Here is a 143,584-nt window from a genome sequence, read left to right as displayed (position 1 = left end):
GCCCTCTGCTGAGTTGAGAGGTCTGGGCTCCAGGCGCACAGGTGGCCAGCAGCACTCAGACACCCCCTTCCACTAGGTGGCAGTGCGCCACCACCCAGCAGACTGCCTGGGAGGAGGTTGTGATTCAAGACATGGAATGCTGGAGCTCCCATCGTGGCTCAGTGGTTAATGAATCTGAGGTTGCAGGTTCGATCCCTGGCCTCGCTCAGTGGGTTAAGGATCTGGCATTGCCTCGAGCTGTGCTGTAGGTTGCAGATGCAGCTCAGATGCCGCACTGCTGTGGCTGTGGCATAGGCTGGTGGCTACAGCTCTGATTAGACCCCTAGCCTGAGAACCTCTCTATGCGGGTGCGGCCCTACAAAAGACAAAAGACAAAAGACAAAAAAAAAAAAAAAAAGACATGGAATCCTCTCTTTCTCCCTCCCCAGCCCTACCGCCACATCCCCACCCTCCACCCTCCCTTCCACACCCTGGGGTCCAGCCACACTCAGCAACTACCCTTTCCTAGCTGGGTGGTCAGGGCCACCAACCTTGTAGTCATCGCTGGTGGCCGCCTCTGCAGACCCAAAGGTGTTGTAATTGGCCCAGTTGCCATCTCCCTCGGGGTAGTCGGCCCTGCTGCCCTGCTGACTAGACCAGCGGTCACCCAACGTGCATTTCCCAGCCATGAGATTCTCGTGCACACTGGCCACCAGGGTCCAGCCACCACCCCCAGACGTCATGTCACAGAAGGTCTGGTAGACGACACCATTCTCAGTGCGGAGGAAATACAGGCCATCTGCAGAGGGAACCAGCCCACAGGCCCCTGTCTGAGACCACAGGGTTCTTCTCAAGACCCCACCCAGAAAGACCCTCGGGATGAAGAATGCATTCAGGAGTTCCCATCGTGGCACAGCAGAAATGAATCTGACTAGGAACCATGAGGTTGCGGGTTCCATCCATGGCCTCACTCAGTGGGTTAAGGATCCGACATTGCCATGAGCTGTGGTATAGGTCACAGACTACAATTACAACTACAACTCGGAACTGGCGTTGCTGTGGCTGTGGTGTAGGCTGGCAGCTACAGCTCCAATCCAACCCCTAGCCTGGGAACCTCCTTATGCCACAGGTGTGGCCCGAAAAAGCCAAAAATAGAAAAAAAAAGAAAAGAAAGAAAGGCCCTATAAAGCTAAAAAGAAAAGAAAAGAAAAAGAAAGCAAGCAAGAAAGAAAAGAATGGATTCAGAAGGCTCCACACAATCCATTTGCTGGAAGACAATTCGCTTCACATCATCTATGAGCAGGGACATGCCTGCCTTTGCTCCCTGCTATCTTTTCAAAGCCTTTATAGAGCAAACATCCTAGAAGACAGAGATGGTAACTCCCTCTGAACAGCGCCTCCTTCTCTGGCCAGGAGAGGCCAGAAATCAGCACCCAACCACATCAGGATGTGGCCTCTACAAGTCAGAGTAAACGGCAGGCATGGTCACTGCCTGTTAGATAACATTCAGGTTCCCTAAGCCCAGAGATCCTCTCCTGGACCCATGTGCAGTGGGCCGGCCAAAAACGAAAAAAATAAATAAAATGAAAACGAAAATAAAAAGGCTTGCCCAATCTTTTCCAGCCCCATCTGTCAGCCTGCTTGGCAAACCCACTGCATCTTCAGATGTCTCCTGGCCCTACTCACATCACCCTGTTGGGACTGGGATCGGGGAGACAGCACAGGGAAAAGCTGATACTCTGACTACTGCTGTGGCTGTGAATAACACATTCTCTGTCTCCACCTCAGGAGGCTCGTCTTTTCTGCCAGCATCTATGAAACTGTGGCAGGCTAACACTTTAGCTGAAAAAGAGGGAAATAGCTTAGACTCATCACAGCTCTGCCCACCAGCCTAAGAGTCACCAGGATCACTGCATTCTCCCTGTGTTCAGAAAATCATGTCTGCTGTGCCAGAGGCAGGGGGGCCCCAAAAGCCTCAGTATTCCCACTGGACAGCTCCTTGGCTGGAAGCTGGACTCAGAGAAGACACGCAGTTCGGGCACATTCCTCTTGATCTCCATGACTGGAATCTCCTCTAGATTAAAAAAAATTAAAAAAATAAAAAGATCAAAAGGGGATGTGCTGGACTAGTTTATTACTCACCACCTGCTCTATGGCAACTTTCTTTGATTTCCTTGCAGCTCCGAGGCAGGAAAGACAGAAAAGGGGCACACGATTCGTTCTCCGGGAACCATTCCACAGACTGGGTCGCTGCTAGAGGATGTGAAGATAATTCTCATTAAGAGTCTGATGCCACCGAACCACCCTTCCTGGTCATGGGCTCCCAGCCTCTGCCCACTTCATTTGCTCATCACTGTGCTGTGAGGCCCCAGAGGTCAGGGTCCTCTCTGCTAAGACCAGCTGGCACACATCTAGTACAGACGCAACACTCAAATTCTTCTGCTCAACTAAAACGAAAACTGGGGAGTTCCCGTAGTGGCACAGTGGAAATGAATCTGACTAGCAACCATGAGGTTGCAGGTTCGATCCCTGGCCTCGCTCAGTGGGTTAAGGTTCTGGTGTTGCCGTGAGCTGTGGTGTAGGTTGCAGACACGGCTCGGAACCCTCGTTGCTGTGGCTGTGGTGTAGGCCAGTGGCTACAGCTCCGATTAGACCCCTAGCCTGGGAACCTCCATATGCCGCAGGTGTGGCCCTAAAAAGCAAAATAAATAAATAAGAGAACACAGAAAATTGTAACAAATTCTGAGGGGCTAGGAGAGAAGTTTAAAAATAAAAATAAGTAAAATTTAGAAATGAAAACTATGGACTTCCCTTGTTGCACAGCGGGTTAAGGATCCAGCAATGTCACTACCGTTGCATATGTTCAACCCCTGGCCCAGGAACCTCCACATGAGGAGGATGAGGCCAAAAAAAAGTCACTGTGCCTATTCTGAGGGGTGGAATTGTGAGAATGGGGATCAGTCAAGGTTGTTCCCTGGACACAGCCCTCACCACCCAGCCCCCTCTAGGATCTCTAGGCCAGAGCCATAGGAGTAGGAGTATCTAGAAGGGAACTGCCTTTTTTATTTTTTTAATATTTATTTATTTGTTTATTTATTTTGTCTTTTTGCCTTTTCTAGGGCTGCTCCCGTGACATATGGAGGTTCCCAGGCTAGGGATCAAATCGGAGCTGTAGCCACCGGCCTACACCAGAGCCACAGCAACGCGGGATCCGAGGCACGTCGGCAACCTACACCACAGCTCACGGCAACACCAGATCCTTAACCCACTGAGCGAGGCCAGGGATCGAACCCGCAACCTCATGGTCCCTAGTCGGATTCCTTAACCACTGCGCCATGACGGGAACTCCGGGAACAGTCTTTTTTAGAAAAAAATAAAATATAGTTAATTAATAATATTGTGTTAGTCTCTAGAGTATAGCCAAGTAATTTGGAGATATACATATAGATATTCTTTTTCAGATTCTTTTCAATTATAAGTTTTTACACGATTTTGAGTATAGTTCCCTGTGCTACACAGAAGGTCCCTGTTGTTTGACTATTTTATATACAGTAGCATGTGCATATTAATTCCAAACTCCTAATTTCTCTCTCTCCTCCCCTAGCTCACCCAGAAGGGGGCAGTCTTTACCATGCCGCCCCTGAGCCTCCTCTGTCATACAGCCCTGACCACCAGCTCCTTCAGGGAATCCCCAGGCCAAGGCCATAGGAGAAGGAGTAGCAACAACGGAACAGACTTTACCATGGCTCCCCTGAGCCTGCCAGCCAACCTAACGCACAGAGTGGAGCCCCAGGGTGTGGCTTAACTAACACCCTACCTTCTTCAGACCAGACCCACGGAGAAGCCAGCAATCAGCACCCAGGACACATCAGGTTGGCTGCAAGGTTGGCCTCTGTGCATCTCCATGACTTCCCCTCTGTGCTAGGACTTCAGCCTGCAGCCCAGCTCTAGTCCCTCTGCTCCACTGCACACCTCAGGGCAGCTGAAGAAATTGCTGCTCCTCAGAGACTTACCTGCACTCTGCCCTCTGGTGGCCACAGAGAGGAACAGCAGGAGGCAGAATCGGGCCCCAAAACTCCTCTAAGGGGAAAAAGAGATGCCTAAGGTTACTGGCTGGACCATCCTTTCTTTTCCTCCCATCCTTTCTCCCTGAACTTTCTGAGTAAGTGTTAGGGGCTACATGGGGGCTCATTGTTAAAATGGCTCTTTATGCTGACCCATGAGACTGACCACCTTGCTCAGGGGACATCCTGTTTTCGCCACTGGTGCCTCCTCTTCCAAGACTACGAGACTCTTTCCCCCCTTTCACTGTGGGACACCACACACCTCCAGCTTTCTCAAGATTATGAGACCAGGAGTTCCCGTCGTGGCGCAGTGGTTAACAAATCCGACTAGGAACCATGAGGTTGCGGGTTCGGTCCCTGCCCTTGCTCAGCGGGTTGACGATCTGGTGTTGCCGGAAGCTGTGGTATAGGTTGCAGACGCAGCTCGGATCCCACGTTGCTGTGGCTCTGGCATAGGCCGGAGGCTACAGCTCCGATTTGATCCCTAGCCTGGGAACCTCCATATGCCGAGGGAGCAACCCAAGAAATAGCAAAAAAGACCAAAAAAGAAAAAAAAAAAAAGGATTATGAGACCACCCTACCGTGAGACACCTCTGACTTCCCATGACTGTGTGACCACCAGAGTCCAGCTGCAGGCGAAAGATAAACTAAACTCCCCACGCTTCAGGGAATCCAATTTCCCATCCTGGGAGATTAAGAAGGCCCCGAGAGAAGGGTGGGGGGCGGGGCGCTGGCTCTTCTCAAGGGTCAGTCACCCTCTCCTTTTCCCTCTAATAAATTTTCTTCTCTTTGCCTGAACACACTCTTTTTCTCCGCACTCACCTTACACTAAGAAAACCTCAAATGGAAAGGTATGGGCTTCTAGCCGTTGGGGAACCTCCTCGAATAGCCCCCACCCCTATCCAGCCCTACAAATACTTCACTGGTCATGGGCTCCTTTCTCCTTAAATCCCTCCCCATCCCTGAGACCAAGACCAGACCTGAGCTGGCATCTTGCCTCCCCACACGCAGACCGTCCCTCAGACTCAGAAACGCCTTCCTCACAGCACAGAGAGCTCCCTCCTTCCTTCTTCACAGATGCCAGGAGCTGAGAACTCCCTGCCAGGTGGAGGCTCAGGGCTACTGTCTGCAGTAGAGTCCCGATGGGGGGCAAGTGTTGAGCTTTTATGGGGAGAGCAAGCATGCAGGCCCTGCCCGGCCCTGCCCACTGCAGGCTGCAGGCCCTGCCCTTGGGCCTCCTGCCCTTGAAAGTCCCAGGTCATCAGCCTCTGGCAACAAGAAGAAATGTGTGACTGGCTGGAGAACCAGGAAGCAGTGCTTTTGGTCACACAAGTGACAGCCACCCCCTGAGGAGGGGGAACCCTGTTCAGGACACACATAGCGAGCGTGATGTAACAACCTGTCGGGATGGATGGGTGCTTACAGTTCTTCCCTGAAGCTTGTCCTGCTCCCAAGTCAGATGCCCAGTGCCTCACAGACCTCTGCCAAGACAGCCTCCTTCAAGTCTCTCCTGAAACTTCTCCACGTGCCTTCCCTGACACTGTCACTCCCAGACAAAGCTGGTGCTGTACACTGTCCAAACCCAAATTATGACATGTCTCACCCTGTCGTTTCATTCCTTTATCTACATTTTGGTTAGAAATGATTGAATAGGGGAGTTCCCCTTGCCACACAACAGAAACGAATCCGACTAGGAACCATGAGGTTGCGGGTTCAATCCTCGGCCTTGCTCAGTGGGTTAAGGATCCCGCATTGCTGTGGCTGTGGTGTAGGCAGGCAGCTACAGATCTCATTTGACCCCTAGCCTGGGAACCTCCGTATGCCGCGGGAGCAGCCCAAGAAAATGGCAGAGACGAAAAAAAAGGAAGAAAGAAGGAAGAAATGATTGAATAGGGAATTCCTGTTTTGACTCAGGGGGATAAGAACCATGCATTGTCTCTGTAGGGATGGGGGTTCCATCTCTGGCCTCGCTCAGTGGGTTAAGAGTAGGGCATTACCATAAGCTGTAGCATAGGCCCCAGATGCAGCTCCAATCTGACTCCTAGCCCGGAAACTTCCATATGCCACTGGTGCGGCCATAAATGGGAAGAAATAATAATAATTGAACACTTACACAACACTGCAAAAATAAATATATTACAAACACACACATATAGCTTTGACCAAGTTTCCCTTATTGATAGTATTTTACCCCATGTATTATGCATGCCATTTCTCTATATGCATACACAAACACACGCAAATGTTTTTTTCTGAACAAACTGAGGGTTACATATATGAAGGCCCTTTCCCTTAGAGGACTGTGTATTTGCCTAGTAGGGATATTCTCATATGTAACTGATACCGGAAAGATGATACCAGAATCTGGATTCTTGTTCACGGCAGTCAAGGAATGAACTCCGAGAACACACAGGCAGCAAGCAAGCAAAGTCTTTACTAAAGGCAAGCAGATAGTTCCCAGGGCTGCTGGGAGCAGGGAGAAGAGGCCCCTTCTTTATTGTCCTATGGGGGTTTTTATTCCTTAAGCATGGGAAGGGGCACCAACGTGGGGTCCGGAAAGATGTCGTTTTCTCCCACTGGCCTTGCTCAATTACCTATATTGGTCCTTGTCCAGTAGGGATTTGGGGGTTGGAAATGTCCCATGTAAGTTTTATGGTTTCTTTGTCCTTTTCTTTCCTTAGATTAAATCACCATTTCTCTCATTTCTTTTCATCAGTTGAGGAGTGGGCTAGAGATTCACATTTCCTATAGTAAACAAATGCTGTGGGGAATTCGCATTTCCTGTAATAAAACAAGGCCTGTGGAGGTGTTACTCCCTGAAGCCCTTAAGCCACAAAGGTTAATCAATATCCACATCAAAGAATGCATCGATGCCCATGTTCCTACGCTGACTCCCTGAGTTAATATTCTGCCTCATAACCATAATGCAGTTTGGTTTAGTGTACCTGGTACTTTCCCAGGGTTCACCAGCCCAGGAGTTCTACAGTTTTAGCTGAACTTTGTCTGGCCTTCATCCCCTCCCATTAGAGGAGAATGCCTATCCCCATTGAAGCCCATAATCCCCAGGAGAGGGTCTACATGTGCTAACAAACAAAATTTCTCCATCCCACACACACACCCTCAGCCCCACGCCTTTCAGCGCTGTCCACTGCCCAGGCTCTGGCTGACCACTGAACCTACGATTCCTCACGCCCATCACTCACCTCTGCTGCTGGGTCCGCTCTCGGGAACCAGAGGCTGATGTTCAGGCCACTGCTTCCTCTCACTTCTGAGCCTCCAGCCACACATCTGTTTGTTGTCCAAGGTGCAGGAGCCACTCACCGTGTTCAGTGCTGGAGAAAGAAGGTGAGTCCCACACTTATAAACCACTACACAACCCAAGAATATTAATGGTATTAATAACGGACACTTACACCTGTGCTCCTGCACTTCACCACTGTCTGAATTATGTTGGAAGGTGGGAGAGGGAGGGAAGGGCAGAGAGAGGACTGAGCTGTCTGCCGTGCATCTCTGCTGTGTGGTACAACCATGAGCCAAGGACCACTAATAGCACTTCATCAGGATATATCTCAGGTAATCATTTGTATCTCAGGACTCAATCATTCAGTGCATCACTAAAGGCAATCATTAAAGGCATCACCTGTGGTGTCTCAGGAAGTATGTGCTCTGCCTACCTCACTGCAGCTTAAAGGGAAAACATCAGGGAAACAACATCAGCCCCATGTGTCAGCTGCCTTTGTTCAATGTTACAAAAGACAGGACCTCAGGGAGGAAAGGGTGGTCCGTTCTGCAAGAAGGAATGAAAGGAATGACTGATTCTGGGTCTTCAACAGCCAAATGGCATGGAAAATATTCCTTCATAAATAGTATTTGGAGTTCTTGTTGTGGCTCAGCAATAAGGAACCTGACTAGTATCCATGAGGATGAGGGTTTGATCCCTGGCCTTGCTCAGTAAGTTAAGGATCCAGCATTGCTGTGAGCTGTGGTGTAGGTCACAGATGTGGCTCAGACCCTGCATTGCTGTGGCTGTGGCAAAGACGGCAGCTGCAGCTCTGACTCGACCCCTAACCTGGGAAGCTCCACGTGCTGTGGGTGCAGCCCTAAAATGACAAAAGACAAAAAATAAATAACTAAATAAAGATCCAGCATTGCTATGAGCTGTGGTTTAGGAGGTGGATATATGGCCTGGATCCTGAGTTGCTGTGGCTGTGCTGTAGGCCGGAGTGTAGCTCCGATTTGACCCCTAGCCTGAAAACTGCAATATGCTGCAAGTATGGCCCTAAAACGGGGGCATCGGATCATGTTCAATCAGCATACACACACACACACACACACACACACACACACACACACACACACACACAAGCACATGCACACAAATACCACTCCCAAAATCTTTCACTCTGTGCACCTCAGACAAGAGCAAGCTTTCGGTGTCTCATGTGCAGTAGAGTAACTAGTGACACAGACCCAAACCAGCTGAGAAATATAGTTCCTACACAGTACACCAGGCTTCTAAAATTTGACTAGTAAAATTTGGGGGAATAAAACCATACATTTTTAGTGCCATCTGGATTGAGTAATCTTCCAGATTTCATTCTTTGAGCATCAACACATGGCTTGATCCTCTGCTGAACACTCTTTCTACAGGAGGCTATTGAGAATAAATGGCCAAAATGTATATTCAGTGACCTCTATAGTCACTGCTGCATAATGATGATTGTATTATAGAGTCTATAATCAATCGAGCAGCCCTAAAACATGGGCGTAGTGGGGAGGGGATGGGACCGCACTGTAGGTTTGGCCTGTGCTGACTTTCTGAAACTCAGGGCTCTCAAGTGCCAAAATCCCAGTACTTGGGGTATAATGACACATTTTAGTGTCCTTCAAACATATGACACTGAATTTAAATATCTTAATATACACATGAAGGATCACTTTCCATTACAATTTCAAATTGAACAAAACGACACTCCTTTAAAATAAGAATGTCAGCATATCCATTTCTTGCTTAAAAGCTCATCCTGGTTTTACCCCAATAAGTGCCCTAGCATGTCAGAATTACAGACTCTCACTGGGTACTGGAGTACTGAAAGCTTGTTTTGTAATTGCAACCTCCTGATGGCAGACTCAGTTTTTAGGCCTGGGCATGGTCTATTCCTGCAATTTTTTTTTTTTTTTTTCTAATTCTTACTCTTAGACATCTGAGAAGTCTTTTCTTAGGCCAGTTCCCCCAGGCCTACTAAGTAATTAATTTCCTTGACCTTCTCAAAGTAGAAAATGTTAGCTTAGCAAACATGGGAGGCTACAAACGTTTTCCTAAGAATTGCTTTGCAAGACAAAAGTATATTTGAAAAGCAATGACAAAAGCTTTCCTCAAAATTGTGAAAACATATAGGCGGAAGTAGGTGATTCTGTCACTGGAAAAGGGAGGTAAATATTTTTTCTCAAAGAACTCATTGACTCCAGGTATGAATAATGTCAAAGCTTTTTATCATGAGAGGGGTTTATACTGAATCCAAGAGCCACAGATTTCCAATCTGAAAATCATAGCAGCCCATGACAATTTCCAGTGGTTGGCATACCACATTAAAAATATAAGAACAGGGAGTTCCAGAGTTCCCGTCATGGCTCAACTGTAATGAATCTGACTAGTTTCCATGAGGACGAGGGTTTGATCCTTGGCCTCACTCAGTGGGTTAAGGATCTGGCGTTGCCATGACCTGTGGTATAGGTCAAAGACGTGGCTTGGATCTGGAGTTGCTAAGGTTGTGGTGTAGGCCAATAGCTATAGCTCCAATTTGACCCCTAGCCTGGGAACTTCCATATGCCGTGTATTCAGCCCAAAAAAGACCCAAAAAATTAATTAATTAATTAATTAATTAAAAAAATAAAATAAAATAAAATGAAATAACAGTGAGTTCCTTTATGGTCTAATGGTTAGGACGTAGCACATTCACTGCTGCAGCCCGATTTCAATTCCGGGTCTGCTGACAGAGATCTCACATCAAGCTGCTGCATGCTGTGGCATACACACACACACACACACACACACACACACACACACACACACACACACATATTCTGACATATATATATGGCAGAATATTAACTCAGGTAGCCAGTGTGGGAGCATGGGCTTCCATGCATCCTTTGCTATGGCCATTTTTAACATTTGTGACTTAAGGGCTCCAGGGAGGCACATCCCCACAGGCCTTGTTTACCATAGGGAGTGTACCTACGCCCAGATGGACATTAATCCCTAATCCCCTCTGACTCAGTTTACATGAAGAAAAGGACAAAGAAACTATAAGACATTTATGGGACATTTCCACCCCTAAGACCCTATTGGACAAGGACGGATACTCTCCCAAATTTAAGGAATAAAAACTCCTATAGGGTAATAGAGAAAGGGGGCTCTTCTCCCCTCTCCCAGCAGCCCTGGGAGCTATCTGCTTTCCTTTAATAAAGACTTTGCGGTGTGTTCGCGGAGTTCATTCTTTGACTGCCGTGAACAAGAACCTGGATTCCGGGAGTTCCCGTCGTGGCGCAGTGGTTAACGCATCCGACTAGGAACCATGAGGTTGCGGGTTCGGTCCCTGCCCTTGCTCAGTGGGTTAACGATCCGGCGTTGCCGTGAGCTGTGGTGTAGGTTGCAGACGCGGCTCGGATCCCACGTTGCTGTGGCTCTGGCATAGGCTGGTGCCTACGGCTCCAATTTGACCCCTAGCCTGGGAACCTCCATATGCCAAGGGAGCGGCCCAAAGAAATAGCAAAAAAAATAAAAGTATAAAAAAAAAAAAAAGGAATATATATGAATATGTATACACATTTATGAATATATATGAATATGTATCATTTATATACACATATTTATGAATATTAGGGTGATATATATATCCTCCTATATATATTTATTTATCACCACATGGAACGACATATATCCAAGCTAAAGAACTCTATTTACTCTGTGACTGTGTCCTTGTTGTTAAAATACTTTCATGTAAAATGATATTGATAACAGATGCTCAATTTTACCTTTTTAATCCTTAATTGGCAATTTCATAAATTTTATAACTTTATATTATTTGCCATGGATGTAAATGAAATTCACGGTAAGTTCTAGGTCTGTGATTCTGTGCCGAGCCTCATCTAGCCCTAAGAAAACCAAAGTCCAGGAGTCCTCTTGTGGAGCTGTGACTTAAGGATCCGGCATTGTCACTGCAGTGTCTTGGGTTGCTGCTGTGCAACAGGCTTGATCCCTGGACTGGGAACTTCTGCATGCCACAGGCACGGCCAAAACAGAAACAAAAAACCAGTTTTTCTCTCCATTGACCGATGGGCAGAGGCATCATTGGGCCTTCCTCCTAAAGGACTCAGCTGCAGCCCCCAGAAAGTTTTCAAAACAAGCAAAGGAGCCTAACTTAGCAAGGAATGCTTCATTCCAAGAAGCTCATGGAAGGAGAGAGACATAGGGGAAAGCTCCTCCACACGTTGGAAGGAGAATTCAGGGCAGTTCAGGTTTGATGATTAAGTCTCCCACCCCTTTCCCTTAGGAGTTTCGTGCCTACTGTGGAAGTATGTCTCCTTTCAATTATGTCCGTCTCTGCCTTATACATTTTAACGGTTTGGGGTTAATAGATGCAGACTATTGCCTTTGGAATGGATAAGCAATGAGATCCTGCTGTGCAGCACTGGGAACTATGTCTAGTCACTTATGATGGAGCATGGTTACTTGAGAAAAAGAATGTATACATGTATGTGTAATGGGTCACCATGCTGTACAGTAGAAAATTGAAAGAACGCCGTAGACTAGCTATAACGAAAAATAAAATAAAAATCATTATATAAAAAGTAAAAAAAAAAAGAAAAGTTTAACAGTCTGGGAGTTTCCATTGCAGCGCGGTAGAAATGAATCCGACTAGTAACCAAGAGGTTTCTGGTTCGATCCCTGTCCTCGCAGTTAAGGATCTGGCATTGCCATGAGCTGTGGTATAGAGTGCAGATGTGGCTCGGATCCTACATTGCTGTGGCTGTGTGTAGGCCGGCAGCTACAGCTCTGATTCAGCCCCTAGCTTCGGAACCTCCATGTGCCACACCTTCCGCCCTAAAAAAGAGAAAAAAAGAAAAAAAATTCCAGGGATAGACAACACAGGACTGAGGCTCCAACTATTCACCACCCTTTGTATGTAATTTTTTTTCAGTCTCATGATCGCAGAATGGCTACTGTCTCTCCAATCTTCATTTCTATATCCCAAGGAGAAAGAAGAAAAAAGAATGGACAAAGTGCAATTAGACTTCCACTCACCAGCACTTCTTACATGGCAATCACTAGACACCAAGGAGGCTGAGAATTTGAATATTTTGCCACTGATATTAAAAGAAACGAGGGGGTAATGGGATTGAAATATAAGCCAAATCCACTACTAGAAACTGAGTTTTGTCATGTTTTTGTCAATTTGAAATGTTTTTAAAAAGCAAACTTGGAGTTCCCATTGTGGAAACAAATCCAACTAGTATCCATGAGGATGCAGGTTCGATACCTGGCCTCGCTCAGTGAGGTAAAGGATCTGGCGTTGCCATGACTTGGTATGGGTCACAAACGGGGCTCAGATGCCAAGGTGCTGTGGCTGTGGGCTGGCAGCTATAGCTCTGATTCGACCCCTAGCCTAGAAACTTCCATATGCCACTGGTGTGGCCCTAAAAAGCAAAAAATAATAATAATAATAATAATTTTTTTCAAATATGTACATTTACAAAAATAAAATAAAATAAAATAAAATAAAATAAAATAAAATAAAATTACATACATTTAGGAGTTCCCGTCACGGCTCAGTGGTTAACGAATCCGACTGGGAACCATGAAGTTCAGGCCTGGCCTCGCTCAGTGGGTTAAGGATCTGGCGTTGCAGTGAGCTGTGCTGTAGGTCAAAGGCAAGGCTTGGATCCCGCATTACCATGGCTGTGGTGTGGGCTCGAGGCTACAGCTCCAATTCAACCCCTGGCCTGGGAACCTCCATATGCCTCAGACGTGGTTCTAGAGATGACAAAAAAAAGTACATTTATTTGATTATCTACATTTCTTTGATTAGAACTGAAGTCTAACAATGATAACATTGGAATTTTGATCTTAGTTGTACTAAACCTAGAAAATAATTTAGAAACAATGGTTTGTTTGTTTGTTTTTGTCTTTTTGTATTTTTAGGGCCGCACCATGACACATGGAGGTTCCCAGGCTAGGGGTTGAACTGGAGCTGTAGCTGCCAGCCTACACCACAGCCACAGCAACTCAGGATCCGAGCCAAGTCTGCAACCTACACCAACAGCTCACGGCAGTGCCGGATCCTTAACCCACTGAGAGAGGCCAGGGATCAAACCCACATCCTCATGGATGCTAGTCAGGTTCCTTAACTGCTGAGCCACAAAGGGAACGCCTCAATGGTAATTTTTAAACGTTTATTGTATCATGAAAGTTGGTTTCTCTTTCCATTTAATTTACTTACAATCCCTTTCCTTTTTACAATTTCAAGCTCATTATTTCCTTACCTGTCTAATTTCCCCATTAAATAGATCATCTCAAACAGGTGTCAACAAACTTTCCCTGAAAAGGGATAGATAGTAAATATTGTATAGACTACTTCATGACTACATATTCTCTCTCTCTCTCTCTCTCTCTCTCTCTCTGTTTTTTTTGTTTTTGTTTTTGGCTGCACCCCATGGCATATGGAAGTTCCTGGGCCAGGGATCAATCCAACCTGCAGCTTCAACCTAGGCCATAGCTGCAGCAACATCAGATACTTAACCCACTGCACCAGGCCGAGGAATACACCTGCACCTCCACAGAGACAACACCGGATCTTAACCCGCTGCGCCACAGCAGGAACACCTGCTGCATATTCTTGGTTTTTTGTTGGCTTGCTTACTTTTAACAATCTTTATATATGTAAAACCATGCTCAGCTCACTGGCCATACAAAACAGGCCTTGAGCCATCATTTGCCAACCCCTGATCTTGACGATAAGAATAAAACGTTAGTGTCATACCCCTCTGTGTTCAAACTCACCTGCCTCCTCCTTGAATTATCACATAACCTAACCTCCGTAAAATCTCAGTATAATTTTATGAAATCAATGAACCTGATCTCTGCTTGTAAGTGAATCTATTTTTCCTTTTGCATGTGGAACTTCCCAGGCCAGGGATAGAACCTACAACGCAGCAGTGGCCCAAGCCACTGCATTGACAACCCCAGATCCTTAACCCACTGTGAGAATTTTACAATAAAATAAATATAAGGAATCTCAAAAGAATATATTGCTTAACATCTCCAGGAGCGGAGATCCCATCGTGGCTCAGCAGTTAACGAATCCGACTAGGAACCATGAGGTTGCAGGTTCCATCCCTGGCCTTGCTCAGCGGGCTAAGGATCCAGCATTGCCATGAGCTATGCTATAGGCCAGCAGATGCAGCTCCAATTCGACCCCTAGCCTGGGAACCTCCACATGCCACAGGTAAAGCCCTAAAAATCCTGCCCTGGGGGTTTCCACATGCCACAGGTGTAGCCAAAAAAAAAAATTATAAAAATAAACTTACATAAATAAAGTCAATGCTGTATTTGACCACACTGTAAATTATCACGGGATGTCAGTCCAAATTTCTAGATATTTCTCTAGTATCTAAATGTTTAACATCTAAATGTGTATCTAAGGTTTAAAATGAAATGTTTAACAGGCCTGACTTCATAGAGCTGTTCTGTAACATAAAATAGTTGTAAAAACTAAAGTGATCACAACTGCATGAACCATAAGTAAATATATATATATATATATATATAGTAGTTAAAGCATCCAAATAAGTTTCAATTATATTTAGTAGTAACTATGTTGTCAATACCACCCGCTATTATTGATTATTTACTTATTTCTCTGTGGCCCAAACTGGGAAATATGAGTTGTTCTACTAAATTACAAAATGTGCCCTGAAAATTCAAGAAACAGAACCCATTCCATTTCCCCTAGAACAAGAATCACCATGAAAGTTTACTCTACTTCTCACCTTTGCCATACGCCCTAGTGGTTGATTGGACCAGGATGAGAAGCCTTGAGAAACATATGTATACCTGCCTCTAGCTCATTAGAGAACTGGTCGTCTCACTTCTCTAAGTATCACTGTTCTCACTGTTCAATAGCAATAGGGGTTTGATGAGAACCCTAGTGAGATGAGGAGCAGGCAGGTGGAACCCACACACAGCAGAGAGCCCGGGAATTTGACAGTACGTGTGCTCACTGTTACCCTGGGAATAACTACTGTCACCTCAAAACATCTTGGTGCATTCGGAAGACACAGTTCAGCTTTTACTCCAACTCAGAAGAGATATTTCTCAGCCAAAGATGCTCAAAAATCCATCCTACCCACCACACCGCACGGCAGGGCCTGCAGCCACCTGGCCAAAGGTCTCCACCTAGCATCAGGGGCTAGAAGCACAGAGCTGAAGCTCCCATTCTAGGCCTAACGAGACCCAGATCCAAAAGATCCCTCTGAGCGGGCACTTAAGCAAGGAGGAAGACGCACAACTAAAGGCCCAGAAGCAAGAATTAGAACAAGACAGTATAGCAGCAAGGTCGGGAAAACAAACTCTTATCACCCCTCGGAGGGAGGATATTAACACCCATCACACCCAGGCTGTCCTGAGGCTCAAACCGGAAGATTTGTGTATGTAGAGCTCTATAGATGTTAAAACACTACACAAACGCTAGATAATATTAATCTCTTTAGGGTTGCGGAATTCACCATCTGCTGCCTAGTGCCACCTCCCCAGATGGCATCAAAAGGATGTCAGTCACACAAACCTGCCTGAATAAACCTCATGGTGTCAAATGATCTGCAGCTTGGGGAGCCCAGGTGAGAAGCTGGACCTGCAGACCCCCACCAGCCTAAGGTCTGCATAGATCAGGAAAGTCCCTGTTTCCAGGAATAATTCATTGATCCTTGGGTTTGCAAATCATGCTAGACTCTCTCCAAGATTAGGGCTGGGAGGAAATATTTCAGGGTCTCTCTGGAACAGAACTTTTTCTTTTTCTTTTTTTTTTTTCTTTTTGTCCTTGCCCATGGCATGTGGAACTTCCCAGTGCAGGGATCAAATCCTCCTCTGGGCAGGTGTGGTGACAATGCCAGATCCTTAACCCACTGTGCCACAAGGGAACTCCCAGATTTTTTAAATATTTCTCAAAATTAAAATGTTTTTAGGAGTTCCCGTCATGGCTCAGCAGAAACAAATCTGACTAGCATCCATGAGGAAGCAGGTTCGATCCCTGGACTTGCTTGGTGGGTTAAGGATCTGTAATTGCCATGAGGTGCGGTGTAAGTCAAAGATTCGGCTTGGATCCCGAGTTGCTGTGGCTGTGGTGTAGGCCTGCAGCTGCAGCTCTGCTTTGACCCCCAACCTGGGAACCTCCACATGCTATGGGTGCAGCCCTAAAAAGACAAAAGACAAAAAAAAAAGTTTTATAATTATACAAACAATACAGATTCAGTTGAAACACACATTTAATCTTTACAACCTTGTGACTCGACAACAACAAAAAAAAACCTAGCCTGGAAACTTCCATATGCTGCATTTCGGACCTGAAAAGCCAAAAAAAAAAAATAAATAAATAAATAAATAAAAATAAAAATAAAAGGAATGCTTTAATAAATGAATACGTAAGCTAAATATTTCTTGCCAAGATGTCCCTAAACCCAAATTTTCTCACCTTCATTAGATACTCTTCCATCTAAACCTGAAAGAAGGAGTTCCCATAGTGGCTCAGTGATTAATGAATCCAACTAGGAACCATGAGGTTCCGGGTTCGATCCCTGGGCTCGCTCAGTGGGTTAAGGATCTGGCGTTGCCTTGAGCTGTGGTGTAGGTTGCAGATGCGGATCGGATTTGGCGTTGCTGTGGCCATGCCATGGGCTGGCAGCTTTAGCTCCAATTCGATCCCTAGCCTGGGAACCTCCATAGGCCGCGGGTTCAGCCCTCAAAAAACAAAAGACAAAAAAAAAAAAAAAAAAAAAAGAACAGAGAGTTCCAGCCTGGCAACTTCCATATACCGTGGAATCAGCCCTAAAGAGACAAAAAAAATAAAATGAAATAGCAGGGAGTTCCTTGGTGGTCTAATGGTTAGGACTCGGCACATTCACTGTTGCAACCCCGGGTTCAGGTCCCAGTCTGGGAATTGAGATCTTCACATCAAGTTGCTGAAAGCTGTGGCAAAATACAAATATATAAAATTGTGTGTATATATATATACACATATAAATATAGAGATATATTTTTTATCCTCCCATGGAACTAGATATATCCAAGCTAAAGAACTATATTTACTCTGTGACTGTGAGCTTGTCGTTAAAATGCTTTTATGTAAAATGATATTGATAACAGATGCTCAGGATTTTACCTTTTTAATACTCAATTGGCAATTTCTTAAATATTATAACCTTATATAACTTCCCATGGAAGTAAACGAAATTCATGGTAAGTTCTTTTTTTTTTTTGGCTTTTTAGGGCCACACCATCGGCATATGGAGGTTCCCAGGCAAGGGGTCGAATCGGAGCTGTAACCACTGGCCTACACCAGAGCCACAGCAACGCAGGATCCGAGCCACATCTGTCACCTACACCACAGCTCATGGCAACACCAGATCTTTAACCCACTGAGCAAGGCCAGGGGTCGAACCTGACACCCCATGGTTCCCAGTCGGATTCATTAACCACTGAGCCACAGTGGAAACTCCCATGGTAAGTTCTTTTTTTTTTTTTTTTTTTTTTTTTTTTAGCGTTTTCACTCATTTTTTTTTAGTGTTTTAAAATACATTTATAAACTGTAAGGTAGAAAAAAATTCATATTTTCTTAAAAAAATACTCACCTCATACTGATTTCTTCACATACTGACAGCCAACCAAATTTTCTTGGAGACTAACATCTGCTGAAAAATTGTACCTGGGAGAACATCCAGGTTATCTTTTGCCAGCCCTTTTCCATGTCTCAGTTTGTGCTGTGATAATGTGTTAATGTCAGGCATACAAACATCACGCTGACAGTGCCAAAATGATATTTTAATAGTGAAAATAGGTTTTTGTTAAGTCACCCCTCTCTTCCACCTTTCTAACCACCATGAGAAAGACATGTCTCTGTATATAGTATTTTGATCCTGAAACAGTTTTTGGCCGTATTATTCTGTGGCCATCTCTCAGAAAAATTATCATTTGACAGATCATCATTTCAATGTCTAACTCCAAGAAGAAAAAGAAGAAAGAGGAAGAGGGGGAGAAAGAGAAAGAACTTATGATAGCTATAAATATGTGTTATAAATACCATAGTAATTAAGATAGTATGAAATTAGAGAAGGTCAAGAAACTGGCCAGTTGTTAAGATACAGAACCACATATATAGGACACTTTGATAAAAAACAGAAATAGCATGGCAAATTACTGGGGAAAAGAGGGACTGTTCAATAAGTGGAGTGGGAAGACTTGGTTATCCATGTGGAAAAAGTGAATTCGGATCCTTGTCTCAGATCATTCAGCATATAAACACAAGATTAAGATCTTGGAGTTCCTGTCATGGCACAGTGGAAATGAATCTGACTAGGAACCATGAGGTTGCAGGTTCAATCCCTGTCTTGCTCAGTGGGTTAAGGATCCAGTGTTGCTGTGAGCTGCGGTATAGGTTGCAGACACGGCTCGGATCTGGCATTGCTGTGGCTCTGATGTAGGCCAGCAGCTACAGCTCCGATTTGCCCCCTAGCCTGGGAATCTCCATATGCTGCAGGAGCGGCCCTAAACCATGGTAAGTTCTAAGTCTAGGATTCTGTGCTGAGCCTCATCTAGCCCTAAGAAAACCAAAGTCCTCTTGTGGAGCTTGAGTTAAGGATCCGGCATTGTCACTGCAGTGTCTTGGGTTGCTGCTGTGCAACAGGCTTGATCCCTGGACTGGGAACTTCTGCATGCCACAGGCACGGCCAAAACAGAAACAAAAAACCAGTTTTTCTCTCCATTGACCGATGGGCAGAGGCATCATTGGGCCTTCCTCCTAAAGGACTCAGCTGCAGCCCCCAGAAAGTTTTCAAAACAAGCAAAGGAGCCTAACTTAGCAAGGAATGCTTCATTCCAAGAAGCTCATGGAAGGAGAGAGACATAGGGGAAAGCTCCTCCACACGTTGGAAGGAGAATTCAGGGCAGTTCAGGTTTGGTGATTAAGTCTCCCACCCCTTTCCCTTAGGAGTTTCGTGCCTACTGTGGAAGTATGTCTCCTTTCAATTATGTCCGTCTCTGCCTTATAAATTTTAACAGTCTGGGAGTTCCCGTTGTGGCGCAGCAGAAACAAATCCAACTAGGAACCATGAGGTTGTGGGTTCGATCCCTGGCCTTGCTCAGTGTGTTAAGGATCTGGCGTTGCTGTGAGCTCTGGTGTAGGCCATCAGCTACAGCTCCAATTGGACCTCTAACCTGGGCACCTCCTTATGCCATGGGTATGGCCCCCCTTCCAAAAAAAATTTCAATGGTCTGGTTTTAGTTACATACATGTTTATAATTGCTGTATCTTCTTGCTATAGCGAGGCTTTATTAATGCATCATGTCCTTTGTCTCTTGCAGTTTTTTTTTTTAATTGAAAGTCTGTTTTGTCTAATACAAGTATACCTCCCCTGCTCTCTTTTAGTTAATATTTGCATGGAATATCTTTTTTCCTCCTTTCACTTTTATTCCCTTTCAACCTATTTGCATCTTCAAATCTAAGGTGAGTTTCCTAGAGACAGCATAGATTTGAACCACCTTTTTTTTTTTTTTTTTTTTTTTTTTTGCTTTTTGGGGCCATGCCTGAGGCATATGGAGGTTCCCAGGTTAGGGGTCCAATAGGAGCTACAGCTGCTGGCCTACACCACAGCCACAGCAACATCAGATCTGAGCTGCGTCTGCAACCTACGACAACGCCGGATCCTTAACCCACTGAGCAAGGCCAGGGATCCAACCTGCAACCTCATGGTTCCTAGTCAGATTTGTTTGTGTTGCACCATGATGGGAACTCCAGGATCACCATTTTTTTTAATCGATTCTGCCATCTCTGTCTTTTGGTTACAGAATTTAACCCACTTTCATTTAAAGTAATTCTGATGAGTTCCCTTGTGGTACAGCGGGTTAAGGATCTGGCTCAGGTCACTGCTGTGACACAGGTTTGATCCCTGGCCTGGGAACTTCCACATGCCGTGGGTGCACCAAAAAGTAAATAAATGAATAAATAAATGAATGAATAAATAAAATGATTAGTGGTAAGGAGGGACTTCTATCATTTTGCTTTCTTTTCTATATGTCTTGTAGATTTTCATTTTTCAACTCATACATCACTGCCTGCTTTCGTGCTTAGTTGACAGTTTTTTTGCTGTGAAACATTTAAACTATTTCCTCGTTTCCTTTTATGTATGTTCTATGGTTATTTTATTTGTCTTTACAAGGAGATGATGTAACACATTGAAGTTATAACACTGTATTTTAATTTACAGCAGCTGAACTTCAATATCATACAAAATCTCGCTTCCTATATATCTCTGCCCTAGCCCTTTCTGTAGCAGATGTCGTAAAATTACATCTTTATACATTGAGTGTCCAAAAACACACTACTAATATTTTTAACCCATTAGTCTCTTGAATTATGTAGAAAAAAGTGCACTCGTAGGGTTTGAGTAATTTGCTCACGTGTACGTCTCTCCCTGCCATTTCCCTGACTCCATCCTCTCTCCCACTCCACTCTGTAATTCTATGAACTTGTCTTTGTTTTCTTTACATCTCTTTCACAGATTTCCACAATACATGGCACAATGATTCTTCAGCAAAAGTGCCCCAAAATGTCTTCCTAATGAGTGAGTGAAATGGAATTTAAGTAAGCTTTTCAAAACTCTCAAGAATACAATGGAGTTCCCATTGCGACAAAGCAGAAATGAATCCAACTAGGAACCATGAGGTTGCAGGTTTGATCCCTGGCCTCACCCAGTGGGTGAAGGATCCAGCATTGCCGTGAACTGTGGTGTAGGTTGCAGACCCGCCTCTGATCTGATGTTGCTGTGACTGTGGTGTAGGCTGGCGGCTACAGCTCCAATTGACCGCTAGCCTGGGAACCTCCATATGCTGCCAGCACATACCTAAAAAGCAAAAAAAAAAAAGAATACAATGTAATAATAGCTAGCATGAATCAAGCAGTTACCATAAGCCAGGTAGTCTTTTAAGGGCTGCAGTGTTCTTCCATTTAATGTTTATAAGAACAACATGTGAGAACTTTACTATCATTATCTGTACTATCTATATTCAGTTAAAGAAACTGAGACTCTGGAGTTCCCGTCGTGGCGCAGTGGTTAACGAATCCGACTAGGAACCATGAGGTTGCGGGTTCGGTCCCTGCCCTTGCTCAGTGGGTTAACGATCCGGCGTTGCCATGAGCTGTGGTGTAGGTCGCAGATGCAGCTTGGGTCCTGTGTTGCTGTGGCTGTGGCGTAGGCCGATGGCTACAGCTCCGATTGGACCCCTAGCCTGGGAACCTCCACATGCCGCGGGAGCGGCCCAAGAAATGGCAAAAAGACAAAAAAAAAGAAAGAAAAAGAAACTGAGGCTCTGATATATGAATAACTTTCCAAGGGCCATGTAAATTCAGGAGGCCAAGATTTGGAGTAAACACATCTATAAACATTTTTGAAGTTATCTCTATAGCCTGCCAGATAACTTTGTGCCAATTTTTATTTCTATCAGTGGCGAATCAAAAGGTCCACTTCTTAAAGTTCCCATCGTGGTGCGGCGGAAACAAATTCACCTGGGAACCATGAGGTTGCACGTTCGATCGCTGGTCTTGCTCAATGGGTTAAGGATCAAGCGTTAGACCTCTAGCCTGCGAAACCTCCACATGTCGTAGGTGCAATAAAAAAAATAAAAGGTCCAATTCTTTCTTCTTTTTTTATTGTACTATACTTGACATACAATATTGTATTAGTTTTAGGTGCACAAATAGTGATTCAACATTTTTACACACTGCAGGTGGTTACCACACGATAAGTCTAGTTATCATCTGCTACCTTACAAAGTTAATACAATATGATTGACTCTATCCCCCATGCTGTACATTATAGCCTCATGATTTACCTTTCTTATAACTGGACATCTGCACTTCTTAACCCCTTCCCCCTTTTCGTTCCCCCAAACCCCCACCCCCCGGCAACCCAAAGAAGTCCTAAGGAAGTCCATCTCTTGAACCCCTACCCAAGGATTATATTTGGCCACAAACAATAGAAAAAAATCGTTATAGCAGCCTAAATAGGTCCAGTGGGTTATCTGCCACAAAACAAAAATTCCAAGGGTAAGAGTTCCTGTCATGGCTCAGCAGTTAACAAATCTGACTAGCATCCATTGGGACGCAGGTTTGATGCCTGGCCTTGCTCAGTGGGTTAAGGATCTGGCATTGCCGTGAGCTGTGGTGTAGGTTGCCGACTTGGCTCGGATCTGACATTGCTGTGGCTGTGGTGAAGACCAGCAGCTACAGCTCTGATTCAGCCCCTAGCCTGGGAACCTCCATATGCCGCAGGTGCAGCCCTAAAAAAAAAGGAAAAAAATATTCCAGGGTAGACAACACAGGACTGATGTGAGTCTCAATTATGTCAAGAGGGTACTTGACTTCTCTGATGCTCCTGCCTCACCACCCTCTGTATGTAGTGGTTTTTCAGCCTCATGATCACAGAATGGCTACCGTCTCTCCAATCTTCATATCTGTATCCTAAGGAGAAAGAAGAAAAAAGAAGGAACAAAGAGCAATTAGACTTCTGCTCACCAGCACTTTTTACATGGCCGTCACTAGATACAAAGGAGGCTGAGAATTTGAATATTTTGCTAGTGATATTAAAAGAAACAAGGGGTGGGGTGGGAGAGGGGATGGGATTGAAACAGAACCAAATCCACTACTAGAAACTATGATTTATCATGTTTTGGTCAACTTGAAATTTTTTTAAAGGCAAACTTAGAATTCCCCTTGTGGTGCCATGGAAACAAATCCGACTAGTATCCATGAGGATGCAGGTTCCATTCCTGGCCTCGCTCAGTGGGTTAAAGGACCTGGTGTTGCCATGAGTTGGTGTAGGTCACAGACGCAGCTTCCATCCCATGTTGCTATGGCTGTGGGCGAGCAGATATAGCTCCGATTCGACCCCTAGCCTAGGAACTTCCATATGCCGCAGGTGTGGCCCTAAAAAGCAAAAAAATTTAAAAATTAAATTATGGGCATTCATTTGATTATCTACATTTCTTTGATTATTATTGAAGTTTAACAATGATACCTTCTTGGAATTTTCATCCTAGCTGTACTAAACCTAGAAAATAATTTAAAAACAATGGTAATTTTTTTATTGCCATCTTTTTAGGGCGGCACCCAAAGCATATGGAGGGTCCCAGGCGAGGGGTCCAGTCAGAACTGCAGCTGCCAGACCACGCCACAGCCACAGCAGGATCTGAGCCGCATCTGCGACCTACACCACAGCTCTCAGCAACCCCAGATCCTTAACCCACTGAGCGAGGCCAGGGATCAAACCCGAGTCCTCGTGGATGCCAGTCGGGTTCACTAACCACTGAGACACAACGGGAACTCCAACACTGACTTCCTTATCATTGTTGGGCTTACTCTCTGCTTCCTAGTGCCTCTCCCCAGAGAGCATGGCCTCAAAGCAAAGACTCAAAAAGCCCTCCTCCATGTGCCTTTGTGTCTAATGGCTTGTGGGCTTGGGAGGAAAGGAGAGGGCCCATATGACAACAGGCTCTGCGGAGGCCACCACAGTGTAAGATGTATTCTGATATGGCAAAATGGCCCTGTTTCTAGGAATCACCAATTGGTCTTCTAGATTTTAAAGTCGATGCCTTAATGACTGGCAAGAGGCAAATGGTACCTTTGAGGGACCGCCCGGGTCCTTTTCCTTTTTGGGGGTGGGAGAGCCAGCATCCATTGCTGGGCCAGGGATCAAACCCAAGCCACAGCAGTAACCAGTGACAACACTGGAACCTTAACCTGCTGAGCCATCAGGGCACTCCCCAAGGTTCTTTTCCTTCGTATGGTTGGTGGGTACACAAGCATGTTCACTCTGAAAGATTATTAAGCTGTGAGCTTACAACCTGGGGATGCATATGGGTATATGAGACTTATTCTTCAAAAAGTTTATTTGATGAAAAAATTTTAGGAGTTCCTGTCGTGGTGCAGCAGAAACGGATACGACTAGCAACCATGAGGTTGCAGGTTCGATCCCTGGCCTTGCTCAGTGGGTTAAGGATCCAGCGTTGCTGTGAGCTGTGGTGTAGGTCGAAGACGAGGCTCAGATCTGGCATGGCTGTGGCTGTGGCGTGGGCTGGCGGCTACATCTCCCGTTAGACTCCTAACCTGGGAAGCTCCATATGCCGTGGGTGCGGCCCTAAAAAGACAAAAAAAGATAATATAAATAAATAAATAAATAAAAATGAAAAATAAATGTAAGTGGATCTCCCGTATTTTTACTTACTAAATCTGGCAGCCCTACCTGAGAAGAGATATTATGCCTCTCCCACCCTATTTGAGATTTTCTGCCCTAATCTATAGAGAGCGCAGCAGAAAGAGTGCAGTAGTGAGTGGTAGGGGATGTTATAATCAGATTTGCATTCTAAGCAAGAGTATAAAAGGTCTCATCTGGAGTTCCCGTGGTGGCACAGTGGATAACGAATCTGACTGGGAACACTGAGGTTGCAGGTTTGATCCCTGTCCTTGCTCAGTGGGTTAAGGATCCGGCGTTGCTGTGAGCTGTGGTTTGGGTCGCAGCTGCGGCTCGGATCCCATGTTGCTGTGGCTCTGGCGGAGGCGAGTGGCTACAGCTCCAATTGGACCCCTAGCCTGGGAACATCCATATGCCACGGGAGCAGCCCTAGAAAAGATAAAAAATTTAAAAATAATAAATAATAAAAATAACATAAAATGTCTCATCTGCACACAAGCCAGAACTGATGTCATCAGCGTCCTGTTTTCCCACAGATGATACACGGAGACCTCACTGGAACCTTTGGTTCCCGTTTGGAATAAGCACCTGAAGCTGGGAGCCCAGACCTTGCCGGCCACATGTATCCCTGAGGAGTGTCGTGTTGTGATTTACAATATGAAATATTAATTTGACCTCCATCCTGATTCTGGCCTAGAGGTCCTGAAACCTTTGGAATTTCAGAAGTGATCAAGAAAAAAGATGGGGGGGGGTGTCTTTGCTTATGTTAATGAAGTGAGAACCAGCCCTGTGATGTGAGGGATGAAAATTCCAATCCCACCTACTCAGACCCTCCTGGGAAAACAGAGGTGGGAATTTGAATCAATTACACTAATCAACGATTTCATCAATCATGCCTGTGTCATGAAGCCTCTGTAAAAACCCAAAAAAGGACAGGGTTTGGAGAGCTTCTGGGCTGGTGACTACGGGGACCCAGGGGACAGTGCCGGGCTCAGAAAGGCCAAGGAAGCTCTGTGCCCTTTCCCCCTACTGTGCCCCTGGACTCCCTCCCTCCCTCCAAGCTGGCTCTTCCTGAATTATGCTCTTTTATAATGAGCTTATCATCTGCAAAGTAAAACATTTCTTTGCGTTCTATGAGCCACTCCTGCAAATTAACTGAACCCAATGAGGAATCTTTGGCATCCCCAATCTATGGCCACTCAGTCAAAGTGCAGGTGACAATCTGGACTCCGTAAGTGGCACCTGAACTGGGAGACTCGAGGGACAGTCTTGTAGGACACAGGCTTTCACACTGGGACCTCAAACTGTCTCCTGGCATCTGTGGGTCAAAGTTTAGCTGAGTTGCAGGACACGCAGCTGGTGGTCTATGAATTTCTTGGTGCTCTGAGAACCATCCCCAAGGAAGCACATTGGAACCGCCACTCGAATCATTTTGGGAACATGGTTCTGAGTATCAAAGGCAGGGGAATAAAGGGAGCAGGCAGTTTGACCCTGCCATTTCTTTCTTTCCTACTGAATCTCAATCATCATCATCTTTTCTTCTTCATGATGTTTATTGGATTAACCAAGAACTGCATGGTAGGAAAATTCACAAGATTTTCCTCTGGTCTTCAGTCTCACTCAGGAGTTCCCTAGAAAGAAGGGGAAAACATGTATGCTGGGACCTGAGACTTGACGCTCCAAACCCAGGGGGTCTAAAGAGGAAATCCACAGAACAAGAGGCATTATTTTGAAAAGATCCTTCCGGGTCTCAGTCACTTTGTACAAAGAACTCAAAAACACAGAATGGGAAAAAAACGAGGTTTATTCTCCTCTCCTCCTTGTTAGCATTCTGTGTTTCCATCTCTGAGAACCTGGGGTTAGGACTGGGCTCCACGTCTCCCACCACCCAGCTCTCAGCGGTAGAACAGGAGCACAGCAGCCTCAGTTATCTCCTGGCTGGAGCTGTAAGCAACGTGTCTTCCATATCCGTTCCAGTCAAAGGCGGAGAAATCCCCACACTGCACAGGATTGCCCTCTGGGAAGAATCCTCCTCCACCAATGCAGTGCTGGGAGCAGAGAGAAGAGACATAGAGAGGGGTGTGCTGGGGACACCACTGAGACTTAGTGGGACAATTGCAGGTATCTGTGGTTGTGGTCCTAATTGGCTTTGCCCCAATCCCAGGTAAAACTTCTCCCTCCAGTGGACGCTGAGGTCATGCTCTTTCCTGAAATCCTTTCTACCTTTTTTATAGTTCTTCTCCGTCCCCTCAGCCCCTCTTTGGCTCAATCAGTCCCCCAGCTGCTCTTCTTCACGGCTCTGTCCACACCTCACTCTCCCGATTATGGCTCCTCACCTCCCATGACATACCAGCATGATCATATGGCGTCAGTCTCCTCCTCAGTCTCTGCTTGAAAACCCATATCCAAAGCCACCTGGAGATCTCCACCTAGATGGCTCTAGATCTAAAACGCCATTGAGCAAAACCCAATGAATTCTCTCTCTTGCTGCCCCTGAACTTAGTCCTCTTCTTGTCACCCATCCTAATGGATACCACAGCGTTGGGGGTATAGTGGTGAGCATAGCTGCCTTCCACCATCATGGATAGAACTAAGTCACCCAAAACGAAAACCTGAAGTCTCTTCAGTCTCCCTCACTTTCCATGCCCCATATTCGTTAGCGCCTCAAGAACTGTAGACTCCATTGCCTGTGTATCCACCCTTGCTCATCCAACCTTATCAAGAAGATGCTGCCTTGGAGTTCCCATCATGGCTCAGCGGAAACAAGTCTGGCTGGCATCCATGAGGACGCAGGTACGATCCCTGGCCTCACTCGGTGGGTTGGGTATCCGAGCTGTGGTATAGGTCACAGATGTGGCTTGGCTCCAGCATTGCTGTGGCTGTGGTGTAGGCCAGCAGCTACAGCTCTGATTCAGCCCCTAGCCTGAGAACCTCCATGGGTGCAACCCTAAAGCAAAAGAAGAAGAAGAAGGATGTTGGAGAATACGTTCATGACCTCAACATGTAGAAATATTTTGTAAACCGAGCATTCAAGTACTAATCATATGTGAGGATATAGATATTGGACTTCACTGGCAATAATCATGTCCAGTGCTCACAAGATAAAAACTTTCAGTTATAAAATAACTCCTAACAGTATGGTACTGGTATCAAGACAGACAGACAGAGACAGACAAGTGGAACAGAATTGTGAACCCAGTAATTAACCCTGACACCTATGGTCAATTAATCTTTGCATAGGAGGCAGGAGAATAAAATGGGAAGAAGAAAGTCTATTCAGCAAGCATTGCTGGACAGCTGCATGCAAAACAATGAAACTAGAACACACCCTCACGCCATGCACAAAAATAATCTCAAAATGGCCGAAAGACTGAAATATAAGACAAGACACCATCAAACTCCTGGAAGAGAACACAGGAAAAACATTCTCTGACATTAACCTCATGAATATTTCCTCAGGTCAGTCTCCCAAGGCAACAGAAATAAGAGCAAAAATAAACCAATGGCACCCAATCAAACCTACAAGCTTTTGCACAGCAAAGGAAACCAAAAAGAAAACAAAAAGACAACTTACAGAATGGGAGAAAATAGTTTCAAATGATGCAATGGACGAGGGCTTAATCTCTAGGATATACAAGCAACTTATACAACTCAACAGCAAAAAAGCCAACCGCCCAATGGAAAAATGGGCAAAAGACCTGAACAGACTGTTCTCCAAGGAAGATACACAGATGGCCAGCAAACACGTGAAAAAATGCTCTACATCGCTGATTATAAGAGAAATGCAAATCAAAACTACCATGAGGTACCACCTCACACCAGTCAGAATGGCCATCTTTAATAAGCCCACAAATAACAAGTGCTTGAGGGGCTGTAGAGAAAAGGGAATCCTCCTGCACCGTCGGTGGGAATGTAAGCTGGTACAGCCACTATGGAGAACAGTATGGAGCTACCTTAGAAATCTATACATAGAACTACCATATGACCCAGCAATCCCACTCTTGGGCATATATTAGGACAAAACTTTCCTTAAAAAAGACACATGTACCCGCATGTTCATTGCAGAACTATTCACAATAGCCAAAACATGGAAACAACCCAAATGTCCATCAACAGACGATTGGATTAGGAAGATGTGGTATATATATAGACACAATGGAATACTACTCAGCCATTAAAAAAGAATGACACAACACCATTTGCAGCACCATGGATGGAACTAGAGACTCTCATACTGAGTGAAATAAGTCAGAAAGAGAAAGACAAATACCATATGATATCACTTATAACTGGAATCTAATATACAGCACAAATGAACGTTTCCACGGAAAAGAAAATAATAGACTTGGAGAATAGACTTGTGGCTGCCCGGTGGGGAGACAGGGAGGGAGTGGGAGGCTTCAGGAGCTTGGGGTTAATGGATGCAAACTATTGCTCTTGGAATGGATTTACAGTGAGATCCCCTGCTGTGTAGCACTGAGAACTATGTCTAGATACTTACGTCACAACACAACAATAGGAGGAAAAAGTATGAATACGTGTATGTGTAAATTGGCCCCATGCTGTACAGCAGAAAAAATAAATAAATAAAGACATGAGGGGAAAAAAAAAACCCTTCTCTCATACAAAATAAAATAAAACAAAACAAAACAAAACAAAATGAGTCCTGGGGGAGTTCCCGTTGTGGCACAGCAGAAACGAATCTGACTAGGAACCATGAGGTGGTGGGTTCGATCCCTGGCCTCGCTCAGTGGGTTAAGGATCCTGCCTAGCTGTGAGCTGTGGTGTAGGTTGCAGAAATGGCCCGAATCCCACATTGCTGTGGCTGTGGCTGTGGCATATGCCAGCAGCTATAGCTCCGATTCGACTCCCAGCCTGGGAACCTCCATAGGCCACAGGTGCCACCCTAAAAAGCAAACAAAATAAAATAAAAATAAAAATAAATAAAATAAGTCCTGGGGATGAAATGGCGACTATAGTTAAGAATACTGTATTGTATGTGATAAAAGTTACTAAGAGAATAGATCTTCAAAGTTCTTATCACAAGAAAACATTATTTGTGGCAATGTGTGGTGGTGGATGGTGACTGGCTCTACTATGCTGATCATGTCACGATTTATAAATACATAGAATCATTATGTTACACCCCGGAACTCATACACTGATACATGTCAATCATATCTCAATTTTTAAAAGAATGATAACAATTGAAAAATTATGTCTACAAAGTACCATCGAAAGAGTCAAAAGACGTAGTTCCCATCGTGGCTCAGTGGCTAACGAGTCCGACTAGGAACCATGAAGTTTCGGGTTCGATCTCTGGCCTTGCTCAGTAGGTTAAGGATCCAGTGTTGCGGTGAGCTGTGCTGTAGGTCACAGACGTGACTCGGATCTGGTGTAGCTGTGGCTCTGCCAAAGGCCGGCAGCTACAGCTCCAATTAGACCCCTAGCCTGGGAACCTCCATATGCCGCAGGTGTGGCCCTAGAAAAGGCAAAAAACAAGTGACAAAAAAAAAAAAAAAGAGTAAAAAGGCAAGCCACGGAGAAACACATCAACACACCCCCTGCAGGTGAACACACACACACAAATGCACAAATCATGGGTCTTCCCAAACTCACATGTTCAGTGTTGCAGCCAGTGACTCTCATCCCAGCACACAGGGCGTTGGCTGCTCTCTCGTTATTAAACACCCTGAACTGGACAAATCCTGCCACAAATTCCGCTGGAAAAGAAGAGGCAGAGAAAGAGCCAAGGATTCGAAGGAGGAGCTAGAACCAGCTTCCCTTTGACTAGTTCAGGATGCCCTAAACCAACAGGGCAGGGAGCCCAGCACCTCTGCGGACAGTGGCTGCTACATCCTGGCCCTGAGCTTACATGGAAGAGAAATTCTCCTCTTCGGGGGCAAGAAGACCAAGGCTGGGGCTCACAAGAGGTCACTTGTCTGCCTAAGGCTTTCGGAGAACTTAGACTCCACTGAAAGATCAGCAAGCACAGTGCCCGAGGTCCAGCAGGAATAAACAATGATGGGATGGGCCATCCGCTCCTGCTGGCACACTTTGCATCCAGTTACCATGAGCTTTTATGTTCCCACCTACCATTCCTTGCTTTCTTATCCTCCCGCTAAAGACTTAAGTTCTGTGGCTTTATTTTGCTGAAAAATACGCCTTTTTAAAAATCATAGGTATCCGGGAGTTCCCGAGTGGTACAGCAGAAATGAATCCAACTAGGAACCATGAGGTTGTGGGTTCAATCCCTGGCCTTGCTCAATGGCTTAACTATCCGGCGTTGCCGGGAGCTGTTGTATAGGTCACAGATGCGGCTTGGATCCTGCGCTGCTGTGGCTGTGGTGCAGGCCAGCAACTGTAGCTCCGATTAGACCCCCACCCCTGGAATCTCCATATGTGGCAGGAGCGGCACCCCCCGAAAAAAAATACTAATAATAATAGGTATCCATCATAACTAATGTGAATTTTCCTCACCACTTTCGAATGTTCTCACCTGTCAACATTAGCCTAAATTTGCCTTAACTATTACAAGAGGTCTTACAGGCTTTTGGTTAAGAAGCCTGAGTTTAGAGCCTATAAAATGGAGAAGGTAGGAATTCTAACATCATAGTTTTCTCATGATAATTAAATGTCACTGAACCATGGCAAGTTCCTCTATAGGAGTTCCCGTCATGGCAGAGCGGAAACAAATCTGACTAGGAACCATGAGGTTGCAGGTTCTATCCCTGGCCTCACTCAGTGGGTTAACGATCCAGCGTTGCCCTGAGCTGTGGTATAGGTCTCAGACTCGGCTCAGATCCTGCATTGCTGTGGCTATGGTGTAGGCTGGCAGCTACAGCTCCAATTGGACCCATAGCCTGGAACCTCCATATCCTGCAGGTACGGCCCTAAAGAGAAAAAAAGAAAAAGAAAAAGTTCCTCTGTAAGAGCTTGGCACCTTGAACATGCTCGATAAGTGCTAGCAAGTATTAATTGTTGGTATTTACACTTGCTCCAAGAGTGCGGGAAAGGACTGATGACTGGGCTTGGGAAGCAGACACTCACTTTGTCCATAGGGTGAGTAATAAGACGCAGTTTTCTGAGCATCGCCATAGTCATAGACAACAGGAATGGCTGGGCCATTGTCAGTCCAACATTTCCCTATTCCGTATTTCACTGGGTATTTCTGCAAGGACCCAAAACAGAGGCTGTGTGAGGCCAGTAGAGAGGCTGCCACATGGGGAAGTCGGGGGTTTAGCGCCCTCAGTTCTCTTGTTATGTAGAAATCGGCCTGGATAACAGGGATTCCCTTCTCTCCACAGCCAGGTCCCTCACCAGCCTCCAGCCCCTTGTCCTCCTCCCTCGCTGCCCCCATTCCCTCTCCCACAGGGCTCTCCCCCTGCCTGGCCCATTATCCCTCTGAAAGAGGCAGCCCAGGTATCACAGTGACCCACAGGTAGGAGAAAGCCAAACACAGGCACCTGCTAGTGAAAAGGGACCCAGAGCAGACGGACTCCTTACCCCAAGACCTGGCTCTCCATTCACCAAAGGAAGAACCCCCCACCCACAGCCAGTGGCCCCATATACCTGGTAGAGTCCAAACAGATTATGTCCCAGGCTCTGGAAGAATCCAGTATTGGTGCGGTACCTCAGCAAGGAGCTGTTCCTCCACTGCTGCAGGGGAGACCGGTTGGGCACATGCCAGATGCCCAGGTCCCGGGCTTGGATGTCATAGTAGCCAGGGTTCTAGAGAGTGACATGCAATGAGCCTGACCAGCCCATGAAGCCCAACCAGCAGCAGACCCCACACTCAGCCCTCTGCTGAGTTGAGAGGTCTGGGCTCCAGGCGCACAGGTGGCCAGCAGCACTCAGACACCCCCTTCCACTAGGTGGCAGTGCCTCACCACCCAGCAGACTGCCTGGGAGGAGGTTGTGATTCAAGACATGGAATGCTGGAGCTCCCATCGTGGCTCAGTGGTTAATGAATCTGAGGTTGCGGGGTCGATCCCTGGCCTCGCTCAGTGTGTTAAGGATCTGGCATTGCCTCGAGCTGTGCTGTAGGTTGCAGATGCGGCTCAGATGCCGCACTGCTGTGGCTGTGGCATAGGCTGGTGGCTACAGCTCTGATTAGACCCCTAACCTGAGAACCTCTCTATGCGGGTGCGGCCCTACAAAAGACAAAAGACAAAAAAAAAAAAAAAGACATGGAATCCTCTCTTTCTCCCTCCCCAGCCCTACCGCCACACCCCCACCCTCCACCCTCCCTTCCACACCCTGGGGTCCAGCCACACACAGCAACTACCCTTTCCTAGCTGGGTGGTCAGGGCCACCAACCTTGTAGTCATCACTGGTGGCCGCCTCTGCAGACCCAAAGGTGTTGTAATTGGCCCAGTTGCCATCTCCCTCGGGGTAGTCGGCCCTGCTGCCCTGCTGACTAGACCAGCGGTCACCCAACGTGCATTTCCCAGCCATGAGATTCTCGTGCACACTGGCCACCAGGGTCCAGCCACCACCCCCAGACGTCATGTCACAGAAGGTCTGGTAGACGACACCATTCTCAGTGCGGAGGAAATACAGGCCATCTGCAGAGGGAACCAGCCCACAGGCCCCTGTCTGAGACCACAGGGTTCTTCTCAAGACCCCCACCCAGAAAGACCCTCGGAATCAAGAATGCGTTCAGGAGTTCCCATCGTGGCACAGCAGAAATGAATCTGACTAGGAACCATGAGGTTGCGGGTTCCATCCATGGCCTCACTCAGTGGGTTAAGGATCCGACATTGCCATGAGCTGTGGTATAGGTCACAGACTACAATTACAACTACAACTCGGAACTGGCGTTGCTGTGGCTGTGGTGTAGGCTGGCAGCTACAGCTCCAATCCAACCCCTAGCCTGGGAACCTCCTTATGCCACAGGTGTGGCCCGAAAAAGCCAAAAATAGAAAAAAAAGAAAAGAAAGAAAGGCCCTAAAAAGCTAAAAAGAAAAGAAAAGAAAAGAAAAAGAAAGGAAGCAAGAAAGAAAAGAATGGATTCAGAAGGCTCCACACAATCCATTTGCTGGAGGACAATTCGCTTCACATCATCTATGAGCAGGGACATGCCTGCCTTTGCTCCCTGCTATCTTTTCAAAGCCTTTATAGAGCAAACATCCTAGAAGACAGAGATGGTAACTCCCTCTGAACAGCGCCTCCTTCTCTGGCCAGGAGAGGCCAGAAATCAGCACCCAACCACATCAGGATGTGGCCTCTACAAGTCAGAGTAAATGGCAGGCACGGTCACTGCCTGTTAGATAACATTCAGGTTCCCTAAGCCCAGAGATCCTCTCCTGGACCCATGTGCAGTGGGCCGGCCAAAAACAAAAAAAAATAAATAAAATGAAAACGAAAATAAAAAGGCTTGCCCAACCTTTTCCAGCCCCATCTGTCAGCCTGCTTGGCAAACCCACTGCATCTTCAGATGTCTCCTGGCCCTACTCACATCACCCTGTTGGGACTGGGATCGGGGAGACAGCACAGGGAAAAGCTGATACTCTGACTACTGCTGTGGCTGTGAATAACACATTCTCTGTCTCCACCTCAGGAGGCTCGTCTTTTCTGCCAGCATCTATGAAACTGCGGCAGGCTAACACTTTAGCTGAAAAAGAGGGAAATAGCTTAGACTCATCACAGCTCTGCCCACCAGCCTAAGAGTCACCTGGATCACTGCATTCTCCCTGTGTTCAGAAAATCATGTCTGCTGTGCCAGAGGCAGGGGGGCCCCAAAAGCCTCAGTATTCCCACTGGACAGCTCCTTGGCTGGAAGCTGGACTCAGAGCAGACACGCAATTCGGGCACATTCCTCTTGATCTCCATGACTGGGATCTCCTTTAGATTAAAAATAATAATAATAATTTAAAAAGCCAAAAGGGGATGTGCTGGACTAGTTTATTACTCACCACCTGCTCTATGGCAACTTTCTTTGATTTCCTTGCAGCTCCGAGGCAGGAAAGACAGAAAAGGGGCACACGATTCGTTCTCCGGGAACCATTCCACAGACTGGGTCGCTGCTAGAGGATGTGGAGATAATTCTCATTAAGAGTCTGATGCCACCGAACCACCCTTCCTGGTCATGGGCTCCCAGCCTCTGCCCACTTCATTTGCTCATCACTGTGCTGTGAGGCCCCAGAGGTCAGGGTCCTCTCTGCTAAGACCAGCTGGCACACATCTAGTACAGACGCAACACTCAAATTCTTCTGCTCAACTAAAACGAAAACTGGGGAGTTCCCGTAGTGGCACAGTGGAAATGAATCTGACTAGCAACCATGAGGTTGCAGGTTCGATCCCTGGCCTCGCTCAGTGGGTTAAGGTTCTGGTGTTGCCGTGAGCTGTGGTGTAGGTTGCAGACACGGCTCGGAACCCTCGTTGCTGTGGCTGTGGTGTAGGCCAGTGGCTACAGCTCCGATTAGACCCCTAGCCTGGGAACCTCCATATGCCGCAGGTGTGGCCCTAAAAAGCAAAATAAATAAATAAGAGAACACAGAAAATTGTAACAAATTCTGAGGGGCTAGGAGAGAAGTTTAAAAATAAAAATAAGTAAAATTTAGAAATGAAAACTATGGACTTCCCTTGTTGCACAGCGGGTTAAGGATCCAACGATGTCACTACCGTTGCATATGTTCAACCCCTGGCCCAGGAACCTCCACATGGGGAGCATGAGGCCAAAAAAATGTCACTGTGCCTATTCTGAGGGGTAGAATTGTGAGAATGGGGATCAGTCAAGGTTGTTCCCTGGACACAGCCCTCACCACCCAGCCCCCTCTAGGATCTCTAGGCCAGAGCCATAGGAGTAGGAGTATCTAGAAGGAAACTGCCTTTTTTATTTTTTTAATATTTATTTATTTGTTTATTTATTTTGTCTTTTTGCCTTTTCTAGGGCTGCTCCCGTGACATATGGAGGTTCCCAGGCTAGGGATCAAATCGGAGCTGCAGCCACCGGCCTACACCAGAGCCACAGCAACGCGGGATCCGAGGCACGTCTGCAACCTACACCACAGCTCACGGCAACACCAGATCCTTAACCCACTGAGCGAGGCCAGGGATCGAACCCGCAACCTCATGGTCCCTAGTCGGATTCGTTAACCACTGCGCCATGACGGGAACTCCGGGAACAGTCTTTTTAGAAAAAAATAAAATAGAGTTAATTAATAATATTGTGTTAGTCTCTAGAGTATAGCCAAGTAATTTGGAGATATACATATAGATATTCTTTTTCAGATTCTTTTCAATTATAAGTTTTTACACAATTTTGAGTATAGTTCCCTGTGCTACACAGGAGGTCCTTGTTGTTTGACTATTTTATATACAGTAGCATGTGCATATTAATTCCAAACTCCTAATTTCTCTCTCTCCTCCCCTAGCTCACCCAGAAGGGGGCAGTCTTTACCATGCCGCCCCTGAGCCTCCTCTGTCATACAGCCCTGACCACCAGCTCCTTCAGGGAATCCCCAGGCCAAGGCCATAGGAGAAGGAGTAGCAACAACGGAACAGACTTTACCATGGCTCCCCAGAGCCAGCCAGCCAACCTAACGCACAGAGTGGAGCCCCAGGGTGTGGCTTAACTAACACCCTACCTTCTTCAGACCAGACCCACGGAGAAGCCAGCAATCAGCACCCAGGACACATCAGGTTGGCTGCAAGGTTGGCCTCTGTGCATCTCCATGACTTCCCCTCTGTGTTAGGACTTCAGCCTGCAGCCCAGCTTCTAGTCCCTCTGCTCCTCTGCACACCTCAGGGCAGCTGAAGAAACTGCTGCTCCTCAGAGACTTACCTGCACTCTGCCCTCTGGTGGCCACAGAGAGGAACAGCAGGAGGCAGAATCGGGCCCCAAAACTCCTCTAAGGGGAAAAAGAGATGCCTAAGGTTACTGGCTGGACCATCCTTTCTTTTCCTCCCATCCTTTCTCCCTGAACTTTCTGAGTAAGTGTTAGGGGCTACATGGGGGCTCATTGTTAAAATGGCTCTTTATGCTGACCCATGAGACTGACCACCTTGCTCAGGGGACATCCTGTTTTCGCCACTGGTGCCTCCTTTTCCAAGACTATGAGACTCTTTCCCCCCTTTCACTGTGGGACACCACACACCTCCAGCTTTCTCAAGATTATGAGACCAGGAGTTCCCGTCGTGGCGCAGTGGTTAACAAATCCGACTAGGAACCATGAGGTTGCGGGTTCGGTCCCTGCCCTTGCTCAGTGGGTTGACGATCTGGTGTTGCCGGGAGCTGTGGCATAGGTTGCAGATGCAGCTCGGATCCCACGTTGCTGTGGCTCTGGCGTAGGCCGGAGGCTACAGCTCCGATTTGACCCCTAGCCTGGGAACCTCCATATGCCGAGGGAGCAACCCAAGAAATAGCAAAAAAGACCAAAAAAAAAAGGATTATGAGACCACCCTACCGTGAGACACCTCTGACTTCCCATGACTGTGTGACCACCAGAGTCCAGCTGCAGGCGAAAGATAAACTAAACTCCCCACGCTTCAGGGAATCCAATTTCCCATCCTGGGAGATTAAGAAGGCCCCGAGAGAAGGGTGGGGGGCGGGGCGCTGGCTCTTCTCAAGGGTCAGTCACCCTCTCCTTTTCCCTCTAATAAATTTTCTTCTCTTTGCCTGAACACACTCTTTTTCTCCGCACTCACCTTACACTAAGAAAACCTCAAATGGAAAGGTTATGGGCTTCTAGCCGTTGGGGAACCTCCTCGAATAGCCCCCACCCCTATCCAGCCCTACAAATACTTCACTGGCCATGGGCTCCTTTCTCCTTAAATCCCTCCCCATCCCTGAGACCAAGACCAGACCTGAGCTGGCATCTTGCCTCCCCACACGCAGACCATCTCTCAGACTCAGAAACACCTTCCTCACAGCACAGAGAGCTCCCTCCTTTCCTTCCTCACAGATGCCAGGAGCTGAGAACTCCCTGCCAGGTGGAGGCTCAGGGCTACTGTCTGCAGTAGAGTCCTGATGGGGGGCAAGTGTTGAGCTTTTATGGGGAGAGCAAGCATGCAGGCCCTGCCCGGCCCTGCCCACTGCAGGCTGCAGGCCCTGCCCTCCGGGCCTCCTCCCCTTGAAGGTCCCAGGGCATCAGCCTCTGGCAACAAGAAGAAATGTGTGACTGGCTGGAGAACCAGGAAGCAGTGCTTTTGGTCACACAAGTGACAGCCACCCCCTGAGGAGGGGGAACCCTGTTCAGGGCACACATAGCGAGCGTGATGTAACAACCTGTCGGGATGGATGGGTGCTTACAGTTCTTCCCTGAAGCTTGTCCTGCTCCCAAGTCAGATGCCCAGTGCCTCACAGACCTCTGCCAAGACAGCCTCCTTCAAGTCTCTCCTGAAACTTCTCCACGTGCCTTCCCTGACACTGTCACTCCCAGACAAAGCTGGTGCTGTACACTGTCCAAACCCAAATTATGACATGTCTCACCCTGTCGTTTCATTCCTTTATCTACATTTTGGTTAGAAATGATTGAATAGGGGAGTTCCCCTCGTGGCGCAACAGAAACGAATCCGACTAGGAAACATGGGGTTGCAGGTTCGATTCCCGGCCTTTCTCAGTGGGTTAAGGATCTGGCATGGCCATGAGCTGTGGTGTAGGTCACAGATGCGGCTCAGATTCTGCGTTACTGTGGCTGTGGCACAGCCCAGAAGCTGTAGCTCTGATTTGACCCCTAGCCTGGGAACCTCTACATGCCACAGATGTGGCCCTAAAAAGCAATATAAATAAATAAATATTAAAAATCATTGCACTTCTCACTTAAAAAAAAAAAAAAAAAAAAAAAGAAGAGTTCTCGTCATGGCTCTGTGTCTACCGAATCCGACTGGGAACCATGACATTGCAGGTTCAATCCCTGGCCTTGCTCAGTGGGTTAAGGATTCCGCATTGCTGTGGCTGTGGTGTAGGCAGGCGGCTACAGATCTCATTCGACCCTTAGCTTGGGAACCTCCATATGCTGTGGGAGCAGCCCAAGAAAATGGCAGAGATGAAAGAAAGAAAGAAAGAAAGAAAGAAAGAAAGAAAGAAAGAAAGAAAGAAAGAAAGAAAGAAAGAAAGAAAGAAAGAAAGAAAGGAAGGAAGAAGGAAGGAAGGAAGGAAGGAAGGAAGGAAGGAAGGAAGGAAGGAAGGAAGGAAGAAAAGAAAGAAAGAAAGGAAGAAATTATTGAATAGGGAATTCCTGTTTTGACTCAGGGGGATAAGAACCATGCATTGTCTCTGTAGGGATGGGGGTTCCATCTCTGGCCTCGCTCAGTGGGTTAAGAGTAGGGCATTACCATAAGCTGTAGCATAGGCCCCAGATGCAGCTCCAATCTGACTCCTAGCCCGGAAACTTCCATATGCCACTGGTGCGGCCATAAATGGGAAGAAGTAATAATAATTGAACACTTACACAACACTGCAAAAATAAATATATTACAAACACACACATATAGCTTTGACCAAGTTTCCCTTATTGATAGTATTTTACCCCATGTATTATGCATGCCATTTCTCTATATGCACACACAAACACACGCAAATGTTTTTTTCTGAACAAACTGAGGGTTACATATATGAAGGCCCTTTCCCTTAGAGGACTGTGTATTTGCCTAGTAGGGATATTCTCATATGTAACTGATACCGGAAAGATGATACCAGAATCTGGATTCTTGTTCACGGCAGTCAAGGAATGAACTCCGAGAACACACAGGCAGCAAGCAAGCAAAGTCTTTACTAAAGGCAAGCAGATAGTTCCCAGGGCTGCTGGGAGCAGGGAGAAGAGGCCCCTTCTTTATTGTCCTATGGGGGTTTTTATTCCTTAAGCATGGGAAGGGGCACCAACGTGGGGTCCGGAAAGATGTCGTTTTCTCCCACTGGCCTTGCTCAATTACCTATATCGGTCCTTGTCCAGTAGGGATTTGGGGGTTGGAAATGTCCCATGTAAGTTTTATGGTTTCTTTGTCCTTTTCTTTCCTTAGATTAAATCACCATTTCTCTCATTTCTTTTCATCAGTTGAGGAGTGGGCTAGAGATTCACATTTCCTATAGTAAACAAATGCTGTGGGGAATTCGCATTTCCTGTAATAAAACAAGGCCTGTGGAGGTGTTACTCCCTGAAGCCCTTAAGCCACAAAGGTTAATCAATATCCACATCAAAGAATGCATCGATGCCCATGTTCCTACGCTGACTCCCTGAGTTAATATTCTGCCTCATAACCATAATGCAGTTTGGTTTAGTGTACCTGGTACTTTCCCAGGGTTCACCAGCCCAGGAGTTCTACAGTTTTAGCTGAACTTTGTCTGGCCTTCATCCCCTCCCATTAGAGGAGAATGCCTATCCCCATTGAAGCCCATAATCCCCAGGAGAGGGTCTACATGTGCTAACACACAAAATTTCTCCATCCCACACACACACCCCCAGCCCCACGCCTTTCAGCGCTGTCCACTGCCCAGGCTCTGGCTGACCACTGAACCTACGATTCCTCACGCCCATCACTCACCTCTGCTGCTGGGTCCGCTCTCGGGAACCAGAGGCTGATGTTCAGGCCACTGCTTCCTCTCACTTCTGAGCCTCCAGCCACACATCTGTTTGTTGTCCAAGGTGCAGGAGCCACTCACCGTGTTCAGTGCTGGAGAAAGAAGGTGAGTCCCACACTTATAAACCACTACACAACCCAAGAATATTAATGGTATTAATAACGGACACTTACACCTGTGCTCCTGCACTTCACCACTGTCTGAATTATGTTGGAAGGTGGGAGAGGGAGGGAAGGGCAGAGAGAGGACTGAGCTGTCTGCCGTGCATCTCTGCTGTGTGGTACAACCATGAGCCAAGGACCACTAATAGCACTTCATCAGGATATATCTCAGGTAATCATTTGTATCTCAGGACTCAATCATTCAGTGCATCACTAAAGGCAATCATTAAAGGCATCACCTGTGGTGTCTCAGGAAGTATGTGCTCTGCCTACCTCACTGCAGCTTAAAGGGAAAACATCAGGGAAACAACATCAGCCCCATGTGTCAGCTGCCTTTGTTCAATGTTACAAAAGACAGGACCTCAGGGAGGAAAGGGTGGTCCGTTCTGCAAGAAGGAATGAAAGGAATGACTGATTCTGGGTCTTCAACAGCCAAATGGCATGGAAAATATTCCTTCATAAATAGTATTTGGAGTTCTTGTTGTGGCTCAGCAATAAGGAACCTGACTAGTATCCATGAGGATGAGGGTTTGATCCCTGGCCTTGCTCAGTAAGTTAAGGATCCAGCATTGCTGTGAGCTGTGGTGTAGGTCACAGATGTGGCTCAGACCCTGCATTGCTGTGGCTGTGGCAAAGACGGCAGCTGCAGCTCTGACTCGACCCCTAACCTGGGAAGCTCCACGTGCTGTGGGTGCAGCCCTAAAATGACAAAAGACAAAAAATAAATAACTAAATAAAGATCCAGCATTGCTATGAGCTGTGGTTTAGGAGGTGGATATATGGCCTGGATCCTGAGTTGCTGTGGCTGTGCTGTAGGCCGGAGTGTAGCTCCGATTTGACCCCTAGCCTGAAAACTGCAATATGCTGCAAGTATGGCCCTAAAACGGGGGCATCGGATCATGTTCAATCAGCATACACACACACACACACACACACACACACACACACACAAGCACATGCACACAAATACCACTCCCAAAATCTTTCACTCTGTGCACCTCAGACAAGAGCAAGCTTTCGGTGTCTCATGTGCAGTAGAGTAACTAGTGACACAGACCCAAACCAGCTGAGAAATATAGTTCCTACACAGTACACCAGGCTTCTAAAATTTGACTAGTAAAATTTGGGGGAATAAAACCATACATTTTTAGTGCCATCTGGATTGAGTAATCTTCCAGATTTCATTCTTTGAGCATCAACACATGGCTTGATCCTCTGCTGAACACTCTTTCTACAGGAGGCTATTGAGAATAAATGGCCAAAATGTATATTCAGTGACCTCTATAGTCACTGCTGCATAATGATGATTATATTATAGAGTCTATAATCAATCGAGCAGCCCTAAAACATGGGCGTAGTGGGGAGGGGATGGGACCGCACTGTAGGTTTGGCCTGTGCTGACTTTCTGAAACTCAGGGCTCTCAAGTGCCAAAATCCCAGTACTTGGGGTATAATGACACATTTTAGTGTCCTTCAAACATATGACACTGAATTTAAATATCTTAATATACACATGAAGGATCACTTTCCATTACAATTTCAAATTGAACAAAACGACACTCCTTTAAAATAAGAATGTCAGCATATCCATTTCTTGCTTAAAAGCTCATCCTGGTTTTACCCCAATAAGTGCCCTAGCATGTCAGAATTACAGACTCTCACTGGGTACTGGAGTACTGAAAGCTTGTTTTGTAATTGCAACCTCCTGATGGCAGACTCAGTTTTTAGGCCTGGGCATGGTCTATTCCTGCAATTTTTTTTTTTTTTTTTCTAATTCTTACTCTTAGACATCTGAGAAGTCTTTTCTTAGGCCAGTTCCCCCAGGCCTACTAAGTAATTAATTTCCTTGACCTTCTCAAAGTAGAAAATGTTAGCTTAGCAAACATGGGAGGCTACAAACGTTTTCCTAAGAATTGCTTTGCAAGACAAAAGTATATTTGAAAAGCAATGACAAAAGCTTTCCTCAAAATTGTGAAAACATATAGGCGGAAGTAGGTGATTCTGTCACTGGAAAAGGGAGGTAAATATTTTTTCTCAAAGAACTCATTGACTCCAGGTATGAATAATGTCAAAGCTTTTTATCATGAGAGGGGTTTATACTGAATCCAAGAGCCACAGATTTCCAATCTGAAAATCATAGCAGCCCATGACAATTTCCAGTGGTTGGCATACCACATTAAAAATATAAGAACAGGGAGTTCCAGAGTTCCCGTCATGGCTCAACTGTAATGAATCTGACTAGTTTCCATGAGGACGAGGGTTTGATCCTTGGCCTCACTCAGTGGGTTAAGGATCTGGCGTTGCCATGACCTGTGGTATAGGTCAAAGACGTGGCTTGGATCTGGAGTTGCTAAGGTTGTGGTGTAGGCCAATAGCTATAGCTCCAATTTGACCCCTAGCCTGGGAACTTCCATATGCCGTGTATTCAGCCCAAAAAAGACCCAAAAAATTAATTAATTAATTAATTAATTAAAAAAATAAAATAAAATAAAATGAAATAACAGTGAGTTCCTTTATGGTCTAATGGTTAGGACGTAGCACATTCACTGCTGCAGCCCGATTTCAATTCCGGGTCTGCTGACAGAGATCTCACATCAAGCTGCTGCATGCTGTGGCATACACACACACACACACACACACACACACACACACACACACACACACACATATTCTGACATATATATATGGCAGAATATTAACTCAGGTAGCCAGTGTGGGAGCATGGGCTTCCATGCATCCTTTGCTATGGCCATTTTTAACATTTGTGACTTAAGGGCTCCAGGGAGGCACATCCCCACAGGCCTTGTTTACCATAGGGAGTGTACCTACGCCCAGATGGACATTAATCCCTAATCCCCTCTGACTCAGTTTACATGAAGAAAAGGACAAAGAAACTATAAGACATTTATGGGACATTTCCACCCCTAAGACCCTATTGGACAAGGACGGATACTCTCCCAAATTTAAGGAATAAAAACTCCTATAGGGTAATAGAGAAAGGGGGCTCTTCTCCCCTCTCCCAGCAGCCCTGGGAGCTATCTGCTTTCCTTTAATAAAGACTTTGCGGTGTGTTCGCGGAGTTCATTCTTTGACTGCCGTGAACAAGAACCTGGATTCCGGGAGTTCCCGTCGTGGCGCAGTGGTTAACGCATCCGACTAGGAACCATGAGGTTGCGGGTTCGGTCCCTGCCCTTGCTCAGTGGGTTAACGATCCGGCGTTGCCGTGAGCTGTGGTGTAGGTTGCAGACGCGGCTCGGATCCCACGTTGCTGTGGCTCTGGCATAGGCTGGTGCCTACGGCTCCAATTTGACCCCTAGCCTGGGAACCTCCATATGCCAAGGGAGCGGCCCAAAGAAATAGCAAAAAAAATAAAAGTATAAAAAAAAAAAAAAAGAATATATATGAATATGTATACACATTTATGAATATATATGAATATGTATCATTTATATACACATATTTATGAATATTAGGGTGATATATATATCCTCCTATATATATTTATTTATCACCACATGGAACGACATATATCCAAGCTAAAGAACTCTATTTACTCTGTGACTGTGTCCTTGTTGTTAAAATACTTTCATGTAAAATGATATTGATAACAGATGCTCAATTTTACCTTTTTAATCCTTAATTGGCAATTTCATAAATTTTATAACTTTATATTATTTGCCATGGATGTAAATGAAATTCACGGTAAGTTCTAGGTCTGTGATTCTGTGCCGAGCCTCATCTAGCCCTAAGAAAACCAAAGTCCAGGAGTCCTCTTGTGGAGCTGTGACTTAAGGATCCGGCATTGTCACTGCAGTGTCTTGGGTTGCTGCTGTGCAACAGGCTTGATCCCTGGACTGGGAACTTCTGCATGCCACAGGCACGGCCAAAACAGAAACAAAAAACCAGTTTTTCTCTCCATTGACCGATGGGCAGAGGCATCATTGGGCCTTCCTCCTAAAGGACTCAGCTGCAGCCCCCAGAAAGTTTTCAAAACAAGCAAAGGAGCCTAACTTAGCAAGGAATGCTTCATTCCAAGAAGCTCATGGAAGGAGAGAGACATAGGGGAAAGCTCCTCCACACGTTGGAAGGAGAATTCAGGGCAGTTCAGGTTTGATGATTAAGTCTCCCACCCCTTTCCCTTAGGAGTTTCGTGCCTACTGTGGAAGTATGTCTCCTTTCAATTATGTCCGTCTCTGCCTTATACATTTTAACGGTTTGGGGTTAATAGATGCAGACTATTGCCTTTGGAATGGATAAGCAATGAGATCCTGCTGTGCAGCACTGGGAACTATGTCTAGTCACTTATGATGGAGCATGGTTACTTGAGAAAAAGAATGTATACATGTATGTGTAATGGGTCACCATGCTGTACAGTAGAAAATTGAAAGAACGCCGTAGACTAGCTATAACGAAAAATAAAATAAAAATCATTATATAAAAAGTAAAAAAAAAAAGAAAAGTTTAACAGTCTGGGAGTTTCCATTGCAGCGCGGTAGAAATGAATCCGACTAGTAACCAAGAGGTTTCTGGTTCGATCCCTGTCCTCGCAGTTAAGGATCTGGCATTGCCATGAGCTGTGGTATAGAGTGCAGATGTGGCTCGGATCCTACATTGCTGTGGCTGTGTGTAGGCCGGCAGCTACAGCTCTGATTCAGCCCCTAGCTTCGGAACCTCCATGTGCCACACCTTCCGCCCTAAAAAAGAGAAAAAAAGAAAAAAAATTCCAGGGATAGACAACACAGGACTGAGGCTCCAACTATTCACCACCCTTTGTATGTAATTTTTTTTCAGTCTCATGATCGCAGAATGGCTACTGTCTCTCCAATCTTCATTTCTATATCCCAAGGAGAAAGAAGAAAAAAGAATGGACAAAGTGCAATTAGACTTCCACTCACCAGCACTTCTTACATGGCAATCACTAGACACCAAGGAGGCTGAGAATTTGAATATTTTGCCACTGATATTAAAAGAAACGAGGGGGTAATGGGATTGAAATATAAGCCAAATCCACTACTAGAAACTGAGTTTTGTCATGTTTTTGTCAATTTGAAATGTTTTTAAAAAGCAAACTTGGAGTTCCCATTGTGGAAACAAATCCAACTAGTATCCATGAGGATGCAGGTTCGATACCTGGCCTCGCTCAGTGAGGTAAAGGATCTGGCGTTGCCATGACTTGGTATGGGTCACAAACGGGGCTCAGATGCCAAGGTGCTGTGGCTGTGGGCTGGCAGCTATAGCTCTGATTCGACCCCTAGCCTAGAAACTTCCATATGCCACTGGTGTGGCCCTAAAAAGCAAAAAATAATAATAATAATAATAATTTTTTTCAAATATGTACATTTACAAAAATAAAATAAAATAAAATAAAATAAAATAAAATAAAATAAAATTACATACATTTAGGAGTTCCCGTCACGGCTCAGTGGTTAACGAATCCGACTGGGAACCATGAAGTTCAGGCCTGGCCTCGCTCAGTGGGTTAAGGATCTGGCGTTGCAGTGAGCTGTGCTGTAGGTCAAAGGCAAGGCTTGGATCCCGCATTACCATGGCTGTGGTGTGGGCTCGAGGCTACAGCTCCAATTCAACCCCTGGCCTGGGAACCTCCATATGCCTCAGACGTGGTTCTAGAGATGACAAAAAAAAGTACATTTATTTGATTATCTACATTTCTTTGATTAGAACTGAAGTCTAACAATGATAACATTGGAATTTTGATCTTAGTTGTACTAAACCTAGAAAATAATTTAGAAACAATGGTTTGTTTGTTTGTTTTTGTCTTTTTGTATTTTTAGGGCCGCACCATGACACATGGAGGTTCCCAGGCTAGGGGTTGAACTGGAGCTGTAGCTGCCAGCCTACACCACAGCCACAGCAACTCAGGATCCGAGCCAAGTCTGCAACCTACACCAACAGCTCACGGCAGTGCCGGATCCTTAACCCACTGAGAGAGGCCAGGGATCAAACCCACATCCTCATGGATGCTAGTCAGGTTCCTTAACTGCTGAGCCACAAAGGGAACGCCTCAATGGTAATTTTTAAACGTTTATTGTATCATGAAAGTTGGTTTCTCTTTCCATTTAATTTACTTACAATCCCTTTCCTTTTTACAATTTCAAGCTCATTATTTCCTTACCTGTCTAATTTCCCCATTAAATAGATCATCTCAAACAGGTGTCAACAAACTTTCCCTGAAAAGGGATAGATAGTAAATATTGTATAGACTACTTCATGACTACATATTCTCTCTCTCTCTCTCTCTCTCTCTCTCTCTGTTTTTTTTGTTTTTGTTTTTGGCTGCACCCCATGGCATATGGAAGTTCCTGGGCCAGGGATCAATCCAACCTGCAGCTTCAACCTAGGCCATAGCTGCAGCAACATCAGATACTTAACCCACTGCACCAGGCCGAGGAATACACCTGCACCTCCACAGAGACAACACCGGATCTTAACCCGCTGCGCCACAGCAGGAACACCTGCTGCATATTCTTGGTTTTTTGTTGGCTTGCTTACTTTTAACAATCTTTATATATGTAAAACCATGCTCAGCTCACTGGCCATACAAAACAGGCCTTGAGCCATCATTTGCCAACCCCTGATCTTGACGATAAGAATAAAACGTTAGTGTCATACCCCTCTGTGTTCAAACTCACCTGCCTCCTCCTTGAATTATCACATAACCTAACCTCCGTAAAATCTCAGTATAATTTTATGAAATCAATGAACCTGATCTCTGCTTGTAAGTGAATCTATTTTTCCTTTTGCATGTGGAACTTCCCAGGCCAGGGATAGAACCTACAACGCAGCAGTGGCCCAAGCCACTGCATTGACAACCCCAGATCCTTAACCCACTGTGAGAATTTTACAATAAAATAAATATAAGGAATCTCAAAAGAATATATTGCTTAACATCTCCAGGAGCGGAGATCCCATCGTGGCTCAGCAGTTAACGAATCCGACTAGGAACCATGAGGTTGCAGGTTCCATCCCTGGCCTTGCTCAGCGGGCTAAGGATCCAGCATTGCCATGAGCTATGCTATAGGCCAGCAGATGCAGCTCCAATTCGACCCCTAGCCTGGGAACCTCCACATGCCACAGGTAAAGCCCTAAAAATCCTGCCCTGGGGGTTTCCACATGCCACAGGTGTAGCCAAAAAAAAAAATTATAAAAATAAACTTACATAAATAAAGTCAATGCTGTATTTGACCACACTGTAAATTATCACGGGATGTCAGTCCAAATTTCTAGATATTTCTCTAGTATCTAAATGTTTAACATCTAAATGTGTATCTAAGGTTTAAAATGAAATGTTTAACAGGCCTGACTTCATAGAGCTGTTCTGTAACATAAAATAGTTGTAAAAACTAAAGTGATCACAACTGCATGAACCATAAGTAAATATATATATATATATATATATAGTAGTTAAAGCATCCAAATAAGTTTCAATTATATTTAGTAGTAACTATGTTGTCAATACCACCCGCTATTATTGATTATTTACTTATTTCTCTGTGGCCCAAACTGGGAAATATGAGTTGTTCTACTAAATTACAAAATGTGCCCTGAAAATTCAAGAAACAGAACCCATTCCATTTCCCCTAGAACAAGAATCACCATGAAAGTTTACTCTACTTCTCACCTTTGCCATACGCCCTAGTGGTTGATTGGACCAGGATGAGAAGCCTTGAGAAACATATGTATACCTGCCTCTAGCTCATTAGAGAACTGGTCGTCTCACTTCTCTAAGTATCACTGTTCTCACTGTTCAATAGCAATAGGGGTTTGATGAGAACCCTAGTGAGATGAGGAGCAGGCAGGTGGAACCCACACACAGCAGAGAGCCCGGGAATTTGACAGTACGTGTGCTCACTGTTACCCTGGGAATAACTACTGTCACCTCAAAACATCTTGGTGCATTCGGAAGACACAGTTCAGCTTTTACTCCAACTCAGAAGAGATATTTCTCAGCCAAAGATGCTCAAAAATCCATCCTACCCACCACACCGCACGGCAGGGCCTGCAGCCACCTGGCCAAAGGTCTCCACCTAGCATCAGGGGCTAGAAGCACAGAGCTGAAGCTCCCATTCTAGGCCTAACGAGACCCAGATCCAAAAGATCCCTCTGAGCGGGCACTTAAGCAAGGAGGAAGACGCACAACTAAAGGCCCAGAAGCAAGAATTAGAACAAGACAGTATAGCAGCAAGGTCGGGAAAACAAACTCTTATCACCCCTCGGAGGGAGGATATTAACACCCATCACACCCAGGCTGTCCTGAGGCTCAAACCGGAAGATTTGTGTATGTAGAGCTCTATAGATGTTAAAACACTACACAAACGCTAGATAATATTAATCTCTTTAGGGTTGCGGAATTCACCATCTGCTGCCTAGTGCCACCTCCCCAGATGGCATCAAAAGGATGTCAGTCACACAAACCTGCCTGAATAAACCTCATGGTGTCAAATGATCTGCAGCTTGGGGAGCCCAGGTGAGAAGCTGGACCTGCAGACCCCCACCAGCCTAAGGTCTGCATAGATCAGGAAAGTCCCTGTTTCCAGGAATAATTCATTGATCCTTGGGTTTGCAAATCATGCTAGACTCTCTCCAAGATTAGGGCTGGGAGGAAATATTTCAGGGTCTCTCTGGAACAGAACTTTTTCTTTTTCTTTTTTTTTTTTCTTTTTGTCCTTGCCCATGGCATGTGGAACTTCCCAGTGCAGGGATCAAATCCTCCTCTGGGCAGGTGTGGTGACAATGCCAGATCCTTAACCCACTGTGCCACAAGGGAACTCCCAGATTTTTTAAATATTTCTCAAAATTAAAATGTTTTTAGGAGTTCCCGTCATGGCTCAGCAGAAACAAATCTGACTAGCATCCATGAGGAAGCAGGTTCGATCCCTGGACTTGCTTGGTGGGTTAAGGATCTGTAATTGCCATGAGGTGCGGTGTAAGTCAAAGATTCGGCTTGGATCCCGAGTTGCTGTGGCTGTGGTGTAGGCCTGCAGCTGCAGCTCTGCTTTGACCCCCAACCTGGGAACCTCCACATGCTATGGGTGCAGCCCTAAAAAGACAAAAGACAAAAAAAAAAGTTTTATAATTATACAAACAATACAGATTCAGTTGAAACACACATTTAATCTTTACAACCTTGTGACTCGACAACAACAAAAAAAAACCTAGCCTGGAAACTTCCATATGCTGCATTTCGGACCTGAAAAGCCAAAAAAAAAAAATAAATAAATAAATAAATAAAAATAAAAATAAAAGGAATGCTTTAATAAATGAATACGTAAGCTAAATATTTCTTGCCAAGATGTCCCTAAACCCAAATTTTCTCACCTTCATTAGATACTCTTCCATCTAAACCTGAAAGAAGGAGTTCCCATAGTGGCTCAGTGATTAATGAATCCAACTAGGAACCATGAGGTTCCGGGTTCGATCCCTGGGCTCGCTCAGTGGGTTAAGGATCTGGCGTTGCCTTGAGCTGTGGTGTAGGTTGCAGATGCGGATCGGATTTGGCGTTGCTGTGGCCATGCCATGGGCTGGCAGCTTTAGCTCCAATTCGATCCCTAGCCTGGGAACCTCCATAGGCCGCGGGTTCAGCCCTCAAAAAACAAAAGACAAAAAAAAAAAAAAAAAAAAAAGAACAGAGAGTTCCAGCCTGGCAACTTCCATATACCGTGGAATCAGCCCTAAAGAGACAAAAAAAATAAAATGAAATAGCAGGGAGTTCCTTGGTGGTCTAATGGTTAGGACTCGGCACATTCACTGTTGCAACCCCGGGTTCAGGTCCCAGTCTGGGAATTGAGATCTTCACATCAAGTTGCTGAAAGCTGTGGCAAAATACAAATATATAAAATTGTGTGTATATATATATACACATATAAATATAGAGATATATTTTTTATCCTCCCATGGAACTAGATATATCCAAGCTAAAGAACTATATTTACTCTGTGACTGTGAGCTTGTCGTTAAAATGCTTTTATGTAAAATGATATTGATAACAGATGCTCAGGATTTTACCTTTTTAATACTCAATTGGCAATTTCTTAAATATTATAACCTTATATAACTTCCCATGGAAGTAAACGAAATTCATGGTAAGTTCTTTTTTTTTTTTGGCTTTTTAGGGCCACACCATCGGCATATGGAGGTTCCCAGGCAAGGGGTCGAATCGGAGCTGTAACCACTGGCCTACACCAGAGCCACAGCAACGCAGGATCCGAGCCACATCTGTCACCTACACCACAGCTCATGGCAACACCAGATCTTTAACCCACTGAGCAAGGCCAGGGGTCGAACCTGACACCCCATGGTTCCCAGTCGGATTCATTAACCACTGAGCCACAGTGGAAACTCCCATGGTAAGTTCTTTTTTTTTTTTTTTTTTTTTTTTTTTTAGCGTTTTCACTCATTTTTTTTTAGTGTTTTAAAATACATTTATAAACTGTAAGGTAGAAAAAAATTCATATTTTCTTAAAAAAATACTCACCTCATACTGATTTCTTCACATACTGACAGCCAACCAAATTTTCTTGGAGACTAACATCTGCTGAAAAATTGTACCTGGGAGAACATCCAGGTTATCTTTTGCCAGCCCTTTTCCATGTCTCAGTTTGTGCTGTGATAATGTGTTAATGTCAGGCATACAAACATCACGCTGACAGTGCCAAAATGATATTTTAATAGTGAAAATAGGTTTTTGTTAAGTCACCCCTCTCTTCCACCTTTCTAACCACCATGAGAAAGACATGTCTCTGTATATAGTATTTTGATCCTGAAACAGTTTTTGGCCGTATTATTCTGTGGCCATCTCTCAGAAAAATTATCATTTGACAGATCATCATTTCAATGTCTAACTCCAAGAAGAAAAAGAAGAAAGAGGAAGAGGGGGAGAAAGAGAAAGAACTTATGATAGCTATAAATATGTGTTATAAATACCATAGTAATTAAGATAGTATGAAATTAGAGAAGGTCAAGAAACTGGCCAGTTGTTAAGATACAGAACCACATATATAGGACACTTTGATAAAAAACAGAAATAGCATGGCAAATTACTGGGGAAAAGAGGGACTGTTCAATAAGTGGAGTGGGAAGACTTGGTTATCCATGTGGAAAAAGTGAATTCGGATCCTTGTCTCAGATCATTCAGCATATAAACACAAGATTAAGATCTTGGAGTTCCTGTCATGGCACAGTGGAAATGAATCTGACTAGGAACCATGAGGTTGCAGGTTCAATCCCTGTCTTGCTCAGTGGGTTAAGGATCCAGTGTTGCTGTGAGCTGCGGTATAGGTTGCAGACACGGCTCGGATCTGGCATTGCTGTGGCTCTGATGTAGGCCAGCAGCTACAGCTCCGATTTGCCCCCTAGCCTGGGAATCTCCATATGCTGCAGGAGCGGCCCTAAACCATGGTAAGTTCTAAGTCTAGGATTCTGTGCTGAGCCTCATCTAGCCCTAAGAAAACCAAAGTCCTCTTGTGGAGCTTGAGTTAAGGATCCGGCATTGTCACTGCAGTGTCTTGGGTTGCTGCTGTGCAACAGGCTTGATCCCTGGACTGGGAACTTCTGCATGCCACAGGCACGGCCAAAACAGAAACAAAAAACCAGTTTTTCTCTCCATTGACCGATGGGCAGAGGCATCATTGGGCCTTCCTCCTAAAGGACTCAGCTGCAGCCCCCAGAAAGTTTTCAAAACAAGCAAAGGAGCCTAACTTAGCAAGGAATGCTTCATTCCAAGAAGCTCATGGAAGGAGAGAGACATAGGGGAAAGCTCCTCCACACGTTGGAAGGAGAATTCAGGGCAGTTCAGGTTTGGTGATTAAGTCTCCCACCCCTTTCCCTTAGGAGTTTCGTGCCTACTGTGGAAGTATGTCTCCTTTCAATTATGTCCGTCTCTGCCTTATAAATTTTAACAGTCTGGGAGTTCCCGTTGTGGCGCAGCAGAAACAAATCCAACTAGGAACCATGAGGTTGTGGGTTCGATCCCTGGCCTTGCTCAGTGTGTTAAGGATCTGGCGTTGCTGTGAGCTCTGGTGTAGGCCATCAGCTACAGCTCCAATTGGACCTCTAACCTGGGCACCTCCTTATGCCATGGGTATGGCCCCCCTTCCAAAAAAAATTTCAATGGTCTGGTTTTAGTTACATACATGTTTATAATTGCTGTATCTTCTTGCTATAGCGAGGCTTTATTAATGCATCATGTCCTTTGTCTCTTGCAGTTTTTTTTTTTAATTGAAAGTCTGTTTTGTCTAATACAAGTATACCTCCCCTGCTCTCTTTTAGTTAATATTTGCATGGAATATCTTTTTTCCTCCTTTCACTTTTATTCCCTTTCAACCTATTTGCATCTTCAAATCTAAGGTGAGTTTCCTAGAGACAGCATAGATTTGAACCACCTTTTTTTTTTTTTTTTTTTTTTTTTTTGCTTTTTGGGGCCATGCCTGAGGCATATGGAGGTTCCCAGGTTAGGGGTCCAATAGGAGCTACAGCTGCTGGCCTACACCACAGCCACAGCAACATCAGATCTGAGCTGCGTCTGCAACCTACGACAACGCCGGATCCTTAACCCACTGAGCAAGGCCAGGGATCCAACCTGCAACCTCATGGTTCCTAGTCAGATTTGTTTGTGTTGCACCATGATGGGAACTCCAGGATCACCATTTTTTTTAATCGATTCTGCCATCTCTGTCTTTTGGTTACAGAATTTAACCCACTTTCATTTAAAGTAATTCTGATGAGTTCCCTTGTGGTACAGCGGGTTAAGGATCTGGCTCAGGTCACTGCTGTGACACAGGTTTGATCCCTGGCCTGGGAACTTCCACATGCCGTGGGTGCACCAAAAAGTAAATAAATGAATAAATAAATGAATGAATAAATAAAATGATTAGTGGTAAGGAGGGACTTCTATCATTTTGCTTTCTTTTCTATATGTCTTGTAGATTTTCATTTTTCAACTCATACATCACTGCCTGCTTTCGTGCTTAGTTGACAGTTTTTTTGCTGTGAAACATTTAAACTATTTCCTCGTTTCCTTTTATGTATGTTCTATGGTTATTTTATTTGTCTTTACAAGGAGATGATGTAACACATTGAAGTTATAACACTGTATTTTAATTTACAGCAGCTGAACTTCAATATCATACAAAATCTCGCTTCCTATATATCTCTGCCCTAGCCCTTTCTGTAGCAGATGTCGTAAAATTACATCTTTATACATTGAGTGTCCAAAAACACACTACTAATATTTTTAACCCATTAGTCTCTTGAATTATGTAGAAAAAAGTGCACTCGTAGGGTTTGAGTAATTTGCTCACGTGTACGTCTCTCCCTGCCATTTCCCTGACTCCATCCTCTCTCCCACTCCACTCTGTAATTCTATGAACTTGTCTTTGTTTTCTTTACATCTCTTTCACAGATTTCCACAATACATGGCACAATGATTCTTCAGCAAAAGTGCCCCAAAATGTCTTCCTAATGAGTGAGTGAAATGGAATTTAAGTAAGCTTTTCAAAACTCTCAAGAATACAATGGAGTTCCCATTGCGACAAAGCAGAAATGAATCCAACTAGGAACCATGAGGTTGCAGGTTTGATCCCTGGCCTCACCCAGTGGGTGAAGGATCCAGCATTGCCGTGAACTGTGGTGTAGGTTGCAGACCCGCCTCTGATCTGATGTTGCTGTGACTGTGGTGTAGGCTGGCGGCTACAGCTCCAATTGACCGCTAGCCTGGGAACCTCCATATGCTGCCAGCACATACCTAAAAAGCAAAAAAAAAAAAGAATACAATGTAATAATAGCTAGCATGAATCAAGCAGTTACCATAAGCCAGGTAGTCTTTTAAGGGCTGCAGTGTTCTTCCATTTAATGTTTATAAGAACAACATGTGAGAACTTTACTATCATTATCTGTACTATCTATATTCAGTTAAAGAAACTGAGACTCTGGAGTTCCCGTCGTGGCGCAGTGGTTAACGAATCCGACTAGGAACCATGAGGTTGCGGGTTCGGTCCCTGCCCTTGCTCAGTGGGTTAACGATCCGGCGTTGCCATGAGCTGTGGTGTAGGTCGCAGATGCAGCTTGGGTCCTGTGTTGCTGTGGCTGTGGCGTAGGCCGATGGCTACAGCTCCGATTGGACCCCTAGCCTGGGAACCTCCACATGCCGCGGGAGCGGCCCAAGAAATGGCAAAAAGACAAAAAAAAAGAAAGAAAAAGAAACTGAGGCTCTGATATATGAATAACTTTCCAAGGGCCATGTAAATTCAGGAGGCCAAGATTTGGAGTAAACACATCTATAAACATTTTTGAAGTTATCTCTATAGCCTGCCAGATAACTTTGTGCCAATTTTTATTTCTATCAGTGGCGAATCAAAAGGTCCACTTCTTAAAGTTCCCATCGTGGTGCGGCGGAAACAAATTCACCTGGGAACCATGAGGTTGCACGTTCGATCGCTGGTCTTGCTCAATGGGTTAAGGATCAAGCGTTAGACCTCTAGCCTGCGAAACCTCCACATGTCGTAGGTGCAATAAAAAAAATAAAAGGTCCAATTCTTTCTTCTTTTTTTATTGTACTATACTTGACATACAATATTGTATTAGTTTTAGGTGCACAAATAGTGATTCAACATTTTTACACACTGCAGGTGGTTACCACACGATAAGTCTAGTTATCATCTGCTACCTTACAAAGTTAATACAATATGATTGACTCTATCCCCCATGCTGTACATTATAGCCTCATGATTTACCTTTCTTATAACTGGACATCTGCACTTCTTAACCCCTTCCCCCTTTTCGTTCCCCCAAACCCCCACCCCCCGGCAACCCAAAGAAGTCCTAAGGAAGTCCATCTCTTGAACCCCTACCCAAGGATTATATTTGGCCACAAACAATAGAAAAAAATCGTTATAGCAGCCTAAATAGGTCCAGTGGGTTATCTGCCACAAAACAAAAATTCCAAGGGTAAGAGTTCCTGTCATGGCTCAGCAGTTAACAAATCTGACTAGCATCCATTGGGACGCAGGTTTGATGCCTGGCCTTGCTCAGTGGGTTAAGGATCTGGCATTGCCGTGAGCTGTGGTGTAGGTTGCCGACTTGGCTCGGATCTGACATTGCTGTGGCTGTGGTGAAGACCAGCAGCTACAGCTCTGATTCAGCCCCTAGCCTGGGAACCTCCATATGCCGCAGGTGCAGCCCTAAAAAAAAAGGAAAAAAATATTCCAGGGTAGACAACACAGGACTGATGTGAGTCTCAATTATGTCAAGAGGGTACTTGACTTCTCTGATGCTCCTGCCTCACCACCCTCTGTATGTAGTGGTTTTTCAGCCTCATGATCACAGAATGGCTACCGTCTCTCCAATCTTCATATCTGTATCCTAAGGAGAAAGAAGAAAAAAGAAGGAACAAAGAGCAATTAGACTTCTGCTCACCAGCACTTTTTACATGGCCGTCACTAGATACAAAGGAGGCTGAGAATTTGAATATTTTGCTAGTGATATTAAAAGAAACAAGGGGTGGGGTGGGAGAGGGGATGGGATTGAAACAGAACCAAATCCACTACTAGAAACTATGATTTATCATGTTTTGGTCAACTTGAAATTTTTTTAAAGGCAAACTTAGAATTCCCCTTGTGGTGCCATGGAAACAAATCCGACTAGTATCCATGAGGATGCAGGTTCCATTCCTGGCCTCGCTCAGTGGGTTAAAGGACCTGGTGTTGCCATGAGTTGGTGTAGGTCACAGACGCAGCTTCCATCCCATGTTGCTATGGCTGTGGGCCAGCAGATATAGCTCCGATTCGACCCCTAGCCTAGGAACTTCCATATGCCGCAGGTGTGGCCCTAAAAAGCAAAAAAATTTAAAAATTAAATTATGGGCATTCATTTGATTATCTACATTTCTTTGATTATTATTGAAGTTTAACAATGATACCTTCTTGGAATTTTCATCCTAGCTGTACTAAACCTAGAAAATAATTTAAAAACAATGGTAATTTTTTTATTGCCATCTTTTTAGGGCGGCACCCAAAGCATATGGAGGGTCCCAGGCGAGGGGTCCAGTCAGAACTGCAGCTGCCAGACCACGCCACAGCCACAGCAGGATCTGAGCCGCATCTGCGACCTACACCACAGCTCTCAGCAACCCCAGATCCTTAACCCACTGAGCGAGGCCAGGGATCAAACCCGAGTCCTCGTGGATGCCAGTCGGGTTCACTAACCACTGAGACACAACGGGAACTCCAACACTGACTTCCTTATCATTGTTGGGCTTACTCTCTGCTTCCTAGTGCCTCTCCCCAGAGAGCATGGCCTCAAAGCAAAGACTCAAAAAGCCCTCCTCCATGTGCCTTTGTGTCTAATGGCTTGTGGGCTTGGGAGGAAAGGAGAGGGCCCATATGACAACAGGCTCTGGGGAGGCCACCACAGTGTAAGATGTATTCTGATATGGCAAAATGGCCCTGTTTCTAGGAATCACCAATTGGTCTTCTAGATTTTAAAGTCGATGCCTTAATGACTGGCAAGAGGCAAATGGTACCTTTGAGGGACCGCCCGGGTCCTTTTCCTTTTTGGGGGTGGGAGAGCCAGCATCCATTGCTGGGCCAGGGATCAAACCCAAGCCACAGCAGTAACCAGTGACAACACTGGAACCTTAACCTGCTGAGCCATCAGGGCACTCCCCAAGGTTCTTTTCCTTCCTATGGTTGGTGGGTACACAAGCATGTTCACTCTGAAAGATTATTAAGCTGTGAGCTTACAACCTGGGGATGCATATGGGTATATGAGACTTATTCTTCAAAAAGTTTATTTGATGAAAAAATTTTAGGAGTTCCTGTCGTGGTGCAGCAGAAACGGATACGACTAGCAACCATGAGGTTGCAGGTTCGATCCCTGGCCTTGCTCAGTGGGTTAAGGATCCAGCGTTGCTGTGAGCTGTGGTGTAGGTCGAAGACGAGGCTCAGATCTGGCATGGCTGTGGCTGTGGCGTGGGCTGGCGGCTACATCTCCCGTTAGACTCCTAACCTGGGAAGCTCCATATGCCGTGGGTGCGGCCCTAAAAAGACAAAAAAAGATAATATAAATAAATAAATAAATAAAAATGAAAAATAAATGTAAGTGGATCTCCCGTATTTTTACTTACTAAATCTGGCAGCCCTACCTGAGAAGAGATATTATGCCTCTCCCACCCTATTTGAGATTTTCTGCCCTAATCTATAGAGAGCGCAGCAGAAAGAGTGCAGTAGTGAGTGGTAGGGGATGTTATAATCAGATTTGCATTCTAAGCAAGAGTATAAAAGGTCTCATCTGGAGTTCCCGTGGTGGCACAGTGGATAACGAATCTGACTGGGAACACTGAGGTTGCAGGTTTGATCCCTGTCCTTGCTCAGTGGGTTAAGGATCCGGCGTTGCTGTGAGCTGTGGTTTGGGTCGCAGCTGTGGCTCGGATCCCATGTTGCTGTGGCTCTGGCGGAGGCGAGTGGCTACAGCTCCAATTGGACCCCTAGCCTGGGAACATCCATATGCCACGGGAGCAGCCCTAGAAAAGATAAAAAATTTAAAAATAATAAATAATAAAAATAACATAAAATGTCTCATCTGCACACAAGCCAGAACTGATGTCATCAGCGTCCTGTTTTCCCACAGATGATACACGGAGACCTCACTGGAACCTTTGGTTCCCGTTTGGAATAAGCACCTGAAGCTGGGAGCCCAGACCTTGCCGGCCACATGTATCCCTGAGGAGTGTCGTGTTGTGATTTACAATATGAAATATTAATTTGACCTCCATCCTGATTCTGGCCTAGAGGTCCTGAAACCTTTGGAATTTCAGAAGTGATCAAGAAAAAAGATGGGGGGGGGTGTCTTTGCTTATGTTAATGAAGTGAGAACCAGCCCTGTGATGTGAGGGATGAAAATTCCAATCCCACCTACTCAGACCCTCCTGGGAAAACAGAGGTGGGAATTTGAATCAATTACACTAATCAACGATTTCATCAATCATGCCTGTGTCATGAAGCCTCTGTAAAAACCCAAAAAAGGACAGGGTTTGGAGAGCTTCTGGGCTGGTGACTACGGGGACCCAGGGGACAGTGCCGGGCTCAGAAAGGCCAAGGAAGCTCTGTGCCCTTTCCCCCTACTGTGCCCCTGGACTCCCTCCCTCCCTCCAAGCTGGCTCTTCCTGAATTATGCTCTTTTATAATGAGCTTATCATCTGCAAAGTAAAACATTTCTTTGCGTTCTATGAGCCACTCCTGCAAATTAACTGAACCCAATGAGGAATCTTTGGCATCCCCAATCTATGGCCACTCAGTCAAAGTGCAGGTGACAATCTGGACTCCGTAAGTGGCACCTGAACTGGGAGACTCGAGGGACAGTCTTGTAGGACACAGGCTTTCACACTGGGACCTCAAACTGTCTCCTGGCATCTGTGGGTCAAAGTTTAGCTGAGTTGCAGGACACGCAGCTGGTGGTCTATGAATTTCTTGGTGCTCTGAGAACCATCCCCAAGGAAGCACATTGGAACCGCCACTCGAATCATTTTGGGAACATGGTTCTGAGTATCAAAGGCAGGGGAATAAAGGGAGCAGGCAGTTTGACCCTGCCATTTCTTTCTTTCCTACTGAATCTCAATCATCATCATCTTTTCTTCTTCATGATGTTTATTGGATTAACCAAGAACTGCATGGTAGGAAAATTCACAAGATTTTCCTCTGGTCTTCAGTCTCACTCAGGAGTTCCCTAGAAAGAAGGGGAAAACATGTATGCTGGGACCTGAGACTTGACGCTCCAAACCCAGGGGGTCTAAAGAGGAAATCCACAGAACAAGAGACATTATTTTGAAAAGATCCTTCCGGGTCTCAGTCACTTTGTACAAAGAACTCAAAAACACAGAATGGGAAAAAAACGAGGTTTATTCTCCTCTCCTCCTTGTTAGCATTCTGTGTTTCCATCTCTGAGAACCTGGGGTTAGGACTGGGCTCCACGTCTCCCACCACCCAGCTCTCAGCGGTAGAACAGGAGCACAGCAGCCTCAGTTATCTCCTGGCTGGAGCTGTAAGCAACGTGTCTTCCATATCCGTTCCAGTCAAAGGCGGAGAAATCCCCACACTGCACAGGATTGCCCTCTGGGAAGAATCCTCCTCCACCAATGCAGTGCTGGGAGCAGAGAGAAGAGACATAGAGAGGGGTGTGCTGGGGACACCACTGAGACTTAGTGGGACAATTGCAGGTATCTGTGGTTGTGGTCCTAATTGGCTTTGCCCCAATCCCAGGTAAAACTTCTCCCTCCAGTGGACGCTGAGGTCATGCTCTTTCCTGAAATCCTTTCTACCTTTTTTATAGTTCTTCTCCGTCCCCTCAGCCCCTCTTTGGCTCAATCAGTCCCCCAGCTGCTCTTCTTCACGGCTCTGTCCACACCTCACTCTCCCGATTATGGCTCCTCACCTCCCATGACATACCAGCATGATCATATGGCGTCAGTCTCCTCCTCAGTCTCTGCTTGAAAACCCATATCCAAAGCCACCTGGAGATCTCCACCTAGATGGCTCTAGATCTAAAACGCCATTGAGCAAAACCCAATGAATTCTCTCTCTTGCTGCCCCTGAACTTAGTCCTCTTCTTGTCACCCATCCTAATGGATACCACAGCGTTGGGGGTATAGTGGTGAGCATAGCTGCCTTCCACCATCATGGATAGAACTAAGTCACCCAAAACGAAAACCTGAAGTCTCTTCAGTCTCCCTCACTTTCCATGCCCCATATTCGTTAGCGCCTCAAGAACTGTAGACTCCATTGCCTGTGTATCCACCCTTGCTCATCCAACCTTATCAAGAAGATGCTGCCTTGGAGTTCCCATCATGGCTCAGCGGAAACAAGTCTGGCTGGCATCCATGAGGACGCAGGTACGATCCCTGGCCTCACTCGGTGGGTTGGGTATCCGAGCTGTGGTATAGGTCACAGATGTGGCTTGGCTCCAGCATTGCTGTGGCTGTGGTGTAGGCCAGCAGCTACAGCTCTGATTCAGCCCCTAGCCTGAGAACCTCCATGGGTGCAACCCTAAAGCAAAAGAAGAAGAAGAAGGATGTTGGAGAATACGTTCATGACCTCAACATGTAGAAATATTTTGTAAACCGAGCATTCAAGTACTAATCATATGTGAGGATATAGATATTGGACTTCACTGGCAATAATCATGTCCAGTGCTCACAAGATAAAAACTTTCAGTTATAAAATAACTCCTAACAGTATGGTACTGGTATCAAGACAGACAGACAGAGACAGACAAGTGGAACAGAATTGTGAACCCAGTAATTAACCCTGACACCTATGGTCAATTAATCTTTGCATAGGAGGCAGGAGAATAAAATGGGAAGAAGAAAGTCTATTCAGCAAGCATTGCTGGACAGCTGCATGCAAAACAATGAAACTAGAACACACCCTCACGCCATGCACAAAAATAATCTCAAAATGGCCGAAAGACTGAAATATAAGACAAGACACCATCAAACTCCTGGAAGAGAACACAGGAAAAACATTCTCTGACATTAACCTCATGAATATTTCCTCAGGTCAGTCTCCCAAGGCAACAGAAATAAGAGCAAAAATAAACCAATGGCACCCAATCAAACCTACAAGCTTTTGCACAGCAAAGGAAACCAAAAAGAAAACAAAAAGACAACTTACAGAATGGGAGAAAATAGTTTCAAATGATGCAATGGACGAGGGCTTAATCTCTAGGATATACAAGCAACTTATACAACTCAACAGCAAAAAAGCCAACCGCCCAATGGAAAAATGGGCAAAAGACCTGAACAGACTGTTCTCCAAGGAAGATACACAGATGGCCAGCAAACACGTGAAAAAATGCTCTACATCGCTGATTATAAGAGAAATGCAAATCAAAACTACCATGAGGTACCACCTCACACCAGTCAGAATGGCCATCTTTAATAAGCCCACAAATAACAAGTGCTTGAGGGGCTGTAGAGAAAAGGGAATCCTCCTGCACCGTCGGTGGGAATGTAAGCTGGTACAGCCACTATGGAGAACAGTATGGAGCTACCTTAGAAATCTATACATAGAACTACCATATGACCCAGCAATCCCACTCTTGGGCATATATTAGGACAAAACTTTCCTTAAAAAAGACACATGTACCCGCATGTTCATTGCAGAACTATTCACAATAGCCAAAACATGGAAACAACCCAAATGTCCATCAACAGACGATTGGATTAGGAAGATGTGGTATATATATAGACACAATGGAATACTACTCAGCCATTAAAAAAGAATGACACAACACCATTTGCAGCACCATGGATGGAACTAGAGACTCTCATACTGAGTGAAATAAGTCAGAAAGAGAAAGACAAATACCATATGATATCACTTATAACTGGAATCTAATATACAGCACAAATGAACGTTTCCACGGAAAAGAAAATAATAGACTTGGAGAATAGACTTGTGGCTGCCCGGTGGGGAGACAGGGAGGGAGTGGGAGGCTTCAGGAGCTTGGGGTTAATGGATGCAAACTATTGCTCTTGGAATGGATTTACAGTGAGATCCCCTGCTGTGTAGCACTGAGAACTATGTCTAGATACTTACGTCACAACACAACAATAGGAGGAAAAAGTATGAATACGTGTATGTGTAAATTGGCCCCATGCTGTACAGCAGAAAAAATAAATAAATAAAGACATGAGGGGAAAAAAAAAACCCTTCTCTCATACAAAATAAAATAAAACAAAACAAAACAAAACAAAATGAGTCCTGGGGGAGTTCCCGTTGTGGCACAGCAGAAACGAATCTGACTAGGAACCATGAGGTGGTGGGTTCGATCCCTGGCCTCGCTCAGTGGGTTAAGGATCCTGCCTAGCTGTGAGCTGTGGTGTAGGTTGCAGAAATGGCCCGAATCCCACATTGCTGTGGCTGTGGCTGTGGCATATGCCAGCAGCTATAGCTCCGATTCGACTCCCAGCCTGGGAACCTCCATAGGCCACAGGTGCCACCCTAAAAAGCAAACAAAATAAAATAAAAATAAAAATAAATAAAATAAGTCCTGGGGATGAAATGGCGACTATAGTTAAGAATACTGTATTGTATGTGATAAAAGTTACTAAGAGAATAGATCTTCAAAGTTCTTATCACAAGAAAACATTATTTGTGGCAATGTGTGGTGGTGGATGGTGACTGGCTCTACTATGCTGATCATGTCACGATTTATAAATACATAGAATCATTATGTTACACCCCGGAACTCATACACTGATACATGTCAATCATATCTCAATTTTTAAAAGAATGATAACAATTGAAAAATTATGTCTACAAAGTACCATCGAAAGAGTCAAAAGACGTAGTTCCCATCGTGGCTCAGTGGCTAACGAGTCCGACTAGGAACCATGAAGTTTCGGGTTCGATCTCTGGCCTTGCTCAGTAGGTTAAGGATCCAGTGTTGCGGTGAGCTGTGCTGTAGGTCACAGACGTGACTCGGATCTGGTGTAGCTGTGGCTCTGCCAAAGGCCGGCAGCTACAGCTCCAATTAGACCCCTAGCCTGGGAACCTCCATATGCCGCAGGTGTGGCCCTAGAAAAGGCAAAAAACAAGTGACAAAAAAAAAAAAAAAAGAGTAAAAAGGCAAGCCACGGAGAAACACATCAACACACCCCCTGCAGGTGAACACACACACACAAATGCACAAATCATGGGTCTTCCCAAACTCACATGTTCAGTGTTGCAGCCAGTGACTCTCATCCCAGCACACAGGGCGTTGGCTGCTCTCTCGTTATTAAACACCCTGAACTGGACAAATCCTGCCACAAATTCCGCTGGAAAAGAAGAGGCAGAGAAAGAGCCAAGGATTCGAAGGAGGAGCTAGAACCAGCTTCCCTTTGACTAGTTCAGGATGCCCTAAACCAACAGGGCAGGGAGCCCAGCACCTCTGCGGACAGTGGCTGCTACATCCTGGCCCTGAGCTTACATGGAAGAGAAATTCTCCTCTTCGGGGGCAAGAAGACCAAGGCTGGGGCTCACAAGAGGTCACTTGTCTGCCTAAGGCTTTCGGAGAACTTAGACTCCACTGAAAGATCAGCAAGCACAGTGCCCGAGGTCCAGCAGGAATAAACAATGATGGGATGGGCCATCCGCTCCTGCTGGCACACTTTGCATCCAGTTACCATGAGCTTTTATGTTCCCACCTACCATTCCTTGCTTTCTTATCCTCCCGCTAAAGACTTAAGTTCTGTGGCTTTATTTTGCTGAAAAATACGCCTTTTTAAAAATCATAGGTATCCGGGAGTTCCCGAGTGGTACAGCAGAAATGAATCCAACTAGGAACCATGAGGTTGTGGGTTCAATCCCTGGCCTTGCTCAATGGCTTAACTATCCGGCGTTGCCGGGAGCTGTTGTATAGGTCACAGATGCGGCTTGGATCCTGCGCTGCTGTGGCTGTGGTGCAGGCCAGCAACTGTAGCTCCGATTAGACCCCCACCCCTGGAATCTCCATATGTGGCAGGAGCGGCACCCCCCGAAAAAAAATACTAATAATAATAGGTATCCATCATAACTAATGTGAATTTTCCTCACCACTTTCGAATGTTCTCACCTGTCAACATTAGCCTAAATTTGCCTTAACTATTACAAGAGGTCTTACAGGCTTTTGGTTAAGAAGCCTGAGTTTAGAGCCTATAAAATGGAGAAGGTAGGAATTCTAACATCATAGTTTTCTCATGATAATTAAATGTCACTGAACCATGGCAAGTTCCTCTATAGGAGTTCCCGTCATGGCAGAGCGGAAACAAATCTGACTAGGAACCATGAGGTTGCAGGTTCTATCCCTGGCCTCACTCAGTGGGTTAACGATCCAGCGTTGCCCTGAGCTGTGGTATAGGTCTCAGACTCGGCTCAGATCCTGCATTGCTGTGGCTATGGTGTAGGCTGGCAGCTACAGCTCCAATTGGACCCATAGCCTGGAACCTCCATATCCTGCAGGTACGGCCCTAAAGAGAAAAAAAGAAAAAGAAAAAGTTCCTCTGTAAGAGCTTGGCACCTTGAACATGCTCGATAAGTGCTAGCAAGTATTAATTGTTGGTATTTACACTTGCTCCAAGAGTGCGGGAAAGGACTGATGACTGGGCTTGGGAAGCAGACACTCACTTTGTCCATAGGGTGAGTAATAAGACGCAGTTTTCTGAGCATCGCCATAGTCATAGACAACAGGAATGGCTGGGCCATTGTCAGTCCAACATTTCCCTATTCCGTATTTCACTGGGTATTTCTGCAAGGACCCAAAACAGAGGCTGTGTGAGGCCAGTAGAGAGGCTGCCACATGGGGAAGTCGGGGGTTTAGCGCCCTCAGTTCTCTTGTTATGTAGAAATCGGCCTGGATAACAGGGATTCCCTTCTCTCCACAGCCAGGTCCCTCACCAGCCTCCAGCCCCTTGTCCTCCTCCCTCGCTGCCCCCATTCCCTCTCCCACAGGGCTCTCCCCCTGCCTGGCCCATTATCCCTCTGAAAGAGGCAGCCCAGGTATCACAGTGACCCACAGGTAGGAGAAAGCCAAACACAGGCACCTGCTAGTGAAAAGGGACCCAGAGCAGACGGACTCCTTACCCCAAGACCTGGCTCTCCATTCACCAAAGGAAGAACCCCCCACCCACAGCCAGTGGCCCCATATACCTGGTAGAGTCCAAACAGATTATGTCCCAGGCTCTGGAAGAATCCAGTATTGGTGCGGTACCTCAGCAAGGAGCTGTTCCTCCACTGCTGCAGGGGAGACCGGTTGGGCACATGCCAGATGCCCAGGTCCCGGGCTTGGATGTCATAGTAGCCAGGGTTCTAGAGAGTGACATGCAATGAGCCTGACCAGCCCATGAAGCCCAACCAGCAGCAGACCCCACACTCAGCCCTCTGCTGAGTTGAGAGGTCTGGGCTCCAGGCGCACAGGTGGCCAGCAGCACTCAGACACCCCCTTCCACTAGGTGGCAGTGCCTCACCACCCAGCAGACTGCCTGGGAGGAGGTTGTGATTCAAGACATGGAATGCTGGAGCTCCCATCGTGGCTCAGTGGTTAATGAATCTGAGGTTGCGGGGTCGATCCCTGGCCTCGCTCAGTGTGTTAAGGATCTGGCATTGCCTCGAGCTGTGCTGTAGGTTGCAGATGCGGCTCAGATCCCGCACTGCTGTGGCTGTGGCATAGGCTGGTGGCTACAGCTCTGATTAGACCCCTAACCTGAGAACCTCTCTATGCGGGTGCGGCCCTACAAAAGACAAAAGACAAAAAAAAAAAAAAAGACATGGAATCCTCTCTTTCTCCCTCCCCAGCCCTACCGCCACACCCCCACCCTCCACCCTCCCTTCCACACCCTGGGGTCCAGCCACACACAGCAACTACCCTTTCCTAGCTGGGTGGTCAGGGCCACCAACCTTGTAGTCATCGCTGGTGGCCGCCTCTGCAGACCCAAAGGTGTTGTAATTGGCCCAGTTGCCATCTCCCTCGGGGTAGTCGGCCCTGCTGCCCTGCTGACTAGACCAGCGGTCACCCAACGTGCATTTCCCAGCCATGAGATTCTCGTGCACACTGGCCACCAGGGTCCAGCCACCACCCCCAGACGTCATGTCACAGAAGGTCTGGTAGACGACACCATTCTCAGTGCGGAGGAAATACAGGCCATCTGCAGAGGGAACCAGCCCACAGGCCCCTGTCTGAGACCACAGGGTTCTTCTCAAGACCCCCACCCAGAAAGACCCTCGGAATCAAGAATGCGTTCAGGAGTTCCCATCGTGGCACAGCAGAAATGAATCTGACTAGGAACCATGAGGTTGCAGGTTCCATCCATGGCCTCACTCAGTGGGTTAAGGATCCGACATTGCCATGAGCTGTGGTATAGGTCACAGACTACAATTACAACTACAACTCGGAACTGGCGTTGCTGTGGCTGTGGTGTAGGCTGGCAGCTACAGCTCCAATCCAACCCCTAGCCTGGGAACCTCCTTATGCCACAGGTGTGGCCCGAAAAAGCCAAAAATAGAAAAAAAAGAAAAGAAAGAAAGGCCCTAAAAAGCTAAAAAGAAAAGAAAAGAAAAGAAAAAGAAAGGAAGCAAGAAAGAAAAGAATGGATTCAGAAGGCTCCACACAATCCATTTGCTGGAGGACAATTCGCTTCACATCATCTATGAGCAGGGACATGCCTGCCTTTGCTCCCTGCTATCTTTTCAAAGCCTTTATAGAGCAAACATCCTAGAAGACAGAGATGGTAACTCCCTCTGAACAGCGCCTCCTTCTCTGGCCAGGAGAGGCCAGAAATCAGCACCCAACCACATCAGGATGTGGCCTCTACAAGTCAGAGTAAATGGCAGGCACGGTCACTGCCTGTTAGATAACATTCAGGTTCCCTAAGCCCAGAGATCCTCTCCTGGACCCATGTGCAGTGGGCCGGCCAAAAACAAAAAAAAATAAATAAAATGAAAACGAAAATAAAAAGGCTTGCCCAACCTTTTCCAGCCCCATCTGTCAGCCTGCTTGGCAAACCCACTGCATCTTCAGATGTCTCCTGGCCCTACTCACATCACCCTGTTGGGACTGGGATCGGGGAGACAGCACAGGGAAAAGCTGATACTCTGACTACTGCTGTGGCTGTGAATAACACATTCTCTGTCTCCACCTCAGGAGGCTCGTCTTTTCTGCCAGCATCTATGAAACTGCGGCAGGCTAACACTTTAGCTGAAAAAGAGGGAAATAGCTTAGACTCATCACAGCTCTGCCCACCAGCCTAAGAGTCACCTGGATCACTGCATTCTCCCTGTGTTCAGAAAATCATGTCTGCTGTGCCAGAGGCAGGGGGGCCCCAAAAGCCTCAGTATTCCCACTGGACAGCTCCTTGGCTGGAAGCTGGACTCAGAGCAGACACGCAATTCGGGCACATTCCTCTTGATCTCCATGACTGGGATCTCCTTTAGATTAAAAATAATAATAATAATTTAAAAAGCCAAAAGGGGATGTGCTGGACTAGTTTATTACTCACCACCTGCTCTATGGCAACTTTCTTTGATTTCCTTGCAGCTCCGAGGCAGGAAAGACAGAAAAGGGGCACACGATTCGTTCTCCGGGAACCATTCCACAGACTGGGTCGCTGCTAGAGGATGTGGAGATAATTCTCATTAAGAGTCTGATGCCACCGAACCACCCTTCCTGGTCATGGGCTCCCAGCCTCTGCCCACTTCATTTGCTCATCACTGTGCTGTGAGGCCCCAGAGGTCAGGGTCCTCTCTGCTAAGACCAGCTGGCACACATCTAGTACAGACGCAACACTCAAATTCTTCTGCTCAACTAAAACGAAAACTGGGGAGTTCCCGTAGTGGCACAGTGGAAATGAATCTGACTAGCAACCATGAGGTTGCAGGTTCGATCCCTGGCCTCGCTCAGTGGGTTAAGGTTCTGGTGTTGCCGTGAGCTGTGGTGTAGGTTGCAGACACGGCTCGGAACCCTCGTTGCTGTGGCTGTGGTGTAGGCCAGTGGCTACAGCTCCGATTAGACCCCTAGCCTGGGAACCTCCATATGCCGCAGGTGTGGCCCTAAAAAGCAAAATAAATAAATAAGAGAACACAGAAAATTGTAACAAATTCTGAGGGGCTAGGAGAGAAGTTTAAAAATAAAAATAAGTAAAATTTAGAAATGAAAACTATGGACTTCCCTTGTTGCACAGCGGGTTAAGGATCCAACGATGTCACTACCGTTGCATATGTTCAACCCCTGGCCCAGGAACCTCCACATGGGGAGCATGAGGCCAAAAAAATGTCACTGTGCCTATTCTGAGGGGTAGAATTGTGAGAATGGGGATCAGTCAAGGTTGTTCCCTGGACACAGCCCTCACCACCCAGCCCCCTCTAGGATCTCTAGGCCAGAGCCATAGGAGTAGGAGTATCTAGAAGGAAACTGCCTTTTTTATTTTTTTAATATTTATTTATTTGTTTATTTATTTTGTCTTTTTGCCTTTTCTAGGGCTGCTCCCGTGACATATGGAGGTTCCCAGGCTAGGGATCAAATCGGAGCTGCAGCCACCGGCCTACACCAGAGCCACAGCAACGCGGGATCCGAGGCACGTCTGCAACCTACACCACAGCTCACGGCAACACCAGATCCTTAACCCACTGAGCGAGGCCAGGGATCGAACCCGCAACCTCATGGTCCCTAGTCGGATTCGTTAACCACTGCGCCATGACGGGAACTCCGGGAACAGTCTTTTTAGAAAAAAATAAAATAGAGTTAATTAATAATATTGTGTTAGTCTCTAGAGTATAGCCAAGTAATTTGGAGATATACATATAGATATTCTTTTTCAGATTCTTTTCAATTATAAGTTTTTACACAATTTTGAGTATAGTTCCCTGTGCTACACAGGAGGTCCTTGTTGTTTGACTATTTTATATACAGTAGCATGTGCATATTAATTCCAAACTCCTAATTTCTCTCTCTCCTCCCCTAGCTCACCCAGAAGGGGGCAGTCTTTACCATGCCGCCCCTGAGCCTCCTCTGTCATACAGCCCTGACCACCAGCTCCTTCAGGGAATCCCCAGGCCAAGGCCATAGGAGAAGGAGTAGCAACAACGGAACAGACTTTACCATGGCTCCCCAGAGCCAGCCAGCCAACCTAACGCACAGAGTGGAGCCCCAGGGTGTGGCTTAACTAACACCCTACCTTCTTCAGACCAGACCCACGGAGAAGCCAGCAATCAGCACCCAGGACACATCAGGTTGGCTGCAAGGTTGGCCTCTGTGCATCTCCATGACTTCCCCTCTGTGTTAGGACTTCAGCCTGCAGCCCAGCTTCTAGTCCCTCTGCTCCTCTGCACACCTCAGGGCAGCTGAAGAAACTGCTGCTCCTCAGAGACTTACCTGCACTCTGCCCTCTGGTGGCCACAGAGAGGAACAGCAGGAGGCAGAATCGGGCCCCAAAACTCCTCTAAGGGGAAAAAGAGATGCCTAAGGTTACTGGCTGGACCATCCTTTCTTTTCCTCCCATCCTTTCTCCCTGAACTTTCTGAGTAAGTGTTAGGGGCTACATGGGGGCTCATTGTTAAAATGGCTCTTTATGCTGACCCATGAGACTGACCACCTTGCTCAGGGGACATCCTGTTTTCGCCACTGGTGCCTCCTTTTCCAAGACTATGAGACTCTTTCCCCCCTTTCACTGTGGGACACCACACACCTCCAGCTTTCTCAAGATTATGAGACCAGGAGTTCCCGTCGTGGCGCAGTGGTTAACAAATCCGACTAGGAACCATGAGGTTGCGGGTTCGGTCCCTGCCCTTGCTCAGTGGGTTGACGATCTGGTGTTGCCGGGAGCTGTGGCATAGGTTGCAGATGCAGCTCGGATCCCACGTTGCTGTGGCTCTGGCGTAGGCCGGAGGCTACAGCTCCGATTTGACCCCTAGCCTGGGAACCTCCATATGCCGAGGGAGCAACCCAAGAAATAGCAAAAAAGACCAAAAAAAAAGGATTATGAGACCACCCTACCGTGAGACACCTCTGACTTCCCATGACTGTGTGACCACCAGAGTCCAGCTGCAGGCGAAAGATAAACTAAACTCCCCACGCTTCAGGGAATCCAATTTCCCATCCTGGGAGATTAAGAAGGCCCCGAGAGAAGGGTGGGGGGCGGGGCGCTGGCTCTTCTCAAGGGTCAGTCACCCTCTCCTTTTCCCTCTAATAAATTTTCTTCTCTTTGCCTGAACACACTCTTTTTCTCCGCACTCACCTTACACTAAGAAAACCTCAAATGGAAAGGTTATGGGCTTCTAGCCGTTGGGGAACCTCCTCGAATAGCCCCCACCCCTATCCAGCCCTACAAATACTTCACTGGCCATGGGCTCCTTTCTCCTTAAATCCCTCCCCATCCCTGAGACCAAGACCAGACCTGAGCTGGCATCTTGCCTCCCCACACGCAGACCATCTCTCAGACTCAGAAACACCTTCCTCACAGCACAGAGAGCTCCCTCCTTTCCTTCCTCACAGATGCCAGGAGCTGAGAACTCCCTGCCAGGTGGAGGCTCAGGGCTACTGTCTGCAGTAGAGTCCTGATGGGGGGCAAGTGTTGAGCTTTTATGGGGAGAGCAAGCATGCAGGCCCTGCCCGGCCCTGCCCACTGCAGGCTGCAGGCCCTGCCCTCCGGGCCTCCTCCCCTTGAAGGTCCCAGGGCATCAGCCTCTGGCAACAAGAAGAAATGTGTGACTGGCTGGAGAACCAGGAAGCAGTGCTTTTGGTCACACAAGTGACAGCCACCACCTGAGGAGGGGGAACCCTGTTCAGGGCACACATAGCGAGCGTGATGTAACAACCTGTCGGGATGGATGGGTGCTTACAGTTCTTCCCTGAAGCTTGTCCTGCTCCCAAGTCAGATGCCCAGTGCCTCACAGACCTCTGCCAAGACAGCCTCCTTCAAGTCTCTCCTGAAACTTCTCCACGTGCCTTCCCTGACACTGTCACTCCCAGACAAAGCTGGTGCTGTACACTGTCCAAACCCAAATTATGACATGTCTCACCCTGTCGTTTCATTCCTTTATCTACATTTTGGTTAGAAATGATTGAATAGGGGAGTTCCCCTCGTGGCGCAACAGAAACGAATCCGACTAGGAAACATGGGGTTGCAGGTTCGATTCCCGGCCTTTCTCAGTGGGTTAAGGATCTGGCATGGCCATGAGCTGTGGTGTAGGTCACAGATGCGGCTCAGATTCTGCGTTACTGTGGCTGTGGCACAGCCCAGAAGCTGTAGCTCTGATTTGACCCCTAGCCTGGGAACCTCTACATGCCACAGATGTGGCCCTAAAAAGCAATATAAATAAATAAATATTAAAAATCATTGCACTTCTCACTTAAAAAAAAAAAAAAAAAAAAAAGAAGAGTTCTCGTCATGGCTCTGTGTCTACCGAATCCGACTGGGAACCATGACATTGCAGGTTCAATCCCTGGCCTTGCTCAGTGGGTTAAGGATTCCGCATTGCTGTGGCTGTGGTGTAGGCAGGCGGCTACAGATCTCATTCGACCCTTAGCTTGGGAACCTCCATATGCTGTGGGAGCAGCCCAAGAAAATGGCAGAGATGAAAGAAAGAAAGAAAGAAAGAAAGAAAGAAAGAAAGAAAGAAAGAAAGAAAGAAAGAAAGAAAGAAAGAAAGGAAGGAAGAAGGAAGGAAGGAAGGAAGGAAGGAAGGAAGGAAGGAAGGAAGGAAGGAAGAAAAGAAAGAAAGAAAGGAAGAAATTATTGAATAGGGAATTCCTGTTTTGACTCAGGGGGATAAGAACCATGCATTGTCTCTGTAGGGATGGGGGTTCCATCTCTGGCCTCGCTCAGTGGGTTAAGAGTAGGGCATTACCATAAGCTGTAGCATAGGCCCCAGATGCAGCTCCAATCTGACTCCTAGCCTGGAAACTTCCATATGCCACTGGTGCGGCCATAAATGGGAAGAAGTAATAATAATTGAACACTTACACAACACTGCAAAAATAAATATATTACAAACACACACATATAGCTTTGACCAAGTTTCCCTTATTGATAGTATTTTACCCCATGTATTATGCATGCCATTTCTCTATATGCACACACAAACACACGCAAATGTTTTTTTCTGAACAAACTGAGGGTTACATATATGAAGGCCCTTTCCCTTAGAGGACTGTGTATTTGCCTAGTAGGGATATTCTCATATGTAACTGATACCGGAAAGATGATACCAGAATCTGGATTCTTGTTCACGGCAGTCAAGGAATGAACTCCGAGAACACACAGGCAGCAAGCAAGCAAAGTCTTTACTAAAGGCAAGCAGATAGTTCCCAGGGCTGCTGGGAGCAGGGAGAAGAGGCCCCTTCTTTATTGTCCTATGGGGGTTTTTATTCCTTAAGCATGGGAAGGGGCACCAACGTGGGGTCCGGAAAGATGTCGTTTTCTCCCACTGGCCTTGCTCAATTACCTATATCGGTCCTTGTCCAGTAGGGATTTGGGGGTTGGAAATGTCCCATGTAAGTTTTATGGTTTCTTTGTCCTTTTCTTTCCTTAGATTAAATCACCATTTCTCTCATTTCTTTTCATCAGTTGAGGAGTGGGCTAGAGATTCACATTTCCTATAGTAAACAAATGCTGTGGGGAATTCGCATTTCCTGTAATAAAACAAGGCCTGTGGAGGTGTTACTCCCTGAAGCCCTTAAGCCACAAAGGTTAATCAATATCCACATCAAAGAATGCATCGATGCCCATGTTCCTACGCTGACTCCCTGAGTTAATATTCTGCCTCATAACCATAATGCAGTTTGGTTTAGTGTACCTGGTACTTTCCCAGGGTTCACCAGCCCAGGAGTTCTACAGTTTTAGCTGAACTTTGTCTGGCCTTCATCCCCTCCCATTAGAGGAGAATGCCTATCCCCATTGAAGCCCATAATCCCCAGGAGAGGGTCTACATGTGCTAACACACAAAATTTCTCCATCCCACACACACACCCCCAGCCCCACGCCTTTCAGCGCTGTCCACTGCCCAGGCTCTGGCTGACCACTGAACCTACGATTCCTCACGCCCATCACTCACCTCTGCTGCTGGGTCCGCTCTCGGGAACCAGAGGCTGATGTTCAGGCCACTGCTTCCTCTCACTTCTGAGCCTCCAGCCACACATCTGTTTGTTGTCCAAGGTGCAGGAGCCACTCACCGTGTTCAGTGCTGGAGAAAGAAGGTGAGTCCCACACTTATAAACCACTACACAACCCAAGAATGTTAATGGTATTAATAACGGACACTTACACCTGTGCTCCTGCACTTCACCACTGTCTGAATTATGTTGGAAGGTGGGAGAGGGAGGGAGAGAGAGGGAGGGAAGGGTAGAGAGAGGACTGAGCTGTCTGCCGTGCATCTCTGCTGTGTGGTACATCTGTAGAAGAAAATGTCCCAATAAAATGTAGAAAGGAGAGACCCCAGCCATGATGACTAAGCAAAGTCTAGCCAACTGCCCCAACCAGTCTTCCCCCCATGCATCTGCTTCTGTAAATTTGTTTCCGCATCTATTACCTTGCCTGACGTCACTCCAGTCCAACTAGCCAAGCTTGGATCCTGAAGACATAGCCCATAAAAGCCTTGTGAAACCCTTCTTCCAGGCTCAGACTCTGGAGAGCGATCTCCTCTGAGCCCAGCAGCATAATAAACCTGAGTTCTCCAACTCTCCGTGTGCTCGCTTGGTTTCTCGCTGGGTAAAAGAGTTGATCCACTGCAGCCACAGAGCTGCAGAAGCTGGTACACTACAGCCACAGAGCTGATACGCTGCAGCGCAGGGCTGCTGGGTATCTGTCGTAACACAACCTTGAGCCAATGACCACTAATAGCACTTCATCAGGATATATCTCAGGTAATCATTTGTATCTCAGGACTCAATCATTCAGTGGTTGAGTCTCCTGCTTTTGGAGACACGTGGACGATTCTGCCTCTCCTCTGGGATGGTAAACAGGGCCTTGTGACGTGTTCTAGACTAGAAACAGAATCAGAAAGGGTCACTTTCTGCCTGGAGCCTTTACCAAGCAGCACACAAGTCAACATTGTCCCTTTTCCACCTTCAGGAAATAACTAAAATATGGAGTTCCCGTTGTGGCTCAGAGGTTAACAAACCTGACTGGTATCCATGAGGAGGTGGGTTTGATCCCTAGTCCAGGTCATTGGATTAAGGATCTGGCATTACCTTGAGCTTCAGGGTAGGTCAGAGACTCAGCTCAGATCTGGCATTGAGGTGGCCACAGCATAGGCTGGTAGCTGCAGCTCCAATTGGACCCCTAGCCTGGGAACTTCCATGTGCCATGGGTGTGTCCCTAAAAAGATTTACAAAAAAAAAAAAAGGAAGTAGCTAAAATAAGAGGCACTGGCTTCGTGGTATGTTATAGCTGATGAAGAAACCAATCTTGGGGGTTAGAAAGATGGTGTTCCATGTTCTGTTGTGGAGAGAATATTAAATGCATCACCTGTGGTGTCTCAGGAAGTATGTCCTCTGCCTACCTCACTGCAGCTTAAAGGGAAAACATCAGGGAAACAGCATCAGCCCCATGTGTCAGCTGCCTTGGTTCAATGTTACAAAGGACAGGACCTCAGGGAGGAAAGGGTGGTCTGTTCTGCAAGAAGGAATGAAAGGAATGACTGATTCTGGGTCTTCAGCAGCCAAATGGCATGGAAAATATTCCTTCATAAATAGTATTTGGAGTTCCTGTTGTGGCTCAGCAATAAGGAACCTGACTAGTATCCATGAGGATGAGGGTTCGATCCCTGGCCTTGCTCAGTAAGTTAAGGATCCAGCATTGCTGTGAGCTGTGGTGTAGGTCGCAGATGTGGCTCAGACCCTGCATTGCTGTGGCTGTGGCAAAGACGGCAGCTGCAGCTCTGACTCGACCCCTAGCCTGGGAAGCTCCACGTGCTGTGGGTGCAGCCCTAAAATGACAAAAGACAAAAAATAAATAACTAAATAAAGATCCAGCATTGCTATGAGTTGTGGTTTAGGAGGTGGATATATGGCCTGGATCCTGAGTTGCTGTGGCTGTGCTGTAGGCCGGAGTGTAGCTCCGATTTGACCCCTAGCCTGAAAACTGCAATATGCTGCAAGTATGGCCCTAAAACGGGGGCATCGGATCATGTTCAATCAGCATACACACACACACACACACACACACACACATACAAGCACATGCACACAAATACCACTCCCAAAATCTTTCACTCTGTGCACCTCAGACAAGAGCAAGCTTTCGGTGTCTCATGTGCAGCAGAGTAACTAGTGACACAGACCCAACCTGGCATTGGAGGAAACTAAGAAATATAGTTCCTACACAGTACATCAGGCTTCTAAAATTTGACTAGTAAAATTTGGGGGAATAAAACCATACATTTTTAGTGCCATCTGGATTGAGTAATCTTCCAGATTTCACTCTTTGAGCATCAACACACGGCTCGATCCCCCACTGAATATACTCTTTCTTACAGGAGGCTATTGCGAATAAGTGGCCAAAATGTATATTCAGTGACCTCTATAGTCACTGCTGCATAATGATGATTATATTATAGAGTCTATAATCAATCGAGCAGCCCCAAAACATGGGCATAGTGGGGAGGGGATGGGACCGCACTGTAGGTGTGGCCTGTGCTGACTTTCTGAAACACAGGGCTCTCAAGTGCCAAAATCCCAGTACTTGGGGTATAATGACACATTTTAGTGTCCTTCAAACATATGACACTGAATTTGAATATCTTAATATACACATGAAGGATCACTTTCCATTACAATTTCAAATTGAACAAAACGACACTCCTTTAAAATAAGAATGTCAGCATATCCATTTCTTGCTTAAAAGCTCATCCTGGTTTTACCCCAATAAGTGCCCTAGCATGTCAGAATTACAGACTCTCACTGGGTACTGGAGTACTGAAAGCTTGTTTTGTAATTGCAACCTCCTGATGGCAGACTCAGTTTTTAGGCCTGGGCATGGTCTATTCCTGCAGCTTTTTCTTTCTTTTTTTTTTTAATTCTTACTCTTAGACATCTGAGAAGTCTTTTCTTAGACCAGTTTCCCCAGGCCTACTAAGTAATTAATTTCCTTGACCTTCTCAAAGTAGAAAATGTTAGCTTAGCAAACCTGGGAGGCTACAAACGTTTTCCTAAGAATTGCTTTGCAAGACAAAAGTATATTTGAAAAGCAATGACAAAAGCTTTCCTCAAAATTGTGAAAACATATAGGCGGAAGTAGGTGATTCTGTGACTGGAAAAGGGAGGTAAATATTTTTTCTCAAAGAACTCATTGACTCCAGGTATGAATAATGTCAAAGCTTTTCATCATCAGAGGGGTTTATACTGAATCCAAGAGCCACAGATTTCCAATCTGAAAATCATAGCCCATGACAATTTCCAGTGGTTGGCATACCACATTAAAAATATAAGAACAGGGAGTTCCAGAGTTCCCGTCATGGCTCAACTGTAATGAATCTGACTAGTTTCCATGAGGACAAGGGTTTGATCCTTGGCCTCACTCAGTGGGTTAAGGATCTGGCGTTGCCGTGACCTGTGGTGTAGGTCAAAGATGTGGCTTGGATCTGGAGTTGCTAAGGTTGTGGTGTAGGCCAATAGCTATAGCTCCAATTTGACCCCTAGCCTGGGAACTTCCATATGCCGTGTATTCAGCCCAAAAAAGACCCAAAAAATTAATTAATTAATTAATTAAAAAAATAAAATAAAATAAAATGAAGTAACAGTGAGTTCCTTTATGGTCTAATGGTTAGGACGTAGCACATTCACTGTTGCAGCCCGATTTCAATTCCGGGTCTGCTGATAGAGATCTCACATCAAGCTGCTGCATGCTGTGGCATACACACACACACACAAACACACACACACACACACACATATTCTGACATATATATATGGCAGAATATTAACTCAGGTAGTCAGTGTAGGAGCATGGGCTTCCATGCATCCTTTGCTATGGCCATTTTTAACATTTGTGACTTAAGGGCTCCAGGGAGGCACATCCCCACAGGCCTTGTTTACCATAGGGAGTGTACCTACGCCCAGATGGACATTAATCCCTAATCCCCTCTGACTCAGTTTACATGAAGAAAAGGACAAAGAAACTATAAGACATTTATGGGACATTTCCACCCCTAAGACCCTATTGGACAAGGACGGATACTCTCCCAACTTTAAGGAATAAAAACTCCTATAGAGTAATAGAGAAAGGGGGCTTTCCTCCCCTTTCCCAGCATCCCTGGGAGCTATCTGCTTTCCTTTAATAAAGACTTTGCTTTCTTGCTGCCTGTGTTTTCGTGGAGTTCATTCTTTGACTGCCGTGAACAAGAACCTGGATTCCGGGATCATACACACACATGCACACACACACACATACACACACACATTTATGAATATATATGAATATGTATCATATATACACACACATTTATGAATATATATGAATATGTATCATATATATACACATTTATGAATATGAGGGTGATATATATATCCTCCTATATATATTTATTTATCACCACATGGAACGACATATATCCAAGCTAAAGAACTCTATTTACTCTGTGACTGTGTCCTTGTTGTTAAAATACTTTCATGTAAAATGATATTGATAACAGATGCTCAATTTTACCTTTTTAATCCTTAATTGGCAATTTCATAAATTTTATAACTTTATATTATTTGCCATGGATGTAAATGAAATTCACGGTAAGTTCTAGGTCTGTGATTCTGTGCCGAGCCTCATCTAGCCCTAAGAAAACCAAAGTCCAGGAGTCCTCTTGTGGAGCTGTGACTTAAGGATCCGGCATTGTCACTGCAGTGTCTTGGGTTGCTGCTGTGCAACAGGCTTGATCCCTGGACTGGGAACTTCTGCATGCCACAGGCACGGCCAAAACAGAAACAAAAAACCAGTTTTTCTCTCCATTGACCGATGGGCAGAGGCATCATTGGGCCTTCCTCCTAAAGGACTCAGCTGCAGCCCCCAGAAAGTTTTCAAAACAAGCAAAGGATCCTGACTTAGCAAGGAATGCTTCATTCCAAGAAGCTCATGGAAGGAGAGAGACATAGGGGAAAGCTCCTCCATACGTTGGAAGGAGAATTCAGGGCAGTTCAGGTTTGGTGATTAAGTCTCCCACCCCTTTCCCTTAGAAGTTTCGTGCCTACTGTGGAAGTATGTCTCCTTTCAATTATGTCCGTCTCTGCCTTATACATTTTAACGGTTTGGGGTTAATAGATGCAGACTATTGCCTTTGGAATGGATAAGCAATGAGATCCTGCTGTGCAGCACTGGAAACTATGTCTAGTCACTTATGATGGAGCATGGTTACTTGAGAAAAAGAATGTATACATGTATGTGTAATGGGTCACCATGCTGTACAGTAGAAAATTGAAAGAACACCGTTAAACTAGCTATAACGAAAAAATAAAATAAAAATCATTATATAAAAAGTAAAAAAAAAAAAAAAAAAAGTTTAACAGTCTGGGAGTTTCCATTGCAGCGAGGTAGAAATGAATCCGACTAGTAACCAAGAGGTTTCTGGTTTGATCCCTGGCCTTGCAGTTAAGGATCTGGCATTGCCATGAGCTGTGGTATAGAGTGCAGATGTGGCTCAGATCCGACATTGCTGTGGCTGTGTGTAGGCCGGCAGCTACAGCTCTGATTCAGCCCCTAGCTTCGGAACCTCCATATGCCACACCTTCCACCCTAAAAAAAGAGAAAAAAAATTCCAGGGATAGACAACACAGGACTGAGGCTCCAACTATTCACCACCCTTTGTATGTAATTTTTTTTCAGTCTCATGATTGCAGAATGGCTACTGTCTCTCCAATCTTCATTTCTATATCCCAAGGAGAAAGAAGAAAAAAGAATGGACAAAGTGCAATTAGACTTCCACTCACCAGCACTTCTTACATGGCAATCACTAGACACCAAGGAGGCTGAGAATTTGAATATTTTGCCACTGATATTAAAAGAAACGAGGGGGTAATGGGATTGAAATATAAGCCAAATCCACTACTAGAAACTGAGTTTTGTTATGTTTTTGTCAATTTGAAATGTTTTTAAAAAGCAAACTTGGAGTTCCCATTGTGGAAACAAATCCAACTAGTATCCATGAGGATGCAGGTTCGATACCTGGCCTCGCTCAGTGAGGTAAAGGATCTGGCGTTGCCATGACTTGGTATAGGTCACAAACGGGGCTCAGATCCCAAGTTGCTATGGCTGTGGGCCGGCAGCTATAGCTCTGATTCGACCCCTAGCCTAGGAACTTCCATATGCCACTGGTGTGGCCCTAAAAAGCAAAAAAAAAAAAAAAAAAAAAAAAATTTAATTTATTTTCAAATATGTACATTTACAAAAATAAAATAAAATAAAATAAAATAAAATAAAATTACATACATTTAGGAGTTCCCGTCATGGCTCAGTGGTTAATGAATCCGACTGGGAACCATGAGGTTCAGGCCTGGCCTCGCTCAGTGGGTTAAGGATCTGGCGTTGCAGTGAGCTGTGCTGTAGGTCAAAGGCAAGGCTTGGATCCCGCAATACCGTGACTGTGGTGTGGGCTCGAGGCTACAGCTCCAATTCAACCCCTAGCCTGGGAACCTCCATATGCCTCGGACGTGGTTCTAGAGATGACAAAAAAAAGTACATTTATTTGATTATCTACATTTCTTTGATTAGAACTGAAGTCTAACAATGATAACTTATTGGAATTTTGATCTTAGTTGTACTAAACCTAGAAAATAATTTAGAAACAATGGTTTGTTTGTTTGTTTGTTTTTGTCTTTTTGTATTTTTAGGGCCGCACCATGACACATGGAGGTTCCCAGGCTAGGGGTTGAACTGGAGCTGTAGCTGCCAGCCTACACCACAGCCACAGCAACTCAGGATCCGAGCCAGGTCTGCAACCTACACCACAGCTCACAGCAATGCCGGATCCTTAATCCACTGAGTGAGGCCGGGGATCAAACCCACATCCTCATGGATGCTAGTCAGGTTCCTTAACTGCTGAGCCACAAAGGGAACTCCTCAATGGTAATTTTTAAACATTTATTGTATCATGAAAGTTGGTTTCTCTTTCCATTTAATTTACTTACAATCCCTTTCCTTTTTACAATTTCAAGCTCATTATTTCCTTACCTGTCTAATTTCCCCATTAAATAGATCATCTCAAACAGGCGTCAACAAACTTTCCCTGAAAAGGGATAGATAGTAAATACTATATAGACTTTATGACTACATATTCTCTCTCTCTCTCTCTCTCTCTCTCTGTTTTTTGTTTTTGTTTTTGTTTTTGGCTGCACCCCATGGCATATGGAAGTTCCTGGGCCAGGGATCAATCCAAGCTGCAGCTTCAACCTAGGCCATAGCTGCAGCAACATCAGATACTTAACTCACTGCACCAGGCCGAGGAATACACCTGCACCTCCACAGAGACAACACCGGATCTTAACCCGCTGCGCCACAGCAGGAACACCTGCTGCATATTCTTGGTTTTTTGTTGGCTTGCTTACTTTTAACAATCTTTATATATGTAAAACCATGCTCAGCTCACTGGCCATACAAAACAGGCCTTGAGCCATCATTTGCCAACCCCTGATCTTGACGATAAGAATAAAACGTTAGTGTCATACCCCTCTGTGTTCAAACTCACCTGCCTCCTCCTTGAATTATCATATAACCTGACCTCAGTAAAATCTCAGTATAATTTTATGAAATCAATGAACCTGATCTCTGCTTGTAAGTGAATCTATTTTTCCTTTTGCATGTGGAACTTACTTCCCAGGCCAGGGATAGAACCTACAACGCAGCAGTGGCCCAAGCCACTGCATTGACAACCCCAGTCCTTAAACCACTGTGAGAATTTTACAATAAAATATAAGGAATCTCGAAAGAATATATTGCTTAACATCTCCAGGAGCAGAGTTCCCATCGTGGCTCAACAGTTAACGAATCCGACTAGGAACATGAGGTTGCAGGTTCGATCCCTGGCCTTGCTCAGCGGGCTAAGGATCCAGCATTGCCATGAGCTATGCTATAGGCCAGCAGATGCAGCTCCAATTCGTCCCCTAGCCTGGGAACCTTCACATGCCACAGGTAAAGCCCTAAAAATCCTGCCCTGGGGGTTTCCACATGCCACAGGTGTAGCCAAAAAAAAATATTATAAAAATAAACTTACATAAATAAAGTCAATGCTGTATTTGACCACACTGTAAATTATCATGGGATGTCAGTCCAAATTTCTAGATATTTCTCTAGTATCTAAATGTTTAACATCTAAATGTGTATCTAATGTTTAAAACGAAATGTTTAACAGGCCTGACTTCATAGAGCTGTTCTGTAACATAAAATAGTTGTAAAAACTAAAGTGATCACAACTGCATGAACCATAAGTAAAAATATATATATATATATATAGTAGTTAAAGCATACAAATAAGTTTCAATTATATTTAGTAGTAACTATGTTGTCAATACCACCCGCTATTATTGATTATTTACTTATTTCTCTGTGGCCCAAACTGGGAAATATGAGTTGTTCTACTAAATTACAAAATGTGCCCTGAAAATTCAAGAAACAGAACCCATTCCATTTCCCCTAGAACAAGAATCACCATGAAAGTTTACTCTACCTCTCACCTTTGCCATACGCCCTAGTGGTTGATTGGACCAGGATGAGAAGCCTTGAGAAACATATGTATACCTGCCTCTAGCTCATTAGAGAACTGGTCGTCTCACTTCTCTAAGTACCACTGTTCTCACTGTTCAATAGCGATAGGGGTTTGATGAGAACCCTAGTGAGATGAGGAGCAGGCAGGTGGAACCCACACACAGCAGAGTGCCCGGGAATTTGACAGTACGTGTGCTCACTGTTACCCTGGGAATAACTACTGTCACCTCAAAACATCTTGGTGCATTCGGAAGACACAGTTCAGCTTTTACTCCAACTCAGAAGAGATATTTCTCAGCCAAAGATGCTCAAAAATCCATCCTACCCACCACACCGCACGGCAGGGCCTGCAGCCACCTGGCCAAAGGTCTCCACCCAGCATCAGGGGCTAGAAGCACAGAGCTGAAGCTCCCATTCTAGGCCTAACGAGACCCAGATCCAAAAGATCCCTCTGAGCGGGCACTTAAGCAAGGAGGAAGACGCACAACTAAAGGGCCAGAAGCAAGAATTAGACCAAGACAGTATAGCAGCAAGGTCCGGAAAACAAACTCTTATCACCCCTCGGAGGGAGGATATTAACACCCATCACACCCAGGCTGTCCTGAGGCTCAAACCGGAAGATTTGTGTGTGTAGAGCTCTATAGATGTTAAAACACTACACAAACACTAGATAAAATTAATCTCTTTAGGGTTGCGGAATTCACCATCTGCTGCCTAGTGCCAGCTCCCCAGATGGCATCAAAAGGATGTCAGTCACACAAACCTGCCTGAATAAACCTCATGGTGTCAAATGATCTGCAGCTTGGGGAGCCCAGGTGAGAAGCTGGACCTGCAGACCCCCACCAGCCTAAGGTCCGCATAGATCAGGAAAGTCCCTGTTTCCAGGAATAATTCATTGATCCTTGGGTTTGCAAATCATGCTAGACTCTCTCCAAGATTAGGGCTGGGAGGAAATATTTCAGGGTCTCTCTGGAACAGAACTTTTTCTTTCTTTCTTTTTTTTTTTTTCTTTTTGTCCTTGCCCATGGCATGTGGAACTTCCCAGTGCAGGGATCAAATCCTCCCCTGGGCAGGTGTGGTGACAATGCCAGATCCTTAACCCACTGTGCCACAAGGGAACTCCCAGATTTTTTAAATATTTCTCAAAATTAAAATGTTTTTAGGAGTTCCCGTCATGGCTCAGCAGAAACAAATCTGACTAGCATCCATGAGGAAGCAGGTTCGATCCCTGGACTTGCTTGGTGGGTTAAGGATCTGTAATTGCCATGAGGTGCGGTGTAAGTCAAAGATTCGGCTTGGATCCCGAGTTGCTGTGGCTGTGGTGTAGGCCTGCAGCCTCAGCTCTTTTGACCCCTAAACTGGGAACCTCCACATGCTATGGGTGCAGCCCTAAAAAGACAAAAGACAAAAAAAAAAAGTTTTATAATTATACAAACAATACAGATTCAGTTGAAACACACATTTAATCTTTACAACCTTGTGACTCGACAACAACAAAAAAAAACCTAGCCTGGAAACTTCCATATGCTGCAGGTTCGGCCCTGAAAAGCCAAAATAAATAAATAAATAAATAAAAATAAAAATAAAAGGAATGCTTTAATAAGTGAATACGTAAGCTAAATATTTCTTGCCAAGATGTCCCTAAACCCAAATTTTCTCACCTTCATTAGATACTCTTCCATCTAAACCTGAAAGAAGGAGTTCCCATAGTGGCTCAGTGATTAATGAATCCAACTAGGAACCGTGAGGTTCCGGGTTCGATCCCTGGGCTCGCTCAGTGGGTTAAGGATCTGGCGTTGCCTTGAGCTGTGGTGTAGGTTGCAGATGCGGATCGGATCTGGCGTTGCTGTGGCTATGCCATGGGCTGGCAGCTTTAGCTCCAATTCGATCCCTAGCCTGGGAACCTCCATAGGCCGCGGGTTCAGCCCTCAAAAAACAAAAGACAAAAAAAAAAAAAGAACAGAGAGTTCCAGCCTGGCAACTTCCATATACCGTGGAATCAGCCCTAAAGAGACAAAAAAAATAAAATGAAATAGCAGGGAGTTCCTTGGTGGTCTAATGGTTAGGACTCGGCACATTCACTGTTGCAACCCCGGGTTCAGGTCCCAGTCTGGGAATTGAGATCTTCACATCAAGTTGCTGAAAGCTGTGGCAAAATACAAATATATAAAATTGTGTGTATATATATATATACACATATAAATATAGAGATATATTTTTTATCCTCCCATGGAACTAGATATATCCAAGCTAAAGAACTATATTTACTCTGTGACTGTGAGCTTGTCGTTAAAATGCTTTTATGTAAAATGATATTGATAACAGATGCTCAGGATTTTACCTTTTTAATACTCAATTGGCAATTTCTTAAATATTATAACCTTATATAACTTCCCATGGAAGTAAACGAAATTCATGGTTAGTTCTTTTTTTTTTTTTTTGGCTTTTTAGGGCCACACCATCGGCATATGGAGGTTCCCAGGCAAGGGGTCGAATCGGAGCTGTAACCACTGGCCTACACCAGAGCCACAGCAACGCAGGATCCGAGCCACATCTGTCACCTACACCACAGCTCATGGAAACACCAGATCTTTAACCCACTGAGCAAGGCCAGGGGTCGAACCTGACACCCCATGGTTCCCAGTCGGATTCATTAACCACTGAGCCACAGTGGAAACTCCCATGGTAAGTTCTAAGTCTAGGATTCTGTGCTGAGCCTCATCTAGCCCTAGGAAAACCAAAGTCCTCTTGTGGAGCTTGAGTTAAGGATCCGGCATTGTCACTGCAGTGTCTTGGGTTGCTGCTGTGCAACAGGCTTGATCCCTGGACTGGGAACTTCTGCATGCCACAGGCACGGCCAAAACAGAAACAAAAAAAACAGTTTTTCTCTCCACTGACCGATGGGCAGAGGCATCATTGGGCCTTCCTCCTAAAGGACTCAGCTGCAGCCCCCAGAAAGTTTTCAAAACAAGCAAAGGAGCCTAACTTAGCAAGGAATGCTTCATTCCAAGAAGCTCATGGAAGGAGAGAGACATAGGGGAAAGCTCCTCCACACGTTGGAAGGAGAATTCAGGGCAGTTCAGGTTTGGTGATTAAGTCTCCCACCCCTTTCCCTTAGGAGTTTCGTGCCTACTGTGGAAGTATGTCTCCTTTCAATTATGTCCGTCTCTGCCTTATAAATTTTAACAGTCTGGGAGTTCCCGTTGTGGCGCAGCAGAAACAAATCCAACTAGGAACCATGAGGTTGTGGGTTCGATCCCTGGCCTTGCTCAGTGTGTTAAGGATCTGGCGTTGCTGTGAGCTCTGGTGTAGGCCATCAGCTACAGCTCCAATTGGACCTCTAACCTGGGCACCTCCTTATGCCATGGGTATGGCCCCCCTTCCAAAAAAAGTTTCAATGGTCTGGTTTTAGTTACATACATGTTTATAATTGCTGTATCTTCTTGCTATAGCGAGGCTTTATTAATGCATCATGTCCTTTGTCTCTTGCAGTTTTTTTTTTAATTGAAAGTCTGTTTTGTCTAATACAAGTATACCTCCCCTGCTCTCTTTTAGTTAATATTTGCATGGAATATCTTTTTTCCTCCTTTCACTTTTATTCCCTTTCAACCTATTTGCATCTTCAAATCTAAGGTGAGTTTCCTAGAGACAGCATAGATTTGAACCACCTTTTTTTTTTTTTTTTTTTTTTTTGCTTTTTGGGGCCATGCCTGAGGCATATGGAGGGTCCCAGGTTAGGGGTCCAATAGGAGCTACAGCTGCTGGCCTATACCACAGCCACAGCAACATCAGATCTGAGCTGCGTCTGCAACCTGCACCACAGCTCACGACAACGCCAGATCCTTAACCCACTGAACAAGGCCAGGGATCCAACCTGCAACCTCATGGTTCCTAGTCAGATTTGTTTCTGTTGCACCATGACGGGAACTCCAGGATCACCATTTTTTTTAATCGATTCTGCCATCTCTGTCTTTTGGTTACAGAATTTAACCCACTTTCATTTAAAGTAATTCTGATGAGTTCCCTTGTGGTACAGCGGGTTAAGGATCTGGCTCAGGTCACTGCTGTGACACAGGTTTGATCCCTGGCCTGGGAACTTCCACATGCCGTGGGTGCACCAAAAAGTAAATAAATGAATAAATAAATGAATGAATAAATAAAATGATTAGTGGTAAGGAGGGACTTCTATCATTTTGCTTTCTTTTCTATATGTCTTGTAGATTTTCATTTTTCAACTCATACATCACTGCCTGCTTTCGTGCTTAGTTGACAGTTTTTTTGCTGTGAAACATTTAAACTATTTCCTCGTTTCCTTTTATGTATGTTCTATGGTTATTTTATTTGTCTTTACAAGGAGATGATGTAACACATTGAAGTTATAACACTGTATTTTAATTTACAGCAGCTGAACTTCAATATCATACAAAATCTCGCTTCCTATATATCTCTGCCCTAGCCCTTTCTGTAGCAGATGTCGTAAAATTACATCTTTATACATTGAGTGTCCAAAAACACACTACTAATATTTTTAACCCATTAGTCTCTTGAATTATGTAGAAAAAAGTGCACTCGTAGGGTTTGAGTAATTTGCTCACATGTACGTCTCTCCCTGCCATTTCCCTGACTCCATCCTCTCTCCCACTCCACTCTGTAATTCAATGAACTTGTCTTTGTTTTCTTTACATCTGTTTCACGGTTTTCCACAATACATGGCACAATGATTCTTCAGCAAAAGTGCCCCAAAATGTCTTCCTAATGAGTGAGTGAAATGGAATTTAAGTAAGCTTTTCAAAACTCTCAAGAATACAATGGAGTTCCCATTGCGACAAAGCAGAAATGAATCCAACTAGGAACCATGAGGTTGCAGGTTTGATCCCTGACCTCACCCAGTGGGTGAAGGATCCAGCATTGCCGTGAACTGTGGTGTAGGTCGCAGACCCGCCTCTGATCTGATGTTGCTGTGACTGTGGTGTAGGCTGGCGGCTACAGCTCCAATTGACCGCTAGCCTGGGAACCTCCATATGCTGCCAGCGCATACCTAAAAAGCAAAAAAAAAGAAAAAAGAAAAAAAAGAATACAATGTAATAATAGCTAGCATGAATCAAGCAGTTACCATAAGCCAGGTAGTCTTTTAAGGGCTGCAGTGTTCTTCCATTTAATGTTTATAAGAACAACATGTGAGAACTTTACTATCATTATCTGTACTATCTATATTCAGTTAAAGAAACTGAGACTCTGGAGTTCCCGTCGTGGCGCAGTGGTTAACGAATCCGATTAGGAACCATGAGGTTGCGGGTTCGGTCCCTGCCCTTGCTCAGTGGGTTAACGATCCGGCATTGCCATGTGGTGTAGGTCGCAGATACAGCTTGGGTCCTGTGTTGCTGTGGCTGTGGCGTAGGCCGATGGCTACAGCTCCGATTGGACCCCTAGCCTGGGAACCTCCACATGCCGCGGGAGCGGCCCAAGAAATGGCAAAAAGACAAAAAAAAAGAAAGAAAAAGAAACTGAGGCTCTGATATATGAATAATTTTCCAAGGCCCACGTAAATTCAGGAGGGCAAGATTTGGAGTAAACACATCTATAAACATTTTTGAAGTTATCTCTATAGCCTGACAGATAACTTTGTGCCAATTTTTATTTCTATCAGTGGCGAATCAAAAGGTCCACTTCTTAAAGTTCCCATCGTGGTGCGGCGGAAACAAACTCACCTGGGAACCATGAGGTTGCACGTTCGATCGCTGGTCTTGCTCAATGGGTTAAGGATCAAGCGTTAGACCTCTAGCCTGCGAAACCTCCACATGTCGTAGGTGCAATAAAAAAAATAAAAGGTCCACTTCTTTCTTCTTTTTTTATTGTACTATAGTTGACATACAATATTATATTAGTTTTAGGTGCACAAATAGTGATTCAACATTTTTACACACTGCAGGTGGTTACCACACGATAAGTCTAGTTATCATCTGCTACCTTACAAAGTTAATACATGATTGACTCTATCCCCCATGCTGTACATTATAGCCTCATGATTTACCTTTCTTATAACTGGACGTCTGCACTTCTTAACCCCTTCCCCCTTTTCGTTCCCCCAAACCCCCACCCGGCAACCCAAAGAAGTCCTAAGGAAGTCCATCTCTTGAACCCCTACCCAAGGATTATATTTGGCCACAAACAATAGAAAAAAATCGTTCTAGCAGCCTAAATAGGTCCAGTGGGTTATCTGCCACAAAACAAAAATTCCAAGGGTAAGAGTTCCTGTCATGGCTCAGCAGTTAACAAATCTGACTAGCATCCATTGGGACGCAGGTTTGATGCCTGGCCTTGCTCAGTGGGTTAAGGATCTGGCATTGCCGTGAGCTGTGGTGTAGGTTGCAGACTTGGCTCGGATCTGACATTGCTGTGGCTGTGGTGAAGACCAGCAGCTACAGCTCTGATTCAGCCCCTAGCCTGGGAACCTCCATATGCCGCAGGTGCAGCCCTAAAAAAAAAGGAAAAAAATATTCCATGGTAGACAACACAGGACTGATGTGAGTCTCAATTATGTCAAGAGGGTACTTGACTTCTCTGATGCTCCTGCGTCACCACCCTCTGTATGTAGTGGTTTTTCAGCCTCATGATCACGGAATGGCTACCGTCTCTCCAGTCTTCATATCTGTATCCTAAGGAGAAAGAAGAAAAAAGAAGGAACAAAGAGCAATTAGACTTCTGCTCACCAGCACTTTTTACATGGCCGTCACTAGATACAAAGGAGGCAGAGAATTTGAATATTTTGCTAGTGATATTAAAAGAAACAAGGGGTGGGGTGGGAGAGGGGATGGGATTGAAACAGAAACCAAATCCACTACTAGAAACTATGATTTATCATGTTTTGGTCAACTTGAAATTTTTTTAAAGGCAAACTTAGAATTCCCCTTGTGGTGCCATGGAAACAAATCCGACTAGTATCCATGAGGATGCAGGTTCCATTCCTGGCCTCGCTCAGTGGGTTAAAGGACCTGGTGTTGCCATGAGTTGGTGTAGGTCACAGACGCAGCTTCCATCCCATGTTGCTATGGCTGTGGGCCAGCAGATATAGCTCCGATTCGACCCCTAGCCTAGGAACTTCCATATGCCACAGGTGTGGCCCTAAAAAGCAAAAAAATTTAAAAATTAAATTATGTGCATTCATTTGATTATCTACATTTCTTTGATTATTATTGAAGTTTAACAATGATACCTTCTTGGAATTTTCATGCTAGCTGTACAAAACCTAGAAAATAATTTAAAAACAATGGTAATTTTTTTATTGCCATCTTTTTAGGGCGGCACCCAAGGCATATGGAAGGTCCCAGGCGAGGGGTCCAGTCAGAACTGCAGCTGCCAGACCACGCCACAGCCACAGCAGGATCTGAGCCGCATCTGCGACCTACACCACAACAGGATCTGAGCCGCATCTGCGACCTACACAACAGCTCTCAGCAACCCCAGATCCTTAACCCACTGAGCGAGGCCAGGGATCAAACCCGAGTCCTCATGGATGCCAGTCGGGTTCACTAACCACTGAGACACAACGGGAACTCCAACACTGACTTCCTTATCATTGTTGGGCTTACTCTCTGCTTCCTAGTGCCTCTCCCCAGAGAGCATGGCCTCAAAGCAAAGACTCAAAAGGCCCTCCTCCACGTGCCTTTGTGTCTAATGGCTTGTGGGCTTGGGAGGAAAGGAGAGGGCCCATATGACAACAGGCTCTGCGGAGGCCACCACAGTGTAAGATGTATTCTGATATGGCAAAATGGCCCTGTTTCTAGGAATCACCAATTGGTCTTCTAGATTTTAAAGTCGATGCCTTAATGACTGGCAAGAGGCAAATGGTACCTTTGAGGGACCGCCCGGGTCCTTTTCCTTTTTGGGGGTGGGAGAGCCAGCATCCATTGCTGGGCCAGGGATCAAACCCAAGCCACAGCAGTAACCAGTGACAACACTGGAACCTTAACCTGCTGAGCCATCAGGGCACTCCCCAAGGTTCTTTTCCTTCGTATGGTTGGTGGGTACACAAGCATGTTCACTCTGAAAGATTATTAAGCTGTGAGCTTACAACCTGGGGATGCATATGGGTATATGAGACTTATTCTTCAAAAAGTTTATTTGATGAAAAAATTTTAGGAGTTCCTGTCGTGGTGCAGCAGAAACGGATACAACTAGCAACCATGAGGTTGCAGGTTCGATCCCTGGCCTTGCTCAGTGGGTTAAGGATCCAGCGTTGCTGTGAGCTGTGGTGTAGGTCGAAGACGAGGCTCAGATCTGGCACGGCTGTGGCTGTGGCGTGGGCTGGCGGCTACAGCTCCCGTTAGACTCCTAACCTGGGAAGCTCCATATGCCGTGGGTGTGGCCCTAAAAAGACAAAAAAAGACAATAAATAAATAAATAAATAAAAATGAAAAATAAATGTAAGTGGGTCTCCCGTATTTTTACTTACTAAATCTGGCAGCCCTACCTGAGAAGAGATATCATGCCTCTCCCACCCTATTTGAGATTTTCTGCCCTAATCTATAGAGAGCGCAGCAGAAAGAGTACAGTAGTGAGTGGTAGGGGATGTTATAATCAGATTTGCATTATAAGCAAGAGTATAAAAGGTCTCATCTGGAGTTCCAGTGGTGGAACAGTGGATAACGAATCTGACTGGGAACACTGAGGTTGCAGGTTTGATCCCTGTCCTTGCTCAGTGGGTTAAGGATCTAGCGTTGCTGTGAACTGTGGTGTGGGTCGCAGCTGTGGCTCGGATCCCATGTTGCTGTGGCTCTGGCGGAGGTGAGTGGCTACAGCTCCAATTGGACCCCTAGCCTGGGAACCTCCATATGCCACAGGAGCAGCCCTAGAAAAGATAAAAAATTTAAAAATAATAAATAATAAAAATAACATAAAATGTCTCATCTGCACACAAGCCAGAACTGATGTCATCAGCGTCCTGTTTTCCCACAGATGATACACGGAGACCTCACTGGAACCTTTGGTTCCCGTTTGGAATAAGCACCTGAAGCTGGGAGCCCAGACCTTGCCGGCCACATGTATCCCTGAGGAGTGTCGTGTTGTGATTTACAATATGAAATGTTAATTTGACCTCCATCCTGATTCTGGCCTAGAGGTCCTGAAACCTTTGGAATTTCCTAAGTGATCAAGAAAAAAGATGGGGGGGTGTCTTTGGTTTTGTTAATGAAGTGAGAACCAGCCCTGTGATGTGAGGGAGGAAAATTCCAATCCCACCAACCCAGACCCTCCTGGGAAAACAGAGGTGGGAAGTTGAATCAATTACACTAATCAACGATTTCATCAATCATGCCTGTGTCATGAAGCCTCTGTAAAAACCCGGAAAAGGACAGGGTTTGGAGAGCTTCTGGGCTGGTGAATATGGGGAGCCCCAGGGGACAGTGCAGGGCTCAAAAAGGCCAAGGAAGCTCTGTGCCTTTCCCCCTACTGTGCCCCTGGCCTCCCTCCCTCCCTCCAAGCTGGCTCTTCCTGAATTATGCTCTTTTATAATAAGCTTATCATCTGCAAAGTAAAACATTTCTTTGCATTCTATGAGCCACTCTGGCAAATTAACTGAGCCCAATGAGGAATCTTTGGCATCCCCAATCTATGGCCACTCAGTCAGAAGTGCAGGTGACAATCTGGACTCCGTAACTGGCACCTGAACTGGGAGACTCGAGGGACAGTCTTGTAGGACACAGGCTTTCACATTGGGACCTCAAACTGTCTCCTGGCATCTGTGGGTCAAAGTTTAGCTGAGTTGCAGGACACGCAGCTGGTGGTCTATGAATTTCTTGGTGCTCTGAGAACCATCCCCAACCACGCACATTGGAACCGCCACTCGAATCATTTTAGGAACATGGTTCTGAGTATCAAAGGCAGGGGAATAAAGGGAGCAGGCAGTTGTGACCCTGCCATTTCTTTTTTTCCTACTGAATCTCAATCATCATCATCTTTTCTTCTTCATGATGTTTATTGGATTAACCAAGAACTGCATGGTAGGAAAATTCACAAGATTTTCCTCTGGTCTTCAGTCTCACTCAGGAGTTCCCTAGAAAGAATGGGAAAACATGTATGCTGGGACCTGAGACTTGAAGCTCCAAACCCAGGGGGTCTAAAGAGGAAATCCACAGAACAAGAGACATTATTTTGAAAAGATCCTTCCGAGTCTCAGTCACTTTGTACAAAGAACTCAAAAACACAGAATGGGAAAGTATAAAGATTTATTCTCCTCTCCTCCTTGTTAGCATTCTGTGTTTCCATCTCTGAGAACCTGGGGTTAGGACTGGGCTCCACGTCTCCCACCACCCAGCTCTCAGCGGTAGAACAGGAGCACAGCAGCCTCAGTTATCTCCCGGCTGGAGCTGTAAGCAATGTGTCTTCCATATCCGTTCCAGTCAAAGGCGGAGAAATCCCCACACTGCAAAGGATTGCCCTCTGGGAAGAATCCTCCTCCACCAATGCAGTTCTGGGAGCAGAGAGAAGAGACATAGAGAGGGGTGTGCTGGGGACACCACTGAGACTTAATGGGACAATTGCAGGTATCTGTGGTTGTGGTCCTAATTGGCTTTGCCCCAACCCCAGGTAAACCTTCACCCTCCAGTGGACGCTGAGGTCATGCTCTTTCCTGAAATCCTTTCTACCTTCTTTATAGTTCTTCTCCGACCCCTCAGCCCCTCTTTGGCTCAATCAGTCCCCCAGCTGCTCTTCTTCAAGGCTCTGTCCACACCTCACTCTCCCGATTATGGCTCCTCACCTCCCATGACATACCAGCATGATCATATGGGGTCAGTCTCCTCCTCAGTCTCTGCTTGAAAACCCATATCCAACGCCACCTGGAGATCTCCACCTAGATGGCTCTAGATCTAAAATGTCACTGAGCAAAACCCAATGAATTCTCTCTCTTGCTGCCCCTGAACTTAGTCCTCATCTTGTCACCCATACTAATGGATAGCACAGTGTTGGGGGTATAGTGGTGAGCATAGCTGCCTTCCACCCTCATGGATAGAACTAAGTCACCCAAAACAAAAACCTGAAGTCTCTTCAGTCTCCCTCACTTTCCATGCCCCATATTCGTTAGCGCCTCAAGAACTGTAGACTCCATTGCCTGTGTATCCATCCTTGCTCATCCAACCTTATCAAGAAGATGCTGGCTCGGAGTTCCCATCATGGCTCAGCGGAAACAAGTCTGACTAGCATCCATGAGGACGCAGGTACGATCCCTGGCCTCACTCAGTGGCTTAGGGATCTGGTGTTGCTGCAAGCTGTGGTATAGGTCACAGATATGGCTTGGATCCAGCATTGCTGTGGCTGTGGTGTAGGGCAACAGATGCAGCTCCGATTCGACCCTTAGCCTGGGAACCTCCATATGCCATGGGTGTGGCCCGAAAAAAAAAAAATGATGCTCGCTCAGATCCTCAGTATTTAACACCTGCACCTTGGCACCGGCCTTGTGCTCTCCTGAATCTCTCTGCCCTGAAGCCATGTCCTACACACACGGCTGTGCATCATCTTAGCAAAACCAAAGCTGATTAGGACACTCCTCTGCTCAAAATCCTTTCATCAGCATCATCATCTACCACTAAAATTCTATGTCCCGCACACCATGGAAAAGTATCTGCTTTCCCTGCTTCTTGCAGGTTATTTCCAGTATCAACTCCCACTTCTGCCCAACATGCACATCTTGCTCCAAAACTGCACAACAGCTCACTGCATCCTCAACACACCATGCTCTCTTAAACTGATTTTGAACATGTTAGTCACTCATGCTAGAAAGGCACCATTCTAACCCATGCTATTGTTGAAATCTGCACAACTTGTAAGATTCAATACAAATGTCACCTTCCTGGAGAATCAACAATGTGCCATTGGTAGAGGTGGAAGCTCCTGTATTGTGCTCCTAGGGCCCTTGTTTATGTTGCCATCACAGGTGATACCACGAGGTTGACATCATGCACTTGCCTCTCTGACACACTCAGTCTGAGCTCCTTAAGATGACTCTGTCCCCTTTGCATCTCTGATACCTAGCACTTTGTAGGTGCCCTGTGTATCTAAGATCAGGGAATTGGTGCACTCAGGGGTACATGCAAAGGGGCGTTAATGAGGAGATCCCATCGTGGCTCAGCGGAAATGAATCTGACCAACATCCAGGAGGACGAAGGTTCAACCCCTGGCCTCACTCAGTGGATTAAGGATCCTGCATTATCGTGAGCTTCGGTGTAGGCCGTAGACGTGGCTCAGATCTGGCATTGCTGTGGCTGTGGCGTAGGCCAGCAGCTACAGCTCCAATTCAACCCCTAGCCTGGGAACCTCCATAAGCCATGGGTGCCACTCTAAAAAAAAAAAAAAAAAAAGAATGTTGGAAAACACTTTCATGACCTCAACATGTAGAAATACTTTGTAAACCCAGCATTCAAGTACTAATCGTATGTAAGGATATAGATATTAGACCTCACTGGCAATAATCATATCCAGTGGTCAAAAGGTGAAAACTTTCAGTTATCAAATAAGTCCTGGGGATGAAATGGTGACTATAAGTAAGAATACTGTATTGTCTGTGATAAAGGTTACTAAGAGAGTAGATCATTAGTCTACAGCCACACCACCCTGAACGCGCCCGATGTTGTCTGATCTCGGAAGCTAAGCAGGGTCAGGCCTGGTTAGTATGTGTGGATGGGAGAGTAGATCTTTAAAGTTCTTATCAGGAGTTCCCGTCGTGGCGCAGTGGTTAACGAATCTGACTAGGAACCATGAGGTTGCGGGTTCGGTCCCTGCCCTTGCTCAGTGGGTTGACCATCCGGCGTTGCCGTGAGCTGTGGTGTAGGTTGCAGACGCGGCTCGGATCCTGCGTTGCTGTGGCTCTGGCGTAGGCGGATGGCTACAGCTCTGATTCGACCCCTAGCCTGGGAACCTCCATATGCCGCGGGAGCGGCCCAAGAAATGCAGAAGGACAAAAATAAATAAATAAATAAAGTTCTTATCAGAAGAAAACATTATTTGTAGCAATGTGTGGTGGTGGATGGTGACTAGCTATATTATGGTGATCATGTCACGATTTATAAATACATAGAATCATTATGTTATACCCCGGAACTCACACGCTGATATATGTCAATCATATCTCAGTTTTTAAAAGAATGATACCAATTGAAAAATTATGTCTACAAAGCACCATCGAAAGAGTAAAAAGACGTAGTTCCCATCGTGGCTCAGTGGCTAACGAGTCCGACTAGGAACCATGAAGTTTCGGGTTCGATCTCTGGCCTTGCTCAGTAGGTTAAGGATCCGGTGTTGCGGTGAGCTGTGCTGTAGGTCGCAGATGCAGCTCGGGTCCCACGTTGCTGTGGCTCTGGCATAGGCTGGCGGCTGCAGCTCCAATTGGACCCCTAGCCTGGGAACCTCCACATGCCACGGGAGCGACCCAAGAAATGGCAAAAAGACCAAAAAAAAAAAAAAGTGAAAAAGCAAGCCACAGAGAAACACATCAACACACCCCTTGTAGGTGAACACACACACACAAATGCACAAATCATGGCTCTTCCCCAAACTTACGACCTCAGTGTTGCAGCCGGTAACTCTCATCCCAGCACACAGGGCGTTGGCTGCTCTCTCGTTATTAAACACCCTGAACTGGACAAATCCTGCCACAAATTCCCCTGGAAAAGAAGAGGCAGAGAAAAGGCCAAGTATGCAAAGAAGGAACTAGAACCAGCTTCCCTTTGACCAGCTCAGGATGCCCTAAGCCAACAGGGCAGGGAGCCCAGCACCTCTGTGGACAGTGGCTGCTACATCCTGGCCCTGAGCTTACATGGAAGAGAAATTCTCCTCTTCGGGGGCAAGAAGACCAAGGTTGGAGCTCACAAGAGGTCACTTGTCTGCCTAAGGCTTTCGGAGAACTTAGACTCCACTGAAAGATCAGCAAGAACAGTGCCCGAGGTCCAGCAGGAATAAACAATGATGGGATGGGCCATCTGCTCCTGCTGGCACACTTTGCATCCAGTTACCATAGGCTTATGTTGCCACCTACCATTACCTGCTTTCACTGAAATACTAAATGTGCAAGCAATGGCTCTTATCCTCAACTGAAGATTTAAGTTCTGTGGCTTTATTTTCCTGAAAAAATATGCCTTTTAAAAGTGAATAACAAAAGTGAGTTTTCCTCACCACTTTCAAAAGTTCTCACTTGTCAATTAGCCTAATTTTGCTTAACTATTACAGGAGGTCATACAGGGTATTGGTTAAGAAGCCTGAGTTTAGAGCCTATAAAATGGAGAAGGTAGGAATTCTAACGTCATAGTTTTCTCATGATAATTAAATGTTACTAAATCATGACAAGTTCCTCTATAAGAGTTCCAACGTAGAGCAGCGGAAACAAATCCAACTAGGAACCATGAGGTTTTGGATTCAATCCATGGCCTTGTTCAGTGGGTTAAGGATCCGGTGCTGCCGTGGCTGTGGCGTAGGCCGGCAGCTACAGCTCCCATTCAACCCTAGCCTGGGAACCTCCATATGCCGCCAGTACAGCCCTTACCTAAAGAGCAAAAAAAAAAAAAGTTCCTCTGTAAGAGCTTGGCACCTTGAACATGCTCGATAAGTGCTAGCAAGTATTAATTGTTGGTATTTACACTAGCTCCAAGAGTGCGGGAAAGGACTGATGACTGGGCTTGGGAAGCAGACACTCACTTTGTCCATAGGGTGAGTAATAAGACGCAGTTTTCTGAGCATCGCCATAGTCATAGACAACAGGAATGGCTGGGCCATTGTCAGTCCAACATTTCCCTATTCCGTATTTCACTGGGTATTTCTGCAAGAACCCAAAACAGAGGCTGTGTGAGGCCAGTAGAGAGGCTGCCACATGGGGAAGTCGGGGGTTTAGCACCCTCAGTTCTCTTGTTATGTAGAAATCGGCCTGGATAACAGGGATTCCCTTCCCTCCACAGCCAGGTCCCTCAACAGCCTCCAGCCCCTTGTCCTCCTCCCTCGCTGCCCCCATTCCTTCTCCCACAGGGCTCTCCCCCTGCCTGGCCCATTATCCCTCTGAAAGAGGCAGCCCAGGTATCACAGTGACCCACAGGTAGGAGAAAGCCAAACACAGGCACCTGCTAGTGAAAAGGGACCCAGAGCAGATGGACTCCTTACCCCAAGACCTGGCTCTCCATTCACCAAAGGAAGAACCCCCCACCCACAGCCAGTGGCCCCATATACCTGGTAGAGTCCAAACAGATTATGTCCCAGGCTCTGGAAGAATCCAGTATTGGTGCGGTACCTCAGCAAGGAGCTGTTCCTCCACTGCTGCAGGGGAGACCGGTTGGGCACATGCCAGATGCCCAGGTCCCGGGCTTGGATGTCATAGTAGCCAGGGTTCTAGAGAGTGACATGCAATGAGCCTGACCAGCCCATGAAGCCCAACCAGCAGCAGACCCCACACTCAGCCCTCTGCTGAGTTGAGAGGTCTGGGCTCCAGGCGCACAGGTGGCCAGCAGCACTCAGACACCCCCTTCCACTAGGCGGCAGTGCGCCACCACCCAGCAGACTGCCTGGGAGGAGGTTGTGATTCAAGACATGGAATGCTGGAGCTCCCATCGTGGCTCAGTGGTTAATGAATCTGAGGTTGCAGGTTCGATCCCTGGCCTCGCTCAGTGGGTTAAGGATCTGGCATTGCCTCGAGCTGTGCTGTAGGTTGCAGATGCGGCTCAGATCCCGCACTGCTGTGGCTGTGGCATAGGCTGGTGGCTACAGCTCTGATTAGACCCCTAGCCTGAGAACCTCTCTATGCGGGTGCGGCCCTACAAAAGACAAAAGACAAAAGACAAAAAAAAAAAAAAAAAAAGACATGGAATCCTCTCTTTCTCCCTCCCCAGCCCTACCGCCACACCCCCGCCTGCCACCCTCCCTTCCACACCCTGGGGTCCAGCCACACTCAGCAACTACCCTTTCCTAGCTGGGTGGTCAGGGCCACCAACCTTGTAGTCATCGCTGGTGGCCGCCTCTGCAGACCCAAAGGTGTTGTAATTGGCCCAGTTGCCATCTCCCTCGGGGTAGTCGGCCCTGCTGCCCTGCTGACTAGACCAGCGGTCACCCAACGTGCATTTCCCAGCCATGTGATTCTCGTGCACACTGGCCACCAGGGTCCAGCCTCCGCCCCCAGACGTCATGTCACAGAAGGTCTGGTAGACGACACCATTCTCAGTGCGGAGGAAATACAGGCCATCTGCAGAGGGAACCAGCCCACAGGCCCCTGTCTGAGACCACAGGGTTCTTCTCAAGACCCCCACCCAGAAAGACCCTCAGAATCAAGAATGTATTCAGGAGTTCCAATCGTGGCACAGCAGAAATGAATCTGACTAGGAACCATGAAGTTAAGGATTTGGCATTGCCATGAGCTGTGGTATAGGTCACAGACTACAACTACAACTCAGATCTGGCATTGCTGTGGCTGTGGTGTAGGCTGGCAGCTACAGCTCCAATTCGACCCCTAGCCTGGGAACCTCCATATGCCACAGGTGTGGCCCGAAAAAGCCAAAAATAGAAAAAAAAGAAAAGAAAGAAAGGCCCTAAAAAGCTAAAAAGAAAGAAAAAAGAGAAAGAAAAGAAAAAGAAAGAAAGAGAAAGAAAGAAAAAGAATGGATTCAGAAGGCTCCACACAATCCATTTGCTGGAGGACAATTCGCTTCACATCATCTATGAGCAGGGACATGCCTGCCTTTGCTCCCTGCTATCTTTTCAAAGCCTTTATAGAGCAAACATCCTAGAAGACAGAGATGGTATCTCCCTCTGAACAGCGCCTCCTTCTCTGGCCAGGAGAGGCCAGAAATCAGCACCCAACCACATCAGGATGTGGCCTCTACAAGTCAGAGTAAACGGCAGGCACGGTCGCTGCCTGTTAGATAACATTCAGGTTCCCTAAGCCCAGAGATCCTCTCCTGGACCCATGTGCAAAAAGGAAAAAAATAAATAAAATGAAAATGAAAATAAAAAGGCTTGCCCAATCTTTTCCAGCCCCATCTGTCAGCCTGCTTGGCAAACCCACTGCATCTTCAGATGTCTCCTGGCCCTACTCACATCACCCTGTTGGGACTGGGATCGGGGAGACAGCACAGGGAAAAGCTGATACTCTACTGCTGTGGCTGTGAATAACACATTCTCTGTCTCCACCTCAGGAGGCTCGTCTTTTCTGCCAGCATCTATGAAACTGCGGCAGGCTAACACTTTAGCTGAAAAAGAGGGAAATAGCTTAGACTCATCACAGCTCTGCCCACCAGCCTAAGAGTCACCAGGATCACTGCATTCTCCCTGTGTTCAGAAAATCATGTCTGCTGTGCCAGAGGCAGGGGGGCCCCAAAAGCCTCAGTATTCCCACTGGACAGCTCCTTGGCTGGAAGCTGGACTCAGAGCAGACACGCAATTCGGGCACATTCCTCTTGATCTCCATGACTGGAATCTCCTCTAGATTAAAAAAATAAATAAAAAAATTTTTTAAAAAGCCAAAAGGAGAGGATGCTGGACTAGTTTATTACTCACCACCTGCTCTATGGCAACTTTCTTTGATTTCCTTGCAACTCCGAGGCAGGAAAGACAGAAAAGGGGCACACGATTCGTTCTCCGGGAACCATTCCACAGACTGGGTCGCTGCTAGAGGATGTGAAGATAATTCTCATTAAGAGTCTGATGCCACCGAACCACCCTTCCTGGTCATGGGCTCCCAGCCTCTGCCCACTTCATTTGCTCATCACTGTGCTGTGAGGCCCCAGAGGTCAGGGTCCTCTCTGCTAAGACCAGCTGGCACACATCTAGTACAGATGCAACACTCAAATTCTTCTGCTCAACTAAAACGAAAACTGGGGAGTTCCCGTACTGGCACAGTGGAAACGAGTCTGACTAGGAACCATGAGGTTGCGGGTTCCATCCTTGGCCTTGCTCAGTGAGTTAAGGATCCAGCATTGCCCTGAGCTGTGGCGTAGGTCACTGACGCGGCTCGGATCTAGCATTGCTGTGGCTGTGGTGTAGGCCGGCAGCTGTAGCTCTGATTAGACCCCTAGCCTGGGAACCTCCATATGCCGCAGGTGAGGCCCTAAAAAGCAAAATAAATAAATAAGAGAACACGGAAAATTGTAACAAATTCTGAGGGGCTAGGAGAGAATTTTAAAAACAAAAACAAAAATAAAATTAAAAAACGAAAACTGTGGACTTCCCTTGTTGCACAGCGGGTTAAGGATCCAGCAATATCACTACTGCTGCACATGTTCAACCCCTGGCCCAGGAACCTCCACATGAGGAGGATGATGCCAAAAAAAAAAGTCACTGTGCCTATTCTGAGGGGTGGAATTGTGAGAATGGGGATCAGACAAGGTTGTTCCCTGGACACAGCCCTCACCACCCAGCCCCCTCTAGGATCTCTAGGCCAGAGCCATAGGAGTAGGAGTATCTAGAAGGGTACAGGCTTTTTTTTTTTTTTTTTTGGTATTTCTGCCTTCTCTAGGGCCACTCCCGTAGCATATGGAGGTTCACAGGCTAGGGGTCAAATCGGAGCTGTAGCCGCAAGCCTATGCCAGAGCCAAGGGAACGAGGGATCCCAGCCGCGTCTACAACCTACACCACAGCTCCCGGCAACACCAGATCCTTAACCCACTGAGCAAGGCCAGCGATCGAACCTGCAACCTCATGGTTCCTAGTCGGATTCGTTAACAACTGCGCCACAACGGGAAGTCCGGGAACAGTCTTTTTTAGAAAAAAATAAAATATAGTTAATTAATAATATTGTGTTAGTCTCAAGTGTATAGCCAAGTAATTTGGAGATATAGATATTCTTTTTCAGATTCTTTTTCCATTATAAGCTTTTAGAGGATTTTGAGTATAGTTCCCTGTGCTACACAGTAGGTCCCTGTTGTTTGACTATTTTATATACAGCAGCATGTGCATATTAATTCCAAACTCCTAATTTCTCTCTCTCCTCCCCTAGCTCACCCAGAAGGGGGCAGTCTTTACCATGCCGCCCCTGAGCCTCCTCTGTCATACAGCCCTGACCACCAGCTCCTTCAGGGAATCCCCAGGCCAAGGCCATAGGAGAAGGAGTAGCAACAACGGAACAGACTTTACCATGGCTCCCCTGAGCCTGCCAGCCAACCTAACGCACAGAGTGGAGCCCCAGGGTGTGGCTTAACTAACACCCTACCTTCTTCAGACCAGACCCACGGAGAAGCCAGCAATCAGCACCCAGGACACATCAGGTCGGCTGCAAAGTTGGCCTCTGTGCATCTCCATGACTTCCCCTCTGTGTTAGGACTTCAGCCTGCAGCCCAGCTCTAGTCCCTCTGCTCCTCTGCACACCTCAGGGCAGCTGAAGAAACTGCTGCTCCTCAGAGACTTACCTGCACTCTGCCCTCTGGTGGCCACAGAGAGGAACAGCAGGAGGCAGAATCGGGCCCCAAAAATCCTCTAAGGGGAAAAAGAGATGCCTAAGGTTACTGGCTGGACCATCCTTTCTTTTCCTCCCATCCTTTCTTACTGAACTTTCTGAGTAAGTGTTAGGGGTTACATGGGGACTCATTGTTAAAATGGCTCTTTATGCTGACCCATGAGACTGACCACCTTGCTCAGGGGACATCCTGTTTTCGCCACTGGTGCCTCCTTTTCCAAGACTACGAGACTCTTTCCCCCCTTTCACTGTGGGACACCACACACCTCCAGCTTTCTCAAGATTATGAGACCAGGAGTTCCCGTCGTGGCGCAGTGGTAACGAACTCGACTAGGAACCATGAGGTTGCGGGTTCGGTCCCTGCCCTTGCTCAGTGGGTTGACGATCTGGTGTTGCCGGAAGCTGTGGTATAGGTTGCAGACGCAGCTCGGATCCCATGTTGCTGTGGCTCTGGCATAGGCCGGAGGCTACAGCTCCGATTTGATCCCTAGCCTGGGAACCTCCATATGCCGAGGGAGCAGCCCAAGAAATACCAAGAAAACCAAAAAAAAACAAAAAAGGATTATGAGACCACCCTACCGTGAGACACCTCTGACTTCCCATGACTGTGTGACCACCAGAGTCCAGCTGCAGGCGAAAGATAAACTAAACTCCCCCCGCTTCTGGGAATCCAATTTCCCATCTTGAGAGATTAAGAAGGCCCCAAGAGAAGGGGGGCGGGCGGGGCGCTGGCTCTTCTCAAGGGTCAGTCACCCTCTCCTTTTCCCTCTAATAAATTTTCTTCTCTTTGCCTGAACACACTCTTTTTCTCCGCACTCACCTTACACTAAGAAAACCTCAAATGGAAAGGTTATGGGCTTCTAGCCGTTGGGGAACCTCCTCGAATAGCCCCCACCCCTATCCAGCCCTACAAATACTTCACTGGTCATGGGCTCCTTTCTCCTTAAATCCCTCCCCATCCCTGAGACCAAGACCAGACCTGAGCTGGCATCTTGCCTCCCCACACGCAGACCGTCCCTCAGACTCAGAAACGCCTTCCTCACAGCACAGAGAGCTCCCTCTTTTCCTTCCTCACAGATGCCAGGAGCTGAGAACTCCCTGCCAGGTGGAGGCTCAGGCCTACTGTCTGCAGTAGAGTCCCGATGGGGGGCAAGTGTTGAGCTTTTATGCGGAGAGCAAGCATGCAGGCCCTGCCCGGCCCTGCCCACTGCAGGCTGCAGGCCCTGCCCTCCGGGCCTCCTCCCCTTGAAGGTCCCAGGGCATCAGCCTCTGGCAACAAGAAGAAATGTGTGACTGGCTGGAGAACCAGGGAGCAGTGCTTTTGGTCACACAAGTGACAGCCACCCCCTGAGGAGGGGGAACCCTGTTCAGGACACACATAGCGAGCGTGATGTAACAACATGTCGGGATGGATGGGTGCTTACAGTTCTTCCCTGAAGCTTGTCCTGCTCCCAAGTCAGATGCCCAGTGCCTCACAGACCTCTGCCAAGACAGCCTCCTTCAAGTCTCTCCTGAAACTTCTCCACGTGCCTTCCCTGACACTGTCACTCCCAGACAAAGCTGGTGCTGTACACTGTCCAAACCCAAATTATGACATGTCTCACCCTGTCGTTTCATTCCTTTATCTACATTTTGGTTAGAAATGATTGAATAGGGGAGTTCCCCTTGCGACACAGCAGAAACGAATCCGACTAGGAACCATGAGGTTGCGGGTTCAATCCTTGGCCTTGCCCAGTGGGTTAAGGATCCCGCATTGCTGTGGCTGTGGTGTAGGCAGGCGGCTACAGATCTCATGCGACCCCTAGCTTGGGAACCTCCATATGCCGTTGGAGCAGCCCAAGAAAATGGCAGAGACGAAAGAAAGAAAGAAAGAAAAGAAAGAAAGGAAGGAAGAAATGATTGAATAGGGAATTCCTGTTTTGACTCAGGGGGATAAGAACCATGCATTGTCTCTGTAGGGATGGGGGTTCCATCTCTAGCCTCGCTCAGTGGGTTAAGAGTAGGGCATTACCATAAGCTGTGGCATAGGCCCCAGATGCAGCTCCAACTTGACCCCTAGCCCGGAAATTTCCAATGACACTGATGCAGCCATAAATGGGAAAAAAATAATAATAATTGAACACTTACACAACACTGCAAAAATAAATATATTACAAACACACACATATAGCTTTGACCAAGTTTCCCTTATTGATAGTATTTTACCCCATGTATTATGCATGCCATTTCTCTATATGCATACACAAACACACGCAAATGTTTTTTTCTGAACAAATTGAGGGTTACATATATGAAGGCCCTTTCCCTTAGAGGACTGTGTATTTGCCTAGTAGGGATATTCTCATATGTAACTGCTACCGGAAAGATGATACCAGAATCTGGATTCTTGTTCACGGCAGTCAAGGAATGAACTCCGAGAACACACAGGCAGCAAGCAAGCAAAGTCTTTACTAAAGGCAAGCAGATAGTTCCCAGGGCTGCTGGGAGCAGGGAGAAGAGGCCCCTTCTTTATTGTCCTATGGGGGTTTTTATTCCTTAAGCATGGGAAGGGGCACCAACGTGGGGTCCGGAAAGATGTGGTTTTCTCCCACTGGCCTGGCTCAATTACCTATATCGGTCCTTGTCCAGTAGGGATTTGGGGGTTGGAAATGTCCCATGTAAGTTTTATGGTTTCTTTGTCCTTTTCTTTCCTTAGATTAAATCACCATTTCTCTCATTTCTTTTCATCAGTTGAGGAGTGGGCTAGAGATTCACATTTCCTATAGTAAACAAATGCTGTGGGGAATTCGCATTTCCTGTAATAAAACAAGGCCTGTGGAGGTGTTACTCCCTGAAGCCCTAAAGCCACAAAGGTTAATCAATATCCACATCAAAGAATGCAGCGATGCCCATGTTCCTACGCTGACTCCCTGAGTTAATATTCTGCCTCATAACCATAATGCAGTTTGGTTTAGTGTACCTGGTACTTTCCCAGGGTTCACCAGCACAGGAGTTCTGCTGAGCTGGCCTTCATGGTGCTGAACTTTGTCTGGCCTTCATCCCCTCCCATTAGAGGAGAATGCCTATCCCCATTGAAGCCCATAATCCCCAGGAGAGGGTCTACATGTGCTAACACACAAAATTTCTCCATCCCACACACACACCCCCAGCCCCACGCCATTCAGCGCTGTCCACTGCCCAGGCTCTGGCTGACCACTGAACCTACGATTCCTCACGCCCATCACTCACCTCTGCTGCTGGGTCCGCTCTCGGGAACCAGAGGCTGATGTTCAGGCCACTGCTTCCTCTCACTTCTGAGCCTCCAGCCACACATCTGTTTGTTGTCCAAGGTGCAGGAGCCACTCACCGTGTTCAGTGCTGGAGAAAGAAGGTGAGTCCCACACTTATAAACCACTACACAACCCAAGAATGTTAATGGTATTAATAACGGACACTTACACCTGTGCTCCTGCACTTCACCACTGTCTGAATTATGTTGGAAGGTGGGAGAGGGAGGGAGAGAGAGGGAGGGAAGGGTAGAGAGAGGACTGAGCTGTCTGCCATGCATCTCTGCTGTGTGGTACAACCGTAGGAGAAAATGTCCCAATAATATGTAGAAAGGAGAGACCCCAGCCATGATGACTAAGCAAAGTCTAGCCAACTGCCCCAACCAGTCTTCCCCCCATGCATCTGCTTCTGTAAATTTGTTTCCGCATCTACTACCTTGCCTGACGTCACTCCAGTCCAACTAGCCAAGCTTGGACCCGGAAGACGTAGCCCATAAAAGCCTTGTGAAACCCTTCTTCCGGGCTCAGACTCTGGAGAGTGATCTCCTCTGAGCCCGGCAGCGTAATAAACCTGAGTTCTCCAACTCTCCCAGTGCTCGCTTGGTTTCTCGCCGGGTAAAAGAGCTGATCCACTGCAGCCACAGAGCTACTGGAGCTGGTACGCTACAGCCACGGAGCTGTCGCCAGAGCTGATACGCTGCAGCGCAGGGATGCTGTGTATCTGCCGTAACGCAACCTTGAGCCAATGACCACTAATAGCACTTCATCAGGATATGTCTCAGGTAATCATTTGTATCTCAGGACTCAATCATTCAGTGGTTGAGTCTCCTGCTTTTGGAGGCACGTGGACGATGCTGCCTCTCCTCTGGGATGGTAAACAGGGCCTTGTGACGTGTTCTAGACAAGAAACGGAAGCAGAAAGGGTCACTTTCTGCCTGGAGCCTTTACCAAGCAGCACACAAGTCAACATTGTCCTTTTTCCACCTTCAGGAAATAACTAAAATATGGAGTTCCCATTGTGGCTCAGAGGTTAACAAACCAGACTGGTATCCATGAGGAGGTGGGTTTGATCCCTAGTCCAGGTAATTGGATTAAGGATCTGGCATTACCTTGAGCTTCAGGGTAGGTCACAGGCTCAGCTCGGATCTGGCATTGAGGTGGACATGGCATAGGCTGGTAGCTACAGCTCCAATTGGACCCCTAGCCTGGGAACTTCCATGTGCCATGGGTGTGTCCCTAAAAAGACAAAAAAAGAAAAAAGGGAAATAGCTAAAATAGGAGGCACTGGCTTGGTGGTACGTTATAGCTGATGAAGAAACAAACCTTGGAGGTTAGAAGGACAGTGTTCTGTTTTCTGTTGTGGGAAGAATATTAAATGCATCACCTGTGGTGTCTCAGGAAGTATGTCCTCTGCCTACCTCACTGCAGCTTAAAGGGAAAACATCAGGGAAACAGCATCAGCCCCATGTGTCAGCTGCCTTGGTTCTATGTTACAAAGGACAGGACCTCAGGGAGGAAAGGGTGGTCTGTTCTGCAAGAAGGAATGAAAGGAATGACTGATTCTGGGTCTTCAGCAGCCAAATGGCATGGAAAATATTCCTTCATAAATAGTATTTGGAGTTCCTGTTGTGGCTCAGCAATAAGGAACCTGACTAGTATCCATGAGGATGAGGGTTTGATCCCTGGCCTTGCTCAGTAAGTTAAGGATCCAGCATTGCTGTGAGCTGTGGTGTAGGTCGCAGATGTGGCTCAGACCCTGCATTGCTGTGGCTGTGGCAAAGACGGCAGCTGCAGCTCTGACTCGACCCCTAGCCTGGGAAGCTCCACGTGCTGTGGGTGCAGCCCTAAAATGACAAAAGACAAAAAATAAATAACTAAATAAAGATCCAGCATTGCTATGAGTTGTGGTTTAGGAGGTGGATATATGGCCTGGATCCTGAGTTGCTGTGGCTGTGCTGTAGGCCGGAGTGTAGCTCCGATTTGACCCCTAGCCTGAAAACTGCAATATGCTGCAAGTATGGCCCTAAAACGGGGGCATCGGATCATGTTCAATCAGCATACACACACACACACACACACACACACACACACACACACACACACACAAGCACATGCACACAAATACCACTCCCAAAATCTTTCACTCTGTGCACCTCAGACAAGAGCAAGCTTTCGGTGTCTCATGTGCAGCAGAGTAACTAGTGACACAGACCCAACCTGGCATTGGAGGAAACTAAGAAATATAGTTCCTACACAGTACATCAGGCTTCTAAAATTTGACTAGTAAAATTTGGGGGAATAAAACCATACATTTTTAGTACCATCTGGATTGAGTAATCTTCCAGATTTCATTCTTTGAGCATCAACACATGGCTCGATCCCCCACTGAATATACTCTTTCTTACAGGAGGCTATTGCGAATAAGTGGCCAAAATGTATATTCAGTGACCTCTATAGTCACTGCTGCATAATGATGATTATATTATAGAGTCTATAATCAATCGAGCAGCCCTAAAACATGGGCATAGTGGGGAGGGGATGGGACCACACTGTAGGTGTGGCCTGTGCTGACTTTCTGAAACACAGGGCTCTCAAGTGCCAAAATCCCAGTACTTGGGGTATAATGACACATTTTAGTGTCCTTCAAACATATGACACTGAATTTGAATATCTTAATATACACATGAAGGATCACTTTCCATTACAATTTCAAATTGAACAAAACGACACTCCTTTAAAATAAGAATGTCAGCATATCCATTTCTTGCTTAAAAGCTCATCCTGGTTTTACCCCAATAAGTGCCCTAGCATGTCAGAATTACAGACTCTCACTGGGTACTGGAGTACTGAAAGCTTGTTTTGTAATTGCAACCTCCTGATGGCAGACTCAGTTTTTAGGCCTGGGCATGGTCTATTCCTGCAGCTTTTTCTTTCTTTTTTTTTTTAATTCTTACTCTTAGACATCTGAGAAGTCTTTTCTTAGACCAGTTTCCCCAGGCCTACTAAGTAATTAATTTCCTTGACCTTCTCAAAGTAGAAAATGTTAGCTTAGCAAACATGGGAGGCTACAAACGTTTTCCTAAGAATTGCTTTACAAGACAAATGTGTATTTGAAAAGCAATGATATAAGCTTGCCTCAAAACTGTGAAAATATATAGGTGGAAGTAGTTGGTTCTGTGACTGGAAAAGGGAGGTAAGTATTTTTTCTCAAAGAACTCATTGACTCCAGGTATGAATAATGTCAAAGCTTTTTATCATCAGAGGGGTTTATACTGAATCCCAGAGCCACAGATTTCCAATCTGAAAATCATAGCAGCCCATGAAAATTTCCAGTGGTTGGCATACCACATTAAAAATATAAGAACAGGGAGTTCCAGAGTTCCCGTCATGGCTTAACTGTAATGAATCTGACTAGTTTCCATGAGGACAAGGGTTTGATCCTTGGCCTCACTCAGTGGGTTAAGGATCTGGGGTTGCCGTGACCTGTGGTGTAGGTCAAAGATGTGGCTTGGATCTGGAGTTGCTAAGGTTGTGGTGTAGGCCAATAGCCATAGCTCCAATTTGACCCCTAGCCTGGGAACTTCCATATGCCGTGTATTCAGCCCAAAAAAGACCCAAAAAATTAATTAATTAATTAATTTAAAAAATACAATTAAATAAAATGAAAAAACAGTGAGTTCCTTTATGGTCTAATGGTTAGGACGTGGCACATTCACTGCTGCAGCCCGATTTCAATTCCGGGTCTGCTGATAGAGATCTCACATCAAGCTGCTGCATGCTGTGGCATACACACACACACACACATATTCTGACATATATATATGGCAGAATATTAACTCAGGTAGCCAGTGTGGGAGCATGGGCTTCCATGCATCCTCTGCTATGGCCATTTTTAACATTTGTGACTTAAGGGCTCCAGGGAGGCACATCCCCACAGGCCTTGTTTACCATAGGGAGTGTACCTACGCCCAGATGGACATTAATCCCTAATCCCCTCTGACTCAGTTTACATGAGGAAAAGGACAAAGAAACTATAAGACATTTATGGGACATTTCCACCCCTAAGACCCTATTGGACAAGGAAGGATACTCTCCCAAATTTAAGGAATAAAAACTCCTATAGGGTAATAGAGAAAGGGGGCTCTTCTCCCCTCTCCCAGCAGCCCTGGGAGCTATCTGCTTTCCTTTAATAAAGACTTTGCTGTGTGTTCGCGGAGTTCATTCTTTGACTGCCGTGAACAAGAACCTGGATTCCGGTATCATACGTGCACACACACACACACACATTTATGAATATATATGAATATGTATCATTTATATACACATATTTATGAATATGAGGGTGATATATATATCCTCCTATATATATTTATTTATCACCACATGGAACGACATATATCCAAGCTAAAGAACTCTATTTACTCTGTGACTGTGTCCTTGTTGTTAAAATACTTTCATGTAAAATGATATTGATAACAGATGCTCAATTTTACCTTTTTAATCCTTAATTGGCAATTTCATAAATTTTATAACTTTATATTATTTGCCATGGATGTAAATGAAATTCACGGTAAGTTCTAGGTCTGTGATTCTGTGCCGAGCCTCATCTAGCCCTAAGAAAACCAAAGTCCAGGAGTCCTCTTGTGGAGCTGTGAGTTAAGGATCCGGCATTGTCACTGCAGTGTCTTGGGTTGCTGCTGTGCAACAGGCTTGATCCCTGGACTGGGAACTTCTGCATGCCACAGGCACGGCCAAAACAGAAACAAAAAACCAGTTTTTCTCTCCATTGACCGATGGGCAGAGGCATCATTGGGCCTTCCTCCTAAAGGACTCAGCTGCAGCCCCCAGAAAGTTTTCAAAACAAGCAAAGGAGCCTAACTTAGCAAGGAATGCTTCATTCCAAGAAGCTCATGGAAGGAGAGAGACATAGGGGAAAGCTCCTCCACACGTTGGAAGGAGAATTCAGGGCAGTTCAGGTTTGGTGATTAAGTCTCCCACCCCTTTCCCTTAGGAGTTTCGTGCCTATTGTGGAAGTATGTCTCCTTTCAATTATGTCCGTCTCTGCCTTATACATTTTAACAGTTTGGGGTTAATAGATGCAGACTATTGCCTTTGGAATGGATAAGCAATGAGATCCTGCTGTGCAGCACTGGGAAGTATGTCTAGTCACTTATGATGGAGCATGGTTACTTGAGAAAAAGGATGTATACATGTATGTGTAATGGGTCACCATGCTGTACAGTAGAAAATTGACAGAACACCGTAAACTAGCTATAACAAAAAAATAAAATAAAATAAAAATCATTATATAAAAAGTAAAAAAAAAAAAGTTTAACAGTCTGGGAGTTTCCGTTGCAGCGTGGTAGAAATGAATCCGACTAGCAACCAAGAGGTTTCTGGTTCGATCCCTGGCCTCGCAGTTAAGGATCTGGCATTGCCATGAGCTGTGGTGTAGGGTGCAGATGTGGCTCGGATTGCTGTGGCTGTGTGTAGGCCGGCAGCTACAGCTCTGATTCAGCCCCTAGCTTCGGAACCTCCATATGCCACACCTTCCGCCCTAAAAAAGAGAAAAAAAGAAGAAAAATTCCAGGGATAGACAACACAGGACTGAGGCTCCAACTATTCACCACCCTTTGTATGTAATTTTTTTTCAGTCTCATGATTGCAGAATGGCTACTGTCTCTCCAATCTTCATTTCTATATCCCAAGGAGAAAGAAGAAAAAAGAATGGACAAAGTGCAATTAGACTTCCACTCACCAGCACTTCTTACATGGCAATCACTAGACACCAAGGAGGCTGAGAATTTGAATATTTTGCAACTGATATTAAAAGAAACGAGGGGGTAATGGGATTGAAATATAAGCCAAATCCACTACTAGAAACTTGAGTTTTGTCATGTTTTTGTCAATTTGAAATGTTTTTAAAAAGCAAACTTGTAAATATAAGCGAAATCCACTACTAGAAACATGAGTTTGGTTATGTTTTTGTCAATTTGAAGTGTTTTTAAAAAGCAAACTTGGAGTTCCCATTGTGGAAACAAATCCAACTAGTATCCATGAGGACGCAGGTTCGATACCTGGCCTCGCTCAGTGAGGTAAAGGATCTGGCGTTGCCATGACTTGGTATAGGTCACAAACGGGGCTCAGATGCCAAGGTGCTATGGCTGTGGGCTGGCAGCTATAGCTCTGATTGGACCCCAAGCCTAGAAGCTTCCATATGCCACTGGTGTGGCCCTAAAAAGCAAAAAAAAAAAAAAAAAATTTAATTTTTTTTCAAATATGTACATTTACAAAAATAAAATAAAATAAAATAAAATAAAATAAAATAAAATTACATACATTTAGGAGTTCCCGTCATGGCTCAGTGGTTAATGAATCCGACTGGGAACCATGAGGTTCAGGCCTGGCCTCGCTCAGTGGGTTAAGGATCTGGCGTTGCAGTGAGCTGTGCTGTAGGTCAAAGGCAAGGCTTGGATCCCGCAATACCGTGACTGTGGTGTGGGCTCGAGGCTACAGCTCCAATTCAACCCCTGGCCTGGGAACCTCCATATGCCTCGGACGTGGTTCTAGAGATGACAAAAAAAAAGTACATTTATTTGATTATCTACATTTCTTTGATTAGAACTGAAGTCTAACAATGATAACTTATTGGAATTTTGATCTTAGTTGTACTAAACCTAGAAAATAATTTAGAAACAATGGTTTGTTTGTTTGTTTGTTTTTGTCTTTTTGTATTTTTAGGGCCGCACCATGACACATGGAGGTTCCCAGGCTAGGGGTTGAACTGGAGCTGTAGCTGCCAGCCTACACCACAGCCACAGCAACTCAGGATCCGAGCCAGGTCTGCAACCTACACCACAGCTCACAGCAATGCCGGATCCTTAATCCACTGAGTGAGGCCGGGGATCAAACCCACATCCTCATGGATGCTAGTCAGGTTCCTTAACTGCTGAGCCACAAAGGGAACTCCTCAATGGTAATTTTTAAACATTTATTGTATCATGAAAGTTGGTTTCTCTTTCCATTTAATTTACTTACAATCCCTTTCCTTTTTACAATTTCAAGCTCATTATTTCCTTACCTGTCTAATTTCCCCATTAAATAGATCATCTCAAACAGGCGTCAACAAACTTTCCCTGAAAAGGGATAGATAGTAAATATTATATAGACTTTATGACTACATATTCTCTCTCTCTCTCTCTCTCTCTCTCTGTTTTTTTTTTTGTTTTTGTTTTTGTTTTTTTTTGTTTTTTTTTTTTGGCTGCACCCCATGGCATATGGAAGTTCCTGGGCCAGGGATCAATCCAAGCTGCAGCTTCAACCTAGGCCATAGCTGCAGCAACATCAGATACTTAACCCACTGCACCAGGCCGAGGAATACACCTGCACCTCCACAGAGACAACACCGGATCTTAACCTGCTGCGCCACAGCAGGAACACCTGCTGCATATTCTTGGTTTTTTGTTGGCTTGCTTACTTTTAACAATCTTTATATATGTAAAACCATGCTCAGCTCACTGGCCATACAAAACAGGCCTTGAGCCATCATTTGCCAACCCCTGATCTTGACGATAAGAATAAAACGTTAGTGTCATACCCCTCTGTGTTCAAACTCACCTGCCTCCTCCTTGAATTATCATATAACCTGACCTCAGTAAAATCTCAGTATAATTTTATGAAATCAATGAACCTGATCTCTGCTTGTAAGTGAATTTATTTCTCCTTTTGCATGTGGAAATTACTTCCCAGGCCAGGGATAGAACCTACAACGCAGCAGTGGCCCAAGCCACTGCATTGACAACCCCAGATCCTTAACCCACTGTGAGAATTTTACACTAAAATAAATATAAGGAAACTCAAAAGAATATATTGCTTAACATCCCCAGGAGCGGAGATCCCATCGTGGCTCAACAGTTAACGAATCCGACTAGGAACCATGAGGTTGCAGGTTCGATCACTGGCCTTGCTCAGCAGGCTAAGGATCCAGCATTGCCATGAGCTATGCTATAGGCCAGCAGATGCAGCTCCAATTCGACCCCTAGCCTGGGAACCTCCACATGCCACAGGTAAAGCCCTAAAAAACCTGCCCTGGGGATTTCCACATGCCACAAGTGTAGCCAAAAAAAAATATTATAAAAATAAACTTACATAAATAAAGTCAATGCTGTATTTGACCACACTGTAAATTATCATGGGGGTGTCAGTCCAAATTTCTAGATATTTCTCTAGTATCTAAATGTTTAACATCTAAATGTGTATCTAATGTTTAAAACGAAATGTTTAACAGGCCTGACTTCATAGAGCTGTTCTGTAACATAAAATAGTTGTAAAAACTAAAGTGATCACAACTGCATGAACCGTAAGTGAAAAAAAAAAAAAAAAAAGTAGTTAAAGCATACAAATAAGTTTCAATTATATTTAGTAGTAACTATGTTGTCAATACCAGCCGGTATTATTGATTATTATTTATTTCTCTGTGGCCCAAACTGGGAAATATGAGTTGTTCTACTAAATTACAAAATGTGCCCTGAAAATTCAAGAAACAGAACCCATTCCATTTCCCCTAGAACAAGAATCACCATGAAAGTTTACTCTACCTCTCACCTTTGCCATACGCCCTAGTGGTTGATTGGACCAGGATGAGAAGCCTTGAGAAACATATGTATACCTGCCTCTAGCTCATTAGAGAACTGGTCGTCTCACTTCTCTAAGTACCACTGTTCTCACTGTTCAATAGCGATAGGGGTTTGATGAGAACCCTAGTGAGATGAGGAGCAGGCAGGTGGAACCCACACACAGCAGAGTGCCCGGGAATTTGACAGTACGTGTGCTCACTGTTACCCTGGGAATAACTACTGTCACCTCAAAACATCTTGGTGCATTCGGAAGACACAGTTCAGCTTTTACTCCAACTCAGAAGAGATATTTCTCAGCCAAAGATGCTCAAAAATCCATCCTACCCACCACACCGCACGGCAGGGCCTGCAGCCACCTGGCCAAAGGTCTCCACCCAGCATCAGGGGCTAGAAGCACAGAGCTGAAGCTCCCATTCTAGGCCTAACGAGACCCAGATCCAAAAGATCCCTCTGAGCGGGCACTTAAGCAAGGAGGAAGACGCACAACTAAAGGCCCAGAAGCAAGAATTAGACCAAGACAGTATAGCAGCAAGGTCCGGAAAACAAACTCTTATCACCCCTCGGAGGGAGGATATTAACACCCATCACACCCAGGCTGTCCTGAGGCTCAAACCGGAAGATTTGTGTGTGTAGAGCTCTATAGATGTTAAAACACTACACAAACACTAGATAATATTAATCTCTTTAGGGTTGCGGAATTCACCATCTGCTGCCTAGTGCCAGCTCCCCAGATGGCATCAAAAGGATGTCAGTCACACAAACCTGCCTGAATAAACCTCATGGTGTCAAATGATCTGCAGCTTGGGGAGCCCAGGTGAGAAGCTGGACCTGCAGACCCCCACCAGCCTAAGGTCCGCATAGATCAGGAAAGTCCCTGTTTCCAGGAATAATTCATTGATCCTTGGGTTTGCAAATCATGCTAGACTCTCTCCAAGATTAGGGCTGGGAGGAAATATTTCAGGGTCTCTCTGGAACAGAACTTTTTCTTTCTTTCTTTTTTTTTTTTTCTTTTTGTCCTTGCCCATGGCATGTGGAATTTCGCAGTGCAGGGATCAAATCCTCCCCTGGGCAGGTGTGGTGACAATGCCAGATCCTTAACCCACTGTGCCACAAGGGAACTCCCAGATTTTTTAAATATTTCTCAAAATTAAAATGTTTTTAGGAGTTCCCGTCATGGCTCAGCAGAAACAAATCTGACTAGCATCCATGAGGAAGCAGGTTCGATCCCTGGACTTGCTTGGTGGGTTAAGGATCTGTCATTGCCATGAGGTGTGATGTAAGTCAAAGATTCGGCTTGGATCCCGAGTTGCTGTGGCTGTGGTGTAGGCCTGCAGCTGCAGCTCTGCTTTGACCCCTAACCTGGGAACCTCCACATGCCATGGGTGCAGCCCTAAAAAGACAAAAGACAAAAAAAAAAAAAAAGTTTTTATAACTATACAAACAATACAGATTCAGTTGAAACACACATTTAATCTTTACAATCTTGTGACTCAACAACAACAACAAAAAACCTAGCCTGGAAACTTCCATATGCCGCTGATTCGGCCCTGAAAAGCCAAAAAATAAATAAATAAATAAATAAATAAAAATAAAAATAAAAGGAATGCTTTAATAAATGAATATGTAAGCCAAATATTTCTTGCCAAGATGTCCCTCAACCCAAATTTTCCCACCTTCATTAGATACTCTTCCATCTAAAACTGAAAGAAGGAGTTCCCATAGTGGCTCAGTGATTAATGAATCCAACTAGGATCCGTGAGGTTCCGGGTTCGATCCCTGGGCTAGCTCAGTGGGTTAAGGATCTGGCGTTGCCTTGAGCTGTGGTGTAGGTCGCAGATGCGGATCGGATCTGGCGTTGCTGTGGCTATGGCATGGGCTGGCAGCTGTAGCTCCAATTCAGTCCCTAGCCTGGGAACCTTAATAGGCCACAGGTTCAGCCCTCAAAAAACAAAAGACAAAAAAAAAAAGAACAGGGAGTTCCAGCCTGGCAACTTCCATAAAGATAATCAGCCCTAAAGAGACAAAAGAAATAAAATGAAATAGCAGGGAGTTCCTTGGTGGTCTAATGGTTAGGACTCGGCACATTCACTGTTGCAACCCCGGGTTCAGGTCCCAGTCTGGGAATTGAGATCTTCACATCAAGATGCTGAAAGCTGTAGCAAAATATAAATATATAAAATTGTGTCTATATATATATATACACATAAAAATATAGAGATATATTTTTTATCCTCCCATGGAACTAGATATGCCCAAGCTAAAGAACTATATTTACTCTGTGACTCTGAGCTTGTCGTTAAAATGCTTTTATGTAAAATGATATTGATAACAGATGCTCAGGATTTTACCTTTTTAATACTAAATTGGCAATTTCTTAAATATTGTAACCTTATATAACTTCCCATGGAAGTAAACGAAATTCATGGTTAGTTCTTTTTTTTTTTTGGCTGTTTAGGGCCACACTTGCGGCATATGGAGGTTCCCAGGCAAGGGGTCGAATCGGAGCTGTAGCCACTGGCCTACACCAGAGCCACAGCAACGCAGGATCCGAGCCACATCTGTCACCTACACCACAGCTCATGGCAACGCCAGATCCTTAACCCACTGAGCAAGGCCAGGGACCGAACCCGCAACCTCATGGTTCCTAGTCGGATTCGTTAACCACTGCGCCACGACGGGAACTCCTTGAAATTTTTTTTAAAGGCAAACTTAGAATTCCCCTTGTGGTGCCATGGAAACAAATCCGACTAGTATCCATGAGGATGCAGGTTCCATTCCTGGCCTCGCTCAGTGGGTTAAAGGACCTGGTGTTGCCATGAGTTGGTGTAGGTCACAGACACAGCTTCCATCCCATGTTGCTATGGCTGTGGGCCAGCAGCTGTAGCTCCGATTCGACCCCTAGCCTAGGAACTTCCATATGCCACAGGTGTGGCCCTAAAAAGCAAAAAAATTTAAAAATTAAATTATGTGCATTCATTTGATTATCTACATTTCTTTGATTATTATTGAAGTTTAACAATGATACCTTCTTGGAATTTTCATCCTAGCTGGACTAAACCTAGAAAATAATTTAGAAACAATGGTAATTTTTTTATTGCCTTTTTGTCTTTTTAGGGCGGCACCCAAAGCATATGGAGGGTCCCAGGCGAGGGGTCCAATGAGAACTGCAGCTGCCAGACCACGCCACAGCCACAGCAACGCAGGATCTGAGCCACATCTGCGACCTACACCACAGCTCTCAGCAACCCCAGATCCTTAACCCACTGAGCGAGGCCAGGGATCAAACCCGAGTCCTCATGGATGCCAGTCGGGTTCACTAACCACTGAGACACAACGGGAACTCCAACACTGACTTCCTTATCATTGTTGGGCTTACTCTCTGCTTCCTAGTGCCTCTTCCCAGAGAGCATGGCCTCAAAGCAAAGACTCAAAAGGCCCTCCTCCACGTGCCTTTGTGTCTAATGGCTTGTGGGCTTGGGAGGAAAGGAGAGGGCCCATATGACAACAGGCTCTGCGGAGGCCACCACAGTGTAAGATGTATTCTGATATGGCAAAATGGCCCTGTTTCTAGGAATCACCAATTGGTCTTCTAGATTTTAAAGTCGATGCCTTAATGACTGGCAAGAGGCAAATGGTACCTTTGAGGGACCGCCCGGGTCCTTTTCCTTTTTGGGGGTGGGAGAGCCAGCATCCATTGCTGGGCCAGGGATCAAACCCAAGCCACAGCAGTAACCAGTGACAACACTGGAACCTTAACCTGCTGAGCCATCAGGGCACTCCCCAAGGTTCTTTTCCTTCGTATGGTTGGTGGGTACACAAGCATGTTCACTCTGAAAGATTATTAAGCTGTGAGCTTAAAACTTGGGGATGTATATGTGTATATGAGATTTATTCTTCAAAAAGTTTATTGGATGAAAAAATTTTAGGAGTTCCTGTCGTGGCGCAGCAGAAACAGATACGACTAGCAACCATGATGTTGCGGGTTCGATCCCTGGCCTTGCTCTGTGGGCTAAGGATCCAGCATTGCCCTGAGCTGTGGCGTAGGCCAGCAGCTGCAGCTCCGATCCGACCCCTAGCCTGGGAACCTCCATATGCCACAGGTACAGCCCTAAAAAGACAAAAAAAAAAAAATTTTTTATGGAGTTCTCTTATGGCATAGCTGTGGCACAGGTTCAATCCCTGCCCTGGGGATTTCCACATGCCACAGGTGTAGCCAAAAAAAAATATTATAAAAACAAACTTACATAAATAAAGTCAATGCTGTATTTGACCACACTGTAAATTATCATGGGGTGTCAGTCCAAATTTCTAGATATTTCTCTAGTATCTAAATGTTTAACATCTAAATGTGTATCTAATGTTTAAAACGAAATGTTTAACAGGCCTGACTTCTGTTCTGTAACATAAAATAGTTGTAAAAACTAAAGTGATCACAACTGCATGAACCGTAAGTGAAAAAAAAAAAAAAAAGTAGTTAAAGCATACAAATAAGTTTCAATTATATTTAGTAGTAACTATGTTGTCAATACCAGCCGGTATTATTGATTATTACGTATTTCTCTGTGGCCCAAACTGGGAAATATGAGTTGTTCTACTAAATTACAAAATGTGCCCTGAAAATTCAAGAAACAGAACCCATTCCATTTCCCCTAGAACAAGAATCACCATGAAAGTTTACTCTACCTCTCACCTTTGCCATACGCCCTAGTGGTTGATTGGACCAGGATGAGAAGCCTTGAGAAACATATGTATACCTGCCTCTAGCTCATTAGAGAACTGGTCGTCTCACTTCTCTAAGTACCACTGTTCTCACTGTTCAATAGCGATAGGGGTTTGATGAGAACCCTAGTGAGATGAGGAGCAGGCAGGTGGAACCCACACAGCAGAGTGCCCGGGAATTTGACAGTACGTGTGCTCACTGTTACCCTGGGAATAACTACTGTCACCTCAAAACATCTTGGTGCATTCGGAAGACACAGTTCAGCTTTTACTCCAACTCAGAAGAGATATTTCTCAGCCAAAGATGCTCAAAAATCCATCCTACCCACCACACCGCACGGCAGGGCCTGCAGCCACCTGGCCAAAGGTCTCCACCCAGCATCAGGGGCTAGAAGCACAGAGCTGAAGCTCCCATTCTAGGCCTAACGAGACCCAGATCCAAAAGATCCCTCTGAGCGGGCACTTAAGCAAGGAGGAAGACGCACAACTAAAGGCCCAGAAGCAAGAATTAGACCAAGACAGTATAGCAGCAAGGTCCGGAAAACAAACTCTTATCACCCCTCGGAGGGAGGATATTAACACCCATCACACCCAGGCTGTCCTGAGGCTCAAACCGGAAGATTTGTGTGTGTAGAGCTCTATAGATGTTAAAACACTACACAAACACTAGATAATATTAATCTCTTTAGGGTTGCGGAATTCACCATCTGCTGCCTAGTGCCAGCTCCCCAGATGGCATCAAAAGGATGTCAGTCACACAAACCTGCCTGAATAAACCTCATGGTGTCAAATGATCTGCAGCTTTGGAAGCCCAGGTGAGAAGCTGGATCTGCAGACCCCCACCGGCCTAAGGTCTGTATAGATCAGGAAAGTCCCTGTTTCCAGGAATAATTCATTGATCCTTGGGTTTGCAAATCATGCTAGACTCTCTCCAAGATTAGGGCTGGGAGGAAATATTTCAGGGTCTCTCTGGAACAGAACTTTTTCTTTCTTTTTTTTTTTTTTTTTTTCTTTTTGTCCTTGCCCATGGCATGTGGAACTTCGCAGTGCAGGGATCAAATCCTCCCCTGGGCAGGTGTGGTGACAATGCCAGATCCTTAACCCACTGTGCCACAAGGGAACTCCCAGATTTTTTAAATATTTCTCAAAATTAAAATGTTTTTAGGAGTTCCCGTCATGGCTCAGCAGAAACAAATCTGACTAGCATCCATGAGGAAGCAGGTTCGATCCCTGGACTTGCTTGGTGGGTTAAGGATCTGTCATTGCCATGAGGTGTGATGTAAGTCAAAGATTCGGCTTGGATCCCGAGTTGCTGTGGCTGTGGTGTAGGCCTGCAGCTGCAGCTCTGCTTTGACCCCCAACCTGGGAACCTCCACATGCTATGGGTGCAGCCCTAAAAAGACAAAAGACAAAAAAAAAAGTTTTATAATTATACAAACAATACAGATTCAGTTGAAACACACATTTAATCTTTACAACCTTGTGACTCAACAACAACAAAAAAAAAACCTAGCCTGGAAACTTCCATATGCTGCATTTCGGACCTGAAAAGCCAAAATAAATAAATAAATAAATAAATAAATAAAAATAAAAATAAATGAATACGTAAGCTAAATATTTCTTGCCAAGATGTCCCTAAACCCAAATTTTCCCACCTTCATTAGATACTCTTCCATCTAAAACTGAAAGAAGGAGTTCCCACAGTGGCTCAGTGATTAATGAATCCAACTAGGATCCGTGAGGTTCCGGGTTCGATCCCTGGGCTCGCTCAGTGGGTTAAGGATCTGGCGTTGCTGTGAGCTGTGGTGTGGGTCGCAGATGCAGCTCGGATCTCGAGTTGCTGTGGCTCTGGCATAGGCGGGTGGCTACAGCTCTGATTGGACCCCTAGCCTGGGAACCTCCATATGCCGCGGGAGCAGCCATAGAAAAGACAAAAAAAAATTTTTAAATAATAAATAATAAAAATAAAATAATATGTCTCATCTGCACACAAGCCAGAACTGATGTCATCAGCGTCCTGTTTTCCCACAGATGATACACGGAGACCTCACTGGAACCTTTGGTTCCCGTTTGGAATAAGCACCTGAAGCTGGGAGCCCAGACCTTGCAGGCCACAAGCATCCCTGAGGAGTGTCGTGTTGTGATTTACAATATGAAATATTAATTTGACGTCCATCCTGATTCTGGCCTAGAGGTCCTGAAACCTTTGGAATTTCAGAAGTGATCAAGAAAAAAGATGGGGGGTGTCTTTGCTTATGTTAATGAAGTGAGAACCAGCCCTGTGATGTGAGGGATGAAAATTCCAATCCCACCTACCCAGACCCTCCTGGGAAAACAGAGGTGGGAAGTTGAATCAATTACACTAATCAACGATTTCATCAATCATGCCTGTGTCATGAAGCCTCTGTAAAAACCCAAAAAAGGACAGGGTTTGGAGAGCTTCTGGGCTGGTGACTACGGGGAGACCAGGGGACAGTGCCAGGCTCAGAAAGGCCAAGGAAGCTCTGTGCCTTTCCCCCTACTGTGCCCCTGGCCTCCCTCCCTCCCTCCAAGCTGGCTCTTCCTGAATTATGCTCTTTTATAATAAGCTTATCATCTGCAAAGTAAAACATTTCTTTGCGTTCTATGAGCCACTCTGGCAAATTAACTGAACCCAATGAGGAATCTTTGGCATCCCCAATCTATGGCCACTCAGTCAGAAGTGCAGGTGACAATCTGGACTCCGTAAGTGGCACCTGAAGTGGGAGACTCGAGGGACAGTCTTGTAGGACACAGGCTTTCACATTGGGACCTCAAACTGTCTCCTGGCATCTGTGGGTCAAAGTTTAGCTGAGTTGCAGGACACGCAGCTGGTGGTCTATGAATTTCTTGGTGCTCTGAGAATCATCCCCAAGGAAGCACATTGGAACCGCCACTCGAATCATTTTAGGAACATGGTTCTGAGTATCAAAGGCAGGGGAATAAAGGGAGCAGGCAGTTGTGACCCTGCCATTTCTTTCTTTCCTGCTGAATCTCAGTCATCATCATCTTTTCTTCTTCATGATGTTTATTGGATTAACCAAGAACTGCATGGTAGGAAAATTCACAAGATTTTCCTCTGGTCTTCAGTCTCACTCAGGAGTTCCCTAGAAAGAATGGGAAAACATGTATGCTGGGACCTGAGACTTGAAGCTCCAAACCCAGGGGGTCTAAAGAGGAAATCCACAGAACAAGAGACATTATTTTGAAAAGATCCTTCCGGGTCTCAGTCACTTTGTACAAAGAACTCAAAAACACAGAATGGGAAAAAAAACGAGGTTTATTCTCCTCTCCTCTTGTTAGCATTCTGTGTTTCCATCTCTGAGGACCTGGGGTTAGGACTGGGCTCCACGTCTCCCACCACCCAGCTCTCAGCGGTAGAACAGGAGCACAGCAGCCTCAGTTATCTCCCGGCTGGAGCTGTAAGCAACGTGTCTTCCATATCCGTTCCAGTCAAAGGCGGAGAAATCCCCACACTGCGCAGGTTTGCGCTCTGGGAAGAATCCTCCTCCACCAATGCAGTGCTGGGAGCAGAGAGAAGAGACATAGAGAGGGGTGTGCTGGGGACACCACTGAGACTTAATGGGACAATTGCAGGTATCTGTGGTTGTGGTCCTAATTGGCTTTGCCCCAACCCCAGGTAAAACTTCTCCCTCCAGTGGACGCTGAGGTCATGCTCTTTCCTGAAATCCTTTCTACCTTCTTTATAGTTCTTCTCCATCCCCTCAGCCCCTCTTTGGCTCAATCAGTCCCCCAGCTGCTCTTCTTCAAGGCTCTGTCCACACCTCACTCTCCCGATTATGGCTCCTCACCTCCCATGACATACCAGCATGATCATATGGGGTCAGTCTCCTCCTCAGTCTCTGCTTGAAAACCCATATCCAAAGCCACCTGGAGATCTCCACCTAGATGGCTCTAGATCTAAAACGTCACTGAGCAAAACCCAATGAATTCTCTCTCTTGCTGCCCCTGAACTTAGTCCTCATCTTGTCACCCATACTAATGGATAGCACAGTGTTGGGGGTATAGTGGTGAGCATAGCTGCCTTCCACCCTCATGGATAGAACTAAGTCACCCAAAACGAAAACCTGAAGTCTCTTCAGTCTCCCTCACTTTCCATGCCCCATATTTGTTAGCGCCTCAAAAACTGTAGACTCCATTGCCTGTGTATCCATCCTTGCTCATCCAACCTTATCAAGAAGATGCTGGCTCGGAGTTCCCATCATGGCTCAGTGGAAACAAGTCTGACTAGCATCCATGAGGACGCAGGTATGATCCCTGGCCTCACTCAGTGGGTTAGGGATCCGGTGTTGCTGCAAGCTGTGGTATAGGTCACAGATATGGCTTGGATCCAGCATTGCTGTGGCTGTGGTGTAGGGCAACAGATGCAGCTCCGATTCGACCCTTAGCCTGGGAACCTCCATATGCCATGGGTGTGGCCCGAAAAAAAAAAAATGATGCTCGCTCAGATCCTCAGTATTTAACACCTGCACCTTGGCACCGGCCTTGTGCTCTCCTGAATCTCTCTGCCCTGAAGCCATGTCCTACACACACGGCTGTGCATCATCTTAGCAAAACCAAAGCTGATTAGGACACTCCTCTGCTCAAAATCCTTTCATTAGCATCATCATCTACCACTAAAATTCTATGTCCCGCACACCATGGAAAAGTATCTGCTTTCCCTGCTTCTTGCAGGTTATTTCCAGTATCAACTCCCACTTCTGCCCAACATGCACACCTTGCTCCAAAACTGCACAACAGCTCACTGCATCCTCAACACACCATGCTCTCTTAAACACTGATTTTGAACATGTTAGTCACTCATGCTAGAAAGGCACCATTCTGACCCGTGCTATTGTTGAAATCTGCACAACTTGTAAGATTCAATACAAATGTCACCTTCCTGGAGAATCAACAATGTGCCATTGGTAGAGGTGGAAGCTCCTGTATTGTGCTCCTAGGGCCCTTGTTTATGTTGCCATCACAGGTGATACCACGAGGTTGACATCATGCACTTGCCTCTCTGACACACTCAGTCTGAGCTCCTTAAGATGACTCTGTCCCCTTTGCATCTCTGATACCTAGCACTTTGTAGGTGCCCTGTGTATCTAAGATCAGGGAATTGGTGCACTCAGGGGTACATGCAAAGGGGCGTTAATGAGGAGATCCCATCGTGGCTCAGCGGAAATGAATCTGACCAACATCCAAGAGGACGAAGGTTCAACCCCTGGCCTCACTCAGTGGATTAAGGATCCTGCATTATCGTGAGCTTCGGTGTAGGCCGTAGACGTGGCTCAGATCTGGCATTGCTGTGGCTGTGGCGTAGGCCAGCAGCTACAGCTCCAATTCAACCCCTAGCCTGGGAACCTCCATAAGCCATGGGTGCCACTCTAAAAAAAAAAAAAAAAAAAAAAGAATGTTGGAAAACACTTTCATGACCTCAACATGTAGAAATACTTTGTAAACCCAGCATTCAAGTACTAATCGTATGTAAGGATATAGATGTTGGACCTCACTGGCAATAATCATATCCAGTGGTCAAAAGGTGAAAACTTTCAGTTATCAAATAAGTCCTGGGGATGAAATGGTGACTATAAGTAAGAATACTGTATTGTCTGTGATAAAGGTTACTAAGAGAGTAGATCATTAGTCTACAGCCACACCACCCTGAACGCGCCCGATGTTGTCTGATCTCGGAAGCTAAGCAGGGTCAGGCCTGGTTAGTATGTGTGGATGGGAGAGTAGATCTTTAAAGTTCTTATCAGGAGTTCCCGTTGTGGCGCAGTGGTTAACGAATCTGACTAGGAACCATGAGGTTGCAGGTTCGGTCCCTGCCCTTGCTCAGTGGGTTAACGATCCAATTGCCATGAGCTGTGGTGTAGGTTGCAGACGCGGCTCGGATCCTGCGTTGCTGTGGCTCTGGCGTAGGCGGATGGCTACAGCTCCGATTGGACCCCTAGCCTGGGAACCTCCATATGCCGCGGGAGCGGCCCAAGAAATAGCAGAAGGACAAAAATAAATAAATAAATAAAGTTCTTATCGGAAGAAAACATTATTTGTAGCAATGTGTGGTGGTGGATGGTGACTGGCTATATTATGGTGATCATGTCATGATTTATAAATACATAGAATCATTATGTTACACCCCGGAACTCATACACTGATACATGTCAATCATATCTCAATTTTTAAAAGAATGATAACAATTGAAAAACTATGCCTACAAAATACCATCAAAAAAGTAAAAAAGTGGAGTTTCCGTCATGGCTCAGTGGTTAACGAATCTGACGAGGAACTGTGAGGCTGCAGGTTTGATCCCTGGCCTTGCTCAGTGGGTTAGAGATCCGGCGTAGCTGTGAGCTGTGGTGTAGGTCGCAGACGCAGCTCAGGTCCCACGTTGCTGTGGCTCTGGCGTAGGCTGGCAGCTACAGCTCCTATTCGACCCCTAGCCTGGGAACCTCCACATGCCACGGGAGCGACCCAAGAAGTGGCAAAAAGACCAAAAAAAAAAAAAAAAAAAAGTGAAAAAGCAAGCCACAGAGAAACACATCAACACACCCCCTGTAGGTGAACACACACACACACAAATGCACAAATCATGGATCTTCCCCAAACTCACGAACTCAGTGTTGCAGCCGGTAACTCTCATCCCAGCACACAGGGCGTTGGCTGCTCTCTCGTTATTAAACACCCTGAACTGGACGAATCCTGCCACAAATTCCCCTGGAAAAGAAGAGGCAGAGAAAAGGCCATGGATGCAAAGAAGGAACTAGAACCAGCTTCCCTTTGACCAGCTCAGGATGCCCTAAACCAACAGGGCAGGGAGCCCAGCACCTCTGCGGACAGTGGCTGCTACATCCTGGCCCTGAGCTTACATGGAAGAGAAATTCTCCTCTTCGGGGGCAAGAAGACCAAGGCTGGGGCTCACAAGAGGTCACTTGTCTGCCTAAGGCTTTCGGAGAACTTAGACTCCACTGAAAGATCAGCAAGAACAGTGCCCAGGTCCAGCAGGAATAAACAATGATAGGGTGGGCCATCTGCTCCTGCTGGCACACTTCGCATCCAGTTACCATAGGCTTATGTTGCCACCTACCATTACCTGCTTTCACTGAAATACTAAACGTGCAAGCAATGCCTCTTATCGTCCCACTGATGATTTAAGTTCTGTGGCTTTATTTTCCTGGAAAAATATGCCTTTTAAAAGTGAATAACAAAAGTGAATTTTCCTCACCACTTTCAAAAAGTTCTCACTTGTCAACATTAGCCTAATTTTGCCTTAACTATTACAAGAGGTCATACAGGTTATTGGTTAAGAAGCCTGAGTTTATAGCCTGTAAAATGGAAAAGGTAGGAATTCTAATGTCATAGTTTTGTCATGATGATTAAATGTTATTAAATCATGACAAGTTCCTCTATAAGAGTTCCCATCGTAGCACAGCGGAAACAAATCCGACTAGGAACCATGAGGTTTTGGGTTCGATCCATGGCCTTGCTCAGTGGGTTAAGGATCCGGTGCTGCCGTGGCTGTGGCGTAGGCCGGCAGCTACAGCTCCCATTCAACCCTAGCCTGTGAACCTCCATATGCCGCCGGTACAGCCCTAAAAAGCAAAAAAAAAAAAAAAAAAGTTTCTCTGTAAGAGATTGGCACCTTGAACATGCTCGATAAGTGCTAGCAAGTATTAATTGTTGGTATTTACACTTGCTCCAAGAGTGCGGGAAAGGACTGATGACTGGGCTTGGGAAGCAGACACTCACTTTGTCCATTGGGAGAGTAATAAGACGCAGTTTTCTGAGCATCGCCATAGTCATAGACAACAGGAATGGCTGGGCCATTGTCAGCCCAACATTTCCCTATTCCGTATTTCACTGGGTATTTCTGCAAGAACCCAAAACAGAGGCTGTGTGAGGCCAGTAGAGAGGCTGCCACATGGGGAAGTCGGGGGTTTAGCACCCTCAGTTCTCTTGTTATGTAGAAATCGGCCTGGATAACAGGGATTCCCTTCCCTCCACAGCCAGGTCCCTCACCAGCCTCCAGCCCCTTGTCCTCCTCCCTCGCTGCCCCCATTCCTTCTCCCACAGGGCTCTCCCCCTGCCTGGCCCATTATCCCTCTGAAAGAGGCAGCCCAGGTATCACAGTGACCCACAGGTAGGAGAAAGCCAAACACAGGCACCTGCTAGTGAAAAGGGACCCAGAGCAGATGGACTCCTTACCCCAAGACCTGGCTCTCCATTCACCAAAGGAAGAACCCCCCACCCACAGCCAGTGGCCCCATATACCTGGTAGAGTCCAAACAGATTATGTCCCAGGCTCTGGAAGAATCCAGTATTGGTGCGGTACCTCAGCAAGGAGCTGTTCCTCCACTGCTGCAGGGGAGACCGGTTGGGCACATGCCAGATGCCCAGGTCCCGGGCTTGGATGTCATAGTAGCCAGGGTTCTAGAGAGTGACATGCAATGAGCCTGACCAGCCCATGAAGCCCAACCAGCAGCAGACCCCACACTCAGCCCTCTGCTGAGTTGAGAGGTCTGGGCTCCAGGCGCACAGGTGGCCAGCAGCACTCAGACACCCCCTTCCACTAGGCGGCAGTGCGCCACCACCCAGCAGACTGCCTGGGAGGAGGTTGTGATTCAAGACATGGAATGCTGGAGCTCCCATCGTGGCTCAGTGGTTAATGAATCTGAGGTTGCAGGTTCGATCCCTGGCCTCGCTCAGTGGGTTAAGGATCTGGCATTGCCTCGAGCTGTGCTGTAGGTTGCAGATGCGGCTCAGATCCCGCACTGCTGTGGCTGTGGCATAGGCTGGTGGCTACAGCTCTGATTAGACCCCTAGCCTGAGAACCTCTCTATGCGGGTGCGGCCCTACAAAAGACAAAAGACAGAGAAAAAAAAAAAAAAACAAAAAAGACATGGAATCCTCTCTTTCTCCCTCCCCAGCCCTACCACCACATCCCCACCCTCCACCCTCCCTTCCACACCCTGGGGTCCAGCCACACTCAGCAACTACCCTTTCCTAGCTGGGTGGTCAGGGCCACCAACCTTGTAGTCATCGCTGGTGGCCGCCTCTGCAGACCCAAAGGTGTTGTAATTGGCCCAGTTGCCATCTCCCTCGGGGTAGTTGGCTCTGTTGCCCTGCTGACTAGACCAGCGGTCACCCAACGTGCATTTCCCAGCCATGTGATTCTCGTGCACACTGGCCACCAGGGTCCAGCCTCCGCCCCCAGACGTCATGTCACAGAAGGTCTGGTAGACGACACCATTCTCAGTGCGGAGGAAATACAGGCCATCTGCAGAGGGAACCAGCCCACAGGCCCCTGTCTGAGACCAAAGGGTTCTTCTCAAGACCCCCACCCAGAAAGACCCTCGGAATCAAGAATGCATTCAGGAGTTCCCATCGTGGCACAGCAGAAATGAATCTGACTAGGAACCATGAGGTTGCGGGTTCCATCCATGGCCTCGCTCAGTGGGTTAAGGATCCGACATTGCCATGAGCTGTGGTGTAGGTCGCAGACTACAACACAACTCGGAACTGGCATTGCTGTGGCTGTGGTGTAGGCTGGCAGCTACAGCTCCAATTCGACCCCTAGCCTGGGAACCTCCTTATGCCACAGGTGTGGCCCGAAAAAGCCAAAAATAGAAAAAAAAGAAAAGAAAGAAAGGCCCTAAAAAGCCAAAAAGAAAAAAAAAAGAAAAAGAAAAGAAAAAGAAAGAAAGAGAAAGAAAGAGAAAGAATGGATTCAGAAGGTTCCACACAATCCATTTGCTGGAGGACAATTCGCTTCACATCATCTATGAGCAGGGACATGCCTGCCTTTGCTCCCTGCTATCTTTTCAAAGCCTTTATAGAGCAAACATCCTAGAAGACAGAGATGGTATCTCCCTCTGAACAGCGCCTCCTTCTCTGGCCAGGAGAGGCCAGAAATCAGCACCCAACCACATCAGGATGTGGCCTCTACAAGTCAGAGTAAACGGCAGGCACGGTCGCTGCCTGTTAGATAACATTCAGGTTCCCTAAGCCCAGAGATCCTCTCCTGGACCCATGTGCAGTGGGCCGGCCAAAAACGAAAAAAATAAATAAAATGAAAACGAAAATAAAAAGGCTTGCCCAATCTTTTCCAGCCCCATCTGTCAGCCTGCTTGGCAAACCCACTGCATCTTCAGATGTCTCCTGGCCCTACTCACATCACCCTGTTGGGACTGGGATCGGGGAGACAGCACAGGGAAAAGCTGATACTCTGACTACTGCTGTGGCTGTGAATAACACATTCTCTGTCTCCACCTCAGGAGGCTCGTCTTTTCTGCCAGCATCTATGAAACTGCGGCAGGCTAACACTTTAGCTGAAAAAGAGGGAAATAGCTTAGACTCATCACAGCTCTGCCCACCAGCCTAAGAGTCACCAGGATCACTGCATTCTCCCTGTGTTCAGAAAATCATGTCTGCTGTGCCAGAGGCAGGGGGGCCCCAAAAGCCTCAGTATTCCCACTGGACAGCTCCTTGGCTGGAAGCTGGACTCAGAGCAGACATGCAATTCGGGCACATTCCTCTTGATCTCCATGACTGGAATCTCCTTTAGATTAAAAATAATAATAATAATTTAAAAAGCCAAAAGGGGATGTGCTGGACTAGTTTATTACTCACCACCTGCTCTATGGCAACTTTCTTTGATTTCCTTGCAGCTCCGAGGCAGGAAAGACAGAAAAGGGGCACACGATTCGTTCTCCGGGAACCATTCCACAGACTGGGTCGCTGCTAGAGGATGTGAAGATAATTCTCATTAAGAGTCTGATGCCACCGAACCACCCTTCCTGGTCATGGGCTCCCAGCCTCTGCCCACTTCATTTGCTCATCACTGTGCTGTGAAGCCCCAGAGGTCAGGGTCCTCTCTGCTAAGACCAGCTGGCACACATCTAGTACAGACGTAACACTCAAACTCTTTTGCTCAACTAAAACGAAAACTGGGGAGTTCCCGTAGTGGCACAGTGGAAACGAATCTGACTAGGAACCATGAGGTTGCGGGTTCCATCCTTGGCCTCGCTCAGTGGGTTAAGGATCCAGCATTGCCCTGAGCTGTGGTGTAGGTCACAGACGTGGCTCGGATCTAGCATTGCTGTGGCTGTGGTGTAGGCCGGCAGCTGTAGCTCCGATTAGACCCCTAGCCTGGGAACCTCCATATGCTGCAGGTGCGGCCCTAAAAAGCAAAATGAATAAATAAGAGAACACGGAAAATTGGAACAAATTCTGAGGGGCTAGGAGAGAATTTTAAAAATAAAAACAAAAATAAAATTTAGAAATGAAAACTGTGGAGTTCCCTTGTTGCACAGTGGGTTAAGGATCCAGCAATGTCACTACCACTGCACATGTTCAACCCCTGGCCCAGGAACCTCCACATGGGAAGCATGAGGCCAAAGAAAAAAGTCACCGTGCCTATTCTGAAGAGTGCTATTGTGAGAATGGGGATCAGACAATGTTGCTCCCTGGACACAGCCCTGACCACCCAGCCCCCTCTAGGATCTCTAGGCCAGAGCCATAGGAGTAGTAATATCTAGAAGGGAACAGTCTTTTTCTAGAAAAAAATAAAATATAGTTAATTAATAATATTGTGTTAGTCTCAAGTGTATAGCCAAGTAATTTGGAGATATAGATATTCTTTTTCAGATTCTTTTCAATTATAAGTTTTTACAGGATTTTGAGTATATTTTCCTTCGATACACAGTAGGTCCCTGTTGTTTGACTATATTATATACAGTAGCATGTGCATATTAATTCCAAACTCCTAATTTCTTTTTTTTTTTTTTTTTTTTTTTTTTTTTTTTTTGTCTTTTTGCCATTTCTTGGGCTGCTTCCGCGGCATATGGAGGTTCCCAGGCTAGGGGTCGAATCGGAGCTGTAGCCACCGGCTTACGCCAGAGCCACAGCAATGCAGAATCCAGGCCGCATCTGCGACCTACACCACAGCTCACGGCAATGCCGGATCGTTAACTCACTGAGCAAGGGCAGGGACCGAACCCACAACCTCATGGTTCCTAGTCGGATTCGTTAACCACTGCGCCACGACGGGAACTCCAAACTCCTAATTTCTCTCTCTCCTCCCCTAGCTCACCCAGAAGGGGGCTGTCTTTACCATGCCGCCCCTGAGCCTCCTCTGTCATACAGCCCTGACCACCAGCTCCTTCAGGGAATCCCCAGGCCAAGGCCATAGGAGAAGGAGTAGCAACAACGGAACAGACTTTACCATGGCTCCCCAGAGCCAGCCAGCCAACCTAACGCACAGAGTGGAGCCCCAGGGTGTGGCTTAACTAACACCCTACCTTCTTCAGACCAGACCCACGGAGAAGCCAGCAATCAGCACCCAGGACACATCAGGTTGGCTGCAAGGTTGGCCTCTGTGCATCTCCATGACTTCCCCTCTGTGTTAGGACTTCAGCCTGCAGCCCAGCTTCTAGTCCCTCTGCTCCTCTGCACACCTCAGGGCAGCTGAAGAAACTGCTGCTCCTCAGAGACTTACCTGCACTCTGCCCTCTGGTGGCCACAGAGAGGAACAGCAGGAGGCAGAATCGGGCCCCAAAAATCCTCTAAGGGGAAAAAGAGATGCCTAAGGTTACTGGCTGGACCATCCTTTCTTTCCCTCCCATCCTTTCTCCCTGAACTTTCTGAGTAAGGAAACCTCACATGGAAAGGTATGGGCTTCTAGCCGTTTGAGAACCTCCTCGAATAGCCCCCACTCCTATCCAGCCCTACAAATACTTCACTGGCCATGGGCTCCTTTCTCCTTAAATCCCTCCCCATCCCTGAGACTAAGACCAGACCTGAGCTGGCATCTTGCCTCCCCACACGCAGACCATCTCTCAGACTCAGAAACACCTTCCTCACAGCACAGAGAGCTCCCTCCTTTCCTTCCTCACAGATGCCAGGAGCTGAGAACTCCCTGCCAGGTGGAGGCTCAGAGCTACTGTCTGCAGTAGAGTCCCGATGGGGGGCAAGTGTTGAGCTTTTATGGGGAGAGCAAGCATGCAGGCCCTGCACAGCCCTGCCCACTGCAGGCTGCAGGCCCTGCCCTTGGGCCTCCTGCCCCTGAAAGTCCCAGGTCATCAACCTCTGGCAACAAGAAGAAACGTGTGACTGGCTAGAGAACCAGGGAGCAGTGCTCTTGGTCACACAAGTGACAGCCACCATCTGAGGAGGGGAGAACCCTGCTCAGGGCACACACAGCATAGCACCAATCCCACTAGGAACCGTGAAGTTGCAGGCTCAATCCCTGGCCTCGATCGGTGGGTTAAGGATCTGGCGTGGCTGTGAGCTGTGGTGGAGTCGAAGACCTGACTCACATCCCGCGCTCCTGTGGCTGTGGCGTAGGCCGGCAGCTGTAGCTCTGATTGGACCCCTAGCCTGAGAACCTCCATATGCCGCAGGTGCAGCCCTAAAAAGCAAAATAAGTAAGTAAATAAATAAATAAATATCATTGCAATTCTACTTAAAACCAAAAAAAAAAAAAAAAAAAGGGAAGAAAGAAATGATTGAATAGGGAATTCCTCTTTTGACTCAGGGGGTTAAGAACCCTGCATTGTCTCTGTAGGGATGTGGGTTCCATCCCTGGCTTCACCCAGTGGGTAAAGGATAGGGCACTACCACAAGCTGTGGCATAGGTCGCAGATGCAGCTCAAATCTGGTGTGGCTGTGACTGTGGCATAGGCCCCAGCTGCAGCTCCAATTTGACCCCTAACCCAGGAACTTCCATATGCCACAGATGCAGCCATAAATGGGAAGAAAAAATAATAATAGAACACTTACCCAACATTGCAAAAATAAATATATTATATAGCTTTGACCAAGACTCACCTACTGATAGTATTTTACCCCGTGTATCATGTATGCCATTTCTCTATATGCGTACACAAACACATACAAATTTTTTTTCTGAAAAAGATAAGGTCGTAAATATGAAGGCCCTTTCCTCTAGATGACTGTGTATTTTCCCAGTACGGATATTCTCATATGTAACCACAGTACACTCACCAACTTCACATCATGAACTTTTTTTTTCTTTTTTTTTTTTTTGTCTCTCTGTCTTTTCTAGGGCCGCATCCGAGGCATGCGGAGGTTCCCAGGCTAAGGGTCTAATCGGAGCTGTAGCCGCTGGCCTACACCACACCACAGCAATGTGGGATCTAAGCCCCGTCTGCAACGTACACCACAGCTCACGGCAACACCAGATCCTTAACCCACTGAGCGAGGCCAGGGATCAAACCCGCAACCTCATGGTTCTTGGTCAGATTCGTTAACCACTGAACCATAACGGGAACTCCATGAACTTGTTTTAATGCAACTGGTACTTTTCCAGGGTTGACCAGCCCAGGAGTTCTGCTGAGCTGGCCTTCATGGTGCTGAACTTTGTCTGGCCTTCATCCCCTCCCATTAGAGGAGAATGCCTATCCCCATTGAAGCCCATAATCCCCAGGAGAGGGTCTACATGTGCTAACAAACAAAATTTCTCCATCCCACACACACACCCCCAGCCCCACGCCTTTCAGCGCTGTCCACTGCCCAGGCTCTGGCTGACCACTGAACCTACGATTCCTCACGCCCATCACTCACCTCTGCTGCTGGGTCCGCTCTCGGGAACCAGAGGCTGATGTTCAGGCCACTGCTTCCTCTCACTTCTGAGCCTCCAGCCACACATCTGTTTGTTGTCCAAGGTGCAGGAGCCACTCACCGTGTTCAGTGCTGGAGAAAGAAGGTGAGTCCCACACTTATAAACCACTACACAACCCAAGAATGTTAATGGTATTAATAACGGACACTTACACCTGTGCTCCTGCACTTCACCACTGTCTGAATTATGTTGGAAGGTGGGAGAGGGAGGGAAGGGCAGAGAGAGGACTGAGCTGTCTGCCGTGCATCTCTGCTGTGTGGTACAACCATGAGCCAAGGACCACTAATAGCACTTCATCAGGATATATCTCAGGTAATCATTAGTGCTGGTCACGGTGATTGAGTCTCCTGCTTTTGGAGGCACGTGGACGATGCTGCCTCTCCTCTGGGATGGTAAACAGGGCCCTGTGACGTGTTCTAGACAAGAAACGGAAGCAGAAAGGGTGCTTTGGAGCCTTTACCAAGCAGCACACCAGTCAACATTGTCCCTTTTCCACCTTCAGGAAATAACTAAAATATGGAGTTCCCGTTGTGGCTCAGAGGTTAACAAACCTGACTGGTATCCATGAGAAGGTGGGTTTGATCCCTGGCCTGGCTCAGTGGGCTAAGGATCCAGCGTTGCCTTGAACTTGATGTAGGTCACAGATGCGGCTCCGATCTGGCCTTGCGGTGGCCACGGCATAGGCTGGTAGCTGCAGCTCCAGTTGGACCCCTAGCCTGGGAACCTCCATGTGCCATGGGTGTGTCCCTAAAAAGACAAAAAAAGAAAAAAGGGAAATAGCTAAAATAGGAAGCACTGGCTTGGTGGTACGTTATAGCTGATAGAGAAACCAACCTTGGAGGTTAGAAGGACAGTGTTCTGTTTTCTGTTGTGGGGAGAATATTAAAGGCATCACCTGTGGTGTCTCAGGAAGTATGTGCTCTGCCTACCTCACTGCAGCTTAAAGGGAAACATCAGGGAAACAGCATCAGCCCCATGTGTCAGCTGCCTTGGTTCAATGTTACAAAGGACAGGACCTCAGGGAGGAAAGGGTGGTCTGTTCTGCAAGAAGGAATGAAAGGAATGACTGATTCTGGGTCTTCAGCAGCCAAATGGCATGGAAAATATTCCTTCATAAATAGTATTTGGAGTTCCTGTTGTGGCTCAGCAATAAGGAACCTGACTAGTATCCATGAGGATGAGGGTTCGATCCCTGGCCTCGCTCAGCAGGTTAAAGATCCAACATTGTTGTGAGCTGTGTTGCAGGCCAGGGTGTAGCTATGATTTGACCCCTAGCCTGGAAACTGCATTATGCTGCAAGTATGGCCCTAAAATGGGGGCAGGGGAATCATGCTCGATCAACACACACACACACACACACACCACATGCACACACAAGCACGCACACACACAAATACCATTCCCCAAATCTTTCACTCCATCCACCTCAGGCAAGAGCAAGCTATTTGGTGTCTCGTGCAGTAGAGTAACTAGTGACACAGACCCAACCTAGCAAGGGAGGGAGCGGAGAAATACTGTTTCTATACTGTATATCAGACTTCTAAAGTTGGGGGGAATAAAACCATGCATTTTTAGTGCCATCTGGATTGAGTAATCTTCCAGATTTCATTCTTTGAGCATCAACACATGGCTCGATCCCCTGCTGAATATACTCTTTCTTACAGGAGGCTGTTGCGAATAAGTGGCCAAAATGTATATTCAGTGACCTCTATAGTCACTGCTGCATAATGATGATTATATTATAGAGTCTATAATCAGTCGAGCAGCCCTAAAACGTGGGCATAGTGGGGAGGGGATGGGACCGCACTGTAGGTGTGGCCTGTGCTGATTTCAAGTGCCAAAATCCCAGTACTTGGGGTATAATGACACATTTTAGTGTCCTTCAAACATATGACACTGAATTTGAATATCTTAATATACACATGAAGGATCACTTTCCATTACAATTTCAAATTGAACAAAACGACACTCCTTTAAAATAAGAATGTCAGCATATCCATTTCTTGCTTAAAAGCTCATCCTGGTTTTACCCCAATAAGTGCCCTAGCATGTCAGAATTACAGACTCTCACTGGGTACTGGAGTACTGAAAGCTTGTTTTGTAATTGCAACCTCCTGATGGCAGACTCAGTTTTTAGGCCTGGGCATGGTCTATTCCTGCAATTTTTTTTTTTTTTTCTAATTCTTACTCTTAGACATCTGAGAAGTCTTTTCTTAGACCAGTTTCCCCAGGCCTACTAAGTAATTAATTTCCTTGACCTTCTCAAAGTAGAAAATGTTAGCTTAGCAAACCTGGGAGGCTACAAACGTTTTCCTAAGAATTGCTTTACAAGACAAACGTATATTTGAAAAGCAATGACAAATGATTTCCTCAAAATTGTAAAAATATATAGGCAGAAGTAGTTGGTTCTGTCACTGGAAAAGGTAGGTAAATATTTTTTCTCAAAGAACTCATTAACTCCAGGTGTGAATAATGTCAAAGATTTTTATCATGAGATGGGTTTATACTGAATCCCAGAGCCACAGATTTCCAATCTGAAAATCATAGCAGCCCATGACAATTTCCAGTGGTTGGCATACTACATAAAATAAGAACAGGGGGAATTCCCGTCATGGCACAGTGGTTAAAGAATCCGACTAGGAACCATGAGGTTGCGGGTCTGGTCCCTGCCCTTGTTCAGTGGGTTAACGATCCGGTGTTGCCGTGAGCTGTGGTATAGGTTGCAGACGAGGCTCGGATCCTGCGTTGCTGTGGCTCTGGCTTAGGCTGGCGGCTACAGCTCCGATTAAACCCCTAGCCTGGAAACCTCCATATGCGGCGGGAGCAGCCCAAGAAATAGCAAAAAGACAAATAAATAAATAAATAAATAAATAAAAAAGAACAGGGGAGTAGTTCCCGTCGTGGCTCCGTGGTTAACGAATCCGACCAGGAACCATGAGGTTGCGGGTTTGATCCTTGGCCTCGCTCAGTAGATTAAGGATCCAGTGTTGCCCTGAGCTGTGGTGTAGGTCACAGATGTGGATCGGATCCTGCGTTGCTGTGGCTCTGGCGTAGGCCAGCGGCAACAGCTCCAATTAGATGCCTAGCCTGGGAACTACCATGTCGGCAGCGGCCCAAGAAAATGGCAAAAAGACAACAACAACTAAAAAAGAAGAACAGGAGGATTCCCGCTGTGGATTAGTGGTTAATGAACCTGACTAGTAACCGTGAGGTTGCGGGTTTGATCCCTGGCCTCACTCAGTGGGTTAAGGATCTGGCTTGCCTTGAGCTGTGGTGTAGGTCGCAGACGCGGATCAGATCTGGCGTTTCTGTGGCTATGCCATGGGCTGGCAGCTGTAGCTCCAATTCGATCCCTAGCCTGGGAACCTCCATATGCCGCAGGTTCAGCCCTCAAAAAACAAAAGACAAAAAAAAAAAAAAAAAAAAAAAAAAAGAACAGGGAGTTCCAGCCTGGCAACTTCCATATACCATGGATTCAGCCCTAAAAAGACAAAAAAATAAAATGAAATAGCAGGGAGTTCCGTGGTGGTCTAATGATTAGGACTCGGCACATTCACTGTTGCAACCCCGGGTTCAGGTCCCAGTCTGGGAATTGAGATCTTCACATCAAGATGCTGAAAGCTGTGGCAAAATATAAATGTATAAAATTGTGTATATATATACACATAAAAATATAGAGATATATTTTTTATCCTCCCATGGAACTAGATATATCCAAGCTAAAGAACTATATTTACTCTGTGACTGTGAGCTTGTCATTAAAATGCTTTTATGTAAAATAATATTGATAACAGGGAGTTCCCGTCGTGGCACAGTGGTTAACGAATCCGACTAGGAACCATGAGGTTGTGGGTCCGGTCCCTGCCCTTGCTCAGTGGGTTAATGATCCGGCATTGCCGTGAGCTGTGGTGTAGGTCGCAGACGTGGCTCAGATCCCACGTTGCTGTGGCTCTAGCATAGGCTGATGGCTACAGCTCCGATTCGACCCCTAGCCTGGGAACCTTCATATGCCGCAGGAGCGGCCCAAAGAAATAGCAAAAAGACAAAAATAAAATAAAATAATATTTATAACAGATGCTCAGGATTTTACCTTTTTAATACTCAATTGGCAATTTCTTAAATGTTATAACCTTATATAACTTCCCATGGAAGTAAACGAAATTCATGGTAAGTTCTTTTTTTTTTTTTTTTTTTGGCTTTTTAGGGCCACACTTGCGGCATATGGAGGTTCCCAGGCAAGGGGTCGAATCGGAGCTGTAACCACTGGCCTACACCAGAGCCACAGCAACGCAGGATCCGAGCCACAACTGTGACCTACACCACAGCTCATGGCAACACCAGATCTTTAACCCACTGAGCAAGGCCAGGGATCGAATCTGACACCCCACGGTTCCCAGTCGGATTCGTTAACCACTGAGCCACAGTGGGAACTCCCATGGTAAGTTCTAAGTCTAGGATTCTGTGCTGAGCCTCATCTAGCCCTAGGAAAACAAAAGTCCTTTTGTGGAGCTTGAGTTAAGGATCCGACATTGTCACTGCAGTGTCTTGGGTTGCTGCTGTGCAACAGGCTTGATCCCTGGACTGGGAACTTCTGCATGCCACAGGCATGGCCAAAACAGAAACAAAATCCAGTTTTTCTCTCCATTGACCCATGGGCAGAGGCATCATTGGGCCTTCCTCCTAAAGGTCTCAGCTGCAGCCCCCAGAATGTTTTCAAAACAAGCAAGGAATGCTTCATTCCAAGAAGCTCATGGAAGGAGAGAGACATAGGGGAAAGCTCCTCCACACGTTGGAAGGAGAATTCAGGGCAGTTCAGGTTTGGTGATTAAGTCTCCCATCCCTTTCCCTTAGAAGTGTTGTGCCTGGAGTTCCCGTCGTGGCGCAGTGGTTAACGAATCCGACTAGGAACCATGAGGTCGCGGGTTCGGTCCCTGCCCTTGCTCAGTGGGTTAACGATCCGGCGTTGCCGTGAGCTGTGGTGTAGGTTGCAGACGCGGCTCGGATCCCGCGTTGCTGTGGCTCTGGCGTAGGCCGGTGGCTACAGCTCCGATTGGACCCCTAGCCTGGGAACCTCCATATGCCGCGGGAGCGGCCCAAGAAATAGCAACAACAACAACAGCAGCAAAAAGACAAAAGCAAAAAAAAAAAAAAAAAAAAAAAAAAAAAAAAAAAAAGTGTTGTGCCTACTGTGGAAGTATGTCTCCTTTCAATTATGTCCGTCTCTGCCTTATAAATTTTAACAGTCTGGGAGTTCCCGTTGTGGCGCAGCAGAAACAAATCCAACTAGAAACCATGAGGTCACAGACACGGCTCTGATCTGATGTTGCTGTGACTGTGGTGTAGGCTGGCGGCTACAGCTTCAATTGGACCCCTAGCCTGGGAACCTCCATATGCTGCAAGCGCAGACCTAAAAAGCAAAAAAAAAAAGAATACAAAGTAATAATAGCTAGCATGAATCGAGCAGTTACCATAAGCCAGGTACTCTTTTAAGGGCTGTGTTCTTCCATTTAATGTTTATAAGAACAACATGTGAGAACTTTACTATCATTATCTGTATTATCTATATTCAGTTAAAGAAACTGAGACTCTGGAATTCCGTGTGTGGCGCAGTGGTTAACGAATCCGACTAGGAACTGTGAGGTTGCGGGTTCGGTCCCTGCCCTCGCTCAGTGGGTTAACCATCCAGCGTTGCCATGAGCTGTGGTGTAGGTCCCAGATGCAGCTTGGGTCCTGCCGCAGAGGCAGCCCAAGAAATGGCAAAAAGAAAAAAAAAAAAAAAAAAAAAATAGAAAGAAAGAAACTGAGACTCTGATATATGAATAACTTTTCAAGGGCCATGTACATTTAGGAAACCAGGATTGGAATAAACACATCTATAAACATTTTTGAAGTTATCTCTATAGCCTGCCAGATAACTTTGTGCCAATTTTTATTTCTATCAGTAGCGAATCAAAAGGTCCACTTCTTACAAGTTCCCATCGTGGTGCGGCGGAAACAAACTCACCTGGGAACCATGAGGTTGCACGTTCGATCGCTGGTCTTGCTCAATGGGTTAAGGATCAAGCGTTAGACCTTTAGCCTGCGAAACCTCCACATGTCGTAGGTGCAATAAAAAAAATAAATAAAAGGTCTACTTCTTTCTTCTTTTTTTATTGTACTATAGTTGACATACAATATTATATTAGTTTTAGGTGCACAAATAGTGATTCAACATTTTTACACACTGCAGGTGGTTACCACACGTTAAGTCTAGTTATCATCTGCTACCTTACAAAGTTAATACAATATGATTGACTCTATCCCCCATGCTGTACATTATAGCCTCATGATTTACCTTTCTTATAACTGGACATCTGCACTTCTTAACCCCTTCCCCCTTTTCGTTCCCCCAAACCCCCACCCCTCTGGCAACCCAAAGAAGTCCTAAGGAAGTCCATCTCTTGAACCCCTACCGAAGGATTATATTCGGCCACAAACAATAGAAAAAAATCGTTATAGCAGCCTAAATAGGTCCAGTGGGTTATCTGCCACAAAACAAAAATTCCAAGGGTAAGAGTTCCTGTCATGGCTCAGCAGTTAACAAATCTGACTAGCATCCAATGGGACGCAGGTTTGAACCCTGGCCTTGCTCAGTGGGTTAAGGATCTGGCATTGCCGTGAGCTGTGGTGTAGGTTGCAGACTTGGCTCGGATCTGACATTGCTGTGGCTGTGGTGAAGACCAGCAGCTACAGCTCTGATTCAGCCCCTAGCCTGGGAACCTCCATATGCCGCAGGTGCAGCCCTAAAAAGGAAAAAAAATATTCCAGGGTTGGAGTTCCCTTCATGGCACAGTGGTTAACGAATCTGACTAGGAACCATGAGGTTGCGGGTTCGATCCCTGCCCTTGCTCAGTGGGTTAACGATCCGGCGATGCCGTGAGCTATGGTATAGGTCGCAGACGCGGCTCGGATCCCGCGTTGCTGTGGCTCTGGGATAGGCCGGTGGCTCGGGCTCTGATTTGACCCCTAGCCTGGAAACCTCCATATGCCCCGGGAGCGGCCCAAAGAAATAGCAAAAAGACCAAAAAAAAAAAAAAAAAAAAAAATTCCAGGGTAGACAACACAGGACTGATGTGAGTCTCAATTATGTCAAGAGGGTACTTGACTTCTCTGATGCTCCTGCGTCACCACCCTCTGTATGTAGTGGTTTTTCAGCCTCATGATCACAGAATGGCTACCGTCTCTCCAATCTTCATATCTGTATCCTAAGGAGAAAGAAGAAAAAAGAAGGAACAAAGAGCAATTAGACTTCTGCTCACCAGCACTTTTTACATGGCCGTCACTAGATACAAAGGAGGCTGAGAATTTGAATGTTTTGCTAGTGATATTAAAACAAACAGGGGTGGGGTGGGAGAGGGGATGGGATTGAAATAGAAACCAAATCCACTACTAGAAACTATGAGAAACTATGATTTCTCATGTTTTGGTCAACTTGAATTTTTTTTTTTTTTTTTTTTTTTTTTTGCTATTTCTTTGGGCCACTCCCATGGCATATATACACCACAGCTCACGGCAACGCCGGATCCTTAACCCACTGAGCAAGGGCAGGGACCGAACCCGCAACCTCATGGTTCCTAGTCGGATTCGTTAACCACTGTGCCACGACGGGAACTCCGAAATTTTTTTTTAAGGCAAACTTAGAATTCCCCTTGTGGTGCCATGGAAACAAATCCGACTAGTATCCATGAGGATGCAGGTTCCATTCCTGGCCTCGCTCAGTGGGTTAAAGGACCTGGTGTTGCCATGAGTTGGTGTAGGTCACAGACGCAGCTTCAATCCCATGTTGCTATGGCTGTGGGCCAGCAGCTGTAGCTCCGATTCGACCCCTAGCCTAGGAACTTCCATATGCCGCAGGTGTGGCCCTAAAAAGCAAAAAAATTTAAAAATTAAATTATGTGCATTCATTTGATTATCTACATTTCTTTGATTATTATTGAAGTTTAACAATGATACCTTCTTGGAATTTTCATCCTAGCTGTACTAAACCTAGAAAATAATTTAGAAACAATGGTAATTTTTTTTATTGCCTTTTTGTCTTTTTAGGGCGGCACCCAAAGCATATGGAGGGTCCCAGGCGAGGGGTCCAGTCAGAACTGCAGCTGCCAGACCACGCCACAGCCACAGCAACGCAGGATCTGAGCCGCATCTGCGACCTACACCACAGCTCTCAGCAACCCCAGATCCTTAACCCACTGAGCGAGGCCAGGGATCAAACCCGAGTCCTCGTGGATGCCAGTCGGGTTCACTAACCACTGAGACACAACGGGAACTCCAACACTGACTTCCTTATCATTGTTGGGCTTACTCTCTGCTTCCTAGTGCCTCTTCCCAGAGAGCATGGCCTCAAAGCAGACTCAAAAAGCCCTCCTCCATGTGCCTTTGTGTCTAATGTCTTGTGGGCTTGGGAGGAAAGGAGAGGGCCCATATGACAACAGGCTCTGGGGAGGCCACCACAGTGTAAGATGTATTCTGATATGGCAAAATGGCCCTGTTTCTAGGAATCACCAATTGGTCTTCTAGATTTTAAAGTCGATGCCTTAATGACTGGCAAGAGGCAAATGGTACCTTTGAGGGACCGCCCGGGTCCTTTTCCTTTTTGGGGGTGGGAGAGCCAGCATCCATTGCTGGGCCAGGGATCAAACCCAAGCCACAGCAGTAACCAGTGACAACACTGGAACCTTAACCTGCTGAGCCATCAGGGCACTCCCCAAGGTTCTTTTCCTTCGTATGGTTGGTGGGTACACAAGCATGTTCACTCTGAAAGATTATTAAGCTGTGAGCTTACAACCTGGGGATGTATATGTGTATATGAGACTTATTCTTCAAAAAGTTTATTTGATGAAAAAATTTTAGGAGTTCCTGTCGTGGCGCAGCAGAAACAGATACGACTAGCAACCATGAGGTTGCGGGTTCGATCCCTGGCCTTGCTCAGTGGGCTAAGGATCCAGCATTGCCCTGAGCTGTGGCATAGGCCAGCAGCTGCAGCTCCGATCCAACCCCTAGCCTGGGAACCTCCATATGCCACAGGTACAGCCCTAAAAAGACAAAAAAAAAAAAAAATTTTTTATGGAGTTCTCTTATGGCATAGCTGTGGCACAGGTTCAATCCCTGCCCTGGGGATTTCCACATGCCACAGGTGTAGCCAAAAAAAAATTATAAAAATAAACTTAGGAGTTCCCGTCGTGGCGCAGTGGTTAACGAATCCGACTAGGAACCATGAGGTTGCGGGTTCGGTCCCTGTCCTTGCTCACTGGGTTAACGATCCGGCGTTGCCGTGAGCTGTGGTGTAGGCTGCAGACGCGGCTCGGATCCCGTGTTGCTGTGGCTCTGGCGTAGGCCGGTGGCTACAGCTCCGATTCAATCCCTATCCTGGGAACCTCCATATGCCGCGGGAGCGGACCAAGAAATAGCAACAACAACAAAAAGACAAAAGACAAAAAAAAAAAAAATAAACTTAAATAAAGTCAATGCTGTATTTGACCACACTGTAAATTATCATGGGGTGTCAGTCCAAATTTCTAGATATTTCTCTAGTATCTAAATGTTTAACATCTAAACGTGTATCTAATGTTTAAAATGAAATGTTTAACAGGCCTGACGTCATAGAGCTGTTCTGTAACATAAAATGGTTGTAAAAACTAAAGTGATCACAACTGCATGAACCGTAAGTTAAAAAAAAAAATATATATATATATATAGTAGTTAAAGCATACAAATAAGTTTCAATTATATTTAGTAGTAACTATGTTGTCAATACCACCCGCTATTATTGATTATTTACTTATTTCTCTGTGGCCCATACTGGGAAATATGAGTTGTTCTACTAAATTACAAAATGTGCCCTGAAAATTCAAGAAACAGAACCCAGGAGTTTCCGTCGTGGTGCAGTGTTTAACGAATCCGACTAGGAACCATGAGGTTGCAGGGTCGATCCCTGGCCTTGCTCAGTGGGTCGATGATCCGGGGTTGCCATTAGCTGTGGTGTAGGTTGCAGATGCGGCTCAGATGCTGCATTGCTGTGGCCCTGGCGTAGGCTGGGCGGCTACAGCTCCGATTAGACCCCTAGCCTGGAAATCTCTATATGCCGCGGGAGCAGCCCTAGAAAAGGCAAAAAGACAAAAAAAAAAAAAAAAAAAAGAAAGAAAGAAAAAGAAAAGAAAGAAAGAAAGAAAGAAACAGAACCCATTCCATTTCCCCTAGAACAAGAATCACCATGAAAGTTTACTCTACCTCTCACCTTTGCCATACGCCCTAGTGGTTGATTGGACCAGGATGAGAAGCCTTGAGAAACATATGTATACCTGCCTCTAGCTCATTAGAGAACTGGTCGTCTCACTTCTCTAAGTATCACTGTTCTCACTGTTCAATAGCGATAGGGGTTTGATGAGAACCCTAGTGAGATGAGGAGCAGGCAGGTGGAACCCACACACAGCAGAGTGCCCGGGAATTTGACAGTACGTGTGCTCACTGTTACCCTGGGAATAACTACTGTCACCTCAAAACATCTTGGTGCATTCGGAAGACACAGTTCAGCTTTTACTCCAACTCAGAAGAGATATTTCTCAGCCAAAGATGCTCAAAAATCCATCCTACCCACCACACCGCACGGCAGGGCCTGCAGCCACCTGGCCAAAGGTCTCCACCCAGCATCAGGGGCTAGAAGCACAGAGCTGAAGCTCCCATTCTAGGCCTAACGAGACCCAGATCCAAAAGATCCCTCTGAGCGGGCACTTAAGCAAGGAGGAAGACGCACAACTAAAGGCCCAGAAGCAAGAATTAGACCAAGACAGTATAGCAGCAAGGTCGGGAAAACAAACTCTTATCACCCCTCAGAGGGAGGATATTAACACCCATCACACCCAGGCTGTCCTGAGGCTCAAACCGGAAGATTTGTGTGTGTAGAGCTCTATAGATGTTAAAACACTACACAAACACTAGATAATATTAATCTCTTTAGGGTTGCGGAATTCACCATCTGCTGCCTAGTGCCAGCTCCCCAGATGGCATCAAAAGGATGTCAGTCACACAAACCTGCCTGAATAAACCTCATGGTGTCAAATGATCTGCAGCTTTGGAAGCCCAGGTGAGAAGCTGGATCTGCAGACCCCCACCGGCCTAAGGTCTGTATAGATCAGGAAAGTCCCTGTTTCCAGGAATAATTCATTGATCCTTGGGTTTGCAAATCATGCTAGACTCTCTCCAAGATTAGGGCTGGGAGGAAATATTTCAGGGTCTCTCTGGAACAGAACTTTTTCTTTCTTTTTTTTTTTTTTTTTTCTTTTTGTCCTTGCCCATGGCATGTGGAACTTCCCAGTGCAGGGATCAAATCCTCCCCTGGGCAGGTGTGGTGACAATGCCAGATCCTTAACCCACTGTGCCACAAGGGAACTCCCAGATTTTT

The 143,584-nt window shown here is 46.0% G+C and overlaps 5 protein-coding genes across 10 annotated transcripts in view; all 5 read right to left on the bottom strand.

The window, feature by feature from the left end:
• The window catches only part of ITLN2 (intelectin 2), an 11,291-nt gene extending 6,109 nt beyond the window's left edge, over positions 1-5,182 (bottom strand). Inside the window, exons 1-4 of one of the 4 annotated variants that reach the window (XM_085020208.1) lie at positions 5,024-5,182; positions 3,993-4,059; positions 2,122-2,229; positions 531-778 (exon numbers count right to left, since the gene is read on the bottom strand). In XM_085020208.1, the coding sequence (XP_084876334.1) occupies positions 531-778; positions 2,122-2,229; positions 3,993-4,059; positions 5,024-5,035 (435 nt within the window). In that variant the 5' untranslated portion in view covers positions 5,036-5,182. 4 annotated transcript variants of the gene reach the window in all.
• Positions 5,183-26,346: 21,164 nt separating this feature from the next.
• On the bottom strand, positions 26,347-37,530 carry LOC110260310 (intelectin-2). 2 transcript variants are annotated; one of them, XM_085021240.1, is made up of 8 exons: positions 36,971-37,530; positions 36,349-36,415; positions 34,478-34,588; positions 32,880-33,127; positions 32,133-32,291; positions 31,611-31,731; positions 30,180-30,283; positions 26,347-26,608 (listed from the first exon to the last, which is right to left on the bottom strand). In XM_085021240.1, the coding sequence occupies exons 1-8, from the start codon at positions 36,992-36,994 to the stop codon at positions 26,456-26,458; spliced, it is 987 nt and encodes a 328-aa protein (XP_084877366.1). In that variant the 5' UTR covers positions 36,995-37,530; the 3' UTR covers positions 26,347-26,455. The 2 variants fall into 2 exon arrangements, with proteins under 2 accessions (XP_084877366.1, XP_020945212.1); XM_021089553.2 differs by having other exon boundaries at positions 37,371-37,530.
• A 21,604-nt stretch (positions 37,531-59,134) lies between these two features.
• On the bottom strand, positions 59,135-70,318 carry LOC110260309 (intelectin-2-like). Of its 2 annotated transcripts, none has more exons than XM_021089551.2 (8): positions 70,159-70,318; positions 69,138-69,204; positions 67,267-67,377; positions 65,669-65,916; positions 64,922-65,080; positions 64,400-64,520; positions 62,969-63,072; positions 59,135-59,396 (listed from the first exon to the last, which is right to left on the bottom strand). In XM_021089551.2, exons 1-8 carry the CDS (start codon positions 70,192-70,194, stop codon positions 59,244-59,246), a joined length of 999 nt encoding a protein of 332 aa, XP_020945210.2. In that variant the 5' UTR covers positions 70,195-70,318; the 3' UTR covers positions 59,135-59,243. The 2 variants fall into 2 exon arrangements, with proteins under 2 accessions (XP_020945210.2, XP_084877364.1); XM_085021238.1 differs by lacking the exon at positions 70,159-70,318 and adding an exon at positions 69,759-69,826.
• A 21,435-nt stretch (positions 70,319-91,753) lies between these two features.
• LOC100736733 (intelectin-2-like) lies at positions 91,754-101,851 on the bottom strand. Its single transcript, NM_001315796.1, is given in 8 exon segments — positions 91,754-91,912; positions 94,996-95,099; positions 96,127-96,247; positions 96,649-96,807; positions 97,407-97,654; positions 98,965-99,075; positions 100,812-100,878; positions 101,838-101,851. Coding segments are annotated over 8 exon segments (975 nt in total). The 5' UTR covers positions 101,850-101,851; the 3' UTR covers positions 91,754-91,759.
• Positions 101,852-120,868: 19,017 nt separating this feature from the next.
• On the bottom strand, positions 120,869-132,626 carry LOC110255228 (intelectin-2). The gene is made up of 10 exons (XM_085020967.1): positions 132,605-132,626; positions 132,087-132,215; positions 130,397-130,482; positions 130,000-130,066; positions 128,133-128,243; positions 126,533-126,780; positions 125,775-125,933; positions 125,253-125,373; positions 124,117-124,220; positions 120,869-121,021 (listed from the first exon to the last, which is right to left on the bottom strand). The coding sequence occupies exons 1-10, from the start codon at positions 132,624-132,626 to the stop codon at positions 120,869-120,871; spliced, it is 1,200 nt and encodes a 399-aa protein (XP_084877093.1).
• Positions 132,627-143,584: the final 10,958 nt, after the last annotated feature.

Source organism: Sus scrofa, chromosome 4 (assembly GCF_054392235.1).
Source record: "Sus scrofa isolate SSC_HxYL_T2T_F1_AM1 chromosome 4, Sscrofa_HxYL_maternal_Yorkshire_Landrace_v2.0, whole genome shotgun sequence".
NCBI lineage: Eukaryota > Metazoa > Chordata > Mammalia > Artiodactyla > Suidae > Sus > Sus scrofa.
This window is presented reverse-complemented; position numbering and strand designations above follow the sequence as displayed.

What these genes read in the sequence shown, in the direction of transcription:
- LOC110260310 (XM_021089553.2), bottom strand. Translation starts at nt 37,406, where the DNA reads ATGGTCTGCGTGTGGGGAGGCAAGATGCCAGCTCAG. An exon ending in CACCAGAGGGCAGAGTGCAG is followed by an intron (nt 34,589 to 36,348) that starts GTAAGTCTCTGA and finishes CACATCCTCTAG; the next exon opens with CAGCGACCCAGTCTGTGGAA. An exon ending in CCACCAGTGATGACTACAAG is followed by an intron (nt 32,292 to 32,879) that starts GTTGGTGGCCCT and finishes GTCACTCTCTAG; the next exon opens with AACCCTGGCTACTATGACAT.
- LOC110260309 (XM_021089551.2), bottom strand. Translation starts at nt 70,194, where the DNA reads ATGGTCTGCGTGTGGGGAGGCAAGATGCCAGCTCAG. An exon ending in CACCAGAGGGCAGAGTGCAG is followed by an intron (nt 67,378 to 69,137) that starts GTAAGTCTCTGA and finishes CACATCCTCTAG; the next exon opens with CAGCGACCCAGTCTGTGGAA. An exon ending in CTGGCTGCAACACTGAACAT is followed by an intron (nt 59,397 to 62,968) that starts GTGAGTTTGGGA and finishes CTCTGCTCCCAG; the next exon opens with CACTGCATTGGTGGAGGAGG.
- LOC110255228 (XM_085020967.1), bottom strand. Translation starts at nt 132,626, where the DNA reads ATGTTGACTGGTGTGCTGCTTG. An exon ending in GAGCGGACCCAGCAGCAGAG is followed by an intron (nt 130,483 to 132,086) that starts GTGAGTGATGGG and finishes TCCCCATAAAAG; the next exon opens with CTCAACACTTGCCCCCCATC. An exon ending in ATCTGTTTGGACTCTACCAG is followed by an intron (nt 125,374 to 125,774) that starts GTATATGGGGCC and finishes GGGTTCTTGCAG; the next exon opens with AAATACCCAGTGAAATACGG.